This window comes from Toxotes jaculatrix, chromosome 11 (genome assembly GCF_017976425.1).
Source record: "Toxotes jaculatrix isolate fToxJac2 chromosome 11, fToxJac2.pri, whole genome shotgun sequence".
NCBI classification, from domain to species: Eukaryota; Metazoa; Chordata; class Actinopteri; family Toxotidae; genus Toxotes; species Toxotes jaculatrix.
Window position 1 is genome coordinate 11,832,412 of NC_054404.1, and position 134,486 is coordinate 11,966,897.

Below are 134,486 nucleotides of genomic sequence, written 5' to 3' on the forward strand. Positions count from 1 at the left end.
TGTATGGAGAGGAAGAGAAAGAGAGGTCAGCAGGAGTTCAGCAGCAACAGAGCTCCTGTCGGCCGAACATCAAAGACACAAGGTGAAGCAGTGGAGGCTGCGGTGTAATAAAACAAGTTTAAATCTGCACTTTGTATAATGTGCATGTCTGAGCTGTTTACAGCTGTACAGATTTCGATCATAATAGTGCAGATGAAAGTCACACATGATCAAAAGTGTATTCAGAAAAAGTATTCAGCTCTTTCATGTCACTGAGTCATAAAATATTTCTTAAAATATTTCTTAAAGGAGAAAAAGAAATCACTGTGAAGCTAATGAAGCATTTTTCAGGGAATTTAAGAGAGTCAATGTCTTATTCTGACCTTTTATGTTTTCTTTTACCTTTTAATGTTATGGACCACATATTCTGACTGAAGTAAACTGACTGATTAACTGAACAGATTGCCAGAATTTAGCTATGAGTAGTTACATGCCAAACAAGCCTAGATTAGGGTCTAAATGCAGCAAAGTCAAAATGTCTAAAATGGATTTTTTTAAAAGTATTGCATGAATTGTCCACGAAATCTCATGTATATATATAATATATAATATATACATGAGAAATATATATAAATATTATATATGTATCATGACTGGTCAGTCATTCACACCTGCAGTAAATCATGATGGTCAGACAACTCTATACTGTGGCAGCTGCTCATTTTGAGTGGTAGGGATTTTTGCACCTTAAGACCATGTAGAAATCAATCTGTACATTCCTCAAACAAATTAGGTCATTCAGGCATTCACACAGCTCCTCTTTCATGGATGAATCAGGCAGGTGGCAGTCTTTTGTAGTGAGAAGAGAAAACCCCATATTGTGTTTCCAGGGTGTGTGAGCAGACAGGAGGCAGTGGGTGGGAATCTCTCTACCTGAAAGTTCAAAGCAGGATAGAACCAAGGATCTCATTTGCAACCACCGGACCCACCACCAGTTTTGAGAAGTAAACCAGCCTTATCAGTGGAATATTTTGGATGAAACTGTCTATTCATTTTTGGTTCTGCATCCTTTCTATTTCCAGATTTGAACCCAGATTCTCCTTGTTGTGTGGAGACAGTACTGACCATGTCAGTACGTTTTCCATACTTTTCCCTCTTTACTGATTTAACATTCTTTAAACATTCTGAAAAGGAAAATCCCTCTGTGATCGAACTACTTACAACTTACTGAATGTACAAGCACAGCAAGTCCATAACTTAGGCAAGTGGTTGTAAGAACATCTTGATTTGTTTTAATTTTAATTTCAATTCAAAAATGTTGACATTCACATAAAAAATACAGCGGAGAAAAACACATGACTGAATGAATAAGCTGAATGAAACAAGAAAGCAGGATGGGAGAAATTTAAGCAGGAAAAGCCTCAAATACACACACAGAAAAAAAGTTTGAAAGGCATGTCCTGTAAAAACACTTTGACTTTATTTAAGACAAGAAATGAACAGTGAAACCAGGCCTAAAAGCATTTATGTTTGCCAGACTGGGCCCCCCTGAATGGATGTGGCCCAAAGGAGCCACTTGGCATGTGCAGGTAGTTGCACTCACCTTTTAACAGATGGTTACACTGAAAATTAACTTTATTTTTAAAATGAAGAAAGGTATCAAAACATCAAAGCAATAAGAAGGTGTAAATGACATGGATATGAGATGTAAAATAAATAACTCCACTCTGATTTTATAAATATAAAGTAATAAGAGACACAAACTTCCTGTTTTAGAGCTGGAGAAGCTGCGTCATTGGTCGTCGCAGCCCTCCCATGCGGAGCCCCTGCCCTTCCTTTCCCGGTCCTAAACCTCACTGTTGTGGATCAGTTGTCGAGCCCCTGCTGGAGGGCAGAGAGTGAGCCCGCCCCGCAGAGCAGCAGACCGGGCTCTGCCGGTGACGGGACTAAACTCACTCAGCCTGAGCAGCAGTGGCGGATCAGCAGCGGATGTACCGAGCTGCCGTGGACTGGACGTGTTTGGGAGAAGGATCTGATCGTAACTACAGACAAGAAAGAAAGGAAGAGTAGATGTTTTTTGAGCTCGTCGTTGTTTTCAAATACCAAAAAGTTGTGTCCGCACAGAAAAACAAAAACAAAACCGGATACACGAAGTAGACATTTACTGTTGGAGATAATATTGCAGCACGGGCTGGTTGTAAAGAACATCTTGTTTAAGGTGAGTACATAAACGCGGCGTGCAACAGTCATTTAGGGGTAGTCTTGGGTTTAAGTGCTGTATTTTCAACAGGGGGGTTAAGTAATGTTATTGGATTCGTCATCAAGCTTTTTATCCCGTTTTTATACATCTAGTTATGAGAGTAACTTACATCACGATGTTGACTGATTTATTTGCAAAATATCCGTAAAACATGCATTGTTTGTGGACATTGATGTCAAAATGTATTTTTGTTTTTGTTTAAGTCTACATGATTAAATTGGGTACTGATAGTTGAACTTGTCAGAGTGATTTAAATACTTGAGCTTGTGCAGTGACTTCGTTTTCCCACCAGTTTCACCAGTTTCTTGAGTTTTTCTTACACTGAATTCAGCTTTTTTTTTTTCAAGAACTGGTATGAGGGAGAAAGAAACTAGAGAAAAAGTTGCTCTGTTATCACCATCCAACTGTTTTGGTGAATGGGGCTTTTGGCAGCCTATTGCAACTGGCACACACTCACACCTGCTCTTGCATACTACTTGATTTCTTTCTTGATCTGTGTAGCTGGTTTTGCTTGTTTGATAAAGACAAAAAGAAGCAGATTGGGGAGGATGAAGGAAGTGTGGTGAAAAAGAAAAGGTCACAAGCAGAGAGAGAGAGAAAGACCTTAGCACCACTTGTTTTATGCTCTCAAGGCCTACTTTAATATATGGATTAGTTTTGAGTTGAACTGGAGGCGCCCAGGGTCTGATTGGACCATAAATAATCCCCACAGGAGCAGATATAAACGCTGAAGGAGCAGCAGCATGCCTGAGTCGCCTCTCCATCTCCTTCCCATCTGTGGTGAACACCCTCCCTGCGGTTGATTGATGGGTTGGAAGTCATGTTGTCACACCTCTAAGACTTTGGCTGAATGCGAACGTTAAGGCAACCACACGCGAACGCATGCACGCTCCAAACGTGAATTCTTAAATGTCCCTTCCTCTCCTGCTCCCTGATGTTTGTTAGTGCTCAGGCATCACACCACCTCACTGGGAGACCCTGTATCATTGTGTCCTGTCAGCACAGCACAGGCAAAGGTGTGGGGGGGGGGGGGGGGTTGGCAGGACACATACAGAGAGAGAGAGATAGAAGGGGGAGTGGGGGATGTGGTGGTGGGAAGTGATAACCAAGCTGTCAGGCGATCACGATTGGAGCAGCTAAAGAGGCGGACAGTGGGCAGGTAGGGGAGGAGGGTGTGATGCTGAGGGGTTGTTTTTATCACATGGCTCCGTCACAGGACAAGAAGCCCTGAGGGGGCAACGTGTGAGGGAGGCAGCCAAAGACATGGTCAGTGTGCTTTTGATAGCACGTAATCCTAAAACAGTTTTTTCCTTTTTTTTGTTAATACGGTAATGAAAATCTTTCTGCTCCCACTGTCGAATTAACCGACCTCCCATTGTCTCCATTCATGTCTACACTGAGTCAACGAATATGTGTGAGTCAAAACTAGAACACAGCCAGAGGTGCAATCACAGCTGATGCACATCTGCTAGCGCTTGCTCTGAAGATGCTGAAACATCTGAGACGCGCCTACTGTTCAAAATGTAGCGGCTTAATTTGCTCATTAGACAATCTCAGCTGAAAATAACACATAAATGTGCATGCAGGGGCACATCTGTGCACTCGGGAGCACTCTTACGTAAGCGAAGGAAAGTCCCACATAAAGCAGCATACATTATGTCCCACATTGAGCTGATATACAGAGAGAGAGCAATCTGATCCACACCTGTGATGCTCAATTAGCAAAATGCCTCTCCAGCCATCTGGGATTGAAATGATGACGAGCTGCCATTTCATTTTGCTGCAGCGATGATGATGGCGTGGTTTGATTGGGTGTGATTAAAAGCATGCAAGCAGCATGTCGGCATATTTAATTCATTGCCATCCATCATGATGTAACATAGACCCCAAAGGCCTTACACAACAGAAACTCCACCTCGTACTGTCTTTATTAAAGACCACTTTAGGTACGTTTGAGAGAAGCCAGGAAGTGTTGTAACACTGAGATCTCATGTGAAGGGTCTTGTGTGTGGAGGCATGGTGAGACCCTTGAATTCCTTTGAGAGAATCTTGTGCTCAAAGGAGCTCAGCAGATATGTTTTCTTAGTTCTTAGTCATCTCCCTCTGCAGCCCATTTCATGTCTACAGTTACATGTCAGACAAACAGGTCTGTTTGATGTTATGCTGCAGTTCAGCATCTCCTGTGCAGTGGTTCGCGGGAGTAATGTTGGTTCTGAGATCCAGTTTTCGCTTCTGGTTCCACTCAGATGTGGATGTGTCTAACAGCGGGTGTGTCAGTGAGATTTCCATCAGAGTTTCTCGCTGTCAGCCCATTAAAGCAGGACAAGAGCGAGAGCACAGCAGGGGAGAGACAAGCTGTCAATCAGACTCAACACACACACACACACACACACACACGCACACGCACACAGAGACACAGAGACAAAGACTACCCCTGTATGTGAAACTGTAATTAGTAGCTGCCTGGGTTTGCAGTGACCTTTCTTTTCCTGCTTTTAAAGGCCCAATCTGGGCCAAAAGTACAGCAACAACATCACTATTGGCTTTACCCGTGTCTTTGACTGAAATATTATACAACAGATGAATTATGTGCATCTGCTGAAGGCAAGTTTCAAGTATATGTGAGCTGAAACATGTCTGTTCATCATTAATGTGTCATTATTCATGCAGGTTGGGGCGAGTGCAGAATAAGCAGTATTACTCCTAAAGCTGAGAGTTCTCAATTTTCTGTAAATTTAAATGAAGCAAAAATAATGTATGTGGTTCATTTGTAGATGCATTTCATCGACTCGCATTCCAGAGATTGTGCTGTGGCTAGAAATAAACAAAGTCCTACCAGAGGACCATTCCTCTTGTAGAAACCACTGTCAGAGCGTAGGAGAAGATACTTCATCTTATGTCTGCTGTTTCAGTTTAGGATTTCTTCATGGAAAATACTCCTTTTACAGTCCACACTGGTAAAAGAGAGACACACTGTTACCATTAACATGTTCCTCTAGAACAGACAGGATAAAAAAAAAAGTTGAAACAGTTTGAGTATTTTGTTTTTTTGTGAGCCTGTCAGAGCAGATTTGATGTTTACATCAAACTTATCTTTACAGGTCTGAATCAGGTGGAAAACATAAAACTCCAATCCTGCCTTGTTCACAGTGGCATTCAGGCGTTCACATGCTTGTCCTGCTTCTTCAGATCAAGTGAAGTTTACTGGACCTGAATGGAACTTGATAATAGACAATGTATGCCTGACTGCTTATCCAGACTTCACACAGAGACATTTATCTCAGTGTTTTATAACTTTCACACACCAGAAGAAATTGGTTGTTATTTCATCATTGGATTGTTTTACTCAGTGTTAAATCGCTGGCCTGTCATGAACCAGCCTGAAACAAATCAGTCACAAATGTGATACTGCTTTTTGGCATTGTAGAACATATGTCTTCATTTGTGTGGTGTCTTATGTTTGTGGATGGTTCACTAAACGAGGGCTTCAGCACAGGACACTTAACTGTTCTCCAAATTAACTTATAGATTTTAGAACTTTTTAATTGTCCTAACTGCAGCAAATCTATACGGTGATTTCATTTTCTCAGTAAATATTTAAGGACATCTGAGGGTTTGTTTTTCAGAGTTAACATGTTTAATTTAATTTTCTGAACTCTGAGTTATGCATGAGTCTGGTCCCAATAAAATAAGTGAATTCTTGCAGGAGCAGTGTACAAGGAAAAGCTGTAGTCAGGGCAAAATCTCCATCAACAAGTGACACTCAATCAGAAAATCATGTGGTGATTGTTTCCTGTAAACAAATGGATGCATAAATAGTGCAGCAGAAAATGCCCACCTCTTCTGAAAATCCTTTCTATTGAATCCAGCTGTTTTTGAAACCACTGCAAAAATAAACTCGGCCTTAAAAACAAATAAAACCGGGACTGTTTTGCATTTCTGACCCTGTATGCCTGGCATAAAAGTCAGGTGAGCTATTTTGGGTTTACTAGGCTCTTTGTTAATCTCATAAATCTCTCAGAATGAATGAATGAGGTGTTTACACTCTGACATTTTAAGTCCAGGCTTTTCCAGACTCTAACATTATGCAGACTGTCCAATTACTAAATGAAAAACATTTCACTAGGTGAGTGATTTCAGTAGAGGCCACCAGTTGTGAACTGATGATAATTATTAGGTCTGTTCAGTGCAATCAAACTCAAACAGTCATTTCTGCCATGAATAGAAAAAGGAAAGAAAAGGTGGTTTTTTTGGGGTTTTTTTTTTTTTTGTTTTGTTTTTTTTTGGAGGGTTGTATACTAAATGAAGCCAGAAATGGCTTTGATGATTACAAAGCTTTCCTGACTGCAGCACTTCAATTATCAGACATTTGTTCAGCCGTGAGTGTGTGCAGGCAGCTTATCCAACAAGCTGCAGGAGGTCAGGTCAGGTCTGCAAGGGAAGTTGAAGAGATACTCCAGCGATTTAGTATTACACTTCTATAAAGTTAGGCCACTTGTGAGAGTGTTTTTTTTTTAGATTGAAATTGAATCAGTAGAGGCTGAGACTTCCATCTCCATCCATTTCCGTAATGCACCTCAACAACATTTCAGTAGGTCGGTAGACCCTCTCTCCCCGGTAAATGCCAAAGTTTCAAGTCCTATCCAAGACAACCCTGATGACATTTTCTAGGTTATGTTCTTTGGGTTTCTAAAAGCTCTCTTCAGAGCCACAGGAGACATCACATTACTATTTTTACAGACTGAGTTGTGTCTCTCATGACAAGTAAACTGACCTTTATGTGTAAAGTCAATAGATTGCCCTTTCTGAGTTTGAGAATACGCCTGTATCAAGCTTTGTTGTGCTTTACCTAACTGTTCAGAAGGCATATGGAGCTGTAGGTGATCACCAAGACATCCACCCCAGCTAAATCAGCCATGAGGTGTGGCCGTACAAACTCGGGTGGACCCCTTATGCTTCTAGCCTGTCATCGTCAAGCTGTCCTCGGTCTCAGCCTGTTATTACTCCCTTTGACTTTAACAGACTTAAAAACAGCCAACAGTTGCCATAAAATGCCCCATGAACTTGTACACTGCCTGTCAATTATCCTGCCTGTTCACATCCTTTTTGCAGTGTGAAATGAGACTTTTTTGTGTGTGCAAGTGGATTGCAAGCCAATTAAATTGCTGTTGGAATCTGATAGTTGAGATGGCAGGCGGAGATGGGCTCTAAAAGCCCTTACAGTCTGTAAGAAGAGACAGAATCAATGCAGAGTGGAGTAAGTCTATGTATAATGGACATTAGCAGGCAGAGCTCTGGCACAGATCACTTTAGAACCAGGAGTGCTGAAGTCTGCCAGCTGCTCCAAACATCCATTAGTAGGCCAATCAAACTGTGTTTGCTCAACACTCATGTATTTGTTCACTGCGCTCCAAAGACACTGTAGGGAAACTTCTGTTACTCTCTGAAATTGCAGTTTGAAGTCCTCATTATGTTACAGTGCAACAAAAATCGCTGTTTATTAAATTACTGTTAGTGTTTATGTTTAAGTTTTCATCCATCTGAGCACAGCACTCTCTTTCTCTTTCCAAGGAGAAGGTAGAGTGGCCTCTTGTGTCACAAAGCGTCATTTCACTCTTCAGGAGGTTGATGTATGAGGACTGAAATGGCCAGTGCTGAAACAGCAGGCCACACACACACAAACACAAGACTGATGGATGCGTCAAGTATTAGGTCCAGAATTGAGGCTCATTGCCTGGTAGCAGATGAATGGTTTCAGGAGGTGTGGAGAGGACTGGCCGGAGACGACCTGCAGCTACGGCAATTAGATGTTTTTGTTGGTAGCAATCTCATCCCCACAAGAAAACACGTTCTGGTTTCTCAGAATTGTGTTGTCAGGAGACATTTTTCTTCCTCTAGCTGAAAATCTGAAAAGAAATCCTATGTGAGAGTAGATCTCCTAACGTGACTAACAAAGCCCCGCTTTGGTGTGAAAACCATTGATTAAACTATTTGTTGATTTGCATCTATTGGAAACCCGATTTGCACCAGCAAGGGAAGCAAAACATGAATTAATGATCCGGTATAAAGGCTCATCGGCTCCTGATGGTGTGGTTTAGCTGTAATTTCCTTGGGATTTTCAGTGGAGCCTCTCAGATATGATTTTGTCTTTACAAATACCACACATTTTTTTCTCTCAGCCCTGTCTAAAACAACTACCTCAGCAGAATTGAATCAGAGAGTTTTTCAGCATGTGACAGCGGGACACCTCTGAGCTAATAACATAAGCAAAGATCTGTTGACACCCAGTTGTTTGGACATGTGTCTGATTTATAGATTAGATTTCCTCCACCCTCTTGGCCAGATTCTCCCCCTGTGTGTGTGTGTGTATTTTGCTCAGTGGAGGGAAGCCAGCTTGGAGGATGCGTCTGCCAGATGACCCTTCAGCAGAATGCGTACCACACAGCGACCCTCCCCCTTCCTGCGTCAGCTGACTAGCTTGGGTTAACTGTGGTCGGCTTGTCTCGTGGATGCGGAGAGGAGAGGAAGACTGGGGGCTGGGAAGTTCTAACCATGGGAACGTGTTTACACCATGACCCAAGCATATCTCTGCATACTGTATCTCTCAGTGGTGAAACTATGGGATCAGTCCCTACTTTTTAATTGGTGACAGATGCCTCCCCCTCATCATCCATGCCTCCATCCCATTCGTTCTCATGCACACATACTGGGCCCTGATGTTTGCAGAATTCTTCTGGGAACCTCTGGGATGCCGTCCCAGCCGTGGTCGCGGTAACATAACTCCCACCACCCTTTCGTCCGAGCCAGCCCTCATCCCTCAGAGGTCCCGTCACACATGGATTGCCAGGGCTCAGCTGGCCTGGAAACTGTCCTGTGCTTATGAAACATTTGGCAGATTTTAAACATAGTTGCAGTTTACAAACTGATGTGGTCACTCGTCTCAGCTCAGTTCCTGTGAGGACTCGGGCTCAGGCTGACAGAGCTGAATCTTGGAGGTGTTGCCTGCCTTTGTGTCGTGGTGTCTTTGTCTGCTCTGCATTATCCTGCAGAGAATTGGTTATGGAGGATTGTGTCCATCTGCTGAGTGTGATTTCTTGGAAACGAGAGACAGGGCACAGGCAAAACGGAGAAGGACAGGGTTTGTCTTGTGGCTGATCAGCAGAAAAGTGAAATCAAGTCCTCAGCATGAGATATACAGTATGTGTGTGTGTGTGTGTCTGTGTCTGTGTCTGTGTGCCCAGCTGAATTTTAAATATACAGTATTAAACAATGAGTCCAGTGTGATTCTTTCACATGCACGCGTCCTGAAGCCTCCCTCAGCTTCCCTCTGCGATTTGACATTCAAAAGATGTATTGTCTAAGTAAGCCTTTGATATTCATATTATTATTAACGGGCTCGATCAGCATGAAGTCCACTGTGTTTGGGGTCTTGGCGATTTTCTCCCCCTGAGGGCAGACAGAAGTAGGTCAAAGTTTAGTGGAGCGTCCTGTCTGAGCAGGAGGATTGAAGAGGTGGAGGGGGGGTTAAAGGGTGTTGTTGGTACCAGGGACCTCCTTCCTACAGCGTGGGGGCTGCCCTGTTTTTAGTTTAGAAAAATTGAAGCAGGATCATTTTACCAATTCGAAATAACTCAAAACTAAAGGGTTTATAGGTTGTTGCTAATCCTTTATAAATATTAATAAGCAATTTAATACTGCTCTACAGATCAGTAATAATCTAGGAAAACACTGAAAGTCATCTGGATCAATAATCATTTTTTTTAATGTTGTCTTAACATGAGGATTGATGGCTGATTGGAAAATAGAAAAACTCATTAAAATGCAGTAATGAAGCTAGTAGACCCCGACTGATGGCCATAGTTCATAGCTATTATAGCATCATAGCTTTATTGGTTAAAAATAACATTATGAGTAACAAGAAATTGCTGTATAGAAATGGTAAAATATGTTTATGGAGATTTAGAGTGTTGCCCCTACATAGTGAAATCATACTCTATCTGATCTTAAGGGATTCTGTTTGTTTCACCTTGCTGCAGTGATGTAGAAATGTACTCCAGGATGTGTCAGTACACTGTGACAGCGATGCTGGGTGAAGGGTCAGGGTGAAACAAACTTTCAGCCAGAGAGGGCAGCAACACGCTGCTTTTTAGCCTGATGTTGTTGAAGTTGTTGGTTTTTTATTAAATTTTTTTTTAACTCTCAAATAATCTGAATTCAGGATAGGTTGGTCTTTCATTTTTTGAATAAGAAAACATGATTCAAAACCCCCAACGATGACCACTGATAGGCCTATGTTTTATTTACAGTCATGCTAGCAGCTTTGTGAAGCGTCGGTTCTTAGAGCTAAATGTTAACATCAGCATCCTAGCATCCTCTCATTGACAATGTTGACATGCTTTTCAAGCAACTACGATGTTAGTTTAGCATGTTAACAGGCTAACATTTGCTAATTAGCTCCAAACACAAAGTACAGACGAAGTCATTTTAAACTGAAACTGTAATATCTGATTGGCAGCTCAGTGTTATGAACTCACTCTGCTGACCTTGTTGACCCTTTTGAGCAAAGCATACCTCCACAGATTAGGATGTTTGGGTGACAGGGTGTCTTGTGAGTAGGGATTGAGATGAGGAGAGGTCCGACTGTCTGGTGAGGGTCATGTAGGGGGGAGCTAATTGTTTCATGAGTCCAAATCCAAAGTATTGTATCATAAAGTTTGAAGACATTCTATTTCTGTGGCTCTATGTTTACAGTACAAATGTCTGGCATCTGATACTAGAGAGGATCTGGAATATTTATAGTTGTTGTTAGCACAGTTTGTTGAACAGGAACATGCCCAGTTCGTTTTGGTTCCTCTCTCACTGTCCTGGTTGGTTTGTGTTATGTAAGAGAGCTTTCAAAAATCAGATGTTACCATTGATATGAGGGGAAAGTAAAGTGGGAGTGCGGGACGCAGATTTTCTGGGAACGTCTTCACGATTAAGCCATGAATTATATAATCGCTCATCTGCTGTATCTCCGCTTATTGTCAAGCAGACCAGGATTTTTTGGTGTTGGGAGTCCAAAGCGTAGCTCTAGTTTGCCGTCAAATATCAAATAGATAGATTAAGGTGGTGACAGGGCGGTATGGAGGGGTTGCAGTGGCGGATGCAGAGATGAACGGATGAAATGAGGCCAGTGCCATCCTGTCTCATTTACAATGCAGGGTTGGGAGGGGATTAGCCTCACTTACATAACTTCATCTCCCCCACCTCCCCCCTTAACTAGCCCATCTCCCTCTTTTCCCAATCCCACACTCTTCCCCATTCTTCTGAGATCACAAGATTGGAGCTGGCCTGTTTATTATTTCAGTATTTTGTGTATATATATATATATATATATATGTATGTGTATTTTTTTTCTTCTCTACAAGACAGAAATTGAGAGAGACAGAAGACAGAAAGATTCTAAAAATTTTAGGATTTAGAGAGACCACAAAGAGGGATGATGAAGAGAGTGACAAAATTTAGAAATGGGCAGGAAATAGAAAGCAAAAGCTGTTTAAAAAGAGAGCAAATGATACTTTAAAAAAAGGAAAATAGGAAATGGGAGAAAAAAGGGGGGATGGGGGAGCATTGGAGGTGGATGAGATGGTCTATTTATAGTTTATCCCTGCTGTTGGGTTAGACCGCCTGGTCCAGCGCAGCACAGCTCAGCATCCATGTCAGTTGTCATGTCATCGTCCATTAGCTCTATATACACACACACACACACACACAAACACACACAAAAGAAACACCACATACATACACCGATCAGCCACAACATTAAGACCGGTATCCGGTTTTAATGTTGTGGCTGATCGGTGTATAGCCAGAGGGCGTACATACAGGCTGTCACGAAAACGTAGGCACGCTTACCTTTGCCACTGAAGTATGAGAAAATTACACGCTGACGGATCTGACTGTGTGTTTGTGTGTGTGTGTGAGTGTGAGTGTGAGTTAGCAGTCCGACAGTGTCTGACATAAATATGCTGTGAAATGCGGGTGAAATTGCATGCCACTCAGCTCAGTGGGTGAAAAGAATGTACTTTGAGACATGGTTCACTTCCGAGAACAGTGGGTTCAATCTGAAACACACACACAAACACTAGAGTTATTTTTATGACGTTCTCTCCCTGACTTTACTATTTTAATCTTGGGAATAAATTAACCACGCACCATCTCTCACGTCCTTCAAGTTCTTAAACCATATTTGCATATCTGCATTTTTTTGTTCTCGCACATACTTGCAGCTACACGTGCAGGTGAATGCATGTGTTTCAGAAAGAGTGAGAAACGTGTTCCCTCAACTACATCTAACTGTGGGCTTCCCTTCTGGCTGACTTTGATGACAGTGCACTTGTTTATTGGACCTGCTGCAGGCAAATGGACACACACACACACACACACACACACATACACATACACATACACACACACACACACATACACACATACATTCATATGACCTAACTGAGTCACAGACAGAAGAAATAGCTCTTTTTTAAAACCGAACACAGGAGCTGCTCAGTGTTTCTGCAAATATTGTTTTTGTAGTTGGTTTATGCTTTTGTTTTTCTTAGTTATTTACTGCTGCAGTGTTGGCTCAGGGTAATTTTGATCCCAGATTTGGTTCTACAACACAAAAAAACGCTCCTGTCAGTTTGTCAATAACACAAATTTTAAATACAAGGCACTAATATTTATTTGGATTTTAGTGGGTGACTATGGCTAAAACCAAATGGATTTTATTGTTTTTTTTATCAGCCTGCTATGGGAAATGTTGCATTGGAAGTTATTAACTGTGAGCTGAAGGCTGCGAGGACTGGCCAGCTACTGTATAAGTTCCTGGATGATTCATGGAACAGTCTCAGGGTTGCACAGGACCTCGTTTGTTTCTGCTGTCCCTGCCCCCGGCTCACCCTGCTCCAATAACACATTTAATGTGGTCGTGGCAGAGGACACACATTCATGAACGCACATAAACGCAAGCATTCACAACATGCACATGTGCAGGCATCTGCATGCTCACAGAGGGACAGACAATATATTTTCACTCTCACATTTTCACTCCTGCCACGTTCTGTGACACATATAAGCAGAACTTGGAGATAATCTCAGGGCTTGAGACAAATATTAGCATTTCTTTTTAAAAATTTTTTCTCCAGTCTGGCTCGTTTGTTTTCCTCACTCTGTGGTTAGTTACTGATCATAGTCTTGTGAATAAGAGTTTTCTTTCTGCTGTGGCACTGAGTGGCAAGTCTGTGGCAGTTGTGGAAAGTAACATAGTTGTACATTTTTGAGGAACTTGTATTTAACTTTCCATTTTATGGTACTTAATACTTCTAAAGAGCTAAAATTATGCACTTTCACAAAACAGCTAAGATTATAGAAAGGTCCCAAAAATGAATACACATTTGTGTAGAAGAACTTCTCTTCTTTCCAAACCTTTATCATGTCATGACCCATCAACCTCTGGATTAAACGACCTACTGTAACTGTACATAAAATTGTTAACACCAGCTGTTCCATTCATTCTACTTACACATTCATGCATCATTAAGTACAGTTTGCTGATAATACATCTGTACTTTTTGAATGAACTTGTAACAGAGTATATGACTGTATGAAAGATGAAAATCTCTTTTTTCTGCAGCTGTGAAGTGAATTGCAACAGCAGTGACTCTCATGCTGTTTGTCTCATTTCAGCTTTCTCTTTCAGTGCACAGTTCAGCAGGTGCAGCCAGATGCTGACAGGTGCTTGACTGTGTTCTTGTGAAATATGTTCAGATCACTTGTCTGGCAGCGCACCCCCCCGACCCTGTGGCGACTTCGCCACGCACATTATGTTCCTGCTCCTGAGAAAGACGGAATCTGAGCGCAGAAATGTGTTTGAAATATTGGAAGGAAAGCTAAAAACGGGGACACAGGGAACAATATGAGAGGAGACAGTGTGTGTGAATGAAAGGAGATGATTCACATCCTGACAAATTGTTACAACAACAGTGGCAGGCTGATAGAGCTGGAGACAGACAAAAGCCAAGATTTAGCTTTTGGCTCTGGCTGCGGTTGAAGTGCTGAAAAAGCAAATGAAAACTTTCCTACAGTCTTTGTTTCTCATTTGTTAATTTTCCCCTGCTCTCTTTATTTCCTCTGTGCGGTCACCTTTGCTCCTCCTGCCTGACGTCTCACTGTTTCCCCACAGAAGACCCTCATTAGTCATCTGTGAACGTGCAGGATCATCCGTTGTTTCTATGAAGATTTTCAAGAAGATCGTGTGCGGCTGCAGCCGAGTGTTAGCTGCTGCTCTTAAGATTGGTGACAGAGATAGATTCGATCCACAGCTGCCGTCAAGGTCATTCTGTTCTGTCAGTGGTGCAAAGTAACTGAGTATATTTACTCAAGTACTTTACTTAACTAAATGCAATGTTGAGGTACACTGAGTATTTCCATTTTATGCTTCTTTATACTTCTGTTCTACTACATTTCATAAGTAAATATTGTGCTTTTACTCAGCTACATTTTTCTGACAGGTGTAATTACTAGTTTATATTTACATTGAGATTTTACACCCACAACAGATAAATGCTTACACCTTCATGCATCACTGTTCAGAACCTAATAATCTAATAATGAGATATATAATAATAATTTTTTTCTGCACTTCATTCCTGTACTTGTGCTTAAGTAGGCGTTTGAATGAGGGTCTTTACTTGTAATACTTTAATACTTTAGTACTTTAACATTGCTACATAGGTACTGTTATTGAAGTAAAGGTCTCAGTATTTCTGGTCTTGGTTCATGCTTTTCTATAAGGTGTACATAGCTGGATATAGGGAAAAATGATTTAAGGAATGAATTAAAACAAAGCTGGAGGGCCCAGTTTTGCACAGGAGGTATTAGAATAGGTTTATACACTGTTATTTCTTGTATTATTTGTTGTAACAAAACATTGTTTCCCTGAGGTCTGAATATTAAACCAGCTGTTTCTGAGAACAGCCATCACCACAGTTCCCAGACTTAGACAGGCTGCCCTCTAGTGAACAGTACCAGATCTACACTGAGCCAACCCTGAGCTCCCCGATCAGAAGTGAAGTGCAAACTAACAGGGCTGGAGTTTAATATATACAGCAGATAGATCTATCAGAGCAGCTTGGGCAAATGCAGTTCCCATTGTTTTTTTCTACCTATAAGATGAATGGCCCTCATTAATCAGGCCCATTTGTCTTCAGTTGTAAGTCTAGAGGTCAGTGATTAAACCTTGTTCTCTGTAACGTAGCCAACACTCTCCCTCTATCTCTCTTTCCCTCCCTCGCTGAGCGGATCAGAGGGAGAGTTGCATTTCGCCGGTGCTCCGCTCTGCTTTTCATGGCTCTGATGTTGTCTGCCACCAAATCCCTGCTGAATAAAAGTCAGAAATTGAAGCAGCAAATCATGTTTTATGTATGTGTGCTTACACAATGAAAGCAGGTTGGAAAGTGGGCCAAGCATCACACAGGGCATATTATGGCAACAAAGCAGCTTTCCACTTTCTTGGAAAAACGACAGCAGCAGCCGCCAAACTGCCGGGAATGGAGCACAATATGAGTGTTTGGTTAATGACAACAAAAATGGAAAGAGAGATACATAGAAATTGCATTACCTGACTGCTCTATTCCTGGGAAGCGTTTTACTATTCCCATTGATTCTACTCAGGGGTAGAAACTGTGCTCTTGACTTGTCAGCTCCATTATTTAATAGATATGTTTTGGAGTATGAGCAATATGATGATACTATCTGTGAGGTGATAGAAATTTGTGAACCATCAGGGATTTTTCCGTTTCTACAGAAGTCGCTATCGCTTAAATATCTCTGGTTGTATCAGGGTGGGGCTGCAAGTAACAGCTATTTTTATTATCAGCTCATCTTGTGATTAATTTCTTGTTTAATGATTAATGGTTTGGTTCATAAACTGTCAGAAAATTGTATAAAAAAACAATTTCCCAAAACTCACATGACTTTTTTAGTTTGTCTGTTTTGTTTCACCAACAGTCGAAAACTCCAAAATATTCAGTTTACAAGCGGCCAAAATTTTTTTTTGCATTTTTGCTTAAAAAACGACTAAAACATTAATTTTGTGTTGATTGTGTAACTGGTTATTGTGGGCAACGTTGCTTCATGACAATATTGAAGTTATTGCATGAGTGTGCTGAGGTATTGTGATTTATGTGGCATGTTATTCACTGGATTAGCTGACAACAAAATGTTCCCGTGTGGTTACTTTTAGAGCTAAAGCAATAATTAGTCTCTCAATGGAAAATAAATTGGCAACATTTTTTTTTTAATCAATAGACTGTTAGAGTTATTTTCCATTGTGAGGGAAAATGCTACACTCTTGCTTGTTCCAGCTGTTCAAACATGAAGATTTGCAAAATGATTTATTGATTAGTCCAGAAAATAATCAGAATATTAATTTAAAATTAAATATAATATATATTTAAACTGTTCCTATTAAAATGTACTATATTGTATGAGCACAAACAGTACAGTGATGTTACAATGTGAAATGACATTCAGTGATAAACTAAAATTTTTTTACCCATTTTTCTCCGTTGCCCGCCCCTGAATATGTGATGTATCTGATATGTGTGTTCATGTGTTTCAGGACTGAGCTGAACCTTTCTGTCTTGCTTCATTCTGCAAGAGTCACCTTGGCTCTGATTTAGCCACGCCTTTTGTGTGACGGCAGCTACTTTCTCCTTCACCCTCCTTTACTCCTCCCGCATCAGTACAGCATTGCTCTCCAAAATGAAGAAACACAGTAGAGAGCCGGAGTAACCCGATAAAAACAACATTAGAGGCACTGTGATTAAAAAAAGTGAACCCAAGGCAACCAAACACACGGGCTGCACAACCTAAATAAGACCCTCAGTTGCAGCGAATACTGCTGCACCCTCATAGTGTCATTGTATTCTCATAAAGTGTCATCCCTGTAGTGAGGACATATGTTGCTATAGTGATGTAATCTATCTACCGGTGATCTAAAGGATTAATAATCTCTAACTAATCTGCACCCATGGGTTCACATCAGCTGATCATACAGGCTGAGATGTCATCTGCTGATTAGAAAGGGTTTGATGTGTGTATGTGCGTGTGCTGTGCGAGTGTGTATATGTGTTCATGACCTCCAAGCCCAGCAGAGATCATTACAGCATCACAGGTCATGCCTTATAGCATAGTAGTGGGTTTTATGGAAATGAAAAGATGTAAAGATGAACACAACCAGGACAGAGTCAGATCTGTGTATTCGTGTGTGTGTTTCTAAACATCTTTTCTTGATTTGTAGGCACAGAAGCAGTAGAGATGGAAATGTTGGCTGCTCTCCATAGCTCTCACATCTATGAAGTTTAATGCGTGCATTACCAAGAAAAAGAATCAGTTTAAAGGGGGGTGACATCTGAATAAACTTAACCCCCACCCTGTTATCTCACCAATTTTACCCCCAAACTGACCCCTATGTCCCTGAGGGAAGACCTTGACCATCTGTTCTCCTGGGGGGGGGCTCCTCACTGATGTCTCTACCCCCTCTCACTCCCTCACAGCCCCCACTTCTGTGTCTCACTGGTGTTCACAGTAACAACTACAAGGCACGTGGCCATCGAATCAGGCCTCAAAAGGCTGAAACACAATAATCATCTAATGGCAAAAATCCCAGATCCTGATTGCCACTTTAATCAGTTGTGGCCTAAAGCCTAACTGACCTCCAGATTTCACGGAAATCCATTCATAAGTTCATAAGTGAGATTTTCTGTTGACAGACACGGCCCAAAATATGATTTTATTTCCTGTTTGCTCTGTATTGATGCTATTTCAGCTTCTTTAAAACATCAGCTACAGTTATAAGAGCTATTAGGAAATCTAAATGTTGATCAGTAAATTTTGTTTTATGTGGTCATTTATCAGCATGAAATATATTATACTGGTTTAGTTTTAAATGTTATGCACTACCCCCTGTTTTCCAAATGAAATTAGTACTTTTGTAGCATCTCTTTAGCTGATGATGTACGGTGACAGGTGCTGGGAAAGTGGTTCTGTTTTTTTCTGCTTCTGTATGTGTTGTGGTGGATAGGAATACAATGCCTGATTTTGCTGATTTATCTGGGATAATGTCATTAAAATTTATACAGATATAGCCTCCATTCATGTGGGAGCCATATGATCTTTTCATCCATTGTTGATCAAAGTTTGACCCAAATAACTGATTTTATGTGCAGCCAAAACATAACATCATACTGCAGCTGACAGGATTTATCTTGACAATACTTTTTGTTAGGGGGAAAATCTGTCACTGTTACTGTCCATTTTCCTACAGTCTGTCTGTCTGTGACAGTAGCTGTGAAAGAGCCCAGTCAGCATCTGTTCATGGTTCCTGAAAGCAGCTTTTAGGCTCGGCCTGGCAGCCGGGCAGTGTGGCAGGACTGACTCCTGCACTGGGACACAGGGGCCAAAATCAATAGTCGTATCGTATCACTTATCAGACTGTAACAAGCTGGCTGATTACCTCATCGGCTGCTTGTGTAGCGAGTGGAGAGGTGGTTGGGAGGACGCAAAGAGAAAGAAGGGGTGAGATCTGAAGCTAGACAGTGTGAATTAGCGTTTTTGAGAAATGGCAATAAACAATAAATAATCCCTCCAGTGTACAAATGGAACACATTACATAATAACCAAAATCAATATATCACCAAGCTCTACTGCCTTTCCTCTTTTATTCCTCTTTTATGATTCCATTTGTCTCTTCTGCCTTTTTTATAAGTTGCAGTGAAGATGTTATTGGTTCTCTACACCTCGTTTAGAAGCAGGAAGCACATGCAAACAGAATTACAAAGACTTGCATATTTTACCATGTGAAATTAGAATAAATATCAAAAAATGCAAGATGATGATGTTGATATTTTTGGTTGTATTTTTTTTTTCCTTGTAGATGCCTCATATATCAGGTGCTGGTTTTACAAAGATGGCATTTAACTATGTGTATGATTTAACTAAAAAACTCTCTTTGCCCTCTGTATGTCAGTGAAACATGGCCCTTTTTAACATGCTTATCACATCAACTTAAAAGGTCATAATATGTCAGTGCTATGTTAGACTTGCTCCCCAGTGGCCAAAATAACCAGTTATTGCAGGTTTCATATAAATGCTGCAAATGCTTTTTAGTCAACAGGTTAACATTAATGCTTTGTGTTTTCCCTTTAGCAGAGTGCAGGAGAAGAGGCCCAGAGAGGACCGAGATCCTGGGATGAGAGCTCTGTGTCATTTCCCTGTCTCCCCCAGGCCTCCAGGAGGAGTACACTGGGCGACACTCTGAGGTAAATAGCCACACACAAAAAAAATAAAACCCACTCTGCAGACAAAACCCTTCTCTGATGACGCTGACCTTCAATATTTGCTGACTCAAGCAACCCCCTCCCACTCCTCCTATTTCTCTTGTTCTTTCTATCTGTCTCTCCCTCCCTTTTCGGCATTGTTCTTTTTCTCTCTTGTCTTTCAGGGAGCCAGGGACAGTGATCAGTGATTTGACTTGGTGTAGGCTCAGTTTGGAGTGACCCGCTGTGGTCACTTTGTCACATAGACTCACACACACATTTATGGAAATAGGGGTCTTGGCCTCAGTCTTTGAAGTGTCTGGTTAGGGATTGGGTTTGGAGATGGATGGTAGTTGGAGTGTGTGACAGCGGGTGGAGGCAGGAGTAGAGTCAAGGGGTCAGGAATTTGTGACTTGAGTCCGTGTTGTTCCATACGGCAGCCGGGTGACAGCAATACCTCAGAGAAGTCAGGGAAGGTGTGTTTGTCTGTTTCCCTATGCCATAAATCACATTTTCTCTCACAGCAAACATAATCTTCTCTGTGCTGCACCTTTTTCACAAAGCTTAATATTAAACAAAATCAGTTATGTTAGTCAGCGTTGGATAGCCACAACAAAGTTTTTGATTTATTTGTTTTTCGGCCATCACACAACACTGAATCCTGACATTAGCTCCTTATCATTTCTGTCAGCTCAAGGCCTTGCAGCGTAGGGCAGTGTTTGTAAGATATGTGGGCTGATAATAATGTGTGGTCAACATAGCAGCAGCTGTCTTCCTCTCTTCTTTCCTCCGTCTCCATTACAGATTTGCTGTCTCCTCTGCTCCCCGTCCTTCCTCTAGTCCAGCTACGCCTGTCCCAGCCCAGCTGTCCCCTTCCTTCATTAGCTGTCCCACACCACTGCTTGTGTTTGAAGGTCACTTTCAAAATACAAAGGACTCAGTATAAGTCCCACTCAGTACCTTGTTTTTGGTTGATATGTGTTTCTTACAAGCAAAAGCTCCAATCATCAATCATTTTATTTTAACAATGGATAAAATGAGCAGGTGTAATATGGAAGGGGCTGCTTGTTAGTCTCACCTCTCTTATAGTATTGTTTCCAGCAGCAGGTGGCAACTGCTTTCAGATGCTCTCATAAACTCTAATATGCTGTATGATACCTGCCCTGCACCAAATGGCAACTGGTTGATGAACATTTTTTAATTTGTTCCATTTCCGGTTTTGTCTTTTAACTCCTGTTCACTGTTTCTCGCTGTGAACTGAAGTCAAAGGTCTTGGTCTGGATCAGTCAGCCTGCTTTAAATTTCTCAAAGCTGGGAAGACACGTCCACATTTAGAAAGAGGCCACATGACCTAACAACACCACATCCACAACAGATATCAGAATTAAAAAGGTGGTCTTTTGTGCAAAGTTACCAACGGTGTTAACTACCTCACAACTAGCTCAGTGAGCTCAACAAGCTTACTGTGTGTTGCAGTACAGAAGTGGCCTGATGCGACAATAACAATATAAGAAGTGGGAGACTGTCTCTGTTGTGTGTATGTATGTATGATGTGTCTCATCCCTCTAAAAAGTTCACTTAATAAACAAGATTAAGGTTCTGTTCCTACATTCTGTTAACGTCACGCTCAGCCTCCCACTCTGTGCTGACTCATATGAGCGTTTAACATGTTACACCGAACAACTGCACTCGGTTTGTAAGTTAAAATGACCTGTTCAGAGGCTGAAATAGAAACCCTCACTGAGTCTTTTTCTCTCTCACACACACACACTGTTGCGCACATATAAAAGACTCAAAAGCTTTCTGGTGTTGTATTTTCAGCATGGAGCGGTGGGCTGTGTTAATGGCAGTAAAGTGCCAAGTCAGAGAGCAGAAAGTGAACTCTTCTCACTTGTTAAACCACTGTGGGACTCAGAGGGAGGTACAGGGAAATTCCAGTAAAGAGAGAGAATAGATGCACACACACACACACACGCTTGTCCGGCATTACTCAGTTCTCCTACTGGTTTTCCATGGCAGCGTACAACAATAAACCTAAAGTGGTTAGTGTAGTGTTGTTACCACACAGCAGAGCAAAGTGTGTAATTTATAAATAGCTTAGTGCTTAAGCAATTTGTGAATTAATCAAATGAGGATTTGATGGAAAAATCACTGAACAATTTAACTGTCCTGATAATCAAATAATTGTTCACAGCCCCGCTACTAGGTCTGTAAGGCTGTACTTCAGCACAATGCTGCTTTGAGTTAAAGGCTAATGTTAGCATGCTGATGTTCAGCAGATTTAATGTTTACCATGGTTACCATCTTGTGTTAACATTTTGTGGATTTAATTATTTATTGTTGTAATAATAAACTGATAAATTGATGATACCATAAAGAGGATCATTGGTTTCAGCTTTTAATATAGCTCCAGAATGCTTATCTCACAGCACACGCACTCACCTTTCCACCATCACCCTCTCAACTTCACCTCCAAACAAACAGCTTCAACACATCGCTTAAAAAACAAGCGAAACCTCCTCACTCACTTCTGATTTGACTTTCCGCTCATTCGATTCCTGCTTTCTGTTACCTGCCGAACAATGCTCATGCTCAACTTCACGTGCACAAAAGAGCATGCAGTGTGTGCAAGTAGAAAGATGAGCACAAACATGTTATGTAATTTACCCCATCTGGGTTAATTGACCCGTCCCCTCCCTCTCAATCCCTCCCTCCCTCTGTAGCGACTGCAGCTCTTGATGTGTATTCTCTGTTGATAGCTACACAAGAGAGACAGAGTGTAACTGTGCTGTTATTTAGCCACTAGATGGATGCGGACAACTGGGGTAAGAAGAGGTGTTCCCCTGACTCCTGTGGGCCATTCTGCTTTCACACAACAGCCAAACTGGAAGAGTGGATAAAATTGCTGAAAAGGTTTAATATGATGCAGGATTGTGTTGATACAGAGAATATGTGTGAAAGAGAAGGGGATGGATGAAGCTCAGGCTAAAAAGAGAAGGGGGAGGAGAAAGAGAGTCAGAGGAGAGTTGTGTGTGTGTGAGTTAAAAGAGAGAAACTAGAGGCAGGGGGGCTGGCAGACAAAAGTGAGAGAGGGGAGGGAGGACTGAGGAGTTGGGGGAGGCGGTGCTAAGGCAGGCGGCAGGGAAGGAAAGCTGAGAAGAGGAACAGTGGAGTGAAGTGAGAAGAGAGAGGAGGAGCAGGAGAGGACAGGACAGGAAAATAAGGGGGCTTCCATTTGAAAGTCCTCGTGTCGGGATATGAAGTCCCGGAGCGGTGCAGAGGCAAAGGCAGGAAGCTGGAGCGTTGTAGAGAAGAGGTAGACGACAGTGGGAAAAGAGGAGGAGAGGCGAGGAGAATCTCAGCCAACAGAGATTGGAGTGATTTTTTTTTTTTTTAATTTTCCAAGACAGACAGAGACAAGTGGACGCAGCGATGCAGGGCTCTCACTGGGGTGAGTGTGGAGCGAGAAAGAGAGTGCGTGTTTGTGCATGTGTCTGCATAAAGTGTGTGTGATATATGAGTGCATGTGTGTGTCTTAAATTCTCCAAACTCAGGCTTTCTTTATCCTGCTCTTTTATTCAGGCTTGGCTTCGTTAATTTGCTTGAGGGAACTTTGTATTCATGAGCGCCGCAAGTCAGTGTGAAGCCACTTAAGAGGGTGTCAACTGCGGAAATGCTATTAATGGAAGGTGTGTAACGGAAAGAGTTTGAGACAAAAGTTGTTGGGCAGACTCATTCTCGCAGAAACACTGATTATAACAGGATTAGGAATAGTTTAGGGATGCCAGTGAAGGCCAAAAAGTTGGTGATAATTTGTAAAATCTTGATAAAATGAGATCTGAATGGTGACATAATGACAAAGAATCCCTGGAAAACTTGGTTTCAAGTCATTTTACCAGAGATTGAAGGCAGCTGGATGATTCAGAGTCAGCTGACTGGCACTGACTTTTTTTCTGAAGTTGTTAGGACTGTAACTGCCCCAAGTGACCCTGGACACTGATGGCCTGCACAAGCAGGAACAAACAGACCCAGTAGCTTTGCTTTGTTGAGATGGGATGTTGAGCTTTTGGTGGTGTGTGTTAGCCCAGGTTTTCTAATCCTGACCCTGGGTAATCTGCTCATTACAGACTGTTGTGGTATTGATTTGAAATTTCAGCCGGTAGAAAAGCTGTTCCACCCTCTGGACAGTTGGCCTGGAGGAGGAAGGAGGAGGAGGAGGGTGATATTCAATCTATGTGGACAGACACACACTCACACAGGAGATAAGAAAGAGCATGAAGCAGCATACATACTTCTACCAAAGCAGACAATTAGGCTGCATCTCAGAAGTGTGACCCGTACAAAATATGTTTTTATCCAGAAGACTCAAAGGGAATCTTTGTGTTTCTTTTGATGATGAAGCACTCTGGCAGACACAGGCTGCTGCTGTTTCTCTTCCGTCTTCCCTACGCGTGTAATTACAAGACTCCTCGTGCGCCTTGGGCCACATATTGTAGTTTCTCATCAAGTTTGTTATGGCCCGAGAGTGATGTGTCAGCAGATATGTTTATAGCCAGAGCGGTTTGAGGGCCGTCCATTCACTCAACTCTTTGTAGTAGCTGCCTGTTTGACCGTGTCATGTTGAGGTTTCATTTGAGAGCATGCTGGGAGAAGACTGTAATTACCCAGACTGGATTTTGGCAGTTAGTTAGAAGGACTGACGTTTCACTCCATAAAGACAGCAGCTGTAAATGGGCAGGTGTCGAGACGCGAACACTGATGTAAACTTTTAACTCGAGGGCTGAGGTAGAGGGGAGTGAGAGTGGGGACAGAAATGGAGAAGATGGGTTACCTCATCTGCTCTGAGCAAAACAAATGAGGTAAATGTGTGTTGCAGGTTACATACGTAACCCTTTCCAGCTGTGTTGACTCATGCTTCCCGTGTGTGCGTATGGTGTGTATATGTACAGCATTAAAAGATAGTAAAGTGGCTCCACATAAAAGGCAGTGGCACCTTTTTTTGGTCTCTTTTTCCTTTGGGTTTCTCTCCCTTTCATCCTCTATAGTAGCTGATAGTCGGTTCCATTTTAGATGCAGCTGGTAAAATGATTTGTTAATCTCAGCGGCCTCCCAATCCCTTATCAGATCTATTTATGATTTCTCTTAGACTGTCTCTAGTTCCTCACTCTGATACTACAGGCATCTGCAAGGGAAAAAATGGTGATGTATACAAACACTAAATAACTCAGTGACACGGTTGTTAACAAGACAGATGGCAGAGGACGAACCTCCTTAACTTAAACTTAAATATTTATCCATCCATCATGTTAAAGTACAAACTTTTTTAAAGAAAATAAGCATTTTTGATAACAGTCTACCCCCGGTGTTGCAGTGTTTTCTTTGACCCATCAGAATCCGTGACCTGTGGCCACACAACAATGGTTCAGGTATTGTGGAGTGCATTGTGCAAATCTGTGATTCATTTGGTTGATGTTTGCACAAGGATAAACTAGAATTAATATTATACTGTGTTGTTTTTACTCCTGCAGCTGCAAAAGGAAAAATGAGTCAGGACATGGTTAATGAATTTCACAGAGCAGTGACAAAATATGTGGTGAAAGACTTACACCCTTTAGCACAGCAGAATCTCTGTGATCTCTGTGTGATATTGAGCCAAATAAAAACAGTACTTTTTTTTTTAACTAAGATGTCTTCATCCCCCAACAAACAAACAAACCCAAAACGATTTGACAAAAAAATCAAAAGTTCAGATTGGATAAGCGGATTCCGAACTGGATCCAGATTCAAGCTGCATTATTTTCCTGTGATCCCATCGAGCTAAATCTCATTCCAGGTGTTTATGTAAAGCCTCTAGTTGAGAAGTATGGTGGAACACTGAAGGAGGTAGACTGAGAGACAGAGAGGAGAGAGACAGAAACACAGGAAGACAGAGAGACAGCGAGAGATTAGGAGTCGGCCTGGCTTCTGCTCAGTTTGCTGAATGAGTGTTTTCCATGCCAGTCTGTCCCGCTTCCATCTTTCTCAAGTTTACGGCGGCACGGACAATATGCCTGAATACGTCTGCACATGTGCTTCTTTGCCATGTCAGATATTTTCTCAGATGAGTGGAAGTGAATTATACATGGAGGCTGGCACAGTTAAACTGAGCCGTCGCTGCTTATGTAATAGCTGCTGTGGAACTCATTTGCCTGGCTGTATGTAGTAGCGCTGTGTGGATGGCATTATGTGTGTTACACTCTGCTTTAGCAGTGATCAGTGATTTTGCACCTTTGCTGATATTTTTTTAAAAGTTGAACTATTTAACCTACATTTCCTCACTGAAACCTGGTAGTAAGTAAACTGCTCTCCTACAATCATGCGTCCTGTCACTGCCACCGCCTCAATCTCCCCCACATTATAGGTCACGTTGTCAGTCAAAGTGTAGCTGCTTTCAGAGTGAGATAACAGGCTCTTTCTCTCAGCACTCTGCCCTCTGTTAAACTGAAACAATAGCCCTTCACTGTTCATACAGCCAAAGCGGCAGGGGGGAAGGAAGGGAAGTTTAGGAGGGAAAACTTTACTCTTCTCTCCACTGTTGGGACAATGAGAAGTCTGGAGCCTGATCACCAGGATTTTCCAAAATATACTCTAGTAAACACCATGCTAAGATAAAATGACCTGCTCCCGCACTGATAAGAGATTGTAACTACCCCCAGTTACTGTGTTAAGTCCACGGTCATTGATCCTGACAAACGGTAGTCCACTGGCCAGACTAATCCCTGTGTCTCTACCACCGGCATTCTTGGTATTTCCAGTGTCTGCGGGTCTGACCACTGACCGCCGCTGGATAACTGTCAGTGGCTGGAAAACCTCCTGGAAAATCCAACGTTTGGAGCGGACCAGGAATGTCAGCCATCTTCCCCCCTTCTCACATACAGTTGCCTCAGTTTCCTCCAGTGCCAGCTGACTGTAAACCAACTGTCTTCAGCTCGTCTGCTGTTAAAGGCTGCGTGTAGCACCTTAATACTTTTTGGTACCGACTGAAATGTGTCCATAGCAGATCAGACAGCTTGAGCTTTAACTAACTTTAAAGATTTTTTTTTAAATGGGAAAAGTTCTTGTACAACTGCTAGCATATAAAAAACATAAAAAAATAACTTTACCTTTATCATCATTAGGTTGCTAGCACATAACCCACCCCCCCCCCCCCAAAAACTGCAATATGTCACTTTCACACTTTGGATTTTGATTTGTAAGAGATTAAACAAACAAGACATAACGTGTTAATTAGTGAGCTGCAGAGTTGGTCAGTCCTTAAGATAAGCTAAGCTCACTGGCTTCAGGCTGTAGCTTGAAATTTAGTGCACAGACATGAGAGTTGTATTAGTCTTTTCATCTAACTTTAAATTACCAGAGTTCCCAAAATGTTGCACTGCTCTTTCAATAAAAAAAGTTATAGGAAAAAAAGTGTTGAGTTGGTAGGGAGACACTACCCTAGTATCAAACACTGATAAAGTTAAGACAAAATAGTAAACTGGAGGTGGCATCTTTAGTTTTAATAAATCCTAAGCTAGACACAGGCTAAGATTTGACAAAATATGCATGCTACCTCAGTTGTTTAAGTCAGCTGATGTTGTTGTGGAGAAACTTAACAGGATGGGGCACAACTCATTTCAAACTGGACCCATAAATAAGGATGTGACTGACAGTTTGTGTCCCCAAGTGACCATGGTGTTTTCACAAGGCTGTCTCGCTACTTTCATGTCATTGGCGTCTACTGCGTCCCATTTCAGTAGTTGCTGGCTGCTCTCTCTGTCAACCCCCACAGGGACTTTGTGAGTTTCTCTGCAGTTATATGTGTGTGCAACAGAAAGAGAGGGGAGAATCTAGGCTTCGGTCACCCCACTCTTCAGCAGCCTCTCAGGTCCGAATTGAGGCCAGATGCTTTGAGATGCTAAAGAGCCAACCTGCCCGCTGTCAGACTGTCAAGACTCACTCCCTCATTCACCTATTCTCTCACTATTTCTTCCTTCCTTCCTTTTCCCACTATTCCCGTCACTCTATCTCATTTCGCCCTGTGCCTGGCCTCCGCTCCCATGGCAACGCTTCCAAACAGAGCTAGAAGCTAAAGTCTGCAACACCAACAGGTTGGTTGTAAAAGAAGGGGAAGAAAAAAAGTAGACTAAGGGAGGACCTGTTGCCAATTACTCATGCACAGACTCACTTTTTAGAAATCTTATTTCGTCCTTTGTTTCACCACAGAAAACCTGGTTTAATAAAGTCATAGCCTGGACGCTCGAATTCACAACTTTTGTTAAGCTACAATGTCAGCCATGTTACTTTGCCAAAAACAAGATTTGGCTCTAAGGCAAAGGTTTAATGAGAACTGAGTAGGTTTGCACACACACACACACACACACACACACACACACACACACACACACACACACACACACACACACACACACACACACAACCATGTGGGGGTAGGTGACAGTGATCGACCACTCAGACAGACAGTCATTGTGTTGGAATGGAGGCATAATATAACCTCAGGTCTTCTGGCAAAACATTAAAAGACTTCCCTCATTTTACAGTGGAGTCAGCTGACTTCATTACAATTACAATCCCATTTACTTGCCTGTTTGAAGTTTTATTGTGGAGTTTCAGTGAGTAGATGCGTGACAAATAAGTGGGAGAGTAGATTAGGTGTAGACTGATTGCCTTGCTGAGGTATTGTGTGTGTCAGTGTGTTTCTGCCTTGCCTGTACTTGTGAATTTTCTTTTGTTAGCAGCCAGCGAGGATTATTGTGACTCACCTAGCCTGTTGATTTTCTCTCTACCTCGGTCTCTCTGTCTGTCTTTCTCACCCTCTCCATCCACTGGGATCACTGGTCTCCGGATTAATCAAGGCCACCCAGGCTCTGTATACCAAAGTGAAATATTTCTGCTGGTCTGAACTAGCTCTCAGCATCACACCACACTTCCTCAATATCCTGCTATATTTTGGAAACTTAAAGTGTTTGGGTGCCACTGACTGCTGTTTTTGTGACAGGCAAAACTCTATCGCTCCCATACTGATACTTTTGCCCTCGTCCACACAGTGCCCGCTCTGATCTGACAGTTTTATACTTTCCACCTGTTGCTCTCATCGTCACTCTAGCTTTGCATTCAGTTAGTCACGCTGTGGTGTTGCTGTTAAAGAAGGGGCAGATGAAAATCTAGCTGCATAGACCAGTGAGCAAGGGGGGGATGGAAAAGGAAAGAGTGACAAGTGAGCAATGGAGCAGTAATCTACTGCAGGCAGCAAGGAAGAGAGAGGAGGAAGGAGAGAAAGAGAGAGGAAATGGGTAAAAATGAGCAGGAACAGGAAAGAGGAAGGAAAAAAGGGGGGGGAAGAAGATGAAAAACCCTAAAAGCCTGGCAGCTGATGAGGAAGATATCACCTTTAAAGCTGCTTTAATCAAGACCAAATGACTAATATGAAAGAGCTTAGTGATCAATCCACAGGGAATTATCACATGGCTTTAGCATCTTTCAGCTTCTTGTTTTGGTTTTACACTCCACAGCTTGGTTCAGTCTCACCACCAGTGGGCAGCTGTTTTCGGGAAAAAAATAAAAAAACATCTAAAATCTCACTATACAGTACCTGCTCAGCTCCAAGCAAGAGACACAGTTAGCGAGTAACTGGTGAACACAGTGGAGAATTTAGCAGCTGAAGACCCAGATTTTTGTTGCAAGTCAGTTGAGACCAAAACAGAGTTTATATTGAATATTGGACTTAATTCAAGAGGTCACCAGAAATTTGACTCAAATGAATGATAATGTTGCTCCCACAGATCTTGGTTTGTTTTCATAATTGTAGCTCACGTCAGTTGAAACTCCTACAGATGCAGCCTTGGTCAAAAGGCCACAGTGTAGGTTTCAGCTGTTTTCAGACAGAGAAGGTTTAGATAGGAAATTGTGTCTCCCTTCACATTCAGTTTTGTTGTAAGATCTTAAGGTGCTCAGACCCTGGTGCTCGTGTACTCTCCAAATAATGACCAAACAGGATTATAGATGCCTGGCTTTCCCAAGAGCTCAGGCCTCTTTGGACTACCTGGTATTGGAATTCCCCTAAACCCCCAACCATTACCCCCACCCAGCCCGCCTTTGTGTCCTCGCCCCTAAACCCCCTTCTTTTTCTTCTTTCTTCTTTTTGCTTTTCTAACTCCGTCCTGAGCGCAGCAGAGTCTCCGGAACAGCTCGGAGGTTGCGTGTGATTGCAAGAGGCGATCTGCTGCTGCGGAATAATGGGCTTCCTCTTTTGGGTAACACTGGCGTTATTAACAGACTTATCATAACGGGATTATTTCCCCATCACAGACCCCACTTCTGGATCATGTTAGAGAGATACCTGGGAACTTCTTTCTTCTGTCAGTCCTGTTCTTACTCATCCTTGGGCAGTTGGTACCCCGTGGAGGGTAAACTTTCACACCCACTTGGTTTATTTCCAGTTCCTGTCAGAGGCAGCGAGGCTGCCTTTAAGCCATTCAGCATCATTTAATAGTTTTAGAGTGTCAGGATGCGGCGTAAAGTGCCCCTGCTTTGACCCCATAATAGCTGGCTGCAACACTGCTGGAGTTTATTTTTGAACATCGAATCAAATGCCTCGCTGCGAGAAACGCCTCATGAAAGACTATCAGAATGATTTCAGGCACTTGAGATGTTTTCTATTTTTAGTGACGATGACTGGTTTCTCTCTGCCTGTCTTGTGCTGCTGACAGCAGAGGAGGATGCGTATAATGAGGAAGGTGGAGGAAGCAATGAGGGTGGATGGAGAGATGGCAAAGGTATTTTCACTTTGTCAGAGGAATGCAGCCAAGGAGGAGAGGAGGGCTTCAATAACTTTTAAGAAATAACCACTGAGCAACATCAGAGGGGGAAATTAGCTTTTGAGATTTGTTGCCTGAGTAGCCAGAACAAAACCAGACCCTTGGAGGTCACAGGGGTGGGAGGACAGAATCAGACCAGCTCCCCTCCACTCATCAGGGGGTCACAGGGTTAGGGCTGAGGGGGTCACGGTTGACGGTCTCAGAGGGTTGTTAATTCTATTATCCCTGCCTGAGAGGTCCTTGTCAGGGCTGGGAGAGAAGAAGAGGTGGGGATGGCTGGATGAAAAGGTGAAAGGAGGTTGTGAGGCGTGATTATTTTGGCATGGGAAGTGATCACATACCACACATATCTTTATCTCCTTGACTCATGTGTACTCATGAAGTCTGTCTCCTCTCTTCAACTCCCCCTCACAGACCAGCTCCCCTCCACGTACTTACAGGCATGCTCACAGTTTAGTCAACGTGGAGTCAACTGGCAGGAACTGAACCACCCTGCTGACGGATCAAATAATTAGAACAACCCTATATTTATATATCAACCCCTCAATCCCCATCCCATGGATGATAGGACCTGAAATCTTGACAAATTGTCACCAGTAGTTTAATACTTGTAACAATAATGCCTGATACTTCATTTCTCATGCTGGCTTATCCATGATTTGTTTATCCCAATTAACACAATATGGCCACTCTGACATTCTGGACTGAATTTATACATTTAATGCAGGCGTATCAAGGCCTCAGTATGCTTGAAAGAAACAAGTTCGTTGGGGGGACTTTGGGACAGTCTCACCTCAAAAGCATTCACGGTGTTCAACTTGGCTGTTCGAAACTGACAATTTGAAAGTTCCACTTCACACAGCCATTTGTCGACAGTTTTAGAAGACAGCTGGATTACTCTTGTTTTACTTTCGCTATTTGCCGGCAAATGTGGATCAAAGCGTATGTTTATGCCCAAAGTCTATTTTCTTCCATTTTACATAACTACAGTGTTTGTGTATTGGCCTCTGAGCGCTGCTAAAACGCGGGTGACCTACAACTCAGTGCCGTGCCTGAACACCTCCTGTGTAGACACACACACAGCAGTGAAACTGCTGCTGCTGCCCTGCTAACGTGCAGCTCACACTGCGTCTCCTGTGTAAGACATTTTTCCGAGTAATCTGGCAACAAAGCTCTATCTGATCTAATCCTTTGATTTAATTGCGCTTCAGTAAACAAAACAAAACCCCTGTCTTTTTTTTTTGGCATTTATTTCTGAGACTATAAACTTCATTTGGGACTTTCATGATTGATGTGCACCTTGATGCATCCATTTTGTATGTATGTATGAACGTGCATGTGCATGCACTATGTGTTTGTGTTTGTGTGTGTGTGTGTGTGTGTGTGTGTGTGTGTGTGTGTGTGTGTGTGTGTGTGTGTGTGTGTGTGTGTGTGTGTGTGAATGAGTGTCAGTTTGTATGATTGTGTTAGTCCTGGCAGACTGTGTGCAGCCATAGCTGGCGTGGATTATTCCACTTGGCCAGACGGATTTGGCCTTGGCACGACAGGCTCAGGATATGTGTCCCCTCTCTGTGCCCGCGGGGAACTAACACTGATAATACTATCTGCAAATGGAAGACTTAATCTGCTGACACTGACTGTGTTAGTAATACGTATCCATGTTTCTCATCCTAAAAATAGTGCGGCGGCCGAGTGAGGCTATTATTCATTTCTTCAAAGTTTTTTTTTTTTTGATAGGCGTGTGAGCATTGTGATCATGAAACAGTAAAGTGACTAGATTTCAAACCCTTTTAGAAGTCATACACAGATGACTGCTCACCAGGTTCAAATGAGGACATTCAGGAAAATCGCAGAGCAGCTGCAGACGTTGATGACTCTGACTCATTCTCTCTCCCTCCAGTCTGTGTCGCCCTCAGTTTCTACAAAATCCATCCTCTTTTTTTTTTCCTCTTCCTGCTTCGTTAATGACATTGACAATTAGCAGTGGCGTCACCAGAGATACACAGTGTATTTAATGAGGGATGAGCCTGTACTGGGAGGGGGTTCTTGGGACCTGCTCCCCCGAGAACTATTTCAAATAAACAGCTGCAAAGTGGCTTTTGCTAATGAGTTTTGCGAGTGACAACCCAGCTGAAAAATCAACAAATTATTTGGCTTCATTGTTGCAAGGAGGATTGTTTTTAATTGTAGTAAGTTTGTACATAAAGTAAATGTATCACATTTTAATATTACAAACATGAAAGATTATGTATTTGATCATTTTAATATAAACAGTTTAAGAATAATTATAAGATGATCAGCCCTTTAATTCAAAACTGAGACTAAACCTGTTTTTACACATGAATGACATGAAGCACACATCACATTAGCAATTGTCAACACCCTGCTAACAGCAGTACAAGGAGTACCGGCACACTGGGATCATAGCTCTCTCTATTTGTGGCAGACATGTAACTACATGTATTTACAGGTCCTCTGTAGGTAAAATTGGGCACTCCAGCTATTGTACTTTTATTGGTCTGTCCCACTGAAGTTTAGTGTAATGTAGATGCCCGAAAATACTCTACACAAATAGTTATCAATAGTGAAGAGTCATGTTTTCTATAAAAACTATTTAAGAAACACTTTATTTATATATTGCATGATTAATGTGCATCACTGTACTTGTTATTTAGTTCTTTCTTAATTTCCAGGCAGTAGTCATTTTTACTTGTCATAGAGGAAAAGTGTAGCTGATAATATTAACAATGTCCTTTTCCATTCATGTGCAACGGTAGAGTCCGTTACACCTGTGTTTGGTGAGTCTGCTGTCAGAAAGATCTGTTGAAGTGAATTTTTTTTTCCTGTCCTAGGCAGCTGTAGTCCTCACTGGAAATATTTGGAAAAAATATCAGGGGAAAATACAACTCTGTGGCAAACACACTTCATAAACTTTACTGAGTAATACCAGTCACTGGTCAGCAATAGCTCAGAATTTAAACCCTTTTTTATTGTGTCTTAAATTAAACTGTCTGCACATTTTTAAACCGGAAAAATCAATGAGAAAGCTCTGAATTGATCACCTACAATACTGATAGTTCAGTGAGTATAGCCACTCGTGTCTCTACACTCTACTTCTAGTGAAATATTGTAAAGATATTTATCTTGCAGGTGTCAGTTTTGGTTGTATCATCTCTTCATCTTTATGTGCTGTAGTGGATTTCTACTGGTTTCCCCCACAGTGCAGCTGTGTGCAGAAGTCTTTTCTGGGTCCTAGTGCCAGGCTTTTATTTGTGTATGTTGTGATCCCTGAGTCAGAAAAGGCAGAATAAATTATTTGGGAGGGCTACATTAAATGTTAGGGGGCTAAAGGGCCATAAAATTGGCTGTGATGCCATTGGAAGTTAGAAGAAAATATTATGTCTTATGAATATTGAGTGAAAAACCTTGTATGCATGGATACAGCTCTTCAACAGAGCATGTGTAATAGTCACATCTGTTGCATTTAGAGTATGAATTAAACATTTTGTCCTTATTTTCTCTCTTTCTCGTCAGAGTGTGTGGTGTGTCTGACGCCGTCGGGCTGCCATGGCTCTGGTTCAGGCGTTACCTGTGACCGTGACTGACCACCCCAATCCAGGTCTCGAAGTCCAGAAGTGCCGGCAGCTATCATCCCACTCCCCCTCAGTTCCCTGCTCTGGCCCCTGCGGGCCGTGTAGCTCTGGGACAGCCATGGGTTCTGTCAGCAGCCTCATATCAGGCCGGACGTACCAGGAGAGACACTGCCGAGCCGCCAGTGAATTCACCACCAAACCACGCCGCTCCACACCGGCCACCAGCTGCTTCCGACTTCAGGATAACACCCTCCGTAGTGGGAGCTCCTTAGAGCAGCTGCTGGTAATCAGCAACCAAAAGCAGCCTCAGGCCCAGGTTCTGCCTCCACCGCTGCCCACCAAAAAGCAGCCCCGGCCTGGTAACTCTGCTGGAGCAGTAGGTGGTGGCACTAATGGGAACTTTGGGTACGTGAGCGATGAGGTAGTAGTTGGAGACTGGAACGACAACCTGGTGGTGGCAGCTGCAAGCCCCTGCAGTGACTCGGAGGACCAAAGGGACAACAGGACTCTGAACGGCAACATTGGAGGGCCTCCTCCCAAGCTCATCCCGGTGTCCGGACAGTTAGAGAAGGTAAGAGGAGTAGATTGTCGCTCTAGACTGAAAAATCAGCGAGGCCAACATATTTTTAGCTTATAGCTAATATATTGGTAAGGGTTTATATTTATGTATGTAACTACCTCATTTTATTTGTTTATTTATTAGGATTTTGTACACAAAATACATTTAGGACAATAGGATGGTACAGAATGTAGGAACGCTACCTCACTGAAAGTATTTAAGTGTCCTTACAAGCTCCATAAGTGCTGTTGTGTATTTGACCGTGACATCTAAACTAAAGATATTTATAGGAGAATGTCTTCTTTAATTACAGCTCATGATTACACGCTCTCATAAAATATCATGGCGAGGACTTTTTTTCAGCACTCTCTCGGGAACGCAGACTGTACTCATGAAACACGCCGACGTGAGTGTTTCTGCAACATGTGCTGACACGTTTTATAGCAGATTACCTCAGCTGTCTAATTGGCTATTTATTTCCATCGATCCAGAGGGAAGCTTAATCACTGGCCTGACAGGCTCAGATGGATCGTTTGACAGCTACTCACCTTGTGGACACATCATGATCAGTGTCAGAGCTCACTTACATTCAGTGATGTAGTTACCTAAGGAAGAGTGTTGAGAAAAATCCTTACAGAACATGAGGAGTTTTTTTTTTTTTTTTTTACCCTGTGCCTGTGTCTCGTCTCTTCCTCTACTCTCCTCCCTCCTCTGTTTCCTCTGCCCTTTAATCAGATTTTCTCTGTCCTCTCCTTTTTCACTTTCTCCCTCTCTTGCCTGTCTCTCTATCTTAGATGATAGGAAAAAATCATTAAGAAAATTGCCTAATGAAGCCCATGAATATCAATTAAACCACATTAAAATAATCAGAGCCTGGAGGGGTGACCTGCCAGCATATCACTCACCCTTCTCTAATGAGTTTTATTCAGCCGTTTCTAATTAGCACAGCTTAGTTTTAATCAATTACTAATGCAGTTTTTTTCTAATGTTGTACTTTCAGAACATGGAGAAAGTGCTGATCCGTCCAACAGCGTTCAAACCTGTTGTTCCCAAAAATCGTCACTCTGTGCAGTACCTGTCACCACGGCCAGGGGGCAGCAGTCTGTCAGAGAGCCAGGCCAGCCTCAACCTCCTGTTGCCCCTCGGGGGATCCAACAGCGCCAGCGGCATGAACGGCAACGTAGGGAACAACGGTTCCAGCTCTGAAGGGAAACGCAATTCCTACAGCGGAGGTCGCAATGCTCGGAGCAGCCAGTCCTGCTCCATGTCAGATTCAGGGAGGAACTCCCTCTCCAGCCTCCCTACTCACAGCAGTACTGGCTACAGTTTGGCTCCCAGTGAAGGCTCCAGCTCTGGGTCTGGTTCTGGGGGCCAGCTGGAACCTGTCACTGGCCTGAGCCGAAACACTTCAGGTGGAAGTGGGAGCCATGGTCACACCAACTCAGACAGCGGACGTTCCTCATCCAGCAAGAGCACAGGCTCGGGGTCGCTAAGTGGGCGCGGGCAGCCCCTGTCAGACAGCGGCTCCTGTGGCCACTCGCCGCCACCAGTAGAGGGGTATGAGGCAGTGGTGAGGGAGTTGGAGGAGAAGCTGAGGGAACGAGACCTGGAGCTCCAGCAGCTTCGGGAAAATCTGGATGAGAATGAAGCTGCTATCTGCCAGGTGTGACATGAAGATATGCTTTCAAAACACCAAATAAACAACGTATGTTGTTCATACAGATGAAGAACTCACCCATGTCTTTTGCTTCGAAAGGTGTATGAGGAGAAGCAGCGTCGGTGTGAAAGAGAGATGGAGGAGCTAAGACAGAGCTGTGCCACAAAGATGAAGCAGGCCTCTCAGAAGGCCCAGAGGGCACAGCAGGTGCTACAGTTACAGGTATGCTAAATATTTAAAAACCTCTCAAAGCATTGATGATCTATGTGGGGAAAATGGAAATAAAATGTTCTTCAGGAAAGCAGTTCCTTTAACTTTTTTTTATGTTGGAGTCTGCTACACATCTCTAGATGATGCTGAATATTCTCTCTTTGACTGTGTATGTCTTAATTTTGATGAGCATATCTTCTTTTGCATGTAAAATAGTTTGAAAAAACACGTCTCCATGTGTCGTCAGGTATTTCAATTACAGCAGGAGAAAAAGAAGCTGCAGGAGGACTTCTCCTCTCTGCTGCAGGACAGAGAGACGCTGGAAAGGAGGTGTGCCACCATTCAGAGGGAGCAAACCCAGCTTGGGCCACGCCTAGAAGAGACAAAGTGGGAGGTGGGTGACATTCAGTGATTAAAGGTGCAGACTGTCAGCTGCAACATCCCTATCTGAGTCTGGCAGAAGACCTTTGCTGCATGTCGTTCCACACCTCTCTCTCCCTTCATTTTCTGTTCATCTCTCTACTGTTGACTCACTAATAAAAGCTTAAAATGTTCTCAAAACAAAGGTGTTAAGTCAGAGGTGACACCTAGTAGGCTTAAATTAACCTCAGAAAGAATCTGAATTTACTTTTAATGAGTAAGAAAATCCAAATTGCCAGTTTGTAATCTGCCATGAGCAACAATTTGTTTCAACATTGTTTTGAGCGTTTGCACTTCTCTTGAACTACCTTCAGGTGTGTCAGAAGTCAGGAGAGATCTCTCTCCTGAAACAGCAGCTGAAGGAGATCCAGTCAGAGCTCAGCCAGAAGGCAGGAGACATTGTGGTCCTGAAGGCCCAGCTAAGAGAAGCCCGTTCTGAACTGCAAGCCAGCCAGGCTCGAACCCAGGAGGCCCAGACAGCCTTGCGGACGCGATCTCTGGAGCTGGAAGTCTGTGAGAACGAACTCCAGAGGCGCAAGAGCGAAGCTGAGCTGCTCCGGGAGAAAGTGGGCCGTTTGGAGGAGGAGTCGGCCCGGCTCCGGGACACCCTGTCCAATCACAGTGGACCGTCTTTACCTGGAAACGCAACCATGAAGGGTCAGTGCATGAATCTGTCTCTCCAACAGGGTAGAGGTATGGCAGGAAGAGGTGGACCCAGTCCCTCTGTTTACCGTGACGGAGAGGAGACTCATCTGGTCTGGGGAGGAGAGAGTGATGAAGCCAAGGCACAAAGGCAGAACGCAGAAACAGTTCTGGGACTCAGACAACAGGTACACTTTTTTTTTTTAAATGTATTGAAAATGAAAGTGCAGCAGTGGAAGGTTACTAAGTACATTTACACAGGTAGATCATGCTTGAGTACAGTTTTGAGGTAGTTGTGCTTCACTTGAGTATTTCTGTCATTCTACTTTTTATTATTATAAAGTTATTGTTTTGCGAATTAAATTCTGCAAACAAAATATATGATTAGCTTATAAGATGTGATGCATTGCTATAGATTGAACTACAAAACAGTATATGCATTTTTTAAAAGTATTAATGCTGTTAAGATGCTGCTTAGCTGTAAAACATTACTATTAATAATTAAATAATATATCACAGTTACAATTTAATGAATAATTAGCACCTTGAACTGCATAGTTTCTAACATTTCCTGTGTCTCTTTTGCTCAGGTGGATAGGCTGAAGGCTGAGCTCATGTACGAGAGGAGGACCAGTGAGGAGCAACTGTCACGGTTTGAGGATGAGAGAAGGGTTTGGCATGAGGAGAAGGAAAAGGTAGAAAGGAGGAAGAAAATTTGTAGAGACTGCATGTTATTTAATTTTGTCATCTGTCATTTTATATAGTATAATTTCTAAAACTTATCCACAAACTTCCCCACCTACTCACTTTTTTCCTCCACCCAGGTAATCCACTACCAGAAACAACTGCAGCAGAACTACATCCACATGTACCGTCGAAACCGGGATCTTGAGCGAGTGATGAGGGAGCTGAGTCTGGAGCTGGAGAACCGGGACATGGAGGACTATGAGGTTCACAGTGGTAGCAACGACATCCACTTTGAGGAAATCACCGCCACTGAGATCTAAACACACACACTTACAGTAATATGTGCACAGAAACACACAGGAACACAACTCACAGAAACAACTCTAACGATGTAACTCAAACATAGAACTCTTCAACATGGCTTTACGTGGACCACTGAGCGAGCACTCACCACTCGTCACTGTCAAAAGGGAGATCTCCCAAAGGTGAATTCGTACTTTCTGCTAACAGAGATGGACTCCAAAAAGATCCTTATAAGGTGTCCGTCCCCGGCGCTTTTAATGGGTTTTATCCCACTACAAAGCCAGCACAAAGACTTCTTTCCTTCTGTGGGAGAAAAGCAGTTTAAAAAAAAAGTTTTTCTTTCTTAGACTGCATTCAAATCAGGGTATCGAGCATCGACGGGAACTTAAAAGCAAAAAATGTTACCACACGCACAGTAATCCGATCAAAGTGTCTTCGCACTTTTCTTTGTAGCACTCGAGGTTAGACACCCAGCCACCAGCATGCATTTTATGATGCATCATGACAGTTAGTCCCATCAACATCAACACCACAACTGCTGGCTATTAACGGTGACCTCGCCTTCTGTCCAAACTGTGCTCATTGGTGACACAAACAACAACTGTTGGTTCCCCAAGTAACCGCTAAAGGGAAAACATCACCAAATATCACAACATTCGCTGTTTCTTTTTTACAGTGTTCAGAGGATCAGCAGTTTTCATTTCACTTTTTAAAAAAAAGCATAAGAATATTTTGGAGGTATTTCCTCAGCAGTGTGTATATGATAAGGAATGTATTGTGACTGTTACCACTCTAGAGAAATGCAGTATAAATGATGGTCACTGGCGATGAGAGAATGCTGCTCACCAAGGGAGACATGGTATTATTTTGCACAACTTCCCGGCTCTTTCTTGTGAAGCAAATCATCAGTCTTAAACAAACCAGTTTTGACATTTGGCTCCTGGTTTGCTTACATGTGGACATCCTATTCTGTCGTTTCCCAAACCGCAGAGGACACAGAAACCAAACTTTGAAAGGAAATGCTTTATTTGAACGCCGGTCATGTTTTCGAGACCACCAACAGCCATGCTGTTGCACTTGATCAACATGTCAACTCATTCACAAGCTCTGAAATAAACATTTACATTTTACAGTTATGTAGCACTAGGAAGCAGAGCGTAGCATGGGAGAAGTCACCAGGATGCTGCTGATTCTCCTTTTTTCTCTTCTGTCTTCTTCTGTCTTTGTCTCACTCTTTCCATCTCTAAATCTGCTTCTTACTCAACTATTTTTATAACAATGAAAAGCACCTCAGCGGTCGGTATCAGGAAACTAAAAATGGAGCATATTCTTTCAGTTTGGACATCACGCCACTGAGAGATTTAAGTCAGTGTTTGAACTGTAGGCATGCTTTTTCAGAGTTTCCATGTATTCCCCCTCTTTCCCATTAGTGCTCTTTATTTAGCTTTTGGCAGCCCAAAGCCAAAATAACACTTTTAAAGTCTTCCTAGTCGCCCCTAGACTATAACCTTCCATGATTGCTATACAGGTAGTGAGACTGGCATGTCTGCATGTCTTTGTTATATCAGATTTCAGGAGAAGCAGGCTCAGATAGCAGTGGGAATTTGCAGACGCTGTTTCTCCAGCACTGAATGTCCTCAAGGCAGGTCGGCTGTTAAAGCCCGAAATATAAACCGATGAGGAGGATGTTAACATTTGCAGCTGTGGGGTTGCTCTGTGTTCTCACAGTAGCATGGCGGGTCTCTATGGAAAAAAAAAGCAGTGGGCTGAGAACTTTTATTTTACAAAGAGTCTATATCACGGAATAATAGCTAAATGGAAATCTATATAATGGAGGAGATGTTGTATATTTTTTTATATATAGCACCTGAAGATATTTTGTTGTAGTACTGGTATAACTGTGGGTTTAATATACAAAGTATAAAGACTTCTATATATATATATCTATATATAAATATATCTACCACATACCAATATTTCAAATGATGGATCAATTGCAAATGGAGGCAGCAGCATAGACAGAGTGCACCTAATACTGTAATGCATGAAAATCTGTTTACATTATATAATCTGTGTGACACAAACTTATACTATCTGATGACCAAACTTTGCAGCTGGTGAAGCAGTTGAGGGCTTTTATTTGGGTCTTAGTTTTGACCTGTTGTCTCTCCATTTTGATTGATCTTTCACTTGATCATCAGTATCATACCTTCACACCGATCCATGTCTTCATCGTTGCGTTTCGTGCACGTCATTCCTTCATAAATGCATGAGACGGGTCATTATTGCGTGGCTTCTTCTTTAGGTTGAGGTCAGAGCTGATGCAAACCAAGAAAGTGTTACGTTTCCTGTGCTCAGAAATTCAGTCGAAACCCTTTCAGAAAATTTGATCAGTCTGTATTTTGCATGACGTCGCCACATTCAGTGTGGCTTATGTTATAGAGTATTAAACATCTGCACTGTGCATAAACAGTTAACATAAAGCCATGGGAAGTGACTCTGAATGGAACAAGTTGGATTTGTTCAACCATATTCACTTAGACTTAGACTGTTACTCACCACAGATGCAGCACAGGTACAGATCAACAACAAGCACAGGTGTTGCAAATCAAACTTGACTCCCTCACTGAAAAAGTACTGTGTGCATCCCAGACTTCCGCTTTTTTTCCCCCTCATATCTCATTTCTCTTTATTGTTGCATAACCGTTTTCTGTGTAAATATGTAAAACACTAAATAGTATAACAGAGTGACCTTGTCTTTTATTTAGACAAAGTGTCTATTTCAAATGTAGCCACTGTGATTAGACCAAAGCAACTTAACACGTTTTTTTTTTGTGGCATTTTTTTCATCCTTTTGTGTGCATTTTTTTAAATGTTTGCTTATGTTGTGTCTTCATTAATTCATAAAGTATGTAGTTGTCCTTGTATATTTTTATGTGTACATTTCTTGTACAAATGACTGTTTTTAATTAAAGAGCAAGTTGTCACACCTCAAAGTGGCTGTTGATTTACTTGCTTTTTTTTTTTTTTTTTTTTTTTTTTTTTTACCTGAAACTAATTTAATGGTGAGCACAGTGCACTGAATGGGTGTGTGTTTGAAGTACTCTGTAATAACTCAAAGGCACAGACACACTCAATTTCATCTTTAATTTTCACCTTGAGCTTTTCTAGCACTTATTGAAACCAAAGTTTGTTCAACATTTTATCAATGTTTTTCCCCACTGGCCATCTGCAGAAATAAGGCACTATGCACACTATATTCCAGTTATCTTGCTGCTCATATCTCCTCTAGCCTACTTTGATTTAAACTGTGCCACAGGCCTCCATGTCCTGCATTTCTCATTGACATGTTTTTCCAACTCCTCCACATGCCTGCATAAGCTCAGTCCACAGCATGGTGTAATTAAGCCTCTAAAGTGGCGGATTGCTCCAGAGCACAAGCACTTCTGCCAGAAAAATACAGCACAAAAAATTACTGAGCAGCAATTTGTAATAATCCCCCCAGACATCCACTAAACCCAAACTATCAGTTTTGACATAATACAGGGATTTAATCTGGGTATAAATCTATAAATCTCATAACGCAGGCTGGGGTAATCTCCCTTTGGCAGGCCTGCAGGACTGCTGGACTGAGGTCCTCCAACTGAAATGTGCAGACCACTGGCTTCACAATCAGACAGTGCTCAGAGGTCACGCCAAGGTTGCTACGTGTCAAACAGTGGCACAATTTCAACCAAGGAGAACCCCATGAACCACAGGACCCTTTAGAAAACACTAAATTACTTATGTGCAATTTATGCGTCCAGTAAAATGTTTGCTAAAAATGCTAAGGATGTTATAAAAATTGTACAGTTGCAACATGTATTCTTCAACAATATCTTACATTTTGTCATAGTAAAAGGGATTTATAACAATCTTCGTCCTGATAAATAAGCTACTGTACCAGTATTAAAAACCTGCTACAACATATTCACCTTCTGACAAATTTCCCTGTACTTTTTGTCACGACTCTGCCTTTAACATGACTGATGCTTCTGTGCCTCCATTCCTCTCCGCTATGACCAGAGTTCTCTATGTGCCTCGTATTTTCTCTTATGGAGTGAATCCTAGAGTTTCTTCTCTCCTGCAGGAGCTGCAGCTTTTTAGGTGTCCTTGATGCCCGAGCTGGAGTCTGGCTGTGAGGCCCTACAGAGGTTAGTCAGCAGGTCTCCTGGGGCTGGTGGGTGCGGTAGGGACCTTGACCACAAAAACCATCGGATCTTTGGCCTTGTTGCTGAAAGAGCGGCGAATGATGTCCACTGCGTGCTGATGGGTCACTCCCTGCAGACTCTCACCGTCCACGGACAACAGCTCATACCCAGCCTGCAGATGCAATCAGAGGTAAAAAGGTGAACATTCAAAACTCCATGTAAACACTTATTTAGAATTATTCATATTTCATGATTACATTTATCTTAACATTTCCCTGCCACTGTCTATCTTTTTTCTGTAGGAATATGTCTCTTTGCACAGCAGCATTATAGACAGTTTCCATTAATCTACAGTGATGGTGTCCCTTAGCGAGAACCTGATTTATGCCAGAGAGAATTGGGGCTCTCCTGTTCTTTTATTATATTCACACTGAAGGCCGTCACTAGTGCACATATAAAGCTTCCCCTTCAGCACAAGGTTGCTGAAAAAACAACATACACTGAGTCAAGCACACACACTCAGTTAGCACTATTTGCTTGCTGTTTCCTGCAGGATGTGAGCAGTGAGTTGGCGAATCTTTAGAGCCCTGAGGAGAGGAACTTCCTCTGATGTCATCAGCGTTTGCCAAGGATGCACCTGCCTCATGTGCTCAACCTCAGTGAAGGTTAGCAACACAGAACACAGATACACGCAAGGCCGATGGCCATTGTTGTATCTCCGCCAATCACATCTTTTTCCCTTTCCCTTTTCCTTTCCAGTCATCAGACACAAATAGATGATTTTCCCCTTCAGTCTATGATAGAGTATTCTATCTATCATGGGCCACACAGATTTGATTAGTACGGGAGGAGGTTAGACCTGTGCCGCCCTGTGTTTGTCCTGACAGGTTTTCTTACTGCTCATCAGTCTGGTGCACACCAATAACCCCATAGTCTTCCATGAGAACAGTATCAAAAGATTTAGATCCATTTAACCAAAGAAGAGATTAAAAAGTGCTTTTTCATTTTTGAAAAGTAATTTATTTGAATTAAATAGATCGCAACCTAATCTGTCCCATCCTCTTTGCAGCCATTTATATGGAGCACTTTATGAGGTTTCCTCTTTTCTAGCCAACGGACATGACAATCCAGAAATAATATTGCCTGCAGAAATGCACTGATTGCAGGAAAGGATCAGTGAATCGTTTGTCATTTATTTACCAGGACATTTCAGATACATTTAACTAGATTGCTGTAGATGACAGTTTATTAGGTACACCATGCTAAAACTTATGCAGTCTAATACAACGGTCCTGTAATAAATCCTCCTTCATGAAGGTGATTCTGTTCAGTTTTTGTTGAAACCATTTTGGAAGCTGCAGTTTGTGGTGCTGTTAAGCTTGATTGCATTATATGGGCAGGTGTTTCTATTCAACACCACCACAAACTACAGTCTCTACAGCCTCATAGTTTACCCTTTTACACAGCCGGTTAAATTTGGACATGACACACTCATGTCCAGATGAAAACAGGTGGCAGAGCCTAATGAACAGGAAAGCAAGGATACACTACCACGAATATACACATACAAAACAACATTGTTCACTGATTGTCTGTGGGGGGTCTAAGGAGACAGGATGCATGTTGACACTGAACTGCCTTGGTCTAACTTCCCTTTGGAGAGCAGGGGGAGATAGCACTAAGCCTGAGAGCTGGTATGAGCAAGCTGACATGCCTAGATGTCATGTGTCAGGTAGAGATAGAACAGACAGTAGTACGGTGTTAGCAACATATATCTGTGCCTGAGGCTTCTAGCCAGTAACTTCTCTGTTTTCAGCCATGCTGGCAGCATGGCTCTAGGGATAGCAACGTCAGTATGTTGGTTGGTCAGTCCACCACATTGGTCCAAACTGAATTATCTCTACAACCATTAGGTGAGCCATGAAATCTGGTACAGTCATTCGTGGAGCTTAGAAAATGAATGCTCCTGATTTTGATGATCCCCTCTAGAGTCAACAGCAGATCAAAGTTTTCACTTATCCTGTATCTCAATATCTACTTGATGGATTGTCATGAAATCTAGTACAGACATTCATGCCTCCCAGTATCCTACAGACTTTGATATCCCCTGACTTTTCCTCTAGCCCCACCATGAGGCTGACGATTGTGGTTTTTAGTGAGATGTCTCAACAACTATTGGATGGACTGGCACGAACTTTCATAAAGACATTTATGTTCCCCTATGGATGAACTGAAATAACTTTGGTGATCCTCAGACCTTTGGCGCCACCATTAGGTCAAGTTTTTTAATTAGTCAAATACATTCCCATCAGCCTCAGCTGGACTTTGTATTTAGTCCTAATTAGCAAATGTTAGAATGCAAACTCACATAAATAAGATGATGAACCATCAACTATCATTACTATCACCATCAACATTAGCAATGTTATTTTGGTATTATGTAAGCATACTGATATTAGCATTTCGCTCAAAGCACCACTGTGCATTTGTACAGCCTAACAGAGCCTCTAGCTTAAGCTGCAGACTCTTAGTATTGTTCCAGTCTTTGCAAGGTTTTGGTTTTTACACATCTAATATAATTATCCTGCTTTTATTTTCCATCTTTGCTGTTCCTGACACTTTTATTGCTCTGTTGCTGATTTTTTACAATCTCCCAGTTAATTTCATTTCTTTCTTAATGTCCTTTGATTGGGTGCATAATGTCTTTGTGAATATGTGGGGAATTTATGTGAATGTGTGCGTGCAAAGACAGTGTTAGAGAAGTTCTTTGAATTTGAAAGGCTGAGCAGATACTTGATCCCTCCCATGTTTGACACTCTAATCAGGCATTAGACCTGGGTAGCTGTTGTCAGTTGATAGCTAGCTGTTAGGAAACACATGCAAATTAACCCACACAGACACACGTATGCATGTAACCTATTATTGCAGGTAAATGTTCTGTTTCAGACACTTTCAGCCACAGACACTTCTATTGCAATGCAAGAGTTGTTTGACCACTGTGTCTTTGACTCTGGAGCTTAAAGTATTAGCCTATAGTTAAGTGTTGTGAGTGTGTGTATCATATGTATTTAAGCGAACCAGGCCAGGATTACAGACGACTGTTAAGTTACTGTGGAGGCAATATATGACCAATACATTAGCAGACCAGCATCCGTGTACCTCATCAATAGTGCAGGCGATGGGCTACTTGAGATTGCTCTCCACTCATCTCCTCTCCACTCCTCATTGCACACTTTAAACCTCTCTGTCATAGACATGCTTACTTATGCCAACAACAACTCATAAGCACAGGACAGAGGTCTGACAGGCACTTACAATACATTCCAATTGGGACAGACATCTCATGTGCTGTAAAAGCACGTTATTATAAAAGAACAAAAGTGCATTCTCATTATTTATGGTGAAAAGACTTGTTGATGTTTTATGTGTTTACCACATGTCTGAATTTACTTAAAGGCTATGAATCATACTCTTAAGTTTTCATTTTTTAGCCCAAGTGACACCCATTTTTTTTTTTTTTTGGTCTGGCATTACTGCTCACCTTCAGGGCCTCATTTGTAGATGCAGCTCCTCCTGGAAAGATTTTCTCAATCTTTATCATGGGCTGGACCTTTGACTCCATACCTCCAGAGATGCTAATACCTGTAAACAAACAGGTAACAAAAGTGTTTAACTCTTTCAGATCCCTTTCAGTTCAGCAGTAAGTGATACCCTGACCCCTGCTGGTTATGTAATGAATATGGTAGGCAGAAGACATTAACATGGATAGCTGTACAACAGTCATTTGGCAGTTTTCATTCTACTTGCAGGCATATTGAACATGTTCACAGATTTAAAACAATTATAGATGCTGGCACCAAGAAATTCTTGAACATATGTTTGGCACTTTCAAAATACTTGTGTTTCTGTCTTCACTCACCCAGTGACTGCTTGGCCTTGGAGATTGTCAGAGTGCTGACTTCATACTCCTCAGGTGGCAGAGTTGCTCTTCTTTTCATGTCGTGACCATTTTGTGAATGTCTGTTTACCTGCTGACTGCTCCCTCCGCCTGTGGCTGGGCTCTTGTCTCTTGATGCCTCAAACACATCAGCCAGAGGAGTTCTCCCTCTCCGCTGTGAAGGAACACGTACGCTGACCTCCGTGTAGCCCTCCTGACTGCGCCGTCTGCCATCTACGCTGTCAGGACTCGCCTCCCTCCTCGCTCTCCCATGGCCGTTCCTTATTGGTGACCTTCCCCGTTCATAAGCCACATCTCCTCGGTCAGACAAGGATAATAAGGAGACTTCGTCATACCGCGACGCCCCATTCTCTCTTCTGTTTGGAGAGCGATGGGGTTGACGCCCGCGTTGGGTGCTGTGCAGAGATTCGGTGAGGAGGACGCTGTGGGTGGGTGAGGGGCTCAGGGAGCGTGAGCGTACAGTGGAGGAGGCGTAGTTGTCTACAGGTACGTCCAGCAAAGGGGTGAAGGCACGGGATGGAGGCAGATGGCCCGATTGTTGCCCAGACAAACGAAGTCTGTCCAACTCCTCAATCAACTGACGCTCCCGCAGCGTGTCCTGGACCGGCTGGAGGTGGAACCCACCCCTGTAGTCTGGACAAACATGAAAACAGTAAGTTTAGGTAGATATGCCTGGGGTGTATTATGGTTTCTCCATCCTAAAGGAGGCAAAAAGAGAAGACAACTAGGAGGCCCCTTTTTTAGCTCTAGACAGTTTTGATTGTTTCCCTTATGGAACACACCTGAGCAGCACTTGAAGCTCAGCTGTTTCGAACATTAGCTTGCAAAACAAAGAGCCTGAAACAGAGTACCATGCTGAAATTCCTTTCCTTTTATGATATAAAATGTCTTCTCCCTCAGGACTCGCTATACTATGTGGTGAGATATAATTAAATAGTTTATTGAGAAGTCAGGGAGTCAGATATCCAATTCCTAAACAGGACAAATAGTGCTGCCTCTTGTGATACCAGGTTTAGCCACCTCAACCTTCCTAAACACTGACACTCCACAATGTTTTCATAATGTTGACCTGTTGACCCCTAACCCGTGCCCTCAGAGTGTGAGGTGGCCTCAGTCAGCCTAAAGTGAGACGAGGAAAACGCTCAAAGCGTCTCTGTATTGTTGAACCGTCACACCTGCCGGTCCTTTCTGTAGGCCACAGAGATGTAACACAAGCCTCTGTTTCAGCGCAGGCACAGGAAACCTGAGATATTTTGTGCATGATAATGTGTGTGTCTCTGTAAGTGTGTTTTATGAGGTCAGGAGGTGGCTATGTGTTTATGGGACGCCAGGGGCAGGAACTGTTTCAGTTTGATGGTACAGATGTGAAATGAGGCAAGAACGAAGTGAGGTGAAGGAGGAATAATAAGAGCAGCAGCGGAAGGAGACAAAAGGTGAGAGGTCTAAGCGCCTTATGTATCTCATATTCCTCTGGGATGAGAGAAAGGCCATCAACCAGGCAGAGAAGGAGTAAGAAGGAAGAGGTGAGGTCTAGAAAAAGAAGGGGTGAGAGGAAGAGGAAGAGATACCGCTCATGTACCTGGGATTGGGGTGATGAGGTGACGTCGAGGGGTTCCACTGCGAGGGGAACGCAGAGCTGGAGAACGTACTAAGAAGAAACAAACAACTAGAGATATATCAGTGATTTCAACCTCTGTATTTCTTACTCTTTTGTTTTTTCATGCAAGGCCGTGATTTCCACTGGAGGTGGGGGGAACGTGTCCCCCTCACGTCCCAGAGAGAGAAGAGATAAGTGGATAAAAATGTTAATATATTCATCTAGGTCATTTTCAATTATTACTGTGCACCTACAGCAGTTACAGTAAGCTTTATGAGCAGCAGTGAGTTACTGTCTTTGCCTCTCAGGCTACATAGACAGGCTTGCCTCAAGGTAGATTGTGGGCAAGACTCAGGGAATCTGGAGAACAATTGCACATTTTTCAGGTAAGAAAAAAAAATCCTTTAATGACTGTTTAATATCTATTTGAATATCCTAAAGTAATCTGTCTCTACTGATTAAAACTAAAAGTGATTTCAAGTACTATTAGTATGAACAACTCCATTTCCATAGCATTTATATTTCTGTTAATAAACGTATAGCTTAACAACAGCCGCTAACAGTAGCTGTTTTGGGGGGTTTCATTGTCTTATGTGCTTTATCTATAATGAATATATTAACATGAGAAACAGCATTCACATATTTTCTTTCTTCTTCTTTTGTTTTTTTTTTTCCACTTCAAAAATCTGTGACTCCGACCCACTTTTGAAACCAAACCTACACCCTTGTTTTCATGTAAAACAGAAGCTGCATAAGTACAAAATCTTAATAAGTGTTGTTGTGTGCATTCCTCTGCTTACTGGAGCGACTCTTGAGAATATCGTATGCCTCCAGCTCAAAGGGCATGACCATGCTGTCAAATCGACCCAGCTCAGTCGTAGGTATCAGCATTCTGCAGGGGATATTATTAGAGTCAGTCATTAACCCATACTTCTACAGTATGGATACATATAAAAAACTATTGAACTGTACTTGTACTCTGTGTATCTCACCTTATTTCTCTGAGAAGTAGCAGTTTTTCTGGCCTGTCCAAGATTGCCAAAAGGGGACGTACTAAATCCTCAATCACATTGTCGGACAAAAACTGAAGAAAAGATAAGATTAGTACACAAATTAGGGAAGGGGAATAAGAACCACTGTAGTTTTTTGTGTAGTCTACATAAGTAGACTCGATATCGTCTGCAGTTGTGGTAAAGGGCTGGCTGAGGAGCTGAAACTGACCGATGAGCATAAGATGGCCCCAGAGAGACAAGGGGATCAGATGACGGTTGATATTTGATCCTAATCATAAATGACAGGCCAAATCTGTCTTTTGTCACAGCCGCTGCCAGACAAATCTCTCACTAAAGGACACTCAGAAACACAGCGAACAGTACCGCACACTTGAGCCTTCAAGTAGTCCGGGCGATTTTCATTCAGTGGGAGGAAAAGACACACACAGGAGAGTAACAGTGAGGTGTTAGCGATGGTAATTTCAGATCAGGAACTCACCCGCTGACAGTGTCTCATCACAGCAGCCACCTCATCTTGGCTGAGCAGTTTCTTTGCCACGTCCTCCACATGCTGCATGGTCTCGGGTCGGGGCAGCGGGCTGCTGTCTTTAACCCCAGCACGGGATTCCCTCGGTGAGGTCAAGAGCTGGAAAGGACGACCCCGCTCCTTGTCTAAGGAAATAAAGTGGCATCTGGCATAAAAAAGATGCACATTATGTGCAGATAACAGTGCCATAAGTTTTTGAAAAGTATAGTTAGTCACTCACATGCAAGTGCCCAGCTCTCATAGATTTATATGACAAAACAAACACAGTTGCAGTGGAATAAAAGTAGTCAGACAAGAATGTAAAGAAAATAAAATAAGCTCTATAAACAAAACCGGCAGCAAAAAATGTTCCTTTCCTAAAAGACAACTCAGGTTTGATATAATCATCCGTCCACAAGAACTCAAGAGAAATGAAGGACATTTTACTGAAAGATGCAACTCTTTAATGTCTGATATTTTCACAACACATATCATCACTAGTGGCCAAAACTGTTACTTACAGACAGGTTAACTTACAGACCTCCAGAAATAAGTGTACCAATCTGTGATGGACTGTGTTCACAAAAAACCCAAAATGCCAGAAGTATAATCTGAAACAGAATTCTGTGTATTTTGCTTATTCTGGCTCCAGACCTCTGAGTCATGAAATGGCAGTTCAGTCAAAAACATTGGGCAAAATTTTCCTTTTAGGATGCAGAAGATGTGCCAGGAAAGAAAAAAAAAGCAAGCCCTGTGAATGCACCCTCACCTTTATCAGCATGGTGGGATTGTGACTTGGAGGAGCTCTTCTCTTTACGGTCTTTCTTAAATAATAGGTTGACAAAGGTTTTGGAGCGCTGCAGGCTTTTTTTACCCTCTGGTGAGCTTTTCTCCTTCTGCTGCCTCTTCTTCTTCTGTCTGTCCTCTAAATGTGAGAAAAAAAGAAGACAAAATAGTGTTCATGCAAGGCTAAGTCCCTCTAAATCAATATATGTAGTCAATGCAGATAAATTTTATGACCAAATGTTTTGAAATGTGGCTTATTTGAACCTTTGTGTGTGTGAAGTCTGCACAGACTTTCACTTGCTAACGTAAACAAATACATTTAACTTGACAAATTCATTTCATTTAAATCTAATTAATTCAGAGCAGGCATGTTGCATGTCATCTTTTATGCAGCTAATTTTGTTTGTACAAAAATCTTCCACAAGTGTTGTTGAACCATATCAAGAACAAGACATTTTGCATATCAGTGTATGGTGATGAAAACACAATTCATTATGGTTTCTGCTGCTCCATGCTAAACAGTTAGCCAATAACACTGGGTGATACACACTCTCCGCAATGAGTTTAGACTGTTCATTTCTATTCCAGTCAGCTTCTCTGTTGACCGCAGTAAATCTGCCACTGTGGAAAGTAACACGGTAATACTGATGAATTGCAGCTACACCAACCTGAACACACCCCCATCTATTGAAAGCACTACAGTGAAGTGCTCCAGCTTACATAACAAATGTCTAATCAGCCCCGGGCTTTGCCCCAAGCCTCCGCCAGGTCCTGGAGGTATGAAGGTAGGATAAATTGAAAAGGAAAGGCTAATAACTCAACAGCCCCGCCAAGGGTTGGATGGATATTTCTCCCTATGCTTGTCCTTATTCATCTCTCACAGAGGTATAACAAGTGAGAGTAAAGGGCAGTGATTAATCATGAGTTTGCATTAACTTTGTGCTCTTGGACAAATTCTGTCATGTGGAGCTTAATTCAGTCATGTGGAGTCTGGATGTTCTTGTTTACTTCCTAGAATGATAGAGAGATGAGGGGTCATTAAACCGGCTGATGACCTGCAGAAAGATCTATGGAGGGTTCTTGAGAGTGGATCTCATTATGCAGTGGATGCAGGTGCTGTCACAAAAATCAGCTCAAGCTCTGAACCTGATTGTGGCTACAGTACTCACCATGTTATGTTTCTGGAAAGGCTGATTTCAGGCTGATAAAGCCTTACTAATACTGGATATGTAGGAGTTTATAAAATCTCCAGCCCACAGCTGTTTTCTACCTCAGCTGTTACCTAACAGCTGTTTTTCTTTACAATGTGCATTACAGCCTCACAGAGCTACTAGCTTGGGTGTAGATTTGTAGCTGTCTTTGTACATAAGCACATAACTATTTTTAATGAAGGCCAATTAAATTGGTTATTTCTAAAGAAATGCGCCCAAGATATCTCCTGGGCATTTGAAGTTCAAAAATAAACTTGTTAGTGTTATCTGTTGGACAAACTATGTAATGAAGACACCTTTTCCAGATTACCTCAGACATGTTTTGCCATTTTCATTCTGCAAGTTCAAGTGAGCCTGCAGGTCTCACCTGACACAGTGATGTGACTCTGGGAACGTCTAATGGGTTTCCGTGGTCTGCTCAGGGCCATCAGCGCTGCCGTCTTGGGTGAGTGTTTCATGACATCCTGGTCCCCAGTTGACAGTGTCCTCGTCCTTCCCCGCCCTCCTTCCCCAGCTCCTCCCATCTCCCTCGGTCCTTCCCCTTTCCCACGAATGACTGTGTCCTTCAGCAGAACTGTGGCACCTACAGTGCGGCTGGTTTCTGTGGCGACCAGCCTGTCGGGGTACGAACCATTATGGGTAGAATGGTGGTCCACGTAGTCTGGAGGGTGGGGGTCAGTCTGTATGGCAGTGTCAGCAGTTCGGTCTGTGCTGCTTGGACGTCGGGAGCGGTCCTCAGTGGAGATGGCAACGTCTACCATCTCTGAGCCAAAGACAGGAGGGAAAAGGACTTGGGAGAGACCACTGAGGGAGCTCAGGGGGGTGTTGGAGGAAAGCGAGGAGGCAGAGGAGTTGGAGTCTGAACCCTGGGAGGATGGTGCAGGGCCCCCATTGGCCACTGTAGAAAACAATCCATAATTACAATTGAGTATGGGGATTAATGTGTGTTTAAAATAGTACTGTGCAAGTGCAATATCTTATGAAACTGTCAGTCACGCACACACAAAAGCTGCTAGGTTACATAGTGAATAAGATTTGCAAAGGAAGCTTCATTTCCTTATTTCACACAGTCTGCTTTGTTTGGATTAAAACCTGTCTGACCTCATGTCCTGCTAATCCTCTAAGATTTTGAGAGACAGAATATGAACCAAGAGTTCTTCTTTTCTTTTTTTTTTTTTAGATGAAAATGAATGATTCTGTGTCTTGACCCAGACATGAGGTCATGCTCTGTTCCAGATGCGTTTGAGTGCACTAAATTAATCCCTGGCTGTTTTCAGAAGTTCTCATATCAAAGTGGAAAACAAGGAGTTTGAGTCCTGTGAAGAAAATGAATGGCAGGGTTTTAGTACAACCAGTGTTCTGTTTTTTTTAAATAAGATTTCCAAGTAGAAGCCAACATGTGGCTTTGCAAACAGAAATGAAACTCACCAGGTCAAATCCTCATTATTTTGCTCAGCACTATCTCTATCTTGTAAAATCATATTTGTGTGATAAACACACAGTCAACATACATTTGTCCAACCAGCCATATTCTGCCACCATCTCTTTGTATGCAGGGTATCTCCCAGCTTCCTGTTGAAGTGCAAAAACAGAAAGAAACATGAAACAGTCAACACAATCAGACCAGAAAACAACAAATACAACAAATATAAATTAGACACAATTATTTGTCAGTGTACAGGTTTGCATTGTAGAGCCTAAAACTTTTGGCCTATGTCAGCATATACAAATTCACATATTGTATTATACATCAATATGAATTGCTGTGTTAGTTTGCCACAGTGTTATTTTAGCTGAAAAGGGTGCATGTGCATGTGTTGTGTTTTACAAATGTGTGGAAATCTCTGCTATAGGCAATGTTTTTAAAGGTCTGATTATCTCTCCATTTTGTTTTTAAGGGATTGCCGGCCTATACATAGCTTAAGGTCGAAGAGACACTCAAGAGTGCATCTACAATTTTCCACAAAAGCCTGAGAAGCCCAGGAGTGAGAGTTTCAAAACAAAAATTAAGCCTGGCCCCACTATGCGTGGCTCAGACCCATAAATGTGTCCAATGCAGGACAGAAGGAAGACATAAAATTAGGCTTTCTGTTGATTATAACCTGATCCCTGACTGCCTTTGAATAATGAACGTCGTCCCTGGCTGTTTTTCACACGTGGAACCTGAGATCAGAGGAGTAAAATGAGCATGCAGCTATGTCAGAGCACTAAGAGAGCACACATACACACACTCTGCACAATTCATACACACAAACATACACATGATTCCTTTATCTAAAAATGACACAGGTTAAGTGACACGGCCTTCTGCACATGCATGCATACACAGACACACATAAGGAATTCAAGGGCTGTAAGCCAGCTGTCTGCTCGGCTGTGCAGGCTCACTCTGTCTCCTCCTGAGAAGAGCTGGTGTTGTTTAACATGCTGTAACATTTATCATTGTGTCACAGCACTTAAAGCACACAATCAATGGCTATGTTTAAACCTAAGCAAATGATTAACACTTCCATGCAACATCGCACAACAGATGTGTACGGAACCACATGTCTGAAATCAGACTTAAACCTGCATTAACTGACTTTTTTTTCAATACTTGAGTGCAACAAGCTGTAAACACAACATTGGCATATTATCATCTTGTAACATTGATGTGGCCGACATCTTAGCAAATTGTTTACACATCTAGCAGGCATGGATCAACATCAGCATTCATTTGGAGTCATGTTTCCTTCCACTCAATAAATGTATGTCCAATATTCACTCTCCTTTTAGCTCTCCATGAACTCCTCATGCAAATATGTGGCTATGCTATGTTCCCCAGCTAGCTGACATGATGAAAACAGTGAGAGTGAACCAACGGTCAAGTTGTGGGTTGTAAAACCAAAACAATGAGCTTAAAGAGGCTAAAACCTGCCATAGAGAGGAGTGGAGTTGGCTTTTAATAATATAAGAACTATGGATTAATCATGTTTTAAATTTGACCTCTGTCTTATCTGTAAAATCGTCTCTCACCCTGATAGTTAACATCACGTGGGTGTGGCTCTTCAGGACCTCGACTGCGTTGCTGTGGGTGATGTCATCAAAGCTCACCCCATTGGCTGCAAGGATCTGATCACCCATTTTGATGCCATGCTGTTCTGCGAGCCCACCTGGGTCCAACCTGAAGAGAATGCATAAAGGCATGCAGACACATACAAACACACACATGCGGGACAGAGGTATAAATGTTTATTAAATCTGAGTGTTTTTATATCGGTTAATGCATTTAAATTTGATATGTTTAAATATTTTGAGTATTTTACATTTAATTGATGTATTTTTTGTGCCACTCAGTATTACTTGTGTGTGTTGTGTTAAATGTTCTGTTTGTCTTATTCACATAGCCCATCAAAGCAGTTTCTTAACAGCTTTTGGGGTTTTTTTCTTGTTTTGTTCTTACTTTTTCTATCTTGCTCAAGGACGCTTCAGGGAGTGGGATGAACCTGAACTCCACTGCCTACATATGCATCAACCAGTTCCATCCATCTGATGCTGATCATCACTTCCAGCATAAAACAAGCAAAAGCTGAACCTATTACAAACTCGGCTTGGCTCATACTTAGAAACATATATCCCCAGTCCGAACTCTTTGCCTCCTCTGATGTTGAATCCCAGACAGTAATCATCTGATGTAGTGAAGAGATGTACAATCCTGCGGAGAGCGCTGTCTGAGCTGGCCTCTGATGGTGTACGACCACTCTCCTCCACCACCATCCGCCGGTGAATCAGATCCACCCTACACACAACAATACACATGAAAACATTCACAGTATCTGTTAATCAAATAGCCATAAAGGTCAGAGCGGTAATCCATCCACTGCTGCTACATGAAACCAAGATACAGTATATCCCAAAAGAAAGATAACCAGTGTGAGCTACAGTCAAGTGACAAAACTACACAAAACAAGAGCCATGCAAAGGTCAGTGGTGGTAACAACAAGGTTTTAGTTTGTACTTTGTACAGACAGTCAAAATATTAAGTTACAGTTTGGTAAAGCTGTTAAATTAACCATGTAGAGCAAATATTTAATTGTGAATTATCTATAATTTTTTTTGGCAGCCTTATTCACAGACAGAATTTGTCCTGAGGAGCCCCTCTGGGGTGTTTGGCCTCACCATGTGGTCTTCTCCTTGGAGTAGCGGATGCCGGGGATCTTGCCGACCCGTCTCACCACCATCCTCAGCCTGTTGTTGCCTGTCAGGACCTTCACAGCACTGCTCATGGTAATGCTCTCCAGGCTGACCCCATTCACCTCCACCAGCTTATCACCCACCGTCAGCCCAGCCTGTGCTGCAGACACAGGGGAAAGTCGGGATGAAACACAAGACTAAATGCCACATGTAAACAGAAGACCGCATATCCACATGTAAGCAATGAAAAATAAGCTCACCATCACCATGAGAAACACACTAACACACATCCACACATCCTCCTAACCTGCAGAGCTGTCATCATCCACCTTGCTGACAAATATGCCAAGTCCATGTTCAGAGCCTCCCCGGACACTGAAACCCAGAAGCCCATCTGGACTCTTATCTACGGTCACTGTGTGAATGTCTTCACTGTCATCCCCTCCTACAAACAAGTCATAAAACACACACGCATGTATCTGCCATAAAGGTCTGCAAGGATTGCAGTATAAAGTACAATCAATCTGCTCATTATTGTTCCTGTTGATCAAAAAATTATACTCATCTGCAGTTCCTAAAGTCAAAGTCACAGGAGACAATTAAAACTAATAAAGACTTTTTCTTTGGTATTTTTGCTGAAATGAGTAATTGGTTATCGAAATTGTTACCAATTAATTTTCTGTTGATTAAACAATTAATCAGCTAATCCTTTTAGCTGTAGTATCTACAGTATATTGCATTATTAATGAAATATTGGCTTGTTCTAAACTCTGCCAGTAGTGTGTTACTATGGTAACAAAGGGCCATTATCAGGTCCAGACCTCACCATCAACAGGTGCGTTAATGAGAATGACCCTGCCCATAGGTGAAGAAGACCTGCGTCGGTGGCGATGCTGTTTCTTCATCATGTAGCGCATGCTGCTGTGGGAACCCCCGGTCTGGCCTCCATTGTTGAAGTGGGGGTGCCCCCCTCCATTTGTCATCTCCCTCCAGCCAGAGGGGTGAGAGGAGTGAGCCATGCTATGTGTATGGCAATTCTTCCCTTAGTCATCCAGACAGGAGGATATCTGGGGTCTGCTGTCAGGATGGAAGAGGTGCAGCCTTGGATTTGGGGAAAGGGGGTGGGGGACAGGTGCGGTGGAGAACTGGGCTTTTTTGTACCTGCTGGTCCAAAGTGGATGATGTAACACTAGAGCTGGTCTTCACTCGAGCAGCCAACATACAAAGCTGTATGCAAAATCCCTGATGTTCACTGAAACCAGTTTCAGACCATAACTAAGGCTTTATAAAAAAAAAAATCCAGGAGCCAAAAGAGAAATTGGGACATAGACAAGTTGAAAGTTAAGCTGAATCCACACAGCTGAATGAACAAACTATACATTCATTTGAACAGGATGGCTGAAAGGTGGCCTCTGGGTTTCCGATTTTCTTACCCCAGGGTGGAATCCTAATTTTCTTTGTCGGTTAGAGAGGTTGGTGTAATCCACTAGAGTCCTTTGCAGCCTCTGAGTCCATCTCCACAGAGTCCGTGGTGCCTGGCTGTTTTCCCCTGCTTCAGCTGAGAGGCTGCGGGCCTGTCTGCAGAGGAGTCAGTGGTGCATGGTGATTCCCCTGGGGTCATGTTTAATTAAATGGATATCTGTTGTGAGAAGAATAAAGAATATGCTGTGATGAGTAATGCAGGCTCAGAAGTTCCAGATGGGATAATATAACTCCCTCATTGTGATACAGTTATGACCTTTAATCTCGAATGCTGAATAAAAATAAATAAATTAGAATAGAAAATAGGGTATCACTTTCTGACAACGCACCATTTATGAAGGACTATAAAGCTATAATTAATAGTTTTATTAATGATGAATAAATTATTTACTAATTCTTTATAGAGCAGTTCAAAGCTATTAAGAGGAAAAAGTTTTGTGCCAGGTTGTGGAGAATCCTCCTCCAGCACTTTGCCTGTCTATTAACTGAGCTTTATTATATCCTATATTAAAATCCACTTATAAAGAGCTTATTAAATTACAACTTACTATGGTTTATCCATTTATTAACTTACATACATAGACTTTGACTAGCTTCCAAAACTGTGTAAGAGAAAAATAAAGTGAATATGAAATGATGATAGTAAGAGCTGTTTTATTACATTTTTGAGTTCTCACCTTTTGTTGTTTGAACAAAGACTCTTCTTTGGTTATAACATGGCTGTGTTTCTCTTCAGTAATTATGTTATTATAGATGCTGGTAGAGCATTAATAAGTACTGAGCGTTTGACACGAATGTTATCAGATTTGCAGTTATAAATATTAGAATGACACCGATAAAGGGTCTTGGGTTTCTCAGTTTCTAATGAACCATTAGCAAAAATTAGTCAGTCATCAGCAATTATAACTGTTAACAAATGATGGGTTCTATAACCAATCAAGTCTGCCGTTGTAAATGTTGATAAGCACTTTGGTCCAGATGTCCTGCAGCCCATTTCCAGAAGATAGGCAGTCCACTGTATGGGGTCTTCCTAATGAATTAAAGAGCTAAAAAGACATTAATGACTTATAATTGTGAAAATGGTGCAAATGGCATATTAACCACTAATAATCTATAAATTACAGCTTTTGATAATGTTACCGTAAACAGAAAATCCCCCCGAAAACAGAGGAAGCCCTGTTCTTCTCTCATTGAACTTGATCAGTTTTTTCTATCAATCAGCACCACGGACAGCGACTAAGATAGTTTACATAAACACATGGTTCAGTTCTGACTGTTATTTATCATAAATTCATTCGCTTTAAGTAACGAACCAAACTTCTGGATCACCTGTAGACCAACATCTGCCGCAGCGAGTCGGTAAAACGTGAACGCGTCTTCTTTCAGAAACACAGCCTAAACTTATTCCTGTTGATACCTTGAATCGTGAAACGTCACCAAAAAAGAGTGTAACATCACGACATATGCGATCAAACTAAAGTGAACAAAGCATGACAAGTGTTACCTGTTGTGTCCGTGTTGTGCTGGATGAGCTGGGACAGACGCTCACTGGCCCGTGTCACTGACGCATTAGTGGACACATCCGGAGTATTAGTGCCACCTCATTTGTTCTCCAGGCGACCATTATTGTCTTAAGAGGTGTAAGCCTTTTAGATAAAGCCCCTGCAGCTGTGCAGCCATTACAGCCAGACTAATGATGATTAAGTACACTAATTGCACAACATTACAGTAACACTGACTAAAGTCTATTGCAGTTTGTCCTCAGGTAAACCTTGTCATTAATGAGCTAATGAAGTCCATATTTTTTTCAGCAGAACTGCAGAGAGGTACAGGTGGAAAAACTGAGCAGAGGATCCTCCAGACTGCCCTCACCACGGCGGTGAGATGGATAAACAACCCCACCCGGTGGCCAGCGTTGTCATGTCATACCTTCACCTCACTTTGAAGTCAGAGACGTCGCCCAAAAGCCATAAGGATTGTTTTATTTGAAGAAGAAGAAGGAAAAAAAGTAATTCATTTCGGCAATTTTATTAACAAACTCAATTTACAGTACAACAGTAAGACATCACGGCTTGAACAAGTTACACATCAGTCTAGATACTCTAAATACAGCCAAAATAAACAGGCGAAAAATAATAATTAAAGAAGCAAACATAATTTAAAAAGATACATAGAAGTAAGTATAGTAATATGGTGAATAAAGAAAATGCTACAGAGACGTCATGTGATTACAGAGTGTTTTCCACTCTTCTCAGGCACGCTTGACCTTTTTTTAGTTCCAGCAGTGGAAAGTAATTAAGCACCAGTACGAAGCATAAACATACTTAACTACAAATTTGAGGCACTTGTACTTGTCTTGGTCACTTCATTATAAGAGTGCCTAAAATGAAAATCATTGTCCAAAAAAAGGGGAAATATATAATGTCGCTTATTTCAGTCCACATCTTTACTTCATACATAAATGCACTATGGGAAGATATACGTGCATTATAATCAAATAACTAATGTCTAAGTGGATCATTGCAGTGAGAGTAACCCATGTCTAACTTAGCTGCATGCTTTGACCGATTGAAATTACTTTTTCTGGGCCGACTGACAACTTCTAGGATTTAAAAAAGTGTTAAACATGCATTGCGCCAGTCAGTTGCTTTTTAACCAATCATGTGTTGCCTGTCCTCCACGCCCAGCTGTTTCCAGTGTCTCATGTCCTCCATGACAAGCACCGCCCCCAGCGTTTCACTGCACGGTGCTGCTTTCAAAGGCCTCTCACAAGCTTTGTTTTCCAGGAATCATTTCTGCTTAGTTGAGTATATTCTTATCATTGTTTTACTTATGTTGTACTGCCTTACAGAGGGAAATATCACAGGCTGTATAAAAATATTGTGTTTTTTTTATACTATTACTACCAACAGCTGCTTCACAAATTAAGATATTACATACGTATGATGATGTTAAAATATGATGCATTGTCAATAAAACTACTACTCTTAGCTTTACCTAGACCAATTATAACAGAAACATATGAGCTTTAATGTACTAGTAATTATCATGCACTAGATAATGCTTTTATAATTATAGACATGGCTATTGCGGTTTGCCCTTTAAACAAGTGGAGTAGAGAGCATCAAACAGCGTGTACTATTTACTGTATATCCCCGCCATTTGCGGTGATCTGTGTTTTACGATACTTTCAAGAGTACGAGAAGGCAGCATACGTCCACCCGGTGGTGCTGTGATATTGAGAGGTCATACATTTCCGAAAAAGAAAGAAAGCAAACGAGGTAGGTGTTAGCGCTGCCTGAATTCACATATTTAAATGATTTAAATCACAGTCCGGCTAAGTTAACGATTACTCCCTCTCGATATGTGCCCTTGTAACGCTAACTGAAGTGCTAGCATATTAGTTAGCTTGTAAACAACCTGGATAGCTGTCCTGTTGACGTTATTTACCAAGAATTGGTTTGTTTTGACAGCATGGAAAGCTGTTTATTGTCCCGTGAAGCTGAACATACAATGCTGTGGGAATTTAGTGTGGTTTTGATATGCGGTTTGAGCATTGCCGTACTGCAGTGTGGTTGAGTGTTTGTTGGCTACTTTCGTTAGCCGCCTTGCTAACAGGAACCGGCAGCATGTCGTGATTTCCTCTCACCCATCTGTCACGGTATTTCTTTGATCAGCTACTTGCAGCGTGACTCATGTAATCTATTAGCATGTCCCACCAGCTATTCTGGCATATTTTTACTTTAAGGTGAAAAGGAATTTGTTAGATATGTATTTGTATTTGAACACCAGCCAGAAGTCGCGCGTGTGTTTTTATCAACACATTAAACGTTTGAGTCCTTGAATCAGTCGTATCAGCTGTTTCTTGCCCTTGTACACTTCTCCATCAACCTGCAGCCTTCAGAAGGGACCAGAGGTGATTAAGACCTTCCTAAGGCCTGAGCATTGGAGGGACTATCCCAGCACACGCTACAGGAATGCTGCATAACACATACATTCTCGTAATAGTTTAGTGTTTGCACTCACCTACATGAATGCCTCCAGCGTATTTACTGAATAAGTACATAGGTAAGAAAAGTGAAACGTGAAAAAGCGATTGGCCGATTGACAGAAAAGTTTAGGAAATGTCAGTGTCTTCATGTATATGTGGGGAATGGCAATTTTTCATTGGGCAACTAAATAACATTGCTTAATTTTTCTGTCCATCAGTCTAATACTCTTACTCCTAACCCTAACCCTGTCTTATACAAGTGTGAGCTTAATACCTGAAAATCTGAATTGGCTTTAGAAAGTCATTATAGACAATTTTCAGTTTACTTACATTTTAAAGGAAAATCAGTTCCTCAGGAGAAAAACTGGCAGACTAACCAATCAAAAAAATAATTTTTTCCCTAAGTGGTGGTGTGTTTGACTGTTTGAAAAAAACCACAAGTACAGACCTATATTTCACTGTTTTTCAGTACAGTCTTCGTTTATCTTATGCTAACAGCCACAACTGATAGAGGAAGTTAGAGATTAGCACATTGGCAGCTGAAAACTCCCAAAGAACCAACAATATGGCAAGACGACATTGTAATAATTTTTTTAATTTGACACCGCAAGAAGAACACATCAGAACACTTTATTAAGCTTCAACCAAGTCCTTTATTTTTAAGAAAGTACTGAGAGGCAGAACATGCTGATGGAAAGTAAACCTAGGTGACTTGTATTTTCTCTGCGATAACTGTGTGCAGTTGTTCTGGGATGTATGCTGTTAAGTGGTGGGGGAGGTTGCTTTGCTTCAATGCAGCTCTGTACTGCAGCAGAGCTATTAATGGAGCAGAGGTGGGGGGCTTAACTGTACAGCCAGGCTTTTTTAATTTTAATAATTTCACCTGAAGGGCTGGGCTTGAAAACATTGCCATCAAATGTCTGTTGTGATTTGTATTGTTGTTTTTCTGTTTTGATGATATCACATAGTTCCCCATTTAAATCATAATTTTCACAATTTTCGACTGTATCTTATTTTGTTTGTAAGTTCTCGTATTTACACAACAGATTTGAGAACCTTGTCTTCTTTTGATAAATTAAAAAAAAGCTTTTGTGGAAACACATGTATACACTTCTCAAAGTAAATTATAAAATCTGTATCATTCTGGTATCTATACTGAAATGCAATAACCAGATCAGCATTGCTACCAAAAAATGTGACAGATCAATTGTTTGTCTGAAATACTTCCAAAATTTTACTCTTGTATTAACACGTCAATCCAGAATAGACTTGTAAAAGAGTTTGAATTTTAATTAAAATTTATGTCATTGATCAAAGGAAGCCAGGATGTCTGGAGAGCTGTCCCTCAGCATAAACATCAAGGAGCCACGATGGGACCAAGGTACATTCATGGGGCGCGCCAAGCACTTCTTCATGGTCACAGATCCCAGGAACGTCCTGCTGTCCTCTGAGACTCTGGAGGAGGCCAGAGTGATCGTGGAGAACTACAGGTATGGGGGTTCGGAAGATAGAGGATGGAGTAGGAGTATAAATGATAATGTTATGGTGGGTGGGGTGGTTCAAGGCACGAATAGAAATGAGTATTGATGTGACCAGATGTAGATCCATTCGTTACATGTTGTAAAGGCATATCTAAAACTTAGATTTAAGATAGATTTTACATTAAATTTAGTTGACAAATAAATTAGTAAACTATGATATCTGGACTTAAAGTAAAGTGGTACCATTTAGAATTAGGTGCAGGTTCATCATTCAGTAAGGTTCTTCCTTCTCAATATGACATTGACGTTTTTATGTTGTGAATTTTTGAGCTACGATGTATAAAAATGGTTAAATATCTCCTGTGTTGTAAATTTTGTTCAAAAGACTCAAACACTCCGCTGTTTTTGACTTTTTCAGAGCCGGGATCGTGAAGCCTGGTCTGACGGAGGATGAGCTCTGGCGAGCAAAGTACATCTACGACTCCGCCTTCCACCCCGACACGGGCGAGAAGATGTTTGTGATTGGGCGGATGTCTGCTCAGGTGCCAATGAACATGTCCATCACAGGGTGCATGCTCACCTTCTACAGGTACAGCACGTTTCAGTACATGGTTCAAAACAAGATTTATGAATTAAAATAGAGAAATAGTGATCTGCCAAAATGGTGAATAAATTCAATATGGTTTTGATTCGACTGTAAATTCAGCCTTAGTACAGCATGCAGCAAAGCATAAAAATAGAGATTTTAATCCCTGCACAGAGTGAAAATCCTCTTAAAGAATGAAAAATATAACTCATGACTGAATAAATCACTGAGCGGCTGAGAGGACAGTGAAGCCGTGTGATAATGTTATGTTGAAACAAACTTAATATTAACAAGAAATAAACTGACTCTAGTTTTGATAATAGATGTAATGGTTTAGATTTATTAAATTAAAATTATCTGCTCACAGATGAAAAAAAAATAGTTTCAAATAAATAAATAATAAACTGCTTTCCCCTGTTTGTCATGATGGACAGATAAAGACTTGTTGATAAAGTGGAATTATAGTCACTGGAAAAAATGGTGTTGTGAAATCAAAGTTTTTTGAAAAGGCACGTTTTCAAATAAAAACTGCAGGAATTAAATGAAAATGACCTGCAATAAACGCTGTTATTACAAAAATAAGCAGGATGAAATAACAACTCATTATACATGTGCTTTTTTACATTTAAAAATGTGTTTTTTAAAAAATTTCCATGTTTATATTATAAAAGTGGTCTATACTTATTTCTAATTATTTATGTATTAATATTGATTACACTTATTTAATATTAAACACTTTGGGCTTCCATATTTTACATATTTTAATAATTTTATTAAATTTGAATAATAATTTTGGCTGGTGAACAGACGAGTGATCAGTGGGTTAGCAGCATGCACTGCTGTGTGCCACAGTGTCAATTTCTTCATACTGTCACTGGAGGGCGCTAAAGTATGATATTTCAGATTTTACACGTGGTGGCTTTAAAGAGTGAAGTTGACACAAAGAAACAATAAGGTTAAATATAAGTAAAGGGCATTGTGTGCTGTTAGAGTGTGAAATCCTCTGAGACGAACCTGTCATTGTGGGCTAAACAAAAAAACTTGTTACTACACTTGTCATATGTGCAGTATACAACAAAACTTAATACACAGCTTCTCAGTATTGCTAAAATGTGAAGTAATTACAAATCCTGTCCGTTTATGTTTTGTTTTTCAGCCAAAGCCTGAGAAAAATTAAGCCAATTAATTTAAAAAACAGACATGTTTGATGTTTCATATTAAAGAGCCAATTGCAAAAGTCAGTACAGCCTTAATTAGTGAGATTTCACTCGTTTTATTTTTTGAATATAGCTTTTATATATATTTTTTATGACCGATTTAATCCTCCTGGGCATGGATGATACTAGACTTTCACAAATCTGTAGAGCAATGTTCAGCCATTTTTCACAGATGATTATTTTCATCTCCTCTTTGAGAAAGCTTTGATATTTACGACTTATTTTATGGCCTTGTTCACGCAATTAGCCTTAACTGGAATACAGTGATTTTGATGCAGTGGTCACAGCTGTTCTCACTTCTGTTGCATTGAGGTTGTACTTTGAGGTCTGTATTTTCTATGTAGTTTATCAAACAGATATCTTGATCTTCGTCTTATACGTACCAGCTGTAATCAGCACTAAACTGCTGGGTTGACTGTTAATCTGCAAAATTGCTTCCTTAAAATAAGTAATGACTGGGGGTACCAGCAGTGTGTTCAGTGTAACATATGAGCCACCCTTTGTCTACTGTGTGGACTGGAAAACAACACACTCAGTCCACTGCAGTAATCTTTAGACAGCTATGTATGAATGCACCTTTAAGGTTTTGTTTTTTGCACGTTTAGTCTACCATGCCAACACTGTAGTTTTTACCTTACACTGTGTGAAATCTCACTTCCTCAAACACACTGTGGTTCTCTCATGCTTGCAGGACTACTCCAGCAGTGGTGTTCTGGCAATGGGTTAACCAGTCCTTCAACGCTGTCGTCAACTACACCAACCGCAGTGGAGATGCACCCATCACCGTGAAGTAGGAAGGACTTCTCACTTCACTTCCAGTCTAGATCATTCCTGTCCTCCCTCTAAACTAGTGTCTGTAAGGAGGCTGTGGGAGCTGCTGTCCTCTCCCCTTCCCTCACAGCGGTATTACGTTCCACTGTTAAGCATGTTCAGCCCCATGTCACCGTGCACTCATGCTGACAAAGGCTCAGTGCTCCCAGTTGATGTCAGGTCAACATGTATTTGCATTATTTTCATTCTGCCACAAAATGCATCTTTCAGATGCTGCAGAAATGCATCCGATGCATGCGTTCAGGAGGGTTGCCTTCAGGACATGCAAATGCGTGTTGGTGGATTAAGCATGCTCTTGAGGATGAACGCTATAGTGTCTTTCTCTGTTTTGTCATTATTTTTGAAATGTTCTTGTTTATTTACCTTTGCATAGTCATACATAGCATGAATTTTCACTTAAACTGCAACAACTCCTCTCTGAAATATTTCACTTTAGTGTATCTGATAGATTGTCGGCCGCAAGCCTCATGTGATGTAGCACAAGTCAGCTATTTATAATGTGGGAAAATGCTGAAAGAGGAAGTACGTTATTAATGTGAGATATACGTCTGATGCATCTGTCTCTTTGCAGCCAGCTCGGTGCAGCCTATGTCAGTGCTACTACTGGAGCTGTAGTCACTGCCTTGGGACTCAAGTCTGTAGCTTCGGTAATGCCCGAGTTCAAGTAAATAAGCACATGAACACTGATTTGCGTACATATTTGAAAATTTGTGCAGAGATTTGATACTGGTCGTCCCAATGTGTCTCCCTTGCAGCGTCTCCCTCCAATCATCAGCCGGTTTGTCCCCTTTGCTGCTGTTGCTGCTGCTAACTGTATCAACATTCCCTTCATGAGACAGAGGTGAGATCTCAAGAGTAAAAGCCCACGACCTCTGTTTTGTTCTCCCAGGAGCTTTTAGGAATTGCAACAGGTGCTATAGCTACTCTACAAGACTTTTATTTTTGCTTCTGCCAGAGAGTTGAAGTACGGTATCCCTGTGATGGATGAGAATGGAAACAGGCTAGGAGAATCTGCTAATGCTGCCAAGCAGGCCATCGTGCAGGTGGTGGTGTCAAGGATCGGCATGGCAGTGCCAGCAATGGGTAATGTAAAGATTATATGTACTGGTTTGTGAAAGCGGCTATAATTAATATTTTTATAACAATCTGCAGTTCCACTCAGCTTAGCAGAGCTTTTCAGTGAGGCCCAGCTCACTGTTTAGCAAAAACAGCTAAAAATAGAGGTAAAAGCACATAAAATCACACACAACAATAAACATCTCAGTCACAGCATAACATAAAAACCGGTATGCAACCAGCCCTTGTCATCCCACCTAAATCATCCATGGTTAAAACCGTTGTTGGCATGAGAGATGAATGAATTTCCCACAGCTGAAGTATGAAATTAACCTTTTTGAAAATAACATTTTTGCTTTTGTTGTTGAAGCAGAAGACTTCACCTGATTTATCTTTACTTTTTACAGCTATCCCCCCTGTTATAATGAATTCTCTGGAGAAGAGAGCGTTCATGAAGGTAAGCAGACTGCATGCATGACTGTTATCCTGGTGTTTTGACAAGGCTGAAAAGATTCCTTCTGCATTCAGCGTGGTCTGTGGATGGCCTCGTGATCTAACAGGTCACATTGATGATTTGTTTGCCTGATTTCACTTAATTTCTCTCTGATTTTATCTCCCTGTAGCGGTTCCCAATTCTAAACGCTCCAGTCCAGGTGGGGCTCGTCGGTCTGTGGTAAGTAAATAACACTATCAACAGTTTTTGTATGGACTTGAAAGTATCTGTACTTAAAGGGGGAATTGGTAACACTGTCTAAAACATCCCTCTCTATGTCTTGTTTTCAGCCTGGTGTTTGCAACTCCTCTGTGCTGTGCCCTGTTCCCGCAGAAAAGGTGCCAAGAGCCACTTTCAAGTCACTTTCATTGGACATTTACTCAACTGTAGCAGCAAACTAATCTTGTTCAATCGTCTCTTTGTAGCTCCATGAGTGTGAGCGGACTGGAGGCAGATCTTCAGGAGAGGATACGACAGACCAGTCCCCACACCACCACCGTCTACTTCAACAAGGGCCTGTAGGACCAGATAACTATGTCTTTGCACACACACACAAGACATACAGACACTCACACAGATATACTACACATGTATTTTGTCCTGTGGGCACAAATGGGAGAGCAAAACATTTATTTATGCATTTTTTGTTGTTGTTGTGTGTACTGAAGCATTTGTGGGGTTTTTTTATGTGCAACAGTGGAGGATGATGATTAATTTACGGTTTTGAAAAAGAGGATCTACTGAAGGGAAAACTGAACACTTTGAGACGGACGATCACTGGCAGTTCTCTCTGTACATAGATATCACTCCTTAGACAAGAAAAAAATGACTCCTGGTGTTTTTATTTTTATTTTTTTGTGTGTGTGTTGTGGTGTGTTTTCTGTCTTCCTTTGGTCAAAACTGCCTGTAATATGGCAGTTCATGAAGTTACTGATTTGTGTTTGACTCACCAATGTTTCATGTTGCGTTCAGGTTCATGCTAGTCCTCTGAGAAATAATTAATTACTCCAGCTTAAAATGAAGGCTTGTGCTTCTAAGTCGTGTATGTTATTGCTTCTGAATGTCACATAATTGTTTTTGCATTTCCAGTTCTTCCCTTGTCATTTATCGCATTATTCTGTTTCTGGAAGTAATATTTTAAGCTGTTAAACATTGACTGCGGTAGGTTACAGTTGTTACACTTAAACTGGACAAACCATTGCGTTAATTAGCTCTAAACAGTCCAGCCCCTGGTGAATAAGTTCCTCTTTTGTTGTACTCTGCCTCCTTGTTAACTGCTGCAGCTTTTTACTCTCTTCAGCTCTCCTTTAAGTGTACTTATGCCCCTTCATATTCTTAGACCAGGTAATGAGGTGCTAGGTACATGTGGCAACAAAAATATGTAGGAATTATGTTACAGAAAGTCACAAAGCACAGCCGCAGAGTACATTAGTTAACACTGGTGAGTGTGATCTTTGTCAGCGTAAATATGTACTGTTGCCATGGCAGTGGCAGCCTGTTTTTCAAGGCCTTTTATCATTTGAATTCACTTTGTGAACTTGTGCGGCCGCTATCTTTAGTAGCATTTTGATGAGTTGTTTGATTGTTGTAGGTGATGGTGCTTGTGTGGTGGAAAGGAATGTCCTGTGTTGTGTCAGCGTGTGGTTGCTAAGATAAAATGCTGTGATCAGGCCTCGGACAAAAATGTACTGCTGTTGTCATGCGGAAACTTTCTAACTCCACGTGACCTTAAGGATAGCAGGAGCAGCTTGGAAGAAGTCAGGGTGGTTTGGTGGTCAAGCAGAGCTGTCTAATTAAGTTTGAGATAGCAGGGTTTTCTTGTGCAGCAAATAGCTAGCCACCTGCAAAACTGTCTCATGCACTCGAGCCATTGATGTTCCATTGTACCAAATGACAGTAGCTAATGTGTGACAGAGTCAAATTACTAAATGCTTGTATCCAGGTCAGGGCAGTGGATAATTGTGTGCACAGTCTTTGTTGTTACGTCGTTAAAGTCGGACAGTTTGGCTGAGTTTGAGCTTCTCTGATCAAATACGTTCACACTGTTGACCAAGCTCTCCAAACGCACAACTGTCCATTGTGGGTAGATAGTAATGATTGTGTCTGTGAGGAATAAGTATATTTTTCTTGGATATATTTATAAATATAGTGTGCATATACAAATCTCTCTTTATATATAAATATATGATGTATAATGTAAGGAGCACATATGCATGAGGAATTTTAGAGATTTTAACTTGGAGGTGTGCGTCTGGTTGTGAATCCACCAGATGGCCCCACATATGCATCAGAAAACAATGTCAGCTGCTTGTGTTACGGGAGGACAGAGGGGTGTAATTTATTGCAAAGGAGCGAGTGCTCCTCTTGATTTAGGGCAAACGAGCTCTCAGATTAGTTGAGTGTTCCTCTGGTTGGACTTTACTATGATTCACTGTTGGTTTCAAGCGATGTTTTGTGCACACAAAAAAAAAACAACCTAAACCCAACAGTAAGATTGTACAGTCCATGCTCGTACTTGAATACATCTCCATCAAGCATCTGTAGTCACTTGAGTTTATGTTTCTGAAATTTATGGTGGTACAATCTTTCATTGAAACTGGTTGAGTGTTACAGGACTGTGGCAACTTGCAATTGCATTTTTACGATGGAACTTCTATACAGACAGAATTACACAATGACCATGCTTACGTGTGATCTTGAAATCTAATGGTTTCACTCCAAAATCCTGTCCCGATCATTTTTGAAGATTGTTCTCACCTGAGATTCTTATTTCTATCCTTAGATAGGAAAAGAGTATCTTGACATGACTCCTAACTTCTGTAGGAAATGTGTTTGTATCACTTTCAAATGATTTCAGTGTGGTGTGAAACTCCTCTTTCAGCTGCTCTTTTACTCATCGTTTTTCGTATTTTCATATGAAAATGTGACTCCCAGACGGGAATCAAACTCTTTCTGTATCGCCCGTGTTAATAGACAGTTGGTGCTGTCTGAGTCCCCCTTGCCTCCCTCTGTAACACCGAGACATAACCACACACACACTGCAGGACAGTGTTTCAGAGTTAGCATCACTACTTTGTTCCTGTATCTGTGACTACATCATTAAGACATCTTTTTTTGTGCTACAGTGCTGATGGTAGTTATTGTGAGTGTTGCGCTTTTGGGGTGTTTTCCTGCTGAGGGTAAAACTGCACTATATAACCTTTGCTGTGCTGCTGTAGGAGCTAGTTGGATTTGTGTTGCTATTTAAACTGAGCTTTTTAAAAATGTATATTGAGGATTGTATTTGTTTGTTGTGCTGGATAGCACTGAATGAATCACCGTTACTGCTAATTCATAATTCAGTCGTGTTCTGCTGCTTTTCATTTCTCATGTGGCTCAGTTTCTGCTTTTTTTCCTTTATTTTTTTTTCTGCTCTTTGAATTACAGCGCAGAAATGTCAAGAACAAAACTGGATGGTTTTAGTGAGCATTTAAACACATCTGTAAGCATGTATCTCAGCGTGTGACTGTGCTTTACCACCGTCATGTGTCGCACCCACAGATCCAGCCAAAGATGAGACAGGTATGAATTGTAACAGGATTGAGGGAAAGGAGTGTATAGCTTTTAAAGTTTGTGTTTCAGCTTTATCGTATGGACCTTTTTGCCAGGCTTTTCTCATGCAAAATTCGCATTTTAGTTTTTTTTTTTACAGAAGTGATCCTCAGTGCAACACCAAATATTTTGACGTCACAAAGCATCATTATAAACACAAAGTTAGGAGATTAGAGATAGAAATAAATGTTTAGTTAACAATCATACTTTTAGCATCAATTTTATTGACTCTACAATAAAATCTCATAACCAACTTGACTTTTTTCCACATAGCAGCAGTGAGTTTTGGCATGTTTCGTTTGAGCGCCCACCAATTTAAACTTGGGTTGTGCATGCCATAAAAAAAAAAAAAAGAATACTGACGGCACAAATGTAAAGACAATCCCCGTTTGTTTTACACTCATGAATGTTTTTGGTTGTTTCATGTACATACAAACCTACATACATGTAGTCTTGTCAGTATTGGTGCACAGTGTTTTCTCCCTCTATTTTGTATTGTGTTGAAATATATTTCCTGGATGTGAAATGTATTTTACTCAGAACAATAATAACATAATAACAATAATAATAAAATAAGTAATATTATTGTCTAAACCTGTCTGCTTAATGTGATACCGTTATACATTATATATTCTAAAAAAACAAAAAAAAAACAAAAAACACATTATTTCCTTCCTGTTCTCAAGGAAAAGAACTAGTGAATACAGTCGTAAATATCATCTGATACAATTACATTTCTGTAAATCAGACACTAACTGGACCAAGACAGAGACCAAGCCTCATGCGAACTAGATAAACAAGTCTGAGGTTTTAATTGTAATGATTTGAAGCAGGATAAACTCAGTTCTGTAGCTGGTCCAAATCATTTGGAGTGCTGATCTTTTATCACCTGAAACCAAAACAAAACCCAGCTTCTACTGATATAAATGTGTGAAATACATAAGTGAAAAACCTGTTCTAGAAACACAAATCCACAAGAGTTTTCCTGCTCTTGCTGAGAGCAAGAGCAGGAAAACTCAAATTCGAACAAATCTGTAAATTACGGCACATTAAATAAAAATAAAAATAAAAACAGGAGCAACGTGAAGATATGGTGATGAGGTTTTTATTTTCTGCAGCTAGGATTCACATGTACAGGTACATACTTTTTAACACACATGTACACACATTAAAGCAACACCTGCACCAGGCTCCACAAACACTCCTCAGCACTGCGACAGCAGTGGAACCCGTGTGTGTTTGAGCATCAAACCCGCTCCTCTCAATGCTGAGTTTAGAGTCAGATTGTCATTATCACACACACAGAGCACACACGTGCTCATCGACCACACTGGAGGTCTATTTATGTGCCTGACCAGGAGAAGCAAACAAAGATAACACACAGGAACGTCATTAAAATGTACATCTATTAACAGATGTTAATAGATTTACTAAACACGTGAAATCCAGCCTTAAGGTTGAATTATGTCTAGAATGAAGATTTCAAGTGACCTTAAATTTAATGGCCGATGTACCTGAATGAAAATGCTGCCTTTAAGTCCCTTACTACCTGTTTTACGTACCCGTTTCAAGGAAACTAGCTTCTAGGGTGTTTGCAGAGGTCAATATTCAGAGACATATGCTGTAATATTATTATTATTAGCTCTGTCCTGTATTTCACAGCTGGATTTTTGTAACCTACAGTAAATTAATGTGCAAAGGACAAAATTATAACATTGGACAATGCAAACAGATGAAAATGTCATTACAATATCAGTATTTCAGTGATGGATGGACCTTGACTACAAGGTCAAGATATGTCAAATAAAAAATACTAATTATTTCTTACTTCTTCTTGTTCAGTGTACCTGTTCTTCGTCTAACACCAAAAGAACTTATTTCAGTGGAACAATTTTCTTGACAGCCTCTAAAACATCTGCTATGTCCACCTTATCGCCAAACTCCTTCTCACGGTGTTCCAGGAGAATCCCCTGCAAAACACAACATGCAGTTTAAACTGAGACGCCTGTTCTGTAAAGCTCCACAGAGCCCCAATCTTATTTTAGTCTAGGTGTGTGAGACGCTACCTGGTCGCCAGGCCCAATGACAAACACGCCCCCCAGGACGAAGCCCTCGCCGTTCATGTTGCCCTGGTAACCGGACCTCCAGGCCCGGATGAAGTTCTGCCACACTCCGAGGCGAATGAACCCTAGACCACCCATCTTCCTCTGCAGCGGGCCGTAGAAGTGTTTCTGTAATCACACAGTTGTAATTTCAATTTTAGTCAGCCTAACCAAAAGAAAGCCAACATGCAGGAAAGGATTAGATGAATGTCCTCGTATTTCTGAATTCACATTACGATTTTCTGTCATACGATGGATTTATTTTACTGATTCTTTAACAGGCATAATTGCTTTACCAACTAAATTGCCAGCTGTCAAGTTTCCCATCGGCAGATGAGAGCAATAAGGCAAGGGGATCATTTAAAATCTATTTCTCAAGATGTGTTGCAGGGCTGCCACTCTTTATGACATTCAAAAATAACTGCAAGGTCTTGAAGATCTGATGCTGTCTACCACTGCTAACCTTTTCATCTATGTAGATGTCCCCAGCAAAGTGCGGTCTGAAGTCCTGGATCTCTGTGCCAACATTCTCCTTCACCACAGCGACCAGAGGGACCCCGAGCTCTTCCAGCTGAGGCTTCAGAGAGGACAGCTCAGAGGCCTCCTACAGGGAGAGAGATTGTACCATCATGGAAAACGTAACTCACATACACTCAGAGCTGAGTAAAACAGCCTCTACTCTCATATTTGTAAACATTTCCTATCACCTCTCTGCACAAAAATCATCCAGGTCGTCGTACAGCCATGACCACAGCCCCGTCCTTCTCCCACAGGCCCTTTGCTTTGATGACCTTGTCACCTGCAGACAAAACAAGAAGAAGCTGTTTCTAAAACAAAGTCTCCAATCTGACAAGTTCCTCAAAACACAGACTCACAAGGATTTCATGGGTTCAGCTGCTTTAAGTATTCATTAAAGCCACAGTGTGGAAGATAAAGGATGAAGCCTTCAAATGGAGAAAAAGTTGAACGTTCATGGTCACATGGAACGTCTATATGTTGAATACGCTTATTATGAATAACAGTAACTCGACCTTCAGCTTCAGGCAAAGTGATCTAATCTGTAATACCAGCAGATCTGAGAAAGGAGCTTTGCTACACAAATCCTCATTCACTGCATGTACAATGCATGCTAACATGCAACAGTAAAGAAAAACGCAAATGGCCAATTCTTGTGCTGATGCAATGTTAATTCTCTGCCTAATGGGCTTAACAGCTGCTAGTGTTAAGGAAAACAGGCTTACTGGATGGTGACATTATTAAACAGCCAATCAGAAAGTCCAATTACCATCTATGGTGGAGCGGAGGTCAGCATCTTCCAGGTACTCCAGCGATGCCTCTGCGGCTTTAGGTAGACACAGATCAGTGTTGGCCAGGAAGATCCCGGCTATGGCAGCTCCGACAGCGCCGAGACCCAGCGACCACATCCCCATCCCAAACAGCTCCCCCTCTAGCCCGGACCCAGAGGACAATGCTGCAGCACAAAAACCAATGACAAGAGCAGCGAAATGTGTCACAAGTCTGACATAATCATGATGCAAAAGAAAGTCTGCTTTGACTTTCTGTTCCCCTAAATGTGCACTCTACTTGATATTTGCATGCTTACATTTACACTTTTTACAAGTGTGGCCTTTTCTCTCCCTACTCTTATCTAAACCTCACTTATGAGAGTAAACAACTCACACACTTACTAATCAGATGAGATGATTAGTAAGTAAGAGATGCTCAGCATGACAAGATAACCACAGTTTGAAGACGCTATCTTTGACTGTGGGTGGTGTGATTCTTTATGAGTCACACTGGGCGCCAGCCATGTTTTTTTTTCTGATTATTCTTTTTAATTTTTTTGGCAGAAATTCACATTTAATTCTTTCATCAATTATCTGCCAGTCATTTTCTTGATTAACAGTTCAGTCTATAAAATGTCAGAAGATAGTGAATGTTTTCAAATGTGTTTTTGTCCAAAATGTCAGTTTAAACGTCATAGAAGGCTAAGACAGTATCAGCCAATATCCACTTTCATGACACTTTTCAGTGTCATGAAAGTGGATTTAAAGCAGGGAAACACTGCACACAGATCACAGCTGTAACACTGTTTCTACAGCAAGCTTGGCGTTCGGGTTGCGACAGAGAACAGCTAATTGTATAGGCAGTGAAATACTATATATCCTTGCCTGAGGTGGGCTTGTTTGGGTCAAGACTGGCTTTGTCTTTAGTTTGGTGAAACAGAGCAGCCTGGGCTCTCAGAAACTGGGGCCTGGCTGTGGTGGACGACTGGCTGCTTGCGGTAACACTCCCCAGAGAGAGGGCAGAGCAGCGCAAGGTGAGAGTCCCCCTCAAAGCTGGCGAACATCTGGGCAGAGCTAGCATCAGGACCGTGGAAAAACTCTGACTACACACACCCTCAAGATTTCACTGAAAGAAAGAAGCACAAGTCTTTTCTTTGAAAGTATAACCAGTTGTGCCATGTCAGAGACCATTAAACAACAATACACTCCATATCTAGTGAAAGCCCCGCTTTCAACGAGCCTGCATATGCTTTCACTGATTCGAGAGAAAAAAAGCATTCCTGGCATCTTTACAACTAAAACACATAAACCGACCGTTAAAACCAGTCAGCCAGGTTCTGATTCTTGCTTACAGCAGGAATCTGCCACCCACCCTGCAAAGCATGCAGTATTCAAATGAAGGCATGACAAAAATGTAAAGTATAAAATGCCTGGTTAGAAAATGACTTATCTACTTGCGAATAAAGTTCCTATTCTTAAACTGTCTCAAGTTCTCGTGTGTGGTGAGCACATCAGCACACAAAATAGAATGGAAACCCGAATGGGTAAGTTTACAATACACCACACAGAGAAATTCATGCACTGTGAATTAAAAATTATCAGTTTTGCAGATATTACACGAGGCAAAAACAGACTTTAAGTTTGAAAAGGATCAAATCTATCTTATGTTTATGACAAAAGTAAAAATGTAATATACTAACTTGGCTCCATTTCCAAAGTGTGAAGAAGTACTTTTTCTCCAGAGATTTAGCTCATAAATCACCCAAAAGCATCTGAGGTCTGAAACTTCACAACTGTTAAGACGCTGAAAAAAAAAAAAGAAAACTACAGCAGCCAACAGAGAGAGACACCCACGTCTGCAACACAAGGAAGCGTCTAGATGTGTCTGCAGGGCGAGCGGTGAAAGCTGAGACCCGTCAGCACTGCGACTGACAAACATGATGAAGCGTTGCACAACACCTGAAAAAATTATCATGTCAACTAAAGCAAGAGATGCATTATGTAAAAGAGACGTCTGAGCAATGTTTGGGGGAATGATCACACAGTTAAGAACAGTTAAAAACACTTCACTAGAATATTTCCGTTTAAGGTTCCTCCTTTTTTTATGTCACTGCATTTGTTTGACAACTATGGTTATTAATACAGCTTCGTATTTTACTTGAGTATTTCCACTTGATGCTAATTTATACTCCCGCACAATTTCAGGGGGAAATGTACATTTTACTCCACTACATGTATTTGAGAGCTATTGTAACTATGATGATTTGTCACACAAAACATGTGATCAGCTTCTAAAATATGATTTATTTGAATTACCGAACAGTATATACTCACCTCAACCAGATATGACATTCTAATGTTGTATCAAGTCACAAATAACTCTACTTTGGCAGGCTACAACTTTAAAAAGCTGCTTACATGTTAATGCATCTGTAATAAGAATCTAATCATATTATATTCAATAGTGTACAAACATTTTGGGCACTTCAGATGTTCAGATTCTTAATTGAGTATTGTTAGAGGATAGAGTATTCTGCAGTGTGAAAATGAGCCCAGACACACAGCTAGAGTCATAAACAAATATCGTCTGGTGGCGCTACTTTGAAGGCAAAGGGAGGTCACAGCAAATACTGATTTGATTTTAACCCCATTTTTCTGTTTACTGCTCTTCATATGAATTTAACTGATAAATAAAAACTATTTGTGGCATTATTATTTAAAAAACACGTTATTAGTGTGGTATGATGTAGCATCCTACCTTTGCTTTTAGTGCCTGTAACTTTTGCACATATACAACATAACAATCTTCTAATGAACTTTTCACTTTTACTTCTGATAACTTAGCAAATGATACATTGCTATTTATTTACCAACTGTTGATAGCCTAATATGTAATACCCAGTGTATTTCAATAGAAAATCCAACATATCTAATATGATTTGCACCTTTTGTTCATGTGCTGATATTTGTTTTGTTGTTAATCTTGCAGCTTTGTGTATCTGTTACATCTTATTTCCTGTTTGTTATATATATATATATATATATATATATATATATATATATATATATATATATATACTAATAGAAAAAATTCTGTATGCAAAACTTGCACTTAACCTTTAACTTTCTCTGTAGGTTAAGAATGTCAACATTTCCTCCACGGCTGACACTTTGCCTACTTGTAAAACAAACAAACAAACAAACAAACAAACAAACAAACAAAGCAGCTGAACCAACTGAACCAGTACCCGCCCTGTCAGCCCACGGGAAGACGAACAAGATGATGACCTTGATACTATTAATGTGTAATCCATGACATGGCTCTACAGGCTGCATTTAAAAACTCTAACTGTGAAGGAATATGACTTGTTAGGGCTTGAGGCCTCAGTGTGGCGATGATTACATAACAACACAAAAGCATACATTCAGTGTCCTACAAAGTTGCTGTCACAGGACCGTGTTGGGGCAAACGGTAACGATAAATTAGCAGTTAGCTCGGCTAATGGTTAGGTCTTTGGTTTATTGAGTCTGGGCCTGGAGCTGGCACGGCTCGCTGAGGGAGGTGCAGGTGTTTGGAAGCTGCCACCGTTTTATAAAGCCAGAGAAGAAGTTTTGTAATAAAGGTACACTCACCAGAATCAATGGAACGACAGGCGGCGTCGCTGTGCTCCTGCGTTTCGTAAACAGATTTCGGCGCAGGCGTACTAAACGATCCAGAGACAACAAGGGAAACTAATCGAACTGGGTGACTAGATAATAAGATTTGAAAAAAGGGAAGCGGGACAAGACAAAACAAGACACAATGACTGGTAAATATGCCGACAAACGTTCTGTGAGCACGACTGGTGTATTGTTTTATTGTTAGATGTCCAACTCAAAAGGCTTTTAGTAACTTCAGCGGTTTATTTTCCATCATGTCAGGCCAAAACTGTCTTGTTGAAAGTGTGGGACTTGTGTGCTGGCATCAGAGCCGCTCTCTCAGCAGAGTTTAGAGACAGATCTTCATTAAAACACACAAAAGATCATCACTCCAAGACGCAGACAGTGGGTCAATAAACAGTTAAAGCGGCACCTTTTAACCACAGAGTGGCATTGCGTAACACACCAGCAATCATCAGCAGCCAAAAAGACACTGAATTCATGCTTTATGCAGTCGCAATATGAGCAGAGTATAACATGTTGGGGAAAAAAAATCCTTGGTTAGATTGGATATGGAAACACTATTACACGGTGCCACACTGACAAGCAGTCCATTCATTAACATTTTGAGATCTATTTTGCCATGTCATTTTGCATTTTGCGGGCTGTTCTGAGTACTGCCAGCATATTTACTTTATCCCCAAATTCTTTCTCACGGTGTTCCAGCAGAATACCCTGGGGGAAAAAAACAAAAGAAAAAAACAAAAAACAAAACATTCAAAACACATGAAAAAATCCAGATACACTTGAGATATTTAAAATATTTAAAATAAAATATTTAAAATATTTATTCTGCCCACCTGGTCTCCGGGCCCAATGACGAAGACTCCACCGAGGACAAGTCCTTCACCTTTGAGGTTCCCCCTGAAGCCCCTCCGATAAGCCCGCCAGAGGTTCCTCCACACACCAATACGGAGAAACATGGAGAGAAACATCCATCGCTCTTGAGGGCCATAGAAATTTCTCTGAGAATAATATAAAAGCAGCTTATTGGTTTAAATTATGTAACACTCCATGTTTCAGTTTCTTAATATCTTAAAGGCATGTGTAGTGGAGGGCTTTGCGAAAGCAGACCTGCTGATCCACGTAGACCTTCCCAGAGAAGTACTTCTTGAAGCAGTCCAGCTCCTTGCCAAGGTTTTCTTTCACCACAGCAAAAAGAGGGACTTCAAGATCCTGCAGCTGGGACTTCAGAGAGGACAGCTCAGCAGCCTCCTGCAGAGAGAGAAAAGACAGAGAGAATCAAATAGCATGAATGAAAGTTCACTAGTGAGGTGAATACAGAGTTCTCAGTTCTAATAAACATGTGATTCCATACCTCTCTGCACAATAATCATCCAGGTCGCCGTACAACCATGATCACAGCTCCAGTCTTCTCCCACAGAATTCTGGCCCTGTGTCGTTCATGGACTAAAGGAGACAGAGGGATAACTTCTACATTATTCAGAAGCCCACAGTTTGTGGATTGATGTGTGTGCTGTCATAGATACTCTCAGGCACCAAATGCTGTATTTTGATCAGCCCTTAATCAGGGTTCACTAATGTTGTTTGTAAAGACAGCTGGGCTTTGCGTCAATCCAACTTAATTCTAAGAAATTCAGAGGGATTAAAGGATAGGTTTACAATTTCCCATGTGCTATAATTATTCTTCCTGCTCATACTTCCCTTCCAGTGGAAGTAATGGGAGATAAAATTCAAAGAAAAAGGTATTCCAAAGTTTATCTGAAGTTAACACAAGTTAGACAAATCAAGATGTTACAGGCTTTTTGGTAAAAAAAAAAAAATTCAAAGTGTTTCCTTTTTGAGCTGTGATGGAAAGATAGTAGCTTCATGGAGGCAATTTCATGCTAAAAAGAGGGCAACTTCTCTGTGAAAAAGTGCACAATGTCTGCAAGTTGATAGATTCTACTTTGCTTCTGTTGTGTGACTCACCGCCTCCAGTGGTCTTCAGTTCTGTGTTCTCCAGCACTTCTAGGTTGGCCCATGTTGGTTTGGTCTGAAACCAGTCTGTGATGGAGCTGATGAGCTCTGCAACAAACACGCTCAAAACCTTCAGGACCGTGGTCACAGTCACCATGACCGTGAACTTGCTCCACAGGCCACCTACAGAGAAAACATAAGAAAAGTTTTAAATATTCTTCTGCTTCAGGAACTTTTGACAAGAGTCAGGTGGTTTGACCTTTTCAGTCAGACCACTTTAGCATCTTTATTTGGTTTTGTGCATAACAAACAAGTGCTCTCATACGTGCTTTGTTAATTTCTTTATCTTATTATGGTTACTCAGTGATCAGCATATTTTTCTTAAGTTTCTCTCTCAAGCACTAAGATTTTACAGAAAGTTCATGCTGTTGTTCAAAGAGTAGGTATGCACTCTTCCGTGTGACCACTTGACTCATTGAGAATTTGATTGGATTAACAACATGCATAAATTCCACATATTAACAAAAGAAAAATACCAATAAAATTAAATAGTCAAGTTTTTAATGGCTTAACATTTAGTACAATTGAATATGTCCACACAAAATGGGAAAAGTTGATACTCACCCCACTGTGTCTCGCTGCTAATGTGGAGGAATCTGATGTTTTCAACCAGCCCCTTAAGCCCCACTAAACTCAGGTCAGTCCAATCACAGTGAAAGCCTTGCTTATGTGAACGTAAGATGATAGGAATTTTCTCAAACACTGCTGTGAAACAAGGCTCACGTTGAGCTGGGTCCTCAGTACCAGGTTCAGCATGGTACAGAGTGGAGCTCTCATCAAAGAGCAATATAACAGCATTTTCAATATTTATTTCATCAGTTATGTTGTCTTAATTATGTTCAAGCTGTTAATCATACATAAATTTGATAAATAGTTCCTGTAATTCAGTATTTCAGAATGACACCAATAATCAAGATCCTTTTGTCTCCTGATTTTTAAATTAATTTGATTTAAAGTCTCTTGTTTTCTTATCTTAATTGTGGAAATAAGTATCAGTGCAGATAATATATACCTTGTAATATTTGGCTTTTCATTGTCTGTTCAGGTCAGTCTCAAAGTTGCTGCAGAGGCGCAGAGATCACACCCCAGCTCTCAAGACTCATATCAAGTCTGACCCCTGCAGCAGGTTAGTGACATTACAGAGCAGACTCACTTAAGAACTGTTTCTCAGCAAGACACTGCTTCTATACACTGCAGCCATTTACAGCTGAACACTACGGTCCTTTTTGAGACTATGGTCTCAAAAAGGACCATACGGTTTGTCCAGCCTTGTTTACACACACATATTAGAAAACCTTTTATTTCATTTTTTCCCGAGCCATAGCACTGCACTTTATCTATAATCTAAAAATTAAAACATCATTAGAGACAGTTCTTGTTAGAATGCTATTTATAGATCATGTCCATATTCAAAAACATCCTGTCTCACTTTTATAACACTTTTTATAGCCACTACCAGTGGAGACAGCAGCTTTATACAAGGAACCACTGATAAAAAAAAAAAAAAAAAACAACAGTCCAGCCCAGTGCAGTGTAGTAAATGGGGTTCAAGGTGTGTTGAGCATGTGGAAAGGACTGTGAACATAAATTATCTCTCTGGCTCCTTGTCAGAGTTTCATTGCTTTTCAATTACACTGTACTGCAAGGTGTCATTGGAGCACATTGTTCATAATGTGTATGATGAAATTGAATTGCTAGAATGGTATTGCGGTAATATTTCTCTCATCGGTGGCAGCTTCACAGAGGAATGTGCTGAGGGTCCAAAATGGGCAGGAAAAGAGATGAGATAGGATGACGCTCCACGAGCCCAGCTGCTGCACTCCCTCTGGCTGTTCTGCTTCGGCCATATGCTGGACTGTGTGTGTGTTAGTTAGTCTGCCTGAGTGCTTGCTTTTGTTGTTGGAAACCCTTTCAGGTCATATACTATAAAACATAATGGACTGCTAATGGATTTTTTTCCTAATTATATAATAAAGCGACACTTGTGCTTGTGATTCTCATTTGTGGTAAAAAAAAAAAAAATGCTAAGACGAGTCAGTTTACTGCAAACATTTCACACATCACAATGCACAAAATTTGTGAGGTTCAAGTGAGGACTTGGCTCGGTCAGGCTGTAGCTTGTAGCTGGTTTTCTTGTCACACACACAGCATGCATGCGTACACACTTAGGCAAACATACACACAAATACAAAACAGCCTCATCTTGGACCAGGGCTCCTCTGGTGGGGAGTGTGTGGGACCAATGGCCAATCACAGCTGAAGACTTGCACCCCACCTCCTCTGTGGTGTTCTCACCCACAGGCATTGGTTGACATGTCAGATTCTTACTGTGCCAGTGAAGCCAATCAGGGAGCTGAGTGGGCAGTAGTAAAAGAAGGGCAGGGAGTACAATAGTGATTACTGTCTGAGTTCTTTTGAAAAGAGAGATCTGCTTTTGGATCTGTTTCCAGCTGTGCACACGACTGTTTGGTGGCAGACATAAATTTCCTTTGCTTTGTTTTGAGTGAACTTTAAAAACTTTGTGTGAAGGAAATTGGATAATTCTATAATGACAAAGTGATGTTGATACCCTGATATATACACTTAACACAGAGAACCAGCTGAGACTGTAAAGGCTTGTAAAAACACGGAGCAACACTGATAAGAGGAAATATCCCAGTCTTGTGGACTATGTGCATTATCTACTCTTTAATGGTCTGCAGTTCCTTATATAACAAGTTGTGTGGACTAATCACTCCACAATTTCTCAACCATGCAATAAAAGTTCATGACTGGCAAGATCCAACTTATTCTGCCTGCTCTGACAGCCGTCCAGATGAAACTGGTTGGTAACCAGACAAGCAAAGACAAGCTGCCGAGGTACACTGCATGTCCTTGAACCTGGGGAAAGACAAACAGGTGTTAACAGCCCCTGAGGCTGCCCGGGTTCATTTATCTCATCCTGTTCTGTCAAGTTTGAGTCTGACTCACTCTCAAAGTGGCCCCAAAACCGTGACCCCAGCTTATAAACTGAAACACAGTAGTGGTCAATGTGACACATTTCACATAGCCAATCAGACAGAAGGAGGAGACACTGTCACGTGTCTTTATTTTGTCAGACTGATTTGGGATTGGTTCAGTAATGTCAGACACTCACTTGAATTGTAGTTTTAGAGTGATGAATGCACTTCACTTTAATTCAGATGCACACATGACGTCTTTGAAAGAGTCAGTACAAATGTGGAGTTAAAAGCAAGGGGACGTTCATTCCCTCTGACATACTTGTTGGATGGGCATTAACTGAGCTCACTCTAGTTGTCTATTAGGTCAAGATTTGAAACAAACTGGAACAACCCCCCCTGTATCCCCACCCTCTCATCCCCTCACCCTCACAAACACCCATTGCAACACAAAGGTCATCAGGCCATTCCCATTTTACTTTTCATCTTCTGAGGGGCCAGTGGTAGGTTACATAAACCTCTTTACACTGACCTGTTGAACTCACAAAGGGAAGGCCTGTACAGTGGCTCAGATAACCTTCATTTTAGAATGTATAATTATATTATGCCCTCTTTTTAAGCAATCCTATGGGACTGCTTAAATTCACTCATCGCTGAATAATGTCGTCTGCACTCTTTCTTGTTCTTGAGTTTCAACTTTGTCAGTGTAGATCTAATCTGAGTGCAGTTTTATCCCCCTTAAACTGGTAATCAGTGAAGTTGTTCTTTTATTATAATGTATTTGGAATGCAGGTACATCCTCAGTTATGAAACACAGAGAAGATACAAATCACTCCTCACCCTTATTGTATCCTTGCTTATTAAATGGGATGGGGAGTTACAGATACTTGACAGGGATCAAAATGAGGTTTCAGAGGCACAGAAGTTGATAAAAATATATATTTAAAAAAGATAACTGGTGCTGAATGAAACTGAAATTAAAAAATGGTTGAAAAGACAAGGTACAGATAGATGTTCAGTATTCAAGAGCTTATTTGCTTAGAAAACCTGATAAACTCAAAGTTAATTTTAATTCAGATCTTCTGCAAAAAGACAGCTAAACAGGAGAAACTGATTAAGATAACTATGTAGTAGATTTGCTCTATGGAGATACAGAACAAATCAACGCTCTGAAGAATTATTCAGAATCAGTAAAGTGATGTAGTGAGTTACTTTTCTTAATACTGAGCCATACACAATAATCTTTGGAAATATGTTCTGACCTTGTTGTTCATGGTTATGTGGTTTTTCCTGACGGTCTGACCTCTGTGTGCACGATTTATCATGCACACACAGGTCAGATGTTTCACCTCAAGAGACTTTACCCTGTGTTTTAAGCTACAGGTAATCTCTGTTTCACTGTATCACCTTCGTGTAGAACACTCAAAAATGTACAAGTCAATAAGTTACACTTTGTGGGTTAGAATGATTTCTGGATTATATCATTTTCCAAATTAGCTTGCATTCATTTGAGAATCTCTTTAAGAACGAAGAACAAAGTAGTCCTCAGCACACATTCAACCTCTTCATGCTTCATGTTGACACGTCAAAACCCTGATAGCTGTTATCTTTCTACAGAACCAGAACCATCTTGTTAGTGTTGAAAAAAAATCTGTTTCCTGGTCAGTCATTAACACATGCTTAGAGGCAAACCACACAAACGCAGAGAGAAGTTAGTCCTTTCTGTTTTTCAGATTACTGTGGTGTCGTGAGTGTGTTCATCCTGGCACACGGACTCTGTTCAGGCCAAAACAAACAGAGGTGTATCATCCAGAGCTCGCTCTCTGTGCCATCAGACTGGCCCTCTGCTTTCTTTGGCACTGGGCAGGACATTCATGCCTTCTCTAGTGTAATCTAGTTCGTGTTCGTTTCTTTTAACTGTCTCTGACCTCTGCACCCCCCCACCCCCCGCCCCACCCCACCCCACCCCCCTACCCCCCTGCACTCAGTAGCTGTGTCACATTTCCAGTACCGTAATATTTTTCATGCCGGTGAACTATTTGGTCATTTATACCACTACCAGTTGCAGAGGAAGATGCTCAACCTATCAGCCATTTAACTATTACTCTTAGCTATCAATTGCAACTGTTAAACCACTACTGTTAGGTAACTATTAGTAAACAATTTCAATCGTTAAACCACAGCTTTTATATCACACCCAGCATGCAGCTCCTGCCTCCCCACATTTAATTTGATTTGATTTTGCTAGCCTGGGGTAAGATTAGGTAAGCTTGCTACTTACTTAAGTGGTATTTATTTTTATGTTAACACAGCTGTTTCTGATTTTCACCCATTCCTCCGAACAATGCAAACATTAAATTAGCTACGTAACTTGTGTGATGCCATAATGTCTTGTGTGCATGCATGACTGCAGAAATCCAATATATCAGTTGTTTTTATTTTACATTTTATAATGTTGATTATGCCTGCAGTGCTGTCACATCATGCACATCATGAATTCTTAAAAAAAACAAAAACAAGCTGCATCTACTAAAGGCTCCCAAAAGTCCCACAATGGCGGAGACCTACAGGCCCTCTGTAGTTTTACAAATACTCTGAAATACAAAAGGAAACTAGAACACAGCCATTTCTAGACTTTCCATAAAAGTGGGAAGAAAAAAGGTTGCATAAACATTGGTGACATTAGCTCTATGGTTAATGTAGATTGTGCCTTTTGGTTTTCTGTTCAAATCTGCTTTAAATGAAGCTTAAAGCAGTCAGGAAGAGTGGTATTTTATTCACTACAGAGAGCTAGTTAAAATTCTCCTCTCATTTCATGAGGCCAACTCAACACCAACTGAAATTAGAGCCAGATGAGAGAGAGACAGAGAGAAAGGGTTTGTCCCTCTGCACTGTTTACGCTTCAATAAAGCGTGATTTGTTTATCTCTCATTGTCTGCAGAGCTTGTATACCATATGAAAAGGTACATAGTCACTGTCTGTGTGTGGTTGACAGTCCCATTGTTACTCCAGGTGTATGTTTGTGCATGCACACACACAGTATGTTTGTGTGTGTTTGCTTGTGTGCATCACTTGCACAAACAGTCCTATACAGTCCCTGGTTCTCTGCAAAAACACAGGCACCTGAAAGGCTATGAGATATCTGAGAGACACATCTTCATTATTTGATCTTCTCTCAGGAAATGGCCCAAGATTTTCTGCAGTTGTGTACAAAGACAACAGCCTTAGGCTGGGACTTGGATGGAAAAGAGCATTTAGACAACAGGTGACTGTCTGCTCTAAAGTGAATTATTGGCGGTGCTGGAAAGTAACTCATTACATAGTACTGAAGTACAAATTTCTTTTTTTTCCTTTTTATACTACTTTTAACTTCTAACAATCATTTTCATTATTGACTAATTGGACAGTTATTTGCTCGATTAATTGATGAATCATCTGGTTTATATAACGTAAACAAAACAGTAAAAAATGCCTTTCATGGTGTCCTACGTACATTGCAAGGTGATGTCACAGTTTTTATTCTGACCAAAAGTCCATAACTCGAAAATATTCACTTTAACAGTGATGGAAAAAGTATTCAGACCCGTTAAGTAAAAGTGGCATTGCCGCAGAGTAAAGTCTGGCATTCAAAATCTTACTTAAGTAGTACAAAAGTATTATAAGTATAATGTACCTATTATACAGAAGGGCCCTTATCAAAAATGTAGTAGAGTGCAGAGTATGAGTATAAAGATACATAGGAAACAATCAAATAAATTTCAAGTACCTTAATATTGTATTTTATTAAAGTACAGTTCCTGCCTGGATGTACTTACACACTAAATCCTATTGTAAGCCAAAAAAAAATGTTGAATCATCAAGTGTTGGACATTTTTTCTTGAAAAATTACTTAAAAGATTAATTTCTTTGATTAATTTTCTTTCGGTCACCAAATCACCAAATTGCAGTTCTACATACTTTGCATTTATGTTATTGTTTTGGTTCCTTTTGTAGTGCATGTACTTTGTGTTCTTTCACCACTATTGAACAGACTAACTGTGCTCAGAACATGATGTAAACAAGAGTAATTGCATCACTTTAGCAGTTGACAACAACTACATTTTTCTCTCTCCCTCTGTCCATAGGTTAGCCCAACCTGGTCAAGTCCCATCAGACCAAGCTGTCCCACTGGTGTGACGGGGGGAGGGGTGGCACCCAGATTTAAGATGTTCCTTCTCCCATCCAAGCGTCACATCCTAAAGCTGAACCGACAAAGCAGACGTTATGCCTATAATCACTCACTCCAGCATCATACTGTACACAAGGGGTTAACATGCAGTTTCCACAGGCTGAAATGCCCTCCCATCACCCCCCCCCCCCCCCATTCCCTGGAATGGACTGTCCCATGGATTCACATGACATGTGTGTGTGTGTGTGTGTGTGAGAGAGTGACAGGGTGTGTGTGCGCGTGTGCGTGCGTGTGTACTCTTAGCCATATATATTGGGCCATGTGGACACAGGCGTGGAGTTTTGTAGGATAGACTTTGTATTGGCTGCAGGGCCATTTGCCTCCCTTTCTTCATTTCTCTCTTAAAGAGAACCAGCAGGAATATAAAGCAGCTTTTAGATCTCTCTGGACTCCTTGTTGGTGGGAACTGAGGAACCTTTTCTCCCTGTGTGTGTTGAGTCTCGCCAAGTACCTGGTCCTTTAGAAAAAATGAGTGATCTGCTGGATGACGGCTCTTTCATGTTCACGTCGGAGTCCGTAGGAGAGGGACATCCAGGTGAGTCTTCAGTCAACTTTAGCTACGTTTGTGTAAACTTCATGTCACTGTGAATGAAGTGTATTAAAATGTGTACTGTAAAATATTTCACGTCAAAAACATGCCCAAAACACAATTTCAAAAACTTATCTGTACCTTTTCCTCAGCTCTACACAGAGGAATAGATAGAAGACATTTCTACTAAAATTGCCAAGTGATTTTGCAGAAACGTCGATGTGTATGTGAAAAAAAAAGCTCTATGCAAGTTGGACCATATGTCCAAAATAACTCCACAGTGCTGCGTGTTTACTCTCCAAGCATGGTTGGTATTCCATTCACAGCAACATGTGCTTTCTGCCCCTCACTCTCACTTATGGGCAGCAGGACGTGAATGTGTGTGTGACAAGCTGGTGTTAGGTTGCACGCTGAAGAAAAAGTGACCAACAAAAGAGAGAAAAGTCTGTGCTGCTTCTGGGACACAACTTTCATGTTGTCATTAGTTTGCAAATTGGAGGTAATCAAATACATGTCAGTCAAAATTGCTGTCATTGTCATTCAAAACCAAAAATGAACAATCTCACATCAGCAACATTTTACTTGAAGTCCCCCTATTTAACATTTCTAAGCAGTAAATAAACATTTATAAAATTTTAAAACACACCAGTTGTAATATTATATAAGCGTTTATTGCTGAATTTGTTAATGATTGTAACTCCTGTGGGCACCCATAAGTGGATGCTGATGTATAAAGAAGATAATGAATTGCAATATAGTAAATTGTAATAATTAAAAATATGTCTTCGTAGGAGAAGTTATAATTGCTGACAAATACTGTATATTAATAAACCCTTAAAAATTTCGTGTGCACAACTAAATCATAGGGTTTTGTAAACCATATACACACCTGAAAGAGCTTGTTTTTTGCCCCCCCCAATCAACGTGTTGTAATCCTTTCACAAATATGTAACCTTACAAAGTCCCCTGTGTTAAATCGATAATCAGTAAACGCAGCAGAGTCAACCAGTTGTGCAGCCTCACAGATAATGTCAGAATGTGACAGTTTAGAGCCCCCAACGTTATGGAGAACCACAGTGCTAGAAAATAAATTACACTGATTTTGAATCAGAGACATTCAGCTTTGTCATTGTTTTGTAATTGTCAAGTTTTAATCATTTTTCAAAGATACGGTTTGATAAATGGCAAAAAGTACAGTTTTTTCAATGATAGAGATTGTACCTCACTCCATTGCTCATAGAGTAGACATGACTCTTAAGTCTTTTAGGTGTTTGTGAAAAGACATTACATTCCCATTGAAGAGAAATACAAACGTGATAATGTTAATCTAAAAAAGAAATTTTAATGTGAATAACCATAAAAAGACATAAACTTAAAAAAACATGCAATGTTAATTTGTTATCTGTGAAGAAAAGCAGTAGATTGAATTTTCCATAAATAACAGTCAACAGTAGCAATAACATTTTTGGTCCTTTATGTCTATTACTGCTTAGTCCACATGTGATTTCTTACAATATCACTGTTTATTGAAGTATTTCTCTTCAAAGAAAATCTTGATATTGGATTTGCTTTTTATTAAATAACAGTGCAAAGTATATGAAGCCAAATATTTCAGGGATAAATTCACAGGGTGTGTGGCCTTGACAGGCAGCTACAGCACAGACCTTTTAATTTGATAACATATTTCGAAGTCTGGGCTGTTCCCACAGCTAGTGGCCATTTTTGGGATCAGAGTCACGCCTGACACAAAGATATGATGTCCTACACCTGCAGACTGTAAACCAAAGATGATAAGTATTTTATATCAGTCATACTGACCATTACAAAATCTGATTTAAAATTGTTTTTATTTTGAGGTTCCCTGTGCACTGCAGAGTCAGTGCAGCCAGATGTTGATGTTGTTTCTGATGTAACACGTGTATTGCATTGCTTCAGTGGGATGACTGAGAGAGATGAATGGCGTGTTTTGTGAGGCATTGTCCTGCTGCTGCTCTAGAATTCAACTGATGCAACTAAAATCCAGCACTCCTCCTGTTTGAAATGTCAGGGTGGTAGCCTTTCAGAGAAATATCTGTAAACTTGGCCACCTAGGCTAACATCTTCTGGTGTTGATATGCAAAAACCTGTGGTAATAAAGCTACAATATACACTTTTTTCTATTCTCCAAATACAGAGTTTCCTGCCACAAAAGCTCATACATCTCAAATAAACAGGCCTAGAAATCTCTGAACGGTTATAAATATAAGTCACATGATATCTATGTTCTGAATCTTTAGCTTAACGCTTGTCGTCTCTCCACAGACAAGATTTGTGACCAGATCAGTGATGCTGTCCTGGACGCTCACCTGAAGCAGGACCCAGATGCCAAAGTGGCCTGTGGTGAGTAAACTAGTCTTCACATCAAGCTAATGTGAACACAGAGATAGAGGTTTATGTCAGTATCATTTCATGTTTGGCTCATCTCAGTAACTTCTTACTGAGATGACTTAAGTCTCTGTAAGTATGACAGAGGGCATCGTGGTGGGTTTTGACATAGCTGAGTATAAACAAACTGACCCACTGGCCTGTATCTCACCTTGAATTTAAGTCATTCGCATTGTTGAGATTATTTATTGCATATCAGTACTGACCTTTGAATGTCAACCCTGTGGACTTGCTGATTACAGCAATCAGGCCTAAGTCTAAAATGTGTCTGAAGATTTTTTTTGTTAGATCACAAGATACTTAAAATCATAGCTTATGATGTGTTTTGATTGTACTGATAGAGACGGTGTGTAAGACTGGCATGGTGCTGCTCTGTGGAGAGATCACATCTCGGGCCAACGTGGACTACCAGAAGGTGGTCAGAGACACCATCAAACACATCGGCTACGACAACTCAGACAAAGGTGAGAAAATTACATGGAAAGGACAAAAATAGAAGTAATGTGCGCTCAGTGTTGTCAACTTTTCTCTCATTCACTTTCCCTCTGTAGGTTTCGACTATAAAACATGTAATGTGCTGGTGGCTCTGGAGCAGCAGAGTCCAGACATTGCTCAGGGAGTCCATGTTGACAGACAGGAGGAAGACATTGGAGCAGGAGACCAGGTATGACTGCAATCTGGACAATGTGTCCTTGGGTTCATGCTGGGTCAAGGGCTGCGTGATAGTGACAAAAATAAAATATCACAGTTTGTTTGGCTCAGTTCTTCAGTGTCAAAGATCTGAGACAGCGTTTGGTGGAACGAATTTTGGTTTGTTTTCAGTTTTTAATTGCTAACCCGCAATCATGCAGATAATCATTAGTTATGTGGCCAAACAGCCACAGGCATTTGTTCATTTCATTTCACTGCAAGAAATTCAGCAGTGTTATAAGTTTTCAGGTCTTTTACTTTAGTAAAGTCCCAAACAGTAACTGAAATAAAACTATCTGAGAAGTTTAGAGCAAAATCGTGTTCTTGCTGATCTCTTCTAAAAACAAAACTTAATCTGAAATCATATGTTATAATACCGGATTAATCCAATTGTTTTATTTTACCAGGTTATTTCTGTTTTTACTCCTATTTTATGTCCTTTACGTCACTTTTAATGTCTTCTTAACTATATATTTGCCCTTTGCTGTTGTTCTGTGTGAAGAGCTTTGTTTTAAAAAGTCTTTTCATAAATTCCATCTTGTCTCATGTGATAATACTGATATTATATGAATATAATTCGTTCTAGTTGACTCCTCACAAGCTGTGGTGTAACACAGTGTATATCAATATTTTGTTTTTGTTAAAGATTCAACCAAAATTGTTAAATTCCTGCTGCTGCTGATGATCTGTGTCAGTATACTACACAGTTTGCATCTTTGTGTGTCTGTTCTGACTCTCTCTTTCCCTCTCTCTCCTCTGCAGGGTCTGATGTTCGGCTACGCCACAGATGAGACAGAGGAGTGCATGCCTCTCACCATCGTCTTAGCCCACAAACTCAACGCAAAGATGGCTGATCTCAGACGCAACGGCACCATTCCCTGGCTGCGTCCTGACTCTAAAACACAGGTGAGGTTGCAGTATGTATTGTATTACGTTGCATGCAAGATTTTTGTTTTTACCTCTCAAAACAGAAACAACACAACAGCAGCCATGGTATGAATTAGTCTATTGTTTCGACCTTGGGTGTCTTCCAAGAGATTTATTGTGGTGCCAGCAGACAAATTCGGATTAACGGTGGCTACTGCAAGTATTTAAGATAAAGCTGTCTGTGTTGAAATAATAGACTTTTGACAGATTTAGAGGCAGTTAGCCGCTGTCTCAAAGTGTCTAATTTCTTTTTGTCCCATGTCAAATGTACAGTAGGTTGTCAGAACATCAGGCGAGAGAGAGTAGGTCAGATTTCAAACCAGGTATTCAAACATGGAGCTTTAGAGTTAACTCGGATTGGACTGAGCACACATTTTCCTACAGCAAAGAAGTATTAATGATTTAACAAAGTGTCTAATTATCTGCAGCAGAAAAAAGGGGTTAGTAGCAGCTATGTATATCATAGGCTCTTTCAAAAAAAAAAAAAAAAACCTTTTTCCTGGGATGTCCAAAATTTTATTCAGTTTTTGGTGGGGGTCAAGACAACAAATTACAAGAAACTGTAAATCATCCTCTGAGGAACTCAAGGTCACTACGACAGCAACAAGAGAAGGAAGTTAGGTAAATGAGAGTAAAAGAGAGAGAACTGAAGATTAAGTAATAAATAATTATAGCAACTTTTGTGTATCGACTTTTGACTTCTGTTCTATCCCACAGGTGACAGTGCATTATGACCAGAGGGACGGAGCTGTGATCCCCAAGAGAGTTCACACCATTGTGATCTCTGTCCAGCATGATGACTGCATCTCACTGGAGGAACAGAAGAAGGTCCTGAAGGAGAAGGTAAAGCCTCATAAACACGCCTACCTGGACTCTGACTAATGAATTGCTTTGAAAGTCATATCTTTGACTTTAATGTTGCATTGATTCTATCAGGTGATCAACACTGTGGTTCCTGCTAGATATTTGGACGACAAGACCATCTACCACCTCCAGCCGAGCGGTCGCTTTGTCATTGGAGGACCCCAGGTGATCATCACACTCAAACTTGTCATCTAGAAACAAATTATTTAAAAAATAAATAAATAAATAAAATGTCACCACCAATTTTTTTTCCTTTTTTTCCCCTACCAGGGTGATGCTGGTGTGACAGGCAGGAAGATCATTGTAGACACATACGGAGGTTGGGGAGCTCATGGTGGCGGAGCTTTCTCCGGCAAAGACTTTTCAAAGGTCGATCGCTCGGCCGCTTACGCTGCACGCTGGGTGGCCAAGTCTCTGGTCAAAGCCAAACTGTGCAGGAGAGTTCTGGTTCAGGTGTGTTTACAGTTTCAGTCATTCACCCATAGAAAAAATGCGCAAGTGATAAGGCTCTGGGTCAACGACCAGCGTTTGAGCCTTCAGTATGTGCAGATAAAAAAACATTTCTATCTACATGTCTGGGTGTGTTACAGGTGTCTTATGCGATTGGAGTGGCCCAGCCTCTGTCTATTTCCTTGTTCACTTATGGTTCCTCCCAGAAAACAGAGTCAGAGCTGCTGCAGATTGTCAACAAGAACTTTGATCTGCGGCCAGGAGTCATTGTCAGGTAAACCCATGGATACAACCTTTTGTATCCAGCTTCTAAAATATGAGGATTTGCTGAGGCTAGATTAAAAGAGAGCCATTTAAGGACATAATTTTGACATCATGATAGGCATTTTCACTCTTTTTTAGATATTTCATAGACTAAATGATTAATCGAGAAAACAGTCGGCAGATTACTCGATAGTGAAAATAGCCATTAAGTGCAGCCTGGTGAAAATTGGTGCAGTCCACATGCTGCTGTTTTGCAGCTATTTTTAATATTACCACTAGGGGGCACCAAAGTTGGAAATTTTCAAATTGTTCACATTGTAGCTTTAAGAAAATAGCCCATTAACTCTTTGTCTACATTTATATTTCACTCAGTTGTTTTGCAATGAAGGCTGTATGTAGTTAAGAGAGATTAGATAAGCAATTGGTTGTTAAACTTTGAATTTATTTATCAATTACATTTTTAATGGTATATAGACGACTAAATAGCATGAACCAATGCTACATACCACGGCATTTATATCCTAAGCTAGATGTAATGCTCATCCTTTGATAACCAGGGAAGAAAGTACTAAAAGGCTGTTTGTCCATAATAGGGGTGGTGAAAAATTATTATGCCCATATATTATCGTCATAATATATTATATTATGGACGATTATGAGTCGATTATTAAATTTCCAAAGATCGATTTTTTTTTTTTTTTTTTTTTTGTAATACGCAGCAGGGACTCCTCCAGTTACTGGCTGTCATACAAGATTTAACCGCAAGGCGGAGCCGGTGACTAACAGTCATAACAAAACACCCTGTAACAGAGGCAGCGAGTGAGCTTACTATGCTAGCGAGAGGCGTGCCGCTCCTTGCACAATATGGCGACCACTGACGTGGGCCAGTACTTCCGGTCAAAACATCCGGTGATCTAACAGCGAGAACGAGAGCCATCGAGTTACATTAACAGAGATTATTTTATTTTATTTACATAGCAGTAGCTATGTAGCTAACATTTAGTTAACAGTCAGTTGTCCTGTAGATGTTTTAGAATTATCAGTTGTTGTTTTTTTTTCAACGTTTGACGCTTTTTAGTTGAGGTGCATACGAACAAAGCAAAAAAAAAAAAAAAACCCAAACAAACAAACAAACACGGCACCCTGAAAAAGCGCTACCTTTTCTCGACCAGAATAAACGATTCAGTCTGGCGCAGAGAAAGCATAACCTATCCCTATCGGACACTACGTTTAGACAGCTGTCAACTTAGGAGTAGTATGAGATTGTTAGAGGCGGGGCTACCGAATAGTTGTTTGAGTATTTCTTTTGGTTTGTGTTGTAATGTATTGGTTCAGAAAACTAGAGACAAGCAGGGCAACCGCTCACCAATGGCCGCGGTCAAGATTATTTACCACCCTTGTCCGTGCATCAGGTATTTGATCTGGTGCATTTTCATTTCAAGTCAGAAAAACCCCAAAGCTAATGTAGTGATGACAATGATACAGAGAATGTTTTTTTAAGAAGCGAGATAGTTTTTTAATTAATTGCTGAGTTACTCATGCCTTCACTAACAGTCTCACATGAAAATCAGTCTGCTTAAAATGCCGACTACAGATCCGGGTGTTTTTGGTCAGGTGTCATCCGGATCTTCTGCATCGCCTCTGCCCGTACCGCAGCGTTAACGGGGAATACATGAAAGCTGACTTCTTTGTGGTAACGTGACGAAACGGTACCTAACTGCACACAACAATGAAGTGCGGCCACTGGTGAGCGGTTGCTCCAGGTTCGAAACCCGGTCTGAGCTTTTGTGCGCGGAGTTTGCATGTTCTCCCTGTGCCTGCGTGGGTTTTCTCCGGGTACTCCGGCTTCCTCTCACAGTCTCAAAAACATGCACATTATCTTAACTGTGCTACTTCACATTGCCCCTAGGTGAGTGTGTGCGTGTGTAGTGCGACCACTCCAGGGTGAACGCCGCCTCTCGCGCGTAGTCAGCTGGGATAGGCCCCAGCTCCCCGCGACCCTAGCAGATGAAGCGGTATAGAAAACGGATGGACGGATGAGGGCTCTCGTGTCGCGCTTCCATCCAGAGGAGGCTGCGTGGGCTAAACACCACCGCCTGAAGCCTATCATTCCACCGAATCAGCGTACTCTCCACGAGTTGACAACAAAATTATCCCCGGTGAAAGGCGTCTAAAACGAGTTAAAAACTAATTTGGAAGTTACAGCTATACTACACAACACTGAAGGTGCTTTGAGATGTTTCTCAATAAAAGAGAAGTTGAGTACTTCTGCAGCTGACTGTTTTTTTAAATGGGGCAGTACGTTTATGGTGTATTTTGGGTTACTGGGTTGGATAACTCAATAATCATAATCGAATTGAATCAGGAAATTGTACCGATTAACCACCCCTAGTCCATAAGAAGACATGGATGTGACAAAAAAGCTCAGTGTATTTGGAAGGACAAGGACATAAGAAGACGAAAAATCACTCATTCTCACAATATGAGAATGAGTGCCTGCAAATGGCTTTTTCTGCAGATGTGAAACCAGTCAGAAATACACCAAATGATGAGGAAGAACCAGAACTGCATATATAAAATTAAATATAGCTCTAGTATCACACAGTAATATACTTACAGTTCTTTCTTACATCTGATGTTGCATGTCCTCTGTATCCTCCCCTAGGGAACTGAAGCTGAAGAGGCCAATCTACCAGGAAACAGCCTCTTATGGCCACTTTGGACGACCAGAGTTTACTTGGGAGATACCCAAAAAGCTTGTCCTCTAAGTACTCCACCTGCTTGTTCTAATCAACAACTCTTCATGGGCTTTGACTGCCAACTCCAGCCACTGATAGGACATGTTTTAATAGGAAGAACTAAAGCCAAAGTTAGGGATAAGTCAGCTTTAAAGAGGCGAGAAGATCATTTTAAGAGTGGTTGTAGCCAAAGGGTGTATAATGGGACATTCTCCCAATGAGAAGAGAGGCATTGCAGAGGACATCTCAGTAACCTGTCCTTTTCTATCCCACAAAACCTCCAATTATTGGTGCTTCAGAAACATACAAACTATCACTACTCAAAGCTCTTCCCTGTTAATGTAAAGGAACACCACAGCAAATAAAATACTCTGAAGATAAATACACCACTAGAGCCAGAGTGTTTTATCTCAGAGCTGTGAATGTTCCTTTGTAATGTACAGAAACAACCTCAGTGCTTCATTTTCAAAAGGTGCTATTGGCAACAGCAAGTATTTCGTCACTGACTATCACATGAATGTCTGAAGTGTAATTTTTGCTCAACCAAAGGCTTGGCTTTAGAAGAAAATTTAATCTTTTTTGTTACGACTGTAAAATTCTTTTTCTAAGTCTTAACTCGTAACGTATGCTGCAGGAAGCTGTTTGCACTGTTACAATCACCACTGTACAAGGAGACAGGGCATTTAAAGTCATTTAAGTCAAGACAAGTCATACAAACGCAGGGAGAGCTCATATCTCTTAAGCATAAAACATGTTACAATGACTCAAATGTAATGCAGTCTTATGTTTTCATACTTCTCTTCTTTTCCGTCATGCTTTCAGCCCCGCTTTGTTTTAATATCAGCTTGCTTTTTATTGTTACTCAGCTGCTGGCCGATTTTTATCTTCATGTGTCTGTTTATCTTTGTGTGTCTGTTTATTTTTTACCTGCAGGCCTGCTGCTGTGACTGAGTCTGTAAATGTGACTCATTTTAACAAATTATTAGAAGTCTGAAGTCTGATGATTGTGAATCAATCTCCTCTTAACGGTGAATCACCAAGCTGCGCAATGTTGATCCTAAAGTATTTAGTGGACCACTGATGTCTTATAATTGCTGGATTTTGTTAGAAGCATGTGCTATAAATTAATATCTGACAGAGTGCCTTGCTGCAGATTTGTCTTTATATCTTGAAGATATTTTGCTAATTTCTTACTCAATGGGAAGACCGCTCTACCCAAAAACATCCTGGGCTGTAGTTGAGTTACCCTGCAGGCCAAGATTGTCTCCACAAATTTCTCGCAAGGCATTTAGAAAATTGAATTTTAAGTCATCTTCCGTGATTGCTGAATCACAGAGTATTTAATCGAATTCTGAAACACTTCAGATGGCACAGAGGAAGTGGTAACAGTACTCCCCCTGGAAAACGTCAGGTCGGTAGAGGTTTAGGATTTTTGCGGCAACAACCCATGCCTTCATCTACAGCCAGCATTGTTTTTGTAAGAGAGGTGTTCCTCTATTTAATGTGTTGAAGTTGACAGAGAAACTGGACAATGTAAATAATTAAATAATTAAACAATGAAAGAAAATCAAAGATATAAACAGTTGTCTGGTCCTTTCCATTGCCATTTGAATGTAACTTACATGAAGAGTAAAGATAGACAGATGTGGTTTTTTCAGGGCCGATACAGATTATTAGTAGTCAAGGAGGCCGATAACCGATATTTAGAGCCGACATTCGTGTGCAGTAAAAATGAAAACATTGGTGACAAAATTTTGAATAATACAAACTCAAACACTTAACTTCGTTTAAATGCCTTAAGTATATGTTTATTAAACAGCTTTTCAGATTTGCAACACATTAAAGTTTTTTTTAATCTTAGACAATAGACATCTTTGTTTTAAAATTCTAACAAAAAACGTAGGGAGTTCCCAGATTTTGCAGATTGTGGTGAAAAAAACAAAGTTGTTCAGCATGCTCTCCAGTGAGACGGCTTCTCTTGCTCTCATAAATTGCAGAGACTTCACTGAAGACTCTTTTCTGTTGCTGTGTACTGCTGTGCTTCTCTGGGGGGAAGAGCAGGAGAGAGGAGAGGACATAATCTGATACATTTGAAATGTTTTGTCATGGTTCAGAAGACATTGAGAGTAAAAGTTATCAAAAGCTTTCATCAAAGTTACAAGGTGTGGCTGTGGCGCCGCCACAAGATTGACCCTTCACCAACACAGAGGAAATGGATGTATTTGTGCCTGTATCTCCCACATACTTCATCCAATGTTGAACAAACTTTACAGTCAGGATGACCTTCAAACTCTCCACTGATTTATATGCTCATATGATGATACAGTCATAGAGCCCCCTGCTGGGAGGGACCCAGGTCTTTTCTGTTGCTGTATACTGCTGTGCTTCTCTGGGGAGAAGAGCAGGAGAGAGGAGAGGACATAATCTGTTTGTCTGATTTTGTCCGATTTTGATGCCTTACTATACTATGACGTTTTTTATGACATTTTGAGGTCAAAAAAAATTTTGACTTTTTTTGTTCCGATTTTGACGCCTTACTATACTATGACGTTTTTTATGACATTTTGAGGTCAAAAAATTTTTTGACTTCTTTTGACCGATTTTGATGCCTTACTATACTATGACGTTTTTCGGCACATTTTGAGGTCAAAAATTTTTTTGACTTTTTTTGGCTGATTTTGACGCCTTACTATACTATGACGGTTTTCGGCACATTTTGAGGTCAAAATTTTTTTTGACTTTTTTTGGCCGAAAAAAACGCCATACTATACTATGACGTTTTTTATGACATTTTGAGATCAAAAAAAATTTTGACTTTTTTTGTCCGATTTTGACGCCTTACTATACTATGACGTTTTTTATGACATTTTGAGGTCAAAAAATTTTTTGACTTTTTTTGTCCGATTTTGACGCCTTACTATACTATGACGTTTTTTATGACATTTTGAGGTAAAAAAAAAATTGTGACTTTTTTTGGCCAAAAAAAACCGCCATACTATACTATGACGTTTTTTATGACATTTTGAGGTCAAAAAAATTTTTGACTTTTTTTGTCCGATTTTGACGCCATACTATACTATGACGTTTTTTATGACATTCTGAAGTCAAAAAAAATTTGACTTTTTTTGGCCGAAAAAAACGCCATACTATACTATGACGTTTTTTTATGTCATTTTGAGGTCAAAAAATTTTTTGACTTCTTTTGACCGATTTTGACGCCTTACTATACTATGACGTTTTTCGGCACATTTTGAGGTCAAAAATTTTTTTGACTTTTTTTGGCCGATTTTGACGCCTTACTATACTATGACGTTTTTCAGCACATTTTGAGGTCAAAAAATTTTTTGACTTTTTTTGGCCGATTTTGACGCCTTACTACACTGACGTTTTTTATGACATTTTGAGGTCAAAAAAAATTTTGACCTTTTTTGGCCGATTTTGACGCCTTACTATACTATGACGTTTTTCGGCACATTTTGAGGTCAAAAAAATTTGTGACTTTTTTCGGCCGATTTTGACGCCTCACGTATGACGTTTTTTATGACATTTTGAGGTCAAAAATTTTTTTGACTTTTTTTGTCCGATTTTGACGCCTTACTATACTATGACGTTTTTTATGACATTTTGAGGTCAAAAAAATTTTTGACTTTTTTTGTCCGATTTTGACGCCTTACTATACTATGACGTTTTTTATGACATTTTGAGGTAAAAAAAAATTGTGACTTTTTTTGGCCAAAAAAAACGCCATACTATACTATGACGTTTTTTATGACATTTTGAGGTCAAAAAATTTTTTGACTTTTTTTGTCCAATTTTGACGCCATACTATACTATGACGTTTTTTATGACATTCTGAAGTCAAAAAAAATTTGACTTTTTTTGGCCGAAAAAAACGCCATACTATACTATGACGTTTTTTTATGTCATTTTGAGGTCAAAAAATTTTTTGACTTCTTTTGACCGATTTTGACGCCTTACTATACTATGACGTTTTTCGGCACATTTTGAGGTCAAAAATTTTTTTGACTTTTTTTGGCCGATTTTGACGCCTTACTATACTATGACGTTTTTCGGCACATTTTGAGGTCAAAAAATTTTTTGACTTTTTTTGGCCGATTTTGACGCCTTACTACACTGACGTTTTTTATGACATTTTGAGGTCAAAAAAAATTTTGACCTTTTTTGGCCGATTTTGACGCCTTACTATACTATGACGTTTTTCGGCACATTTTGAGGTCAAAAAAATTTGTGACTTTTTTCGGCCGATTTTGACGCCTTACTATACTATGACGTTTTTTATGACATTTTGAGATCAAAAAAATTTTTGACATTTTTTGTCCGATTTTGATGCCTTACTATACTATGACGTTTTTTATGACATTCTGAGGTAAAAAAAAATTTTGACCTTTTTTGGCCGATTTTGACGCCTTACTATACTATGACGTTTTTCGGCACATTTTGAGGTCAAAAAAATTTGTGACTTTTTTCGGCCGATTTTGACGCCTTACTATGACGTTTTTTATGACATTTTGAGATCAAAAAAATTTTTGACTTTTTTTGTCCGATTTTGATGCCTTACTATACTATGACGTTTTTTATGACATTCTGAGGTCAAAAAAAATTTTGACTTTTTTTGTCCGATTTTGACGCCTTACTATACTATGACGTTTTTTGGCCGAAAAAAACGGCATACTATACTATGACGTTTTTTATGACATTTTGAGGTCAAAAAAAATTTTGACTTTTTTTGTCCGATTTTGACGCCATACTATACTATGACGTTTTTTATGACATTTTGAGGTCAAAAAATTTTTTGACTTTTTTTGTCCGATTTTGACGCCTTACTATACTATGACGTTTTTTATGACATTTTGAGGTCAAAAAAATTTTTGACTTTTTTTGTCTGATTTTGACGGCATACTATACTATGACGTTTTTTATGACATTTTGAGGTCAAAAAAATTTTTGACTTTTTTTGTCCGATTTTGACGCCTTACTATACTATGACGTTTTTTATGACATTTTGAGGTCAAAAAAAATTTTGACTTTTTTTGTCCGATTTTGACGCCTTACTATACTATGACGTTTTTTGGCCGATTTTGAAGCCTTACTATACTATGACGTTTTTTATGACATTTTGAGGTCAAAAAAAATTTTGACTTTTTTTGTCTGATTTTGACGCCATACTATACTATGACGTTTTTTATGACATTTTGAGGTCAAAAAAATTTTTGACTTTTTTTGTCCGATTTTGATGCCTTACTATACTATGACGTTTTTTATGACATTTTGAGGTCAAAAAAAGTTTTGACTTTTTTTGCCCGAAAAAAACGCCATACTATACTATGACGTTTTTTATGACATTTTGAGGTCAAAAAATTTTTTTGACTTTTTTTGTCCGAAAAAAATGCCATACTATACTATGACGTTTTTTATGACATTTTGAAGTCAAAAACAAATTTTTGACTTTTTTTGTCCGATTTTGACGCCTTACTATACTATGACGCTTTTTATGACATTTTGAGGTCAAAAAATTTTTTGACTTTTTTTGGCCGAAAAAAACGCCATACTATACTATGACGTTTTTTATGACATTTTGAGGTCAAAAAAAATTTTGACTTTTTTTGTCCGATTTTGACGCCTTACTATACTATGACGTTTTTTATGACATTTTGAGGTCAAAAATTTTTTTCACTTTTTTGGTCCGAAAAAAACGCCATACTATACTATGATGTTTTTTATGACATTTTGAGGTCAAAATTTTTTTTGACTTTTTTTGTCCGATTTTGACGCCTTACTATACTATGACGTTTTTTATGACATTTTGAGGTCAAAAATTTTTTTCACTTTTTTGGTCCGAAAAAAACGCCATACTATACTATGATGTTTTTTATGACATTTTGAGGTCAAAATTTTTTTTGACTTTTTTTGTCCGATTTTGACGCCTTACTATACTATGACGTTTTTTATGACATTTTGAGGTCAAAAAATTTTTTGACATTTTTTGTCCGATTTTGACGCCTTACTATACTATGACGTTTTTTATGACATTTTGAGGTCAAAATTTTTTTGACTTTTTTGGTCCGAAAAAAACGCCATACTATACTATGACGTTTTTTATGACATTTTGAGGTCAAAAAATTTTTTGACTTTTTTTGTCCGATTTTGACGCCTTACTATACTATGACGTTTTTTATGACATTTTGAGGTCAAAAAATTTTTTGACATTTTTTGTCCGATTTTGATGCCTTACTATAGTATGACGTTTTTTATGACATTTTGAGGTCAAAAATTTTTTTCACTTTTTTTGGCCGATTTTGATGCCTTACTATAGTATGACGTTTTTTATGACATTTTGAGGTCAAAAATTTTTTTCACTTTTTTTGTCCGATTTTGATGCCTTACTATAGTATGACGTTTTTTATGACATTTTGAGGTCAAAATTTTTTTTCACTTTTTTTGGCCGATTTTGATGCCTTACTATAGTATGACGTTTTTTATGACATTTTGAGGTCAAAAAAAATTTTGACTTTTTTTTGTCCGATTTTGACGCCTTACTACACTATGACGTTTTTTATGACATTTTGAGGTCAAAAAAAATTTTGACTTTTTTTGGCCGAAAAAACGCCATACTATACTATGACGTTTTTTTATGACATTTTGAGATCAAAAAAATTTTTGACTTTTTTTGGCCGAAAAAAACGCCATACTAAACTATAACGTTTTTTATGACATTTTGAGGTCAAAAAAAATTTTGACTTTTTTTTGTCCGATTTTGACGCCTTACTACACTATGACGTTTTTTATGACATTTTGAGGTCAAAAAAAATTTTGACTTTTTTTGGCCGAAAAAACGCCATACTATACTATGACGTTTTTTATGACATTTTGAGGTCAAAAAAATTTTTGACTTTTTTTGGCCGAAAAAAAACGCCATACTATACTATGACGTTTTTTATGACATTTTGAGGTCAAAATTTTTTTTGACTTTTTTGGTCCAAAAAAAACGCCATACTATACTATGACGTTTTTTATGACATTTTGAGGTCAAAAATTTTTTTGACTTTTTTGGTCCGAAAAAAACGCCATACTATACTATGACGTTTTTTATGACATTTTGAGGTCAAAAATTTTTTTCACTTTTTTTGGCTGATTTTGATGCCTTACTATAGTATGACGTTTTTTATGACATTTTGAGGTCAAAAATTTTTTTGACTTTTTTGGTCCGAAAAAAACGCCATACTATACTATGACGTTTTTTATGACATTTTGAGGTCAAATTTTTTTTTCACTTTTTTTGGCTGATTTTGATGCCTTACTATACTATGACGTTTTTTATGACATTTTGAGGTCAAAAAAAATTTTGACTTTTTTTGTCCGATTTTGACGCCTTACTATACTATGACGTTTTTTGGCCGATTTTGAAGCCTTACTATACTATGACGTTTTTTATGACATTTTGAGGTCAAAAAAAATTTTGACTTTTTTTGTCTGATTTTGACGCCATACTATACTATGACGTTTTTTATGACATTTTGAGGTCAAAAAAATTTTTGACTTTTTTTGTCCGAAAAAAACGCCATACTATACTATGACGTTTTTTATGACATTTTGAGGTCAAAAAAATTTTTGACTTTTTTTGTCCGATTTTGACGCCTTACTATACTATGACGTTTTTTATGACATTTTGAGGTCAAAAATTTTTTTCACTTTTTTGGTCCGAAAAAAACGCCATACTATACTATGATGTTTTTTATGACATTTTGAGGTCAAAATTTTTTTTGACTTTTTTTGTCCGATTTTGACGCCTTACTATACTATGACGTTTTTTATGACATTTTGAGGTCAAAAATTTTTTTCACTTTTTTGGTCCGAAAAAAACGCCATACTATACTATGATGTTTTTTATGACATTTTGAGGTCAAAATTTTTTTTGACTTTTTTGGTCCGAAAAAAACGCCATACTATACTATGACGTTTTTTATGACATTTTGAGGTCAAAAAAATTTTGACTTTTTTTGTCCGATTTTGACGCCTTACTATACTATGACGTTTTTCATGACATTTTGAGGTCAAAAAAATTTTTGACTTTTTTTGGCCGAAAAAAACGCCATACTATACTATGACGTTTTTTATGACATTTTGAGGTCAAAAAAAATTTTGACTTTTTTTGGCCGAAAAAAACGCCATACTATACTATGACGTTTTTTATGACATTTTGAGGTCAAAAAAAATTTTGACTTTTTTTGTCCGATTTTGACGCCTTACGATACTATGACGTTTTTTATGACATTTTGAGGTCAAAAAATTTTTTGACATTTTTTGTCCGATTTTGATGCCTTACTATAGTATGACGTTTTTTATGACATTTTGAGGTCAAAAAATTTTTTGACTTTTTTGGTCCGAAAAAAACGCCATACTATACTATGACGTTTTTTATGACATTTTGAGGTCAATAAAAATTTTGACTTTTTTTGGCCGAAAAAAACGCCATACTATACTATGACGTTTTTTATGACATTTTGAGGTCAAAAATTTTTTTGACTTTTTTTGTCCGATTTTGACGCCTTACTATACTATGACGTTTTTTATGACATTTTGAGGTCAAAAATTTTTTTGACTTTTTTTGTCCGATTTTGATGCCTTACTATAGTATGACGTTTTTTATGACATTTTGAGGTCAAAAATTTTTTTCACTTTTTTTGGCTGATTTTGATGCCTTACTATAGTATGACGTTTTTTATGACATTTTGAGGTCAAAAATTTTTTTCACTTTTTTTGGCTGATTTTGATGCCTTACTATAGTATGACGTTTTTTATGACATTTTGAGGTCAAAATTTTTTTTCACTTTTTTTGGCTGATTTTGATGCCTTACTATAGTATGACGTTTTTTATGACATTTTGAGGTCAAAATTTTTTTTGACTTTTTTGGTCCGAAAAAAACGCCATACTATACTATGACGTTTTTTATGACATTTTGAGGTCAAAAAATTTTTTGACTTTTTTGGTCCGAAAAAAACGCCAACTATACTATGACGTTTTTTATGACATTTTGAGGTCAAAAATTTTTTTGACTTTTTTGGTCCGAAAAAAACGCCATACTATAGTATGACGTTTTTTATGACATTTTGAGGTCAAAAATTTTTTTGACTTTTTTGGTCCGAAAAAAACGCCATACTATACTATGACGTTTTTTATGACATTTTGAGGTCAAAAATTTTTTTCACTTTTTTGGTCCGAAAAAAACGCCATACTATACTATGACGTTTTTTATGACATTTTGAGGTCAAAAATTTTTTTGACTTTTTTGGTCCGAAAAAAACGCCATACTATACTATGACGTTTTTTTATGACATTTTGAGGTCAAAAATTTTTTTCACTTTTTTTGGCTGATTTTGATGCCTTACTATAGTATGACGTTTTTTATGACATTTTGAGGTCAAAAATTTTTTTGACTTTTTTGGTCCGAAAAAAACGCCATACTATACTATGACGTTTTTTATGACATTTTGAGGTCAAAAATTTTTTTGACTTTTTTGGTCCGAAAAAAACGCCATACTATACTATGACGTTTTTTATGACATTTTGAGGTCAAAATTTTTTTTTGACTTTTTTGGTCCGAAAAAAACGCCATACTATACTATGACGTTTTTTATGACATTTTGAGGTCAAAATTTTTTTTGACTTTTTTGGTCCGAAAAAAACGCCATACTATACTTTGACGTTTTTTATGACATTTTGAGGTCAAAATTTTTTTTGACTTTTTTGTTCCGAAAAAAACGCCATACTATACTATGACGTTTTTTATGACATTTTGAGGTCAAAAATTTTTTTGACTTTTTTGGTCCGAAAAAAACGCCATACTATACTATGACGTTTTTTTATGACATTTTGAGGTCAAAAATTTTTTTGACTCTTTTGGTCCGAAAAAAACGCCATACTATACTATGACGTTTTTTATGACATTTTGAGGTCAAAAATTTTTTTCACTTTTTTTGGCTGATTTTGATGCCTTACTATACTATGACGTTTTTTATGACATTTTGAGGTCAAAAATTTTTTTGACTTTTTTGGTCCGAAAAAAACGCCATACTATACTATGACGTTTTTTATGACATTTTGAGGTCAAAAATTTTTTTTGACTTTTTTGGTCCGAAAAAAACGCCATACTATACTATGACGTTTTTTTATGACATTTTGAGGTCAAAAATTTTTTTGACTCTTTTGGTCCGAAAAAAACGCCATACTATACTATGACGTTTTTTATGACATTTTGAGGTCAAAAAATTTTTTGACTTTTTTTGGCTGATTTTGATGCCTTACTATAGTATGACGTTTTTTATGACATTTTGAGGTCAAAAATTTTTTTCACTGTTTTTGGCTGATTTTGATGCCTTACTATAGTATGACGTTTTTTATGACATTTTGAGGTCAAAAATTTTTTTGACTTTTTTGGTCCGAAAAAAACGCCATACTTATACTATGACGTTTTTTATGACATTTTGAAGTCAAAATTTTTTTTCACTTTTTTTGGCTGATTTTGATGTCTTACTATAGTATGACGTTTTTTATGACATTTTGAGGTCAAAAATTTTTTTGACTTTTTTGGTCCGAAAAAAAGGCCATACTATACTATGACGTTTTTTATGACATTTTGAGGTCAAAAATTTTTTTCACTTTTTTTGGCTGATTTTGATGTCTTACTATAGTATGACGTTTTTTATGACATTTTGAGGTCAAAAATTTTTTTGACTTTTTTGGTCCGAAAAAAACGCCATACTATACTATGACGTTTTTTATGACATTTTGAGGTCAAAAATTTTTTTCACTTTTTTTGGCTGATTTTGATGCCTTACTATAGTATGACGTTTTTTATGACATTTTGAGGTCAAAAATTTTTTTCACTTTTTTTGGCTGATTTTGATGCCTTACTATAGTATGACGTTTTTTATGACATTTTGAGGTCAAAAATTTTTTTCACTTTTTTTGGCTGATTTTGATGCCTTACTATAGTATGACGTTTTTTATGACATTTTGAGGTCAAAAATTTTTTTCACTTTTTTTGGCTGATTTTGATGCCTTACTATAGTATGACGTTTTTTATGACATTTTGAGGTCAAAAAATTTTTTGACTTTTTTGGTCCGAAAAAAACGCCATACTATACTATGACGTTTTTTATGACATTTTGAGGTCAAAAATTTTTTTCACTTTTTTTGGCTGATTTTGATGCCTTACTTTAGTATGACGTTTTTTATGACATTTTGAGGTCAAAATTTTTTTTGACTTTTTTGGTCCGAAAAAAACGCCATACTATACTATGACGTTTTTTATGACAATTTGAGGTCAAAAATTTTTTTTACTTTTTTGGTCCGAAAAAAACGGCATACTATACTATGACGTTTTTTATGACATTTTGAGGTCAAAAAATTTTTTGACTTTTTTGGTCTGAAAAAAACGCCATACTATACTATGACGTTTTTTATGACATTTTGAGGTCAAAAATTTTTTTGACTTTTTTGGTCCGAAAAAAACGCCATACTATGCTATGACGTTTTTTATGACATTTTGAGGTCAAAAATTTTTTTGACTTTTTTTGGCTGATTTTGATGCCTTACTATAGTATGACGTTTTTTATGACATTTTGAGGTCAAAAATTTTTTTGACTTTTTTGGTCCGAAAAAAAGGCCATACTATACTATGACGTTTTTTATGACATTTTGAGGTCAAAAATTTTTTTGACTTTTTTGGTCCGAAAAAAAGGCCATACTATACTATGACGTTTTTTATGACATTTTGAGGTCAAAATTTTTTTTGACTTTTTTGGTCCGAAAAAAACGCCATACTATACTATGACGTTTTTTATGACATTTTGAGGTCAAAAATTTTTTTCACTTTTTTTGGCTGATTTTGATGTCTTACTATAGTATGACATTTTTTATGATATTTTGAGGTCAAAAAATTTTTTGACTTTTTTGGTCCGAAAAAAAACGCCATACTATACTATGACGTTTTTTATGACATTTTGAGGTCAAAAAATTTTTTGACTTTTTTTGGCTGATTTTGATGCCTTACTATAGTATGACGTTTTTTATGACATTTTGAGGTCAAAAATTTTTTTCACTTTTTTTGGCTGATTTTGATGCCTTACTATAGTATGACGTTTTTTATGACATTTTGAGGTCAAAAATTTTTTTGACTTTTTTTGGCTGATTTTGATGCCTTACTATAGTATGACGTTTTTTATGACATTTTGAGGTCAAAAATTTTTTTGACTTTTTTGGTCCGAAAAAAACGCCATACTATACTATGACGTTTTTTATGACATTTTGAAGTCAAAATTTTTTTTCACTTTTTTTGGCTGATTTTGATGTCTTACTATAGTATGACGTTTTTTATGACATTTTGAGGTCAAAAATTTTTTTGACTTTTTTGGTCCGAAAAAAAGGCCATACTATACTATGACGTTTTTTATGACATTTTGAGGTCAAAAATTTTTTTGACTTTTTTGGTCCGAAAAAAACACCATACTATACTATGACGTTTTTTATGACATTTTGAGGTCAAAATTTTTTTTCACTTTTTTTGGCTGATTTTGATGTCTTACTATAGTATGACGTTTTTTATGACATTTTGAGGTCAAAAATTTTTTTGACTTTTTTGGTCCGAAAAAAACGCCATACTATACTATGACGTTTTTTATGACATTTTGAGGTCAAAAATTTTTTTCACTTTTTTTGGCTGATTTTGATGCCTTACTATAGTATGACGTTTTTTATGACATTTTGAGGTCAAAAATTTTTTTCACTTTTTTTGGCTGATTTTGATGCCTTACTATAGTATGACGTTTTTTATGACATTTTGAGGTCAAAAAATTTTTTGACTTTTTTTGTCCGATTTTGACGCCTTACTATACTATGACGTTTTTTATGACATTTTGAGGTCAAAAATTTTTTTGACTTTTTTTGTCCGATTTTGATGCCTTACTATAGTATGACGTTTTTTATGACATTTTGAGGTCAAAAATTTTTTTCACTTTTTTTGGCTGATTTTGATGCCTTACTATAGTATGACGTTTTTTATGACATTTTGAGGTCAAAAATTTTTTTCACTTTTTTTGGCTGATTTTGATGCCTTACTATAGTATGACGTTTTTTATGACATTTTGAGGTCAAAATTTTTTTTCACTTTTTTTGGCTGATTTTGATGCCTTACTATAGTATGACGTTTTTTATGACATTTTGAGGTCAAAATTTTTTTTGACTTTTTTGGTCCGAAAAAAACGCCATACTATACTATGACGTTTTTTATGACATTTTGAGGTCAAAAAATTTTTTGACTTTTTTGGTCCGAAAAAAACGCCAACTATACTATGACGTTTTTTATGACATTTTGAGGTCAAAAATTTTTTTGACTTTTTTGGTCCGAAAAAAACGCCATACTATACTATGACGTTTTTTATGACATTTTGAGGTCAAAAATTTTTTTCACTTTTTTTGGCTGATTTTGATGCCTTACTATACTATGACGTTTTTTATGACATTTTGAGGTCAAAAATTTTTTTGACTTTTTTGGTCCGAAAAAAACGCCATACTATACTATGACGTTTTTTATGACATTTTGAGGTCAAAAATTTTTTTGACTTTTTTGGTCCGAAAAAAAACGCCATACTATACTATGACGTTTTTTTATGACATTTTGAGGTCAAAAATTTTTTTGACTCTTTTGGTCCGAAAAAAACGCCATACTATACTATGACGTTTTTTATGACATTTTGAGGTCAAAAAATTTTTTGACTTTTTTTGGCTGATTTTGATGCCTTACTATAGTATGACGTTTTTTATGACATTTTGAGGTCAAAAATTTTTTTCACTTTTTTTGGCTGATTTTGATGCCTTACTATAGTATGACGTTTTTTATGACATTTTGAGGTCAAAAATTTTTTTGACTTTTTTTGGCTGATTTTGATGCCTTACTATAGTATGACGTTTTTTATGACATTTTGAGGTCAAAAATTTTTTTGACTTTTTTGGTCCGAAAAAAACGCCATACTATACTATGACGTTTTTTATGACATTTTGAAGTCAAAATTTTTTTTCACTTTTTTTGGCTGATTTTGATGTCTTACTATAGTATGACGTTTTTTATGACATTTTGAGGTCAAAAAATTTTTTGACTTTTTTGGTCCGAAAAAAACGCCAACTATACTATGACGTTTTTTATGACATTTTGAGGTCAAAAATTTTTTTGACTTTTTTGGTCCGAAAAAAACGCCATACTATACTATGACGTTTTTTATGACATTTTGAGGTCAAAAATTTTTTTCACTTTTTTTGGCTGATTTTGATGCCTTACTATACTATGACGTTTTTTATGACATTTTGAGGTCAAAAATTTTTTTGACTTTTTTGGTCCGAAAAAAACGCCATACTATACTATGACGTTTTTTATGACATTTTGAGGTCAAAAATTTTTTTGACTTTTTTGGTCCGAAAAAAACGCCATACTATACTATGACGTTTTTTTATGACATTTTGAGGTCAAAAATTTTTTTGACTCTTTTGGTCCGAAAAAAACGCCATACTATACTATGACGTTTTTTATGACATTTTGAGGTCAAAAAATTTTTTGACTTTTTTTGGCTGATTTTGATGCCTTACTATAGTATGACGTTTTTTATGACATTTTGAGGTCAAAAATTTTTTTCACTTTTTTTGGCTGATTTTGATGCCTTACTATAGTATGACGTTTTTTATGACATTTTGAGGTCAAAAATTTTTTTGACTTTTTTTGGCTGATTTTGATGCCTTACTATAGTATGACGTTTTTTATGACATTTTGAGGTCAAAAATTTTTTTGACTTTTTTGGTCCGAAAAAAACGCCATACTATACTATGACGTTTTTTATGACATTTTGAAGTCAAAATTTTTTTTCACTTTTTTTGGCTGATTTTGATGTCTTACTATAGTATGACGTTTTTTATGACATTTTGAGGTCAAAAATTTTTTTGACTTTTTTGGTCCGAAAAAAAGGCCATACTATACTATGACGTTTTTTATGACATTTTGAGGTCAAAAATTTTTTTGACTTTTTTGGTCCGAAAAAAACGCCATACTATACTATGACGTTTTTTATGACATTTTGAGGTCAAAATTTTTTTTCACTTTTTTTGGCTGATTTTGATGTCTTACTATAGTATGACGTTTTTTATGACATTTTGAGGTCAAAAATTTTTTTGACTTTTTTGGTCCGAAAAAAACGCCATACTATACTATGACGTTTTTTATGACATTTTGAGGTCAAAAATTTTTTTCACTTTTTTTGGCTGATTTTGATGCCTTACTATAGTATGACGTTTTTTATGACATTTTGAGGTCAAAAATTTTTTTCACTTTTTTTGGCTGATTTTGATGCCTTACTATAGTATGACGTTTTTTATGACATTTTGAGGTCAAAAATTTTTTTCACTTTTTTTGGCTGATTTTGATGCCTTACTATAGTATGACGTTTTTTATGACATTTTGAGGTCAAAAATTTTTTTCACTTTTTTTGGCTGATTTTGATGCCTTACTATAGTATGACGTTTTTTATGACATTTTGAGGTCAAAAAATTTTTTGACTTTTTTGGTCCGAAAAAAACGCCATACTATACTATGACGTTTTTTATGACATTTTGAGGTCAAAAATTTTTTTCACTTTTTTTGGCTGATTTTGATGCCTTACTTTAGTATGACGTTTTTTATGACATTTTGAGGTCAAAATTTTTTTTGACTTTTTTGGTCCGAAAAAAACGCCATACTATACTATGACGTTTTTTATGACAATTTGAGGTCAAAAATTTTTTTTACTTTTTTGGTCCGAAAAAAACGGCATACTATACTATGACGTTTTTTATGACATTTTGAGGTCAAAAAATTTTTTGACTTTTTTGGTCTGAAAAAAACGCCATACTATACTATGACGTTTTTTATGACATTTTGAGGTCAAAAATTTTTTTGACTTTTTTGGTCCGAAAAAAACGCCATACTATGCTATGACGTTTTTTATGACATTTTGAGGTCAAAAATTTTTTTGACTTTTTTTGGCTGATTTTGATGCCTTACTATAGTATGACGTTTTTTATGACATTTTGAGGTCAAAAATTTTTTTGACTTTTTTGGTCCGAAAAAAAGGCCATACTATACTATGACGTTTTTTATGACATTTTGAGGTCAAAAATTTTTTTGACTTTTTTGGTCCGAAAAAAAGGCCATACTATACTATGACGTTTTTTATGACATTTTGAGGTCAAAATTTTTTTTGACTTTTTTGGTCCGAAAAAAACGCCATACTATACTATGACGTTTTTTATGACATTTTGAGGTCAAAAATTTTTTTCACTTTTTTTGGCTGATTTTGATGTCTTACTATAGTATGACATTTTTTATGACATTTTGAGGTCAAAAAATTTTTTGACTTTTTTGGTCCGAAAAAAACGCCATACTATACTATGACGTTTTTTATGACATTTTGAGGTCAAAAAATTTTTTGACTTTTTTTGGCTGATTTTGATGCCTTACTATAGTATGACGTTTTTTATGACATTTTGAGGTCAAAAATTTTTTTCACTTTTTTTGGCTGATTTTGATGCCTTACTATAGTATGACGTTTTTTATGACATTTTGAGGTCAAAAATTTTTTTGACTTTTTTTGGCTGATTTTGATGCCTTACTATAGTATGACGTTTTTTATGACATTTTGAGGTCAAAAATTTTTTTGACTTTTTTGGTCCGAAAAAAACGCCATACTATACTATGACGTTTTTTATGACATTTTGAAGTCAAAATTTTTTTTCACTTTTTTTGGCTGATTTTGATGTCTTACTATAGTATGACGTTTTTTATGACATTTTGAGGTCAAAAATTTTTTTGACTTTTTTGGTCCGAAAAAAAGGCCATACTATACTATGACGTTTTTTATGACATTTTGAGGTCAAAAATTTTTTTGACTTTTTTGGTCCGAAAAAAACACCATACTATACTATGACGTTTTTTATGACATTTTGAGGTCAAAATTTTTTTTCACTTTTTTTGGCTGATTTTGATGTCTTACTATAGTATGACGTTTTTTATGACATTTTGAGGTCAAAAATTTTTTTGACTTTTTTGGTCCGAAAAAAACGCCATACTATACTATGACGTTTTTTATGACATTTTGAGGTCAAAAATTTTTTTCACTTTTTTTGGCTGATTTTGATGCCTTACTATAGTATGACGTTTTTTATGACATTTTGAGGTCAAAAATTTTTTTCACTTTTTTTGGCTGATTTTGATGCCTTACTATAGTATGACGTTTTTTATGACATTTTGAGGTCAAAAATTTTTTTCACTTTTTTTGGCTGATTTTGATGCCTTACTATAGTATGACGTTTTTTATGACATTTTGAGGTCAAAAATTTTTTTCACTTTTTTTGGCTGATTTTGATGCCTTACTATAGTATGACGTTTTTTATGACATTTTGAGGTCAAAAAATTTTTTGACTTTTTTGGTCCGAAAAAAACGCCATACTATACTATGACGTTTTTTATGACATTTTGAGGTCAAAAATTTTTTTCACTTTTTTTGGCTGATTTTGATGCCTTACTTTAGTATGACGTTTTTTATGACATTTTGAGGTCAAAATTTTTTTTGACTTTTTTGGTCCGAAAAAAACGCCATACTATACTATGACGTTTTTTATGACAATTTGAGGTCAAAAATTTTTTTGACTTTTTTGGTCCGAAAAAAACGGCATACTATACTATGACGTTTTTTATGACATTTTGAGGTCAAAAAATTTTTTGACTTTTTTGGTCTGAAAAAAACGCCATACTATACTATGACGTTTTTTATGACATTTTGAGGTCAAAAATTTTTTTGACTTTTTTGGTCCGAAAAAAACGCCATACTATGCTATGACGTTTTTTATGACATTTTGAGGTCAAAAATTTTTTTGACTTTTTTTGGCTGATTTTGATGCCTTATTATAGTATGACGTTTTTTATGACATTTTGAGGTCAAAAATTTTTTTGACTTTTTTGGTCCGAAAAAAACGCCATACTATACTATGACGTTTTTTATGACATTTTGAGGTCAAAAATTTTTTTGACTTTTTTGGTCCGAAAAAAACGCCATACTATACTATGACGTTTTTTATGACATTTTGAGGTCAAAAATTTTTTTCACTTTTTTTGTCCGATTTTGATGCCTTACTATAGTATGACGTTTTTTATGACATTTTGAGGTCAAAATTTTTTTTCACTTTTTTTGGCTGATTTTGATGCCTTACTATAGTATGACGTTTTTTATGACATTTTGAGGTCAAAAATTTTTTTGACTTTTTTGGTCCGAAAAAAAGGCCATACTATACTATGACGTTTTTTATGACATTTTGAGGTCAAAAATTTTTTTGACTTTTTTGGTCCGAAAAAAAGGCCATACTATACTATGACGTTTTTTATGACATTTTGAGGTCAAAATTTTTTTTGACTTTTTTGGTCCGAAAAAAACGCCATACTATACTATGACGTTTTTTATGACATTTTGAGGTCAAAAATTTTTTTCACTTTTTTTGGCTGATTTTGATGTCTTACTATAGTATGACATTTTTTATGACATTTTGAGGTCAAAAAATTTTTTGACTTTTTTGGTCCGAAAAAAACGCCATACTATACTATGACGTTTTTTATGACATTTTGAGGTCAAAAATTTTTTTGACTTTTTTGGTCCGAAAAAAACGCCATACTATACTATGACGTTTTTTATGACATTTTGAGGTCAAAAATTTTTTTCACTTTTTTTGTCCGATTTTGATGCCTTACTATAGTATGACGTTTTTTATGACATTTTGAGGTCAAAATTTTTTTTCACTTTTTTTGGCTGATTTTGATGCCTTACTATAGTATGACGTTTTTTATGACATTTTGAGGTCAAAAATTTTTTTGACTTTTTTGGTCCGAAAAAAAGGCCATACTATACTATGACGTTTTTTATGACATTTTGAGGTCAAAAATTTTTTTGACTTTTTTGGTCCGAAAAAAACGCCATACTATACTATGACGTTTTTTATGACATTTTGAGGTCAAAATTTTTTTTGACTTTTTTGGTCCGAAAAAAACGCCATACTATACTATGACGTTTTTTATGACATTTTGAGGTCAAAAATTTTTTTCACTTTTTTTGGCTGATTTTGATGCCTTACTATAGTATGACGTTTTTTATGACATTTTGAGGTCAAAATTTTTTTTCACTTTTTTTGGCTGATTTTGATGCCTTACTATAGTATGACGTTTTTTATGACATTTTGAGGTCAAAAATTTTTTTGACTTTTTTGGTCCGAAAAAAAGGCCATACTATACTATGACGTTTTTTATGACATTTTGAGGTCAAAATTTTTTTTGACTTTTTTGGTCCGAAAAAAACGCCATACTATACTATGACATTTTTTATGACATTTTGAGGTCAAAAATTTTTTTCACTTTTTTTGGCTGATTTTGATGCCTTACTATAGTATGACGTTTTTTATGACATTTTGAGGTCAAAAATTTTTTTGACTTTTTTTGGCTGATTTTGATGCCTTACTATAGTATGACGTTTTTTATGACATTTTGAGGTCAAAAATTTTTTTGACTTTTTTTGGCTGATTTTGATGCCTTACTATAGTATGACGTTTTTTATGACATTTTGAGGTCAAAAATTTTTTTGACTTTTTTGGTCCGAAAAAAATGCCATACTATACTATGACGTTTTTTATGACATTTTGAGGTCAAAATTTTTTTTGACTTTTTTGGTCCGAAAAAAAGGCCATACTATACTATGACGTTTTTTATGACATTTTGAGGTCAAAAATTTTTTTGACTTTTTTGGTCCGAAAAAAACGCCATACTATACTATGACGTTTTTTATGACATTTTGAGGTCAAAAATTTTTTTGACTTTTTTGGTCCGAAAAAAACGCCATACTATACTATGACGTTTTTTATGACATTTTGAGGTCAAAAAATTTTTTGACTTTTTTGGTCTGAAAAAAACGCCATACTATACTATGACGTTTTTTATGACATTTTGAGGTCAAAAATTTTTTTGACTTTTTTGGTCCGAAAAAAACGCCATACTATACTATGACGTTTTTTATGACATTTTGAGGTCAAAATTTTTTTTGACTTTTTTGGTCCGAAAAAAACGCCATACTATACTATGACGTTTTTTATGACATTTTGAGGTCAAAAATTTTTTTTACTTTTTTGGTCCGAAAAAAACGCCATACTATACTATGACGTTTTTTATGACATTTTGAGGTCAAAAATTTTTTTCACTTTTTTTGTCCGATTTTGATGCCTTACTATAGTATGACGTTTTTTATGACATTTTGAGGTCAAAATTTTTTTTCACTTTTTTTGGCTGATTTTGATGCCTTACTATAGTATGACGTTTTTTATGACATTTTGAGGTCAAAAATTTTTTTGACTTTTTTGGTCCGAAAAAAAGGCCATACTATACTATGACGTTTTTTATGACATTTTGAGGTCAAAAATTTTTTTGACTTTTTTGGTCCGAAAAAAAGGCCATACTATACTATGACGTTTTTTATGACATTTTGAGGTCAAAATTTTTTTTGACTTTTTTGGTCCGAAAAAAACGCCATACTATACTATGACGTTTTTTATGACATTTTGAGGTCAAAAATTTTTTTCACTTTTTTTGGCCGATTTTGATGTCTTACTATAGTGTGACATTTTTTATGACATTTTGAGGTCAAAAAATTTTTTGACTTTTTTGGTCCGAAAAAAACGCCATACTATACTATGACGTTTTTTATGACATTTTGAGGTCAAAAATTTTTTTCACTTTTTTTGTCCGATTTTGATGCCTTACTATAGTATGACGTTTTTTATGACATTTTGAGGTCAAAATTTTTTTTCACTTTTTTTGGCTGATTTTGATGCCTTACTATAGTATGACGTTTTTTATGACATTTTGAGGTCAAAAATTTTTTTGACTTTTTTGGTCCGAAAAAAAGGCCATACTATACTATGACGTTTTTTATGACATTTTGAGGTCAAAAATTTTTTTGACTTTTTTGGTCCGAAAAAAAGGCCATACTATACTATGACGTTTTTTATGACATTTTGAGGTCAAAATTTTTTTTGACTTTTTTGGTCCGAAAAAAACGCCATACTATACTATGACGTTTTTTATGACATTTTGAGGTCAAAAATTTTTTTCACTTTTTTTGGCTGATTTTGATGTCTTACTATAGTGTGACATTTTTTATGACATTTTGAGGTCAAAAAATTTTTTGACTTTTTTGGTCCGAAAAAAACGCCATACTATACTATGACGTTTTTTATGACATTTTGAGGTCAAAAATTTTTTTGACTTTTTTGGTCCGAAAAAAACGCCATACTATACTATGACGTTTTTTATGACATTTTGAGGTCAAAAATTTTTTTCACTTTTTTTGTCCGATTTTGATGCCTTACTATAGTATGACGTTTTTTATGACATTTTGAGGTCAAAATTTTTTTTCACTTTTTTTGGCTGATTTTGATGCCTTACTATAGTATGACGTTTTTTATGACATTTTGAGGTCAAAAATTTTTTTGACTTTTTTGGTCCGAAAAAAAGGCCATACTATACTATGACGTTTTTTATGACATTTTGAGGTCAAAAATTTTTTTGACTTTTTTGGTCCGAAAAAAAGGCCATACTATACTATGACGTTTTTTATGACATTTTGAGGTCAAAATTTTTTTTGACTTTTTTGGTCCGAAAAAAACGCCATACTATACTATGACGTTTTTTATGACATTTTGAGGTCAAAAATTTTTTTCACTTTTTTTGGCTGATTTTGATGTCTTACTATAGTGTGACATTTTTTATGACATTTTGAGGTCAAAAAATTTTTTGACTTTTTTGGTCCGAAAAAAACGCCATACTATACTATGACGTTTTTTATGACATTTTGAGGTCAAAAATTTTTTTGACTTTTTTGGTCCGAAAAAAAGGCCATACTATACTATGATGTTTTTTATGACATTTTGAGGTCAAAAATTTTTTTCACTTTTTTTGTCCGATTTTGATGCCTTACTATAGTATGACGTTTTTTATGACATTTTGAGGTCAAAATTTTTTTTCACTTTTTTTGGCTGATTTTGATGCCTTACTATAGTATGACGTTTTTTATGACATTTTGAGGTCAAAAATTTTTTTGACTTTTTTGGTCCGAAAAAAAGGCCATACTATACTATGACGTTTTTTATGACATTTTGAGGTCAAAAATTTTTTTGACTTTTTTGGTCCGAAAAAAAGGCCATACTATACTATGACGTTTTTTATGACATTTTGAGGTCAAAATTTTTTTTGACTTTTTTGGTCCGAAAAAAACGCCATACTATACTATGACGTTTTTTATGACATTTTGAGGTCAAAAATTTTTTTCACTTTTTTTGGCTGATTTTGATGTCTTACTATAGTATGACATTTTTTATGACATTTTGAGGTCAAAAAATTTTTTGACTTTTTTGGTCCGAAAAAAACGCCATACTATACTATGACGTTTTTTATGACATTTTGAGGTTAAAAATTTTTTTCACTTTTTTTGGCTGATTTTGATGCCTTACTTTAGTATGACGTTTTTTATGACATTTTGAGGTCAAAATTTTTTTTGACTTTTTTGGTCCGAAAAAAACGCCATACTATACTATGACGTTTTTTATGACAATTTGAGGTCAAAAATTTTTTTGACTTTTTTGGTCCGAAAAAAACGGCATACTATACTATGACGTTTTTTATGACATTTTGAGGTCAATAAAAATTTTGACTTTTTTTGGTCCGAAAAAAACGCCATACTATACTATGACGTTTTTTATGACATTTTGAGGTCAAAAAATTTTTTGACTTTTTTTGTCCGATTTTGACGCCTTACTATACTATGACGTTTTTTATGACATTTTGAGGTCAAAAAATTTTTTGACTTTTTTTGTCCGATTTTGATGCCTTACTATAGTATGACGTTTTTTATGACATTTTGAGGTCAAAAATTTTTTTGACTTTTTTGGTCCGAAAAAAACGCCATACTATACTATGACGTTTTTTTATGACATTTTGAGGTCAAAAATTTTTTTGACTCTTTTGGTCCGAAAAAAACGCCATACTATACTTTGACGTTTTTTATGACATTTTGAGGTCAAAATTTTTTTTGACTTTTTTGTTCCGAAAAAAACGCCATACTATACTATGACGTTTTTTATGACATTTTGAGGTCAAAATTTTTTTTGACTTTTTTGGTCCGAAAAAAACGCCATACTATACTATGACGTTTTTTATGACATTTTGAGGTCAAAAATTTTTTTCACTTTTTTTGGCTGATTTTGATGTCTTACTATAGTATGACATTTTTTATGACATTTTGAGGTCAAAAAATTTTTTGACTTTTTTGGTCCGAAAAAAACGCCATACTATACTATGACGTTTTTTATGACATTTTGAGGTTAAAAATTTTTTTCACTTTTTTTGGCTGATTTTGATGCCTTACTTTAGTATGACGTTTTTTATGACATTTTGAGGTCAAAATTTTTTTTGACTTTTTTGGTCCGAAAAAAACGCCATACTATACTATGACGTTTTTTATGACAATTTGAGGTCAAAAATTTTTTTGACTTTTTTGGTCCGAAAAAAACGGCATACTATACTATGACGTTTTTTATGACATTTTGAGGTCAATAAAAATTTTGACTTTTTTTGGTCCGAAAAAAACGCCATACTATACTATGACGTTTTTTATGACATTTTGAGGTCAAAAAATTTTTTGACTTTTTTTGTCCGATTTTGACGCCTTACTATACTATGACGTTTTTTATGACATTTTGAGGTCAAAAAATTTTTTGACTTTTTTTGTCCGATTTTGATGCCTTACTATAGTATGACGTTTTTTATGACATTTTGAGGTCAAAAATTTTTTTGACTTTTTTGGTCCGAAAAAAACGCCATACTATACTATGACGTTTTTTTATGACATTTTGAGGTCAAAAATTTTTTTGACTCTTTTGGTCCGAAAAAAACGCCATACTATACTTTGACGTTTTTTATGACATTTTGAGGTCAAAATTTTTTTTGACTTTTTTGTTCCGAAAAAAACGCCATACTATACTATGACGTTTTTTATGACATTTTGAGGTCAAAAATTTTTTTCACTTTTTTTGGCCGATTTTGATGCCTTACTATACTATGACGTTTTTTATGACATTTTGAGGTCAAAAATTTTTTTGACTTTTTTGGTCCGAAAAAAACGCCATACTATACTATGACGTTTTTTATGACAATTTGAGGTCAAAAATTTTTTTGACTTTTTTGGCTGATTTTGATGCCTTACTATACTATGACGTTTTTTATGACATTTTGAGGTCAAAAAATTTTTTGACTTTTTTTGTCCGATTTTGATGCCTTACTATAGTATGACGTTTTTTATGACATTTTGAGGTCAAAAATTTTTTTGACTTTTTTGGTCCGAAAAAAACGCCATACTATACTATGACGTTTTTTTATGACATTTTGAGGTCAAAATTTTTTTTGACTCTTTTGGTCCGAAAAAAACGCCATACTATACTTTGACGTTTTTTATGACATTTTGAGGTCAAAATTTTTTTTGACTTTTTTGTTCCGAAAAAAACGCCATACTATACTATGACGTTTTTTATGACATTTTGAGGTCAAAAATTTTTTTCACTTTTTTTGGCTGATTTTGATGCCTTACTATACTATGACGTTTTTTATGACATTTTGAGGTCAAAAATTTTTTTCACTTTTTTTGGCTGATTTTGATGCCTTACTATAGTATGACGTTTTTTATGACATTTTGAGGTCAAAAATTTTTTTGACTTTTTTTGGCTGATTTTGATGCCTTACTATAGTATGACGTTTTTTATGACATTTTGAGGTCAAAAATTTTTTTGACTTTTTTGGTCCGAAAAAAACGCCATACTATACTATGACGTTTTTTATGACATTTTGAAGTCAAAATTTTTTTTCACTTTTTTTGGCTGATTTTGATGTCTTACTATAGTATGACGTTTTTTATGACATTTTGAGGTCAAAAATTTTTTTGACTTTTTTGGTCCGAAAAAAAGGCCATACTATACTATGACGTTTTTTATGACATTTTGAGGTCAAAAATTTTTTTGACTTTTTTGGTCCGAAAAAAACGCCATACTATACTATGACGTTTTTTATGACATTTTGAGGTCAAAATTTTTTTTCACTTTTTTTGGCTGATTTTGATGTCTTACTATAGTATGACGTTTTTTATGACATTTTGAGGTCAAAAATTTTTTTGACTTTTTTGGTCCGAAAAAAACGCCATACTATACTATGACGTTTTTTATGACATTTTGAGGTCAAAAATTTTTTTCACTTTTTTTGGCTGATTTTGATGCCTTACTATAGTATGACGTTTTTTATGACATTTTGAGGTCAAAAATTTTTTTCACTTTTTTTGGCTGATTTTGATGCCTTACTATAGTATGACGTTTTTTATGACATTTTGAGGTCAAAAATTTTTTTCACTTTTTTTGGCTGATTTTGATGCCTTACTATAGTATGACGTTTTTTATGACATTTTGAGGTCAAAAATTTTTTTCACTTTTTTTGGCTGATTTTGATGCCTTACTATAGTATGACGTTTTTTATGACATTTTGAGGTCAAAAATTTTTTTGACTTTTTTGGTCCGAAAAAAACGCCATACTATACTATGACGTTTTTTATGACATTTTGAGGTCAAAATTTTTTTTCACTTTTTTTGGCTGATTTTGATGTCTTACTATAGTATGACGTTTTTTATGACATTTTGAGGTCAAAAATTTTTTTGACTTTTTTGGTCCGAAAAAAACGCCATACTATACTATGACGTTTTTTATGACATTTTGAGGTCAAAATTTTTTTTCACTTTTTTTGGCTGATTTTGATGTCTTACTATAGTATGACGTTTTTTATGACATTTTGAGGTCAAAAATTTTTTTGACTTTTTTGGTCCGAAAAAAACGCCATACTATACTATGACGTTTTTTATGACATTTTGAGGTCAAAAATTTTTTTCACTTTTTTTGGCTGATTTTGATGCCTTACTATAGTATGACGTTTTTTATGACATTTTGAGGTCAAAAATTTTTTTCACTTTTTTTGGCTGATTTTGATGCCTTACTATAGTATGACGTTTTTTATGACATTTTGAGGTCAAAAATTTTTTTCACTTTTTTTGGCTGATTTTGATGCCTTACTATAGTATGACGTTTTTTATGACATTTTGAGGTCAAAAATTTTTTTCACTTTTTTTGGCTGATTTTGATGCCTTACTATAGTATGACGTTTTTTATGACATTTTGAGGTCAAAAAATTTTTTGACTTTTTTGGTCCGAAAAAAACGCCATACTATACTATGACGTTTTTTATGACATTTTGAGGTCAAAATTTTTTTTCACTTTTTTTGGCTGATTTTGATGTCTTACTATAGTATGACGTTTTTTATGACATTTTGAGGTCAAAAATTTTTTTGACTTTTTTGGTCCGAAAAAAAGGCCATACTATACTATGACGTTTTTTATGACATTTTGAGGTCAAAATTTTTTTTCACTTTTTTTGGCTGATTTTGATGTCTTACTATAGTATGACGTTTTTTATGACATTTTGAGGTCAAAAATTTTTTTGACTTTTTTGGTCCGAAAAAAACGCCATACTATACTATGACGTTTTTTATGACATTTTGAGGTCAAAAATTTTTTTCACTTTTTTTGGCTGATTTTGATGCCTTACTATAGTATGACGTTTTTTATGACATTTTGAGGTCAAAAATTTTTTTCACTTTTTTTGGCTGATTTTGATGCCTTACTATAGTATGACGTTTTTTATGACATTTTGAGGTCAAAAATTTTTTTCACTTTTTTTGGCTGATTTTGATGCCTTACTATAGTATGACGTTTTTTATGACATTTTGAGGTCAAAAATTTTTTTCACTTTTTTTGGCTGATTTTGATGCCTTACTATAGTATGACGTTTTTTATGACATTTTGAGGTCAAAAAATTTTTTGACTTTTTTGGTCCGAAAAAAACGCCATACTATACTATGACGTTTTTTATGACATTTTGAGGTCAAAATTTTTTTTCACTTTTTTTGGCTGATTTTGATGTCTTACTATAGTATGACGTTTTTTATGACATTTTGAGGTCAAAAATTTTTTTGACTTTTTTGGTCCGAAAAAAAGGCCATACTATACTATGACGTTTTTTATGACATTTTGAGGTCAAAATTTTTTTTTGACTTTTTTGGTCCGAAAAAAAACGCCATACTATACTATGACGTTTTTTATGACATTTTGAGGTCAAAAAATTTTTTGACTTTTTTTGTCCGATTTTGATGCCTTACTATAGTATGACGTTTTTTATGACATTTTGAGGTCAAAAATTTTTTTCACTTTTTTTGGCTGATTTTGATGCCTTACTATAGTATGACGTTTTTTATGACATTTTGAGGTCAAAATTTTTTTTCACTTTTTTTGGCTGATTTTGATGCCTTACTATAGTATGACGTTTTTTATGACATTTTGAGGTCAAAAATTTTTTTGACTTTTTTGGTCCGAAAAAAACGCCATACTATACTATGACGTTTTTTATGACATTTTGAGGTCAAAAAATTTTTTGACTTTTTTGGTCCGAAAAAAACGCCATACTATACTATGACGTTTTTTATGACATTTTGAGGTCAAAAATTTTTTTGACTTTTTTGGTCCGAAAAAAACGCCATACTATACTATGACGTTTTTTATGACATTTTGAGGTCAAAATTTTTTTTGACTTTTTTGGTCCGAAAAAAACGCCATACTATACTATGACATTTTTTATGACATTTTGAGGTCAAAAATTTTTTTCACTTTTTTTGGCTGATTTTGATGCCTTACTATAGTATGACGTTTTTTATGACATTTTGAGGTCAAAAATTTTTTTGACTTTTTTTGGCTGATTTTGATGCCTTACTATAGTATGACGTTTTTTATGACATTTTGAGGTCAAAAATTTTTTTGACTTTTTTTGGCTGATTTTGATGCCTTACTATAGTATGACGTTTTTTATGACATTTTGAGGTCAAAAATTTTTTTGACTTTTTTGGTCCGAAAAAAATGCCATACTATACTATGACGTTTTTTATGACATTTTGAGGTCAAAATTTTTTTTGACTTTTTTGGTCCGAAAAAAAGGCCATACTATACTATGACGTTTTTTATGACATTTTGAGGTCAAAAATTTTTTTGACTTTTTTGGTCCAAAAAAAACGCCATACTATACTATGACGTTTTTTATGACATTTTGAGGTCAAAAATTTTTTTCACTTTTTTTGGCTGATTTTGATGCCTTACTATAGTATGACGTTTTTTATGACATTTTGAGGTCAAAATTTTTTTTCACTTTTTTTGGCTGATTTTGATGCCTTACTATAGTATGACGTTTTTTATGACATTTTGAGGTCAAAAATTTTTTTGACTTTTTTGGTCCGAAAAAAAGGCCATACTATACTATGACGTTTTTTATGACATTTTGAGGTCAAAATTTTTTTTTGACTTTTTTGGTCCGAAAAAAACGCCATACTATACTATGACGTTTTATGACATTTTGAGGTCAAAAATTTTTTTGACTTTTTTAGTCCGAAAAAAACGCCATACTATACTATGACGTTTTTTATGACATTTTGAGGTCAAAATTTTTTTTTCACTTTTTTTGGCTGATTTTGATGTCTTACTATAGTATGACGTTTTTTATGACATTTTGAGGTCAAAAATTTTTTTGACTTTTTTGGTCCGAAAAAAACGCCATACTATACTATGACGTTTTTTATGACATTTTGAGGTCAAAAATTTTTTTGACTTTTTTTGGCTGATTTTGATGCCTTACTATAGTATGACGTTTTTTATGACATTTTGAGGTCAAAAATTTTTTTCACTTTTTTTGGCTGATTTTGACGCCTTACTATAGTATGACGTTTTTTATGACATTTTGAGGTCAAAAATTTTTTTGACTTTTTTGGTCCGAAAAAAATGCCATACTATACTATGACGTTTTTTATGACATTTTGAGGTCAAAATTTTTTTTGACTTTTTTGGTCCGAAAAAAAGGCCATACTATACTATGACGTTTTTTATGACATTTTGAGGTCAAAATTTTTTTTGACTTTTTTGGTCCGAAAAAAAGGCCATACTATACTATGACGTTTTTTATGACATTTTGAGGTCAAAAATTTTTTTGACTTTTTTGGTCCAAAAAAAACGCCATACTATACTATGACGTTTTTTATGACATTTTGAGGTCAAAAAAATTTTTGACTTTTTTGGTCCGAAAAAAACGCCATACTATACTATGACGTTTTTTATGACATTTTGAGGTCAAAAATTTTTTTCACTTTTTTTGGCTGATTTTGATGCCTTACTATAGTATGACGTTTTTTATGACATTTTGAGGTAAAAATTTTTTTTCACTTTTTTTGGCTGATTTTGATGCCTTACTATAGTATGACGTTTTTTATGACATTTTGAGGTCAAAAAATTTTTTGACTTTTTTGGTCCGAAAAAAACGCCATACTATACTATGACGTTTTTTATGACATTTTGAGGTCAAAAATTTTTTTCACTTTTTTTGGCTGATTTTGATGCCTTACTTTAGTATGACGTTTTTTATGACATTTTGAGGTCAAAATTGTTTTTGACTTTTTTGGTCCGAAAAAAACGCCATACTATACTATGACGTTTTTTATGACAATTTGAGGTCAAAATTTTTTTTGACTTTTTTGGTCCGAAAAAAACGGCATACTATACTATGACGTTTTTTATGACATTTTGAGGTCAAAAATTTTTTTCACTTTTTTTGGCTGATTTTGATGCCTTACTATAGTATGACGTTTTTTATGACATTTTGAGGTCAAAAAATTTTTTTCACTTTTTTTGGCTGATTTTGATGCCTTACTATAGTATGACGTTTTTTATGACATTTTGAGGTCAAAAAATTTTTTGACTTTTTTTGTCCGATTTTGATGCCTTACTATAGTATGACGTTTTTTATGACATTTTGAGGTCAAAAAATTTTTTGACTTTTTTTGTCCGATTTTGATGCCTTACTATAGTATGACGTTTTTTATGACATTTTGAGGTCAAAAATTTTTTTCACTTTTTTTGGCTGATTTTGATGCCTTACTATAGTATGACGTTTTTTATGACATTTTGAGGTCAAAAATTTTTTTCACTTTTTTGGCCGATTTTGATGCCTTACTATAGTATGACGTTTTTTATGACATTTTGAGGTCAAAATTTTTTTTCACTTTTTTTGGCCGATTTTGATGCCTTACTATAGTATGACGTTTTTTATGACATTTTGAGGTCAAAAAAATTTTTGACTTTTTTTTGTCCGATTTTGACGCCTTACTACACTTTGACGTTTTTTATGACATTTTGAGGTCAAAAAAATTTTTGACTTTTTTTGGCCGAAAAAACGCCATACTATACTATGACGTTTTTTATGACATTTTGAGGTCAAAAAAATTTTTGACTTTTTTTGGCCGAAAAAAACGCCATACTATACTATGACGTTTTTTATGACATTTTGAGGTCAAAAATTTTTTTCACTTTTTTTGGCTGATTTTGATGCCTTACTATAGTATGACGTTTTTTATGACATTTTGAGGTCAAAATTTTTTTTGACTTTTTTGGTCTGAAAAAAACGCCATACTATACTATGACGTTTTTTATGACATTTTGAGGTCAAAAATTTTTTTGACTTTTTTGGTCCGAAAAAAACGCCATACTATACTATGACGTTTTTTATGACATTTTGAGGTCAAAAAATTTTTTGACTTTTTTGGTCCGAAAAAAACGCCATACTATACTATGACGTTTTTTATGACATTTTGAGGTCAAAAATTTTTTTGACTTTTTTGGTCCGAAAAAAACGCCATACTATACTATGACGTTTTTTATGACATTTTGAGGTCAATAAAAATTTTGACTTTTTTTGGCCGAAAAAAACGCCATACTATACTATGACGTTTTTTATGACATTTTGAGGTCAAAAAATTTTTTGACTTTTTTTGTCCGATTTTGACGCCTTACTATACTATGACGTTTTTTATGACATTTTGAGGTCAAAAATTTTTTTGACTTTTTTGGTCCGAAAAAAATGCCATACTATACTATGACGTTTTTTATGACATTTTGAGGTCAAAATTTTTTTTGACTTTTTTGGTCCGAAAAAAAGGCCATACTATACTATGACGTTTTTTATGACATTTTGAGGTCAAAATTTTTTTTGACTTTTTTGGTCCGAAAAAAAGGCCATACTATACTATGACGTTTTTTATGACATTTTGAGGTCAAAAATTTTTTTGACTTTTTTGGTCCAAAAAAAAACGCCATACTATACTATGACGTTTTTTATGACATTTTGAGGTCAAAAAAATTTTTGACTTTTTTGGTCCGAAAAAAACGCCATACTATACTATGACGTTTTTTATGACATTTTGAGGTCAAAAATTTTTTTCACTTTTTTTGGCTGATTTTGATGCCTTACTATAGTATGACGTTTTTTATGACATTTTGAGGTAAAAATTTTTTTTCACTTTTTTTGGCTGATTTTGATGCCTTACTATAGTATGACGTTTTTTATGACATTTTGAGGTCAAAAAATTTTTTGACTTTTTTGGTCCGAAAAAAACGCCATACTATACTATGACGTTTTTTATGACATTTTGAGGTCAAAAATTTTTTTCACTTTTTTTGGCTGATTTTGATGCCTTACTTTAGTATGACGTTTTTTATGACATTTTGAGGTCAAAATTGTTTTTGACTTTTTTGGTCCGAAAAAAACGCCATACTATACTATGACGTTTTTTATGACAATTTGAGGTCAAAAATTTTTTTGACTTTTTTGGTCCGAAAAAAACGGCATACTATACTATGACGTTTTTTATGACATTTTGAGGTCAAAAATTTTTTTCACTTTTTTTGGCTGATTTTGATGCCTTACTATAGTATGACGTTTTTTATGACATTTTGAGGTCAAAAAATTTTTTGACTTTTTTTGTCCGATTTTGATGCCTTACTATAGTATGACGTTTTTTATGACATTTTGAGGTCAAAAAATTTTTTGACTTTTTTTGTCCGATTTTGATGCCTTACTATAGTATGACGTTTTTTATGACATTTTGAGGTCAAAAATTTTTTTCACTTTTTTTGGCCGATTTTGATGCCTTACTATAGTATGACGTTTTTTATGACATTTTGAGGTCAAAAATTTTTTTCACTTTTTTGGCCGATTTTGATGCCTTACTATAGTATGACGTTTTTTATGACATTTTGAGGTCAAAATTTTTTTTCACTTTTTTTGGCCGATTTTGATGCCTTACTATAGTATGACGTTTTTTATGACATTTTGAGGTCAAAAAAAATTTTGACTTTTTTTTGTCCGATTTTGACGCCTTACTACACTTTGACGTTTTTTATGACATTTTGAGGTCAAAAAAATTTTTGACTTTTTTTGGCCGAAAAAACGCCATACTATACTATGACGTTTTTTATGACATTTTGAGGTCAAAAAAATTTTTGACTTTTTTTGGCCGAAAAAAACGCCATACTATACTATGACGTTTTTTATGACATTTTGAGGTCAAAAATTTTTTTCACTTTTTTTGGCTGATTTTGATGCCTTACTATAGTATGACGTTTTTTATGACATTTTGAGGTCAAAATTTTTTTTGACTTTTTTGGTCTGAAAAAAACGCCATACTATACTATGACGTTTTTTATGACATTTTGAGGTCAAAAATTTTTTTCACTTTTTTTGGCTGATTTTGATGCCTTACTATAGTATGACATTTTTTATGACATTTTGAGGTCAATAAAAATTTTGACTTTTTTTGGCCGAAAAAAAACGCCATACTATACTATGACGTTTTTTATGACATTTTGAGGTCAAAAAATTTTTTGACTTTTTTTGTCCGATTTTGATGCCTTACTATAGTATGACGTTTTTTATGACATTTTGAGGTCAAAAATTTTTTTGACTTTTTTGGTCCGAAAAAAACGCCATACTATACTATGACGTTTTTTATGACATTTTGAGGTCAAAAAATTTTTTGACTTTTTTGGTCCGAAAAAAACGCCATACTATACTATGACGTTTTTTATGACATTTTGAGGTCAAAAATTTTTTTGACTTTTTTGGTCCGAAAAAAACGCCATACTATACTATGACGTTTTTTATGACATTTTGAGGTCAATAAAAATTTTGACTTTTTTTGGCCGAAAAAAACGCCATACTATACTATGACGTTTTTTATGACATTTTGAGGTCAAAAAAATTTTTGACTTTTTTTGCCCAAAAAAAACGCCATACTATACTATGACGTTTTTTATGACATTTTGAGGTCAAAATTTTTTTTCACTTTTTTTGGCTGATTTTGATGCCTTACTATAGTATGACGTTTTTTATGACATTTTGAGGTCAAAATTTTTTTTGACTTTTTTGGTCTGAAAAAAACGCCATACTATACTATGACGTTTTTTATGACATTTTGAGGTCAAAAATTTTTTTCACTTTTTTTGGCTGATTTTGATGCCTTACTATAGTATGACGTTTTTTATGACATTTTGAGGTCAAAAATTTTTTTGACTTTTTTGGTCCGAAAAACACGCCATACTATACTATGACGTTTTTTATGACATTTTGAGGTCAAAAAATTTTTTGACTTTTTTGGTCCGAAAAAAACGCCATACTATACTATGACGTTTTTTATGACATTTTGAGGTCAAAAATTTTTTTGACTTTTTTGGTCCGAAAAAAACGCCATACTATAGTATGACGTTTTTTATGACATTTTGAGGTCAAAAATTTTTTTGACTTTTTTGGTCCGAAAAAAACGCCATACTATACTATGACGTTTTTTATGACATTTTGAGGTCAAAAATTTTTTTCACTTTTTTGGTCCGAAAAAAACGCCATACTATACTATGACGTTTTTTTATGACATTTTGAGGTCAAAAATTTTTTTGACTCTTTTGGTCCGAAAAAAACGCCATACTATACTTTGACGTTTTTTATGACATTTTGAGGTCAAAATTTTTTTTGACTTTTTTGTTCCGAAAAAAACGCCATACTATACTATGACGTTTTTTATGACATTTTGAGGTCAAAATTTTTTTTGACTTTTTTGATCCGAAAAAAACGCCATACTATACTATGACGTTTTTTATGACATTTTGAGGTCAAAAATTTTTTTCACTTTTTTTGGCTGATTTTGATGCCTTACTATACTATGACGTTTTTTATGACATTTTGAGGTCAAAAATTTTTTTGACTTTTTTGGTCCGAAAAAAACGCCATACTATACTATGACGTTTTTTATGACATTTTGAGTTCAAAAAATTTTTTGACTTTTTTTGTCCGATTTTGACGCCTTACTATACTATGACGTTTTTTATGACATTTTGAGGTCAAAAATTTTTTTGACTTTTTTTGGCTAATTTTGATGCCTTACTATAGTATGACGTTTTTTATGACATTTTGAGGTCAAAAAATTTTTTGACTTTTTTGGTCTGAAAAAAACGCCATACTATACTATGACGTTTTTTATGACATTTTGAGGTCAAAAATTTTTTTTTGACTTTTTTGGTCCGAAAAAAACGCCATACTATACTATGACATTTTTTATGACATTTTGAGGTCAAAAAATTTTTTGACTTTTTTTGTCCGATTTTGACGCCTTACTATACTATGACGTTTTTTATGACATTTTGAGGTCAAAAATTTTTTTGACTTTTTTTGTCCGATTTTGATGCCTTACTATAGTATGACGTTTTTTATGACATTTTGAGGTCAAAAATTTTTTTCACTTTTTTTGGCTGATTTTGATGCCTTACTATAGTATGACGTTTTTTATGACATTTTGAGGTCAAAAATTTTTTTGACTTTTTTGGTCCGAAAAAAACGCCATACTATAGTATGACGTTTTTTATGACATTTTGAGGTCAAAAATTTTTTTGACTTTTTTGGTCCGAAAAAAACGCCATACTATACTATGACGTTTTTTATGACATTTTGAGGTCAAAAATTTTTTTCACTTTTTTGGTCCGAAAAAAACGCCATACTATACTATGACGTTTTTTATGACATTTTGAGGTCAAAAATTTTTTTGACTTTTTTGGTCCGAAAAAAACGCCATACTATACTATGACGTTTTTTATGACATTTTGAGTTCAAAAAATTTTTTGACTTTTTTTGTCCGATTTTGACGCCTTACTATAGTATGACGTTTTTTATGACATTTTGAGGTCAAAAAATTTTTTGACTTTTTTGGTCCGAAAAAAACGCCATACTATACTATGACGTTTTTTATGACATTTTGAGGTCAAAAATTTTTTTGACTTTTTTTGGCTAATTTTGATGCCTTACTATAGTATGACGTTTTTTATGACATTTTGAGGTCAAAAAATTTTTTGACTTTTTTGGTCTGAAAAAAACGGCATACTATACTATGACGTTTTTTATGACATTTTGAGGTCAAAAATTTTTTTTTGACTTTTTTGGTCCGAAAAAAACGCCATACTATACTATGACGTTTTTTATGACATTTTGAGGTCAAAAATTTTTTTCACTTTTTTTGGCTGATTTTGATGCCTTACTATAGTATGACGTTTTTTATGACATTTTGAGGTCAAAATTTTTTTTGACTTTTTTGGTCTGAAAAAAACGCCATACTATACTATGACGTTTTTTATGACATTTTGAGGTCAAAAATTTTTTTCACTTTTTTTGGCTGATTTTGATGCCTTACTATAGTATGACGTTTTTTATGACATTTTGAGGTCAAAAATTTTTTTGACTTTTTTGGTCCGAAAAAAACGCCATACTATACTATGACGTTTTTTATGACATTTTGAGGTCAAAAATTTTTTTGACTTTTTTGGTCCGAAAAAAACGCCATACTATACTATGACATTTTTTATGACATTTTGAGGTCAATAAAAATTTTGACTTTTTTTGGCCGAAAAAAACGCCATACTATACTATGACGTTTTTTATGACATTTTGAGGTCAAAAAATTTTTTGACTTTTTTTGTCCGATTTTGACGCCTTACTATACTATGACGTTTTTTATGACATTTTGAGGTCAAAATTTTTTTTGACTTTTTTGGTCTGAAAAAAACGCCATACTATACTATGACGTTTTTTATGACATTTTGAGGTCAAAAATTTTTTTGACTTTTTTGGTCCGAAAAAAACGCCATACTATACTATGACATTTTTTATGACATTTTGAGGTCAATAAAAATTTTGACTTTTTTTGGCCGAAAAAAACGCCATACTATACTATGACGTTTTTTATGACATTTTGAGGTCAAAAAATTTTTTGACTTTTTTTGTCCGATTTTGACGCCTTACTATACCATGACATTTTTTATGACATTTTGAGGTCAAAAATTTTTTTGACTTTTTTTGTCCGATTTTGATGCCTTACTATACTATGACGTTTTTTATGACATTTTGAGGTCAAAATCTTTTTTGACTTTTTTGGTCTGAAAAAAACGCCATACTATACTATGACGTTTTTTATGACATTTTGAGGTCAAAATTTTTTTCACTTTTTTTGGCTGATTTTGATGCCTTACTATAGTATGACGTTTTTTATTACATTTTGAGGTCAAAAAATTTTTTGACTTTTTTGGTCCGAAAAAAACGCCATACTATACTATGACGTTTTTTATGACATTTTGAGGTCAAAAATTTTTTTGACTTTTTTTCGCTGATTTTGACGCCTTACTATAGTATGACATTTTTTATGACATTTTGAGGTCAATAAAAATTTTGACTTTTTTTGGCCGAAAAAAACGCCATACTATACTATGACGTTTTTTATGACATTTTGAGGTCAAAAAATTTTTTGACTTTTTTTGTCCGATTTTGATGCCTTACTATACTATGACGTTTTTTATGACATTTTGAGGTCAAAAATTTTTTTGACTTTTTTGGTCCGAAAAAAACGCCATACTATACTATGACGTTTTTTATGACATTTTGAGGTCAAAATTTTTTTTGACTTTTTTGGTCCGAAAAAAAAAACGCCATACTATACTATGACGTTTTTTATGACATTTTGAGGTCAAAAAATTTTTTGACTTTTTTGGTCCGAAAAAAAACGCCATACTATACTATGACGTTTTTTATGACATTTTGAGGTCAAAAAATTTTTTGACTTTTTTTGTCCGATTTTGAAGCCTTACTATACTATGACGTTTTTTATGACATTTTGAGGTCAAAAAAATTTTTGACTTTTTTTGGCCGAAAAAAACGCCATACTATACTATGACGTTTTTTATGACATTTTGAGCTCAAAAACAATTTAGACTTTTTTTTGTCCGATTTTGACGCCTTACTACACTATGACGTTTTTTATGACATTCTGAGGTAAAAAAAAAATTTGACTTTTTTTGGCCAAAAAAAACGCCATACTATACTATGACGTTTTTTATGACATTTTGAGGTCAAAAAAATTTTTGACTTTTTTTGTCCGATTTTGACGCCTTACTATACTATGACGTTTTTTATGACATTTTGAGGTCAAAAAATGTTTTGACTTTTTTTGTCCGACTTTGACGCCTTACTATACTATGATGTTTTTTATGACATTTTGAGGTCAAAAAATTTTTTGACTTTTTTTGGCCGAAAAAAACGCCATACTATACTATGACGTTTTTTATGACATTTTGAGGTCAAAAAAAATTTTGACTTTTTTTGTCCGATTTTGACGCCTTATTATACTATGACGTTTTTTATGACATTTTGAGGTCAAAAAAATTTTTGACTTTTTTTGTCCGATTTTGACGCCTTACTATACTATGACGCTTTTTATGACATTTTGAGGTCAAAAAAATTTTTGACTTTTTTTGCCCAAAAAAAACGCCATACTATACTATGACGTTTTTTATGACATTTTGAGGTCAAAAAAAATTTTGACTTTTTTTGTCCGATTTTGACGCCTTATTATACTATGACGTTTTTTATGACATTTTGAGGTCAAAAAAAATTTTGACTTTTTTTGGCCAATTTTGACGCCTTACTATACTATGACGTTTTTCGGCACATTTTGGGGTCAAGAAAAATGTTGACTTTTTTTGGAGCAGCGACCAGAAATCAGCAATTAAGTCATAAGCCAGCGGCAAAATATGCTAATACATGCTAATTAGTGCTAACATCCAGGTAAAATAGTGAGAAATTTACTTACCGAAAAAACTCCAAGACAGACTCCTTAGACGGTCGGTTAGTACAGTCTACAACACGCCATACTGTCACAAAAACCTATCCGAACATTGGCAAACAAACACGGACACTGTCAACCGCTGGAGGTAGCCGTAGGCCTCTGGATGTAGCTGCCTAGCCCAGCCGATGCTTTAGCAAAGAGCTAACTGCCTATGCCTGTCTATGGTCTGTCACTCAACAAGATCATAACACGTAGCCACGAGATGGTTAATGCGTGGCCACAAGATAGCATTATGATCTCGACTCGTGGCCACGCATTATTTTTTTTTATCCAATGTCACCAGAGGGGCTCCGTAGTTCTCTCATCAGCCGCCGGATTAAAAA

The 134,486-nt window shown here is 37.8% G+C and overlaps 5 protein-coding genes, 1 long non-coding RNA gene and 1 pseudogene across 9 annotated transcripts; 4 read left to right on the forward strand and 3 right to left on the reverse strand.

The window, feature by feature from the left end:
* Positions 1-1,969: 1,969 nt before the first annotated feature.
* Positions 1,970-41,508, forward strand: LOC121189723 (leucine zipper putative tumor suppressor 2 homolog). 4 transcript variants are annotated; one of them, XM_041050128.1, is made up of 10 exons: positions 1,970-2,197; positions 19,490-19,602; positions 33,987-34,616; positions 34,918-35,010; positions 35,605-36,267; positions 36,361-36,483; positions 36,719-36,865; positions 37,206-37,721; positions 38,124-38,228; positions 38,358-41,508. In XM_041050128.1, exons 3-10 carry the CDS (start codon positions 34,020-34,022, stop codon positions 38,538-38,540), a joined length of 2,427 nt encoding a protein of 808 aa, XP_040906062.1. In that variant the 5' UTR covers positions 1,970-2,197; positions 19,490-19,602; positions 33,987-34,019; the 3' UTR covers positions 38,541-41,508. The 4 variants fall into 4 exon arrangements, with proteins under 4 accessions (XP_040906062.1, XP_040906064.1, XP_040906065.1 ...); XM_041050130.1 differs by having other exon boundaries at positions 19,493-19,602; XM_041050131.1 differs by lacking the exon at positions 34,918-35,010.
* A 1,209-nt stretch (positions 41,509-42,717) lies between these two features.
* Positions 42,718-56,975, reverse strand: pdzd7a (PDZ domain containing 7a). The gene is made up of 15 exons (XM_041050272.1): positions 56,783-56,975; positions 56,264-56,401; positions 55,942-56,116; positions 55,385-55,561; positions 54,799-54,946; positions 53,295-53,355; positions 52,151-52,681; positions 50,556-50,711; positions 49,760-49,932; positions 49,261-49,352; positions 49,069-49,160; positions 48,251-48,319; positions 46,633-47,304; positions 46,255-46,355; positions 42,718-42,885 (listed from the first exon to the last, which is right to left on the reverse strand). Exons 1-15 carry the CDS (start codon positions 56,973-56,975, stop codon positions 42,718-42,720), a joined length of 2,946 nt encoding a protein of 981 aa, XP_040906206.1.
* A 3,654-nt stretch (positions 56,976-60,629) lies between these two features.
* On the forward strand, positions 60,630-71,100 carry sfxn3 (sideroflexin 3). The gene is made up of 11 exons (XM_041050651.1): positions 60,630-60,719; positions 62,747-62,919; positions 63,329-63,499; positions 65,405-65,503; positions 66,116-66,191; positions 66,300-66,385; positions 66,500-66,627; positions 67,008-67,057; positions 67,224-67,273; positions 67,384-67,431; positions 67,519-71,100. Exons 2-11 carry the CDS (start codon positions 62,756-62,758, stop codon positions 67,613-67,615), a joined length of 969 nt encoding a protein of 322 aa, XP_040906585.1. The 5' UTR covers positions 60,630-60,719; positions 62,747-62,755; the 3' UTR covers positions 67,616-71,100.
* Positions 71,101-71,773: 673 nt separating this feature from the next.
* On the reverse strand, positions 71,774-75,979 carry LOC121190079 (peroxiredoxin-like 2A). Its single transcript, XM_041050652.1, has 7 exons — positions 75,773-75,979; positions 74,958-75,198; positions 74,072-74,257; positions 73,494-73,585; positions 73,250-73,390; positions 72,751-72,915; positions 71,774-72,654 (listed from the first exon to the last, which is right to left on the reverse strand). Exons 2-7 carry the CDS (start codon positions 75,151-75,153, stop codon positions 72,559-72,561), a joined length of 876 nt encoding a protein of 291 aa, XP_040906586.1. The 5' UTR covers positions 75,154-75,198; positions 75,773-75,979; the 3' UTR covers positions 71,774-72,558.
* A 1,732-nt stretch (positions 75,980-77,711) lies between these two features.
* On the forward strand, positions 77,712-81,611 carry LOC121190081. Its single transcript, XR_005894924.1, has 3 exons — positions 77,712-77,881; positions 80,797-80,877; positions 81,487-81,611. It is a non-coding gene; the product is annotated as an uncharacterized LOC121190081 (long non-coding RNA).
* Positions 78,159-79,869, reverse strand: LOC121190080 (annotated as a pseudogene).
* Positions 81,612-87,175: 5,564 nt separating the features above from the next.
* On the forward strand, positions 87,176-97,346 carry mat1a (methionine adenosyltransferase I, alpha). The gene is made up of 10 exons (XM_041050650.1): positions 87,176-87,453; positions 89,749-89,826; positions 90,213-90,335; positions 90,423-90,535; positions 91,324-91,467; positions 92,206-92,331; positions 92,425-92,517; positions 92,623-92,805; positions 92,943-93,076; positions 95,732-97,346. Exons 1-10 carry the CDS (start codon positions 87,387-87,389, stop codon positions 95,832-95,834), a joined length of 1,164 nt encoding a protein of 387 aa, XP_040906584.1. The 5' UTR covers positions 87,176-87,386; the 3' UTR covers positions 95,835-97,346.
* Positions 97,347-134,486: the final 37,140 nt, after the last annotated feature.

Excerpts from the sequence above, each read along its gene's own strand:
- pdzd7a (XM_041050272.1), bottom strand. The coding sequence starts at position 56,975 with ATGGCTCACTCCTCTCACCCCTCTGGCTGGAGGGAGATGACAAATGGA. Across the intron at positions 56,402-56,782 it reads CATTAACGCACCTGTTGATG|GAGGGGATGACAGTGAAGAC; the intron begins GTGAGGTCTGGA and ends ACTTGTTTGTAG. Across the intron at positions 52,682-53,294 it reads ATATGGCTGGTTGGACAAAT|TGGCCAATGGGGGCCCTGCA; the intron begins GTATGTTGACTG and ends TGTTTTCTACAG.
- sfxn3 (XM_041050651.1), top strand. The coding sequence starts at position 62,756 with ATGTCTGGAGAGCTGTCCCTCAGCATAAACATCAAGGAGCCACGATGG. Across the intron at positions 66,192-66,299 it reads GACTCAAGTCTGTAGCTTCG|CGTCTCCCTCCAATCATCAG; the intron begins GTAATGCCCGAG and ends TCTCCCTTGCAG. Across the intron at positions 67,274-67,383 it reads GTGGGGCTCGTCGGTCTGTG|CCTGGTGTTTGCAACTCCTC; the intron begins GTAAGTAAATAA and ends TCTTGTTTTCAG.
- mat1a (XM_041050650.1), top strand. The coding sequence starts at position 87,387 with ATGAGTGATCTGCTGGATGACGGCTCTTTCATGTTCACGTCGGAGTCC. Across the intron at positions 90,536-91,323 it reads ACATTGGAGCAGGAGACCAG|GGTCTGATGTTCGGCTACGC; the intron begins GTATGACTGCAA and ends TCTCCTCTGCAG. Across the intron at positions 92,332-92,424 it reads AGAAGGTCCTGAAGGAGAAG|GTGATCAACACTGTGGTTCC; the intron begins GTAAAGCCTCAT and ends TGATTCTATCAG.
- LOC121189723 (XM_041050128.1), top strand. The coding sequence starts at position 34,020 with ATGGCTCTGGTTCAGGCGTTACCTGTGACCGTGACTGACCACCCCAAT. Across the intron at positions 36,268-36,360 it reads ATGAAGCTGCTATCTGCCAG|GTGTATGAGGAGAAGCAGCG; the intron begins GTGTGACATGAA and ends TTGCTTCGAAAG. Across the intron at positions 36,484-36,718 it reads AGCAGGTGCTACAGTTACAG|GTATTTCAATTACAGCAGGA; the intron begins GTATGCTAAATA and ends ATGTGTCGTCAG.